General features: G+C 39.2%; 4 protein-coding genes across 5 annotated transcripts in view; 1 reads left to right on the top strand and 3 right to left on the bottom strand.

Moving 5' to 3' along the window:
* Window positions 1-7214: 7214 nt before the first annotated feature.
* On the bottom strand, window positions 7215-65928 carry TSG101 (tumor susceptibility 101). Its single transcript, XM_065882556.1, has 10 exons — window positions 65757-65928; window positions 59500-59584; window positions 57207-57272; window positions 53369-53532; window positions 43055-43181; window positions 39248-39314; window positions 32970-33061; window positions 10335-10537; window positions 8827-9066; window positions 7215-7558 (listed from the first exon to the last, which is right to left on the bottom strand). The coding sequence occupies exons 1-10, from the start codon at window positions 65796-65798 to the stop codon at window positions 7469-7471; spliced, it is 1176 nt and encodes a 391-aa protein (XP_065738628.1). The 5' UTR covers window positions 65799-65928; the 3' UTR covers window positions 7215-7468.
* A 3502-nt stretch (window positions 65929-69430) lies between these two features.
* On the bottom strand, window positions 69431-116676 carry UEVLD (UEV and lactate/malate dehyrogenase domains). 2 transcript variants are annotated; one of them, XM_065881492.1, is made up of 12 exons: window positions 116623-116676; window positions 109455-109539; window positions 106039-106104; window positions 100348-100511; window positions 95613-95748; window positions 94761-94879; window positions 90827-90929; window positions 84245-84415; window positions 83031-83204; window positions 73048-73111; window positions 70928-71051; window positions 69431-70107 (listed from the first exon to the last, which is right to left on the bottom strand). In XM_065881492.1, the coding sequence occupies exons 1-12, from the start codon at window positions 116662-116664 to the stop codon at window positions 69940-69942; spliced, it is 1416 nt and encodes a 471-aa protein (XP_065737564.1). In that variant the 5' UTR covers window positions 116665-116676; the 3' UTR covers window positions 69431-69939. The 2 variants fall into 2 exon arrangements, with proteins under 2 accessions (XP_065737564.1, XP_065737565.1); XM_065881493.1 differs by lacking the exon at window positions 106039-106104 and having other exon boundaries at window positions 69940-70107; window positions 116623-116664.
* LOC136126386 (transcription initiation factor TFIID subunit 13-like) lies at window positions 79201-79748 on the top strand. The gene is made up of 2 exons (XM_065881495.1): window positions 79201-79306; window positions 79480-79748. The coding sequence occupies exons 1-2, from the start codon at window positions 79201-79203 to the stop codon at window positions 79746-79748; spliced, it is 375 nt and encodes a 124-aa protein (XP_065737567.1).
* Window positions 116677-136417: 19741 nt separating the features above from the next.
* SPTY2D1 (SPT2 chromatin protein domain containing 1) overlaps window positions 136418-144179 on the bottom strand; it is an 18033-nt gene continuing 10271 nt past the window's right edge. The window contains exons 2-7 of the mRNA XM_065882413.1: window positions 144109-144179; window positions 141688-142861; window positions 141263-141612; window positions 139227-139398; window positions 137471-137548; window positions 136418-136511 (exon numbers count right to left, since the gene is read on the bottom strand). The exon at window positions 144109-144179 is cut by the window's right edge and continues 44 nt beyond it. Coding sequence (XP_065738485.1) covers window positions 136418-136511; window positions 137471-137548; window positions 139227-139398; window positions 141263-141612; window positions 141688-142861; window positions 144109-144179 — 1939 coding nt within the window. The remainder of the gene's footprint in view (window positions 136512-137470; window positions 137549-139226; window positions 139399-141262; window positions 141613-141687; window positions 142862-144108) is intronic.

Raw genomic sequence — 144179 nt, forward strand, 5'->3', positions numbered from 1 at the left:
TTCCAGCACTTTGAATGTCATTCAACTGTCTTCTGGCCTCCATTGCTTCAGATTAGAAGTTAGCTGTTAACTGATTTTCTTTCTCTGGTATGCAGTGAGTCTGTTTTCTCGTATTTCCAATATTTTCTCTGTGGCTTTTGACAGTTCAACTATGGTGTGTCTAAGTAAGAATCCCTTTCAGTATATCCTACCTGGAGTTCCTTAAACTTCTTGAATGTGCAGATTAATGTTTTTCATATTTGGGAAGTTTCACCCATTATTTCTTTGCATGTGTTTGCTCCTTCCTCTCCTCTCCTTCTGGTACTACTGTAATGCATGTTGGTATGTTTAATGGTCTCCCACAAGTCTCTGTTATTTCTTGTTTTCTTTCTGATCTTTAGTTTCTATAGTTTACAAATTACCAGACATTTTCTATTAGACCTATCATCTCCAAATAAGGCCTTTTTTCTATACTTAAGACCTTTACCTTTTCCTGTCCTATTGCATTGGCTAGGAGGATCTCCAGTAAGATGTTAAACAGAAACAGTGATAGTGGGTATATCCTTGTCTTGTTCCTGACTGTAATGAAAATACTTCTAATTTTTTGTCATTATTTGTGGTTTGTTTTGGATTTTTGATAGATATCTTTTTAGGTTAAGTTTCCTTTTCTTCTTAGATTGTTGAGTTTTACTTTTATTAAACCCTAATGGATTTGGAACTTCATCAGGTTTTTGTACAATTCAAATGATCTTTTTCTTTAAATCTCACATGGTGTAATATATTTTCTGATATTGAACCATCTTTGCATTTCTGGGGTAAAACTTCCTTGGTCATGAAGTATTTTTCAAAAACCCCACTTAAGTATATTTGCTAATATTTTATTTAGTACTTGTGTATCTGTGTAAATAAATAATATGAGTTTACTATTTTTTATCTGGTCTTTGCTCAGTTTCGGTATCAAGGTTTTACTATATCCCCACCAAAAATGTTTTTCTGTTCTCTAATAAAATAGGTTGCATAAGAACAAACTGTTCCTTGAAATTTTGATATAACTTGTTTGTAAAACAGTTGAAAGGGTGAGGGGCTAGATTTTTGTAAAAAGTTCATTAATGTAATTTGTTTATTCAGATTTTCCATTTCTTCTTAAGTCATTTTAGGAATTTTTCTAGCTGTCCATTTCATCCAAGTTTTATACTGGCATGTGTTTCATATTTTATGACTTTTTAAACCTTTACTGTATTTGTGCTTACGTCTCCTGTTTCCTGATATTATTTGTTGGGGACATTGTGCCCTCGTTTTGCTAGATGTTCTTCTAACTTATTAGTCCTCCTCTCCCCAAGAATTATTTTCTATTTTATTGATACTGATGTTTTTAATCTTACTACTTTCTGCTTATTTTTTAAAACTTCCTTTTACTTTATGGTTAGTAACTTTTATCCTTGATCTTTCTTGTTTTTAAAAAAATGCATTTAAGAATATAAACTTAACAGTAAGTACCACTTTTTCTTTTGTTTTGTGGCACTTTTATTGTCATTCAGGTATAAATATTTTGTAATTCCTAGTTTTATTTTCTCTTTAACTCAGCAAGAGTATGCTTTTAGCTTTGAAACATTTTAAAATTTGTTATATGGTGGTTGATTCTAACATAGCTGAATTGAGATCAGAGAAATGCAGGTTAACATCCACTCTTTGAAATCTGTTAAGGCTTCCTTTGTGACCTAGTTAATACAGTTTTTGTAAATGTTCCTTTATGTATTTGAGGGGTGGGAAATGGACTTACTTGGATGATCTTTCTATATCCATTCACACTTATTGATTTGGTTTAGTTTTACTAAATTACAAATTTTTAATTATTACTGATCTGTCAGTTTCTGATAAAGGTAGTTACTCAAATCCACCTAGCATTTCCCGATTTTTTTCCAATATATTTTGAGGCCATTTCAATGAGTTGCATCTAAGTTCATGATTATTATGTATTGTTGGATTGTTTCATATATTATGTAGTATCTCTGTGTTTATCTTGAAATTCTCTTTTGTTTGCCATTATTGTATCTGCACTAACTTTCTGGCTAATAGTTACCACGTTTTAAATTCAGTGAGAAAAAAATTCTGATAAAATAATATTTAAAATAGTTCACATACCCAAAACATCAGACTATGCCAAATTTTTTTCCCTTGCCTAGTGGGACTAAGGCCTGATTATGTTTTGCCTGACAGTTATATTCCATGTATACTTGTTTCTCTGTTTCCCTCTTAACTAAGCTTTTTGCTCTAAATGGATTATTCTCTGAGAAAAATTATTTCAAAGACTTGATAAGGAATATTGATTTGTGTTTCTTAAATTTTTTTTAATGGCATGAATGAATGTGTGTGTTTCTGCACAAATGTCTATACAAAGTAGCAACAAAAGGTTTTCATAATTTATTTCTATTGGGTAGATATTGTTGAAACTATGGTATAACTGGAGTTGGATAGAGAACTGTTTTTGTTTCCCCCAGTGAAACATCAGACTTAGTTTTAATTTAGATAAATGTAAAAAAGTTTATCATTTAAAGTGAGAACTTTTTCTGTCTTGAATTTTTTCTTCTCAGTGGGTATCTTAACTTTGTAGCATGGAAGTTAAGAGCATTTCCCCAGAACTGTGGTTATTGGGGGAGTGGCTGTAATCTGGCCACTGCCCCTTTCCATTTCTTGACTGGGCAGAGGCTTGGTGTCCACTCTGAAAGCTGTCATGTTTGTCCTTTTAGAGCACAGAGACTCAAGTGGTTAAGCCTAAAAGTACCACTGAGCTGTGCACACTCTCTGAAATATATTTAGACTGTATTGATCATATATTTAATCATAAAGTAAAATACCTCCTGGGTGAAAGGACTTTTATTCTACTTTAGGTCCTTTTAGTAGTGTTTTAATTTTTAGCACATTATTTTGATAATAAAATAACTTACCAGAAATACAAGTTTGAAAAAAATGAGAATGTTACTACAATCCTACATATATGTACAATTAAGATTATAAGGCTTTCTTAACACAGCACTAAGTAACAAGATGTAGTTTACATTTAACTTGGGATACTCTAGTTCAGAAAGGTCAGTATTGTAATTCAAGTAACATGAATTCTTCCTATTAACTGGAGAAAATTAAAGGGAAGAGGAGGAGGGGTGCTAATATGATAGCAGTCCTTTTTATCTTACTTTCTCCTGGCTAAGAACCCTTGAAATCGATCTGATACAAACCCCTGGCTATGGAAAAGGACTTGAAGTGATAAAAGTTAAAACTTAATAATTTATAGTTGAAAATTTCAAAACTGTCACTTTCTTGTTTGGAGAATCTCTGCCAAGACGATAGAATTGTGGGCTCCATCCCTTAAGATTTTGATTTAGCTGATTTGGGGTAGGGCTTAGACATCTGAATTTTTGATCATTTTGTTGAGTGTTCCTAGTTGTAAACCACTCAGGGCAATTGTAACAGTTTTGCTAAGGTTAAAAAAAAACAACCACCACCTGTTATATAATACTATGTAATGAATGGATTTGGGGGTATCTTTTTCTTAGTTCCTGTGTGGAGTGGAGTGAACATTGCTGTGGTCTCTCCAAAGGTTCTGAACTCAGATAAAGGAACTGATAAAGACCTGAGCAGAAGGAAAATGTCAGCAAAGTAGTGGTTGCCAGGTAGTATGTTTTTTTTTTTGTTTGTTTTTGTTCTGTTTCATTTTGCTGTTTGTCTTCTTTTGTTCCTTGGCTTCTCCTTTTTTTTTTTTTTTTTTTTTGTGGTACGCGGGCCTCTCACTGTTGTAGCCTCTCCCGCTGCGGAGCACAGGATCCGGACACACAGGCTCAGGGGCCATGGCTTACGGGCCCAGCCGCTCTGCGGCATGTGGGATCTTCCCAGACCGGGGCACGAACCCGTGTCCCCTGCATTGGCAGGCGGACTCTCAACCACTGCGCCACTAGGGAGGCCCCCCAGGTAGTATGTTTTGTATTTTCAGTACCTTGGAAGTTAGCTGTAAGCCTGAATTGTGCCAGAGGGATGAGACTTGGGTCCTTTAAGTATATGTTGTATCTGCCGGACTTTTCTTTCCTTAGCACTTCTACTTTTATTTTGGTGTGATCATATTCACATTATAAACTCTTAAGCAGTTAGGGACTAGACTAAGTCTGTCTCACTCACTGCTGAGCCTAACCCAGTATCTACCATATAGTAGGCACTCACTTGTTAACTGACAATATATTTTTTCTAATTGTTGCTATATATTCTTTACAGTTGATAGTAAAATTGATTTCACATTAACTTTTGGATCTCCGTACTTACCGTCGTAACTGTTTTCCTACCTTACATAACCAACTCCTATAAGAAATTCCTAGGAGAAATTATTGATGAAAACATTTCAGATTTGTGGCATTGTCAGGCTGCCGCAATATGGATGTTCAAAGACAAGTATTTCTTCTAAAATTAACTTATGTTCATGATTTCTTCCAACTCCACAGTGGCTGTGAGGTGATTAAAAAGAAATGGGTGTTGCCCTACCTGTGTTGATTTAACAAAGTATTCTGAAGAATCTTAGGAGTGCATCCAGTTTCCACCATGAGTAAGGTAGGATATTTATGTTTGAAAAAATATTTAATATCAACATAAGATAGAGGTAAAAGAGCACTGATGAAAATGTTTGAAGTTGATCTTATGGAAGCACCTCTCTTCCTAAAGTCTGTTCTTTGCTGCTGCTGCTGAAGAGACAGAGACAAAGGGATGGTGGTAGAGGAGGAAGAGGCCTACCTTTGTAGACCTTTGTCCTGGCCTAGTGTGGTATTTCTTATACATTCTATTAGATAAAAGTCTTATTGCATCTTTATTATTTAACTGAGTGAACTAGCTCTACAAATATCTAGTAACACTGGGAACCACTGTGGTAGGTCTTGCCACATTTTGAGTTGTTCTCTACCAGTTTCTTCAGTGAGGTCCAGTGAAGAGACCTAAGAAAGAAGCACTGATCACAAAAGTATTAGCAGTTGGTCTCCTGGGGAGGGGGAAGTTGGGGCCTGGGTAAGATCCCTCTGCTAGTTTGAATGGGAGAAGGTAAAGTAAAATGAAATTAAATCACTGGGAATAAAGTAATAGGAATTTTGAAGTGGTTCCCTGATAGGAAGTGGTTTGGGGGCAAGAAGATAGGAAAAGGAGGGTTGGTCCCAGCAAACATGGCAAGAGGTTGGGGCCTATGTGGGAAGATGGCAGATGAATTTGAACAATAAATATGTCTAGTCATCTGTTTCAAATTGTTCTTTCCTTGTATCTTTTTTTTTCTTTGTGGCTCGTGGGCTCTAGAGCGCAGGCTCAGTAGTTGTGGCACACGGGCCTAGCTGCTCCGCCGCATGTGGGATCCTCCCGGACCAGGGCTCGAACCCGTGTCCCCTGCATTGGTAGGCGGACTCTCAACCACTGCACTACCAGAGAATCCCCTTTCCTTGTATCTTTTTCTGCCACAGTTGATACTACAAATCTGTTAAATACTCAGTTCACCCAGCAACTGTTGTTTCTCATATTGCAGACCTTTGTTAGAAGAAAGGAAAAAGGAATAATTTTTAAGTCTTTACTTTCAGGGCCACTATTGAACAAATGAATGTACCTTAGTGTTCCGTGTATCCTGGGCGAGAATGTTATTACAGACCTCGTAAAGGTAAAGCTGACCTCTGCAGAAGAGGCCCGTCAGAAAAGGGTGCAGAAACTCTCTGGGAAATTCAGAAGGAGCGCAAGTTTTAAAGTTGCTTAAAACTACCATTCTGAAGTTATCGAAAGAGAGAGAGTGGTTAGTTACAGGATTAAATACGTCAAACTTTTGAATAAACTCAAATTCCTAAAAGTCGGAAAAAAGAAGGAGGGAAGAGTGACTCCACTATTTAGCCCCTCAGCTCTTTTATTTAGCATCCAAATGTTGGATGATACTTATTTTTTGTAATTCCTAAGTCACTGCATCAAATAAGGTATTTTGGTACCTCTGATGTACCAGTACTTGCCTTGTATATTATATATGTAGTTGCCATTTGGTTCAAAAGAATGTATGATGTGTGTTTATTGTGTTTAGAAACCGTGATTCTTTTCATCAAGCATATGCTAATTATTTCGTTCTGGCTGGCTAATACAACTAAGTTCGTTTTGTATGCTATAAAAAAGCTGTAACTTCCTTTACCATGTAAGAATAAATGTATACACAAAAATAACTCATTTAAACGTTAGCTTCAGGGCTTCCCTGGTGGCGCAGTGGTTGAGAGTCCGCCTGCCGATGCAGGGGACACGGGTTCGTGCCCCAGTCCGGGAGGATCCCACATGCTGCAGAGCGGCTGGGCCTGTGGGCCATGGCCACTGAGCCTGCGCGTCTGGAGCCTGTGCTCCGCAACGGGAGAGGCCACAACAGCTAGAGGCCTGCGTACCGCAAAAAAAAAAGAAAAAATGTTAGCTTCAAACCTAACGCTAGATTAAACCTTGCTAGTTTCTATTCTGATAATTTTTACAAGTAGATTTTCATTTTTTAAGAAAAGATCTAAACTATATAAACTCTTCAGTGATGAGTGAGACCAAATGTCTTTCTTTTCTTGGGAGAAGTATAGAGTAGGCTGTCTGGCTGCCTGAATACCTTAAAACATCTTAAATTAGAATGTTCATTTCTTTATAACCTCATGAACCTTCTAGCGCTCTCATTTTGACAGAGAAAATTCTGTTCTGCTAGATAAGCTTTTTAGGACATGTAGATCATTGGATGGGTGGCCACAATCTTGACTACAGAATCACTCACCAGAAAGACTGACTTTAGATGACAATAAATGCAGAGAGGCAGTGTGCACTGTACCTTCCTCCTTAATTGTGGCCAGACCATCTTGCCTAGTTAACATAAATTCTCACGTGTGTAGCTTGGTACTGGCCACTCTGCTCCTTTCTTGATGAAAAGTTAGTTATGGTTCTGTCAGGCCTGGAAAGGAAACAAATCTAGGCAGGAACTGGTAGGAGGGTACCAGCCAGGACCTTTCACAAACAAAAGTCACTCAAATCCCTCAATTTCAAATATTTGAAAATTTAGATTTCTGTGTGGTATTATAGCCCATATTGAATAGAATTCACTTTATATGCTAGAGGATAAATAATGCTAAATTTCAACTCACGATGGATGATATACTTTGCTAAATTAGAAGCTGAGCTTCTTATTTAGGTTTCATATATTTTTCCTAAAGATGTTCAGTAAAGGAGAAAAATTATGCAACAAATTTTATTTAGCATAGTCAGTCCCAACATTCAGCACAAAAAGAGTTTACAGAGGATAGAAAGTGCATTAATAAAAGCCAGTCTTTTACCAAAAGAAAACAGAAAATATATTATTGATTCAAAATATTTTACACTTGAATGATAAACTGCAATAACTTATTCTGGGCACCTACTGATATAAGAGAAAGGAAGAGAAGAAAAGAATGCTTTAGAAGAGCTCAATCTCCAGCTGGTATCAGAGGAGTCAGTAGAGGTCACTGAGACCGGCAGTCTTTCTTGCTTTCTGCATTAGTGCCCTCAGCTGGAACTGTTTACGGGACAGAAGACGTACATGCTGTGAAGGGGGAAAAAGTTTCAACAGTTTAGACTGGCTCTGATCCAGGCCCAGGCATGAACTATCAGACAGTTTGTAACCTAGGTGGGAGCTAAGAACCTAAACTCATATCAACTTTCCTTTGGAGCCAATACTTTATTACATGTGGCTTTTTAAACTCACTGGATTGATGCTGGCAGGTTGTGTTAAGGAAAGTAGTCTTCTGAGACCCTATACAAAGGCCTTCTTCACAGGGAAAGCACCACATTCCAGGATCTGGCTCAGGAGTTCAAGCTGCACTTGAGACAACCAAGATGGCAGGGAAACTTGGAAACTTGTACTGTGATCCTAACAAAAGTTACAAAAAACTTTTGTACAAACTGTGACTGTTTGTTCCCACTTGGCTAAAAAAGGGGAAGGGCAAGGATGAGTATAGCACAAGGCCAGCTTTTGTCCAGTGCCTAGCAAACAGTGTACCTCTCTTGCCTCTCCATGTGTATCTTTCCCTAGGCCATGCCACCCAAGCAGGGGACAGTGTACAGAAAGGAAGTCCTCTCTAGGGTCGCAGCTATTCACGTGCTTGCACCAGGTCCAAGAGTGGTTTGGCCACACGCTCATAGTAAGACAGGCAAGATCAGCAAGCAACCTGACCAGCCTCGCATGTGCACTGAAGCATCAGCAGCAGCTGTACTGAATATCCAGAGGATGGCTGCTATTATTCCTAAAGCCATGCTCTTCCTGACCCAACAGAGAGAAGTAGCCAAACTTGGCTTACAGATCTTCATGTCTGTACAATAACATTAAGCCTGGAATATAACCTTTATTCAGAAGGGCTCTATTACCAGCAGGGCAAACCCAATACTTCCCAAGGCTGTTTGATTTGGGAAAACAAGTATAAAACTATGCAAGTCTAAAAAAATTAACAGAGGAAAAAAACAAAAACAATAAGGGTGGGGCAGTCAATGATCTCGGTTTAGATGATGTGACCTGAAAGAATCAATGGAAATCTGACTGTACCTCACGATCCACCCAGGGGTGGGGAACTGCAGCCACTAGCCCACTTTTCTTCCCCTACTCAGATGATCCTCAGCCCCCTCTGTAGGTGGGAAGGCATTGCTCACAGCCATTTATCTCACTTGCACAGCCATTTATCTCACTTGCCCTCTTTTGGAAAGACAAAGAATTTTAACCCACCTCCTACAGAGAAACCCTCTTGATCTGTGGTTTTCAAGGTCAGTGTCTCTAAAACATGTTCTGAAACCCTGGAAAGCAGAGCGAGGAAGACATACCTTCAGGAAGACGTCCAGGTCTATTACTCCCCGCCTCAAGGCTTCTCCCAGGTAAAAGATAGTGTCTTCAATAGCATTTTCCTCTGCATACAGATTTAGGATCTGTTTGTATAGTGGGGCTGTGGGAATGATAACTTCATCAATATCATTGTTTTCAGATTGATTTTCCATTTTCTCCAGAGCAGAACTGAGTTCTTCATCCTTCTTTCTCAAAAGTTCTATGTTTTTATCAACCTCAGCCTGAAAACAGAATAGTCCAAGCATGATGATTTTATACTAATTATCTGCTTGTCAGACATCTACAATTCAACTTCACAGAAACAGACTTGCTAATAAAACAATGCTTAAACAACTCATGGATGAGATTCATGTATCACGTTAGTCAAAGTTAGAGGAAAAGGTGTGCTCTAACATGCTGAGTGAGAACAGGAGACGCTGAGCTGAGCACTTTTGGTGGCAGTGATAAGCTTGTCACTTACCAGTGACAAATGATACTGCAAACTAAGCCATCAGACAAGACACTTTCCAGCAGGAGGTTCCTTACGTGAAAATCATAAAGGAGGTCCTTCTTTCAAATCAAGTGGCCATCTGCCTCAGAGGAATAACTTTCCCCAGTCTGTACAGATGATTCAACACATAGAACTCCAAACAGTTGAACTTTAGTCACAAGATACAGCAGGTGGTAGTTGCAGGCTCTGAACTGTACTGGTGTCACTTTGCTGAACTTTTGAAAATAGCTGGCTATTGAGAAGCTCACTTTACACACTAGAACCATTTTATTAGAGTAATGTGTACATACAAATCACTTTCTCCAAAGCCCTCAAACACTTTTTACCCTTTCATCAAAAATGCACACTTGCTGGAACAAATTCTCCATCACAGGAATGAAAGTGAAGAGTGAAGCTGGCACTCAAATTATGCTAGTGCCTCTAATCACTAAACAAAAGAAGCCACAGGGCTGACTTGACTCATAAGGGCACAGCAGTCTGATAAAAATGTGAGAAAGCTTAAGAGCTAAAGGTTGCATACACTATGGGTTATTAAGTTAGAAAGGCTCACCTAGAAGGGCTCACCAAAGATACTTTAAATATAGTTCAAACAACATTTGGAAACAAAAGAACTGACCCTTAAGTTTGTACCCAGGGTCTGCAGATCTTTATCACGACTTAGAGCTCTCTCAAATTCTTATTTCCTAGTAACTGTCTGGTAACATCAAGCGCTCAAACAGTCCTCCTTTGGGTCAAAACATTATCCCCCGGGGTGAAGGTGCAAGCAAAACTCCTCTGAATACATCCACTCCCCAATCAAAGACTACATTCCAACCACAGGCTGCATTTTTTTTTTAACAAAGCTGTAGAGGAGCTATGTGAAAATGCTTAAAGGTGTGTATAATTTTCAGAACTCTTTAACTATACCCACAACGTTCAGGGTAACCACAGTATATACAGAACACTTTGCCATGGCTATGATTCAATCTAACTAGTACAACTATTCAATGAGTTACTTACTACTTCTTGATCTAAACGGGTAACCATCTCTTCCAGTTTCTGGTGACCTTTTTTCAGGTCTTCCTCTGTTCGTTTCAAGGCATTGAGCTCTGCCTGGGCACGATCCATTTCCTCCTTCATCCGCCATCTCAGTTTGTCACTGACTGCTGAGATGAGAGAGGCTCGGATAGTGTCCTCGCTGATTGTGCCATCCCTACTGGGACCTGCAGGAGAAAAAGGCAGAAACACTTGCTTATTTCCCGATCTCTTTCTATTCGTTTCACAAGAGCCATCACAAAACAGGACAAAATATGAGTCAACACTTTCAAAGTGCGAGGAAAGAAAAATTTTATGTCACAACTTCATAAAACATAACATTTAAAATCTGAGTTGATTCAGAAATACTTTGCCTGCAAGAGATTACTATTAATCCATATTTACCCACTTTCTTGCCTTAATAGCACAAACAATTAGCTATTTTCTCAATGAGGCAGAGGCTCTATCCCTACAGATTACAGTTATTCCTAAGTCTCCAACAAATGAGACAACAAATTTATACCAAGGTAAAACATCTGATTCAGGTCCAGTCTATTCTCAGGCTTTACTGCTAAGCTGAAGGAGGAAGGAACCCACTCTAGAGGCCAGTAAGACTGAAAATGGGCAGAGTTTCCTTAAACTAATATACAGGTTAACATGGCTTCCCTTCTGTAAGACTTTTACTCCTTTACCCTTTACGAAAAGAATAGGAAAGAGCAGATGTGCAAAGGAGAATGCCATCCAAAAAATTCAACAGCTGATAAAATTCTGCTTATTCTCAGATTCTTTACTCTTCTCTCCCAAATGTACCTTCCTAATCAGTGTCTTATATAAAACTTACTCCTCAGATATTTTCTTCAAAAGGTCCTCCCTTTTAACTAAGTATGGATACTCTTTATGACTGTCAATGTTTTTAGTTAGGGTCCTAAATCAGCAAATGATAAATGGTATTTTCAATTATGTTTGATGATGGAATACACGTGGGAATTATACTTACCTTTATTGCTTACAATGAATAAAGAATGATTACAGATAAACAGAAAGTATCGCTTCCACTTTGAGCTGAAAACTGTTATCACCTTGACGCTGAGTTCTGCTTATTAGGGGGAAAAAAACCCTTCAAGTCAGTTTGTAAAAATGTACCCAGAGTCTCACCACTCATGTTCCCATCCGTTATAGGCTCCTTCCTGGTACCATGCAAAGTTGACTGTTTCTTCAAGGAAACTGCACTGTCCAAACCACACCGCAACCAGCGCCACCTGTGCTCTTCAGTGTCCCATCTGATCACAACTCTCGCTATTCCATACACTGGTCTGGTCACTCTACTTTTTGTGGTTTTTGATTCGTAAAGTTGTTTTCTCCCAGAAGCTGGTCCATACCCAGGATACCCTGAGTGCTTTTCTGGGCTTTTGTAAATGACACTGGGAGACCTTGGAGTTCTCAGGTGTTACAGGTTTCAAAAAAAGAGTCTAAATCTAGAGTTGTGTTTTTTTCCCCTCTTTTTCTTGTTTCCACCACAGAAGAACTATGTTTTTTTTTTGACTTGGGTTCTACTAAAATGAGTAAAGACAGTGTCTCCCATGGCCAGGTTTTCCTGAGGAGTGTCATTCGTCCATCTGCCCTAAGGACACTGCTTGTACATGGTGAAAGGAAAAGCCCAATATCAGACTCTCCCGCTTAGAGTCTCCCTCTTTCCTGTTAGAAACCTCCTGCTGAGGAGCCCAAACAGTATCCACCCTCCAGTGTTTACAAGGAGGCAATTAATACTTCTGATTGATTGTTAAAATACAAATCCATATATTATATGCTTTTCAGAGTTCACTTCTGATTTTACAAAAATATGTCAGCGTATTATTTCGTATTTCTGAGAAGCAAAACCATTAACTTTCAGACAATGTGTGCTCTGGAATTCAGAGTTGTAAAGCCAGAGGGCAACCTGAGGTCTTGTTTTTCACATCCCTGGCCTCTCAACACCTGACTTTTCCAAAGTGTTCTCATCAATTTACCAGCTACTGCATCACCTCTGGGCTCATTCCACTCACATTTTCCTGTCGTCTTCCTCTCTGACCACCTCTTTATTCACAACCTCCTATACCGGGATGACTAGCAACCTCCCCAAATTCATCAATTCTTATCTCCACTCATTCCTTTTCGTACCTTCGACCTCCCTTTCTTCCACTCCTGGTCCCAGTATCTCCCCTCAGTCCCAACTCCTTGTCCATCTCTCTTAGTCCTGTATACAGGCTGCCTGCCATGGCAGCCTCTCTCTCATTCTGTCAGATCACCAGGACTTCTAATTCCAAAGGCCTCACCTGCCATAACCTAACCCAAATCCTCAATCCTCTGGATTCTTTCAGAAAGCCTTAAGCCCTCCTTTTACCATTTTCCCACAAAGGCAAAAAAAGTCCTCAGAACATCTTCAAGGACTTAAAGGACCAGATGGGAGTCTTCCACTCTCTTCTCCCATTCTGCTTTGGAACAAGAATCCTAACCCTTTAATTATGTGCTTCACTCCTCACCATTCAGAAGTACTCGCCTCCCTTTCTCAGCAAGACAACTTGCTTTTCCTCTCAGTATGATTTAAAGACTTTGCTGTTTTAGGCAAAACAGCTGTTTTATTTTCTGATATAAATCACACCAATGTTTCCTTAGGTCAGTCTCCCAAGGCAATAGAAATAAAAATGAAAATAAACAAATGGGACCTAATCAAACTTACAAGCTTTTGCACAGCAAAGGAAACCATAAGCAAACTGAAAAGACAACCCACAGAATGGGAGAAAATATTTGCAAAATATGTGAACAAGGGCTTAAAATTTCTAAAATATACAAACAACTCATATAACTCAACAACAAAAAAACAAACAACCCAATCAAAAATTGGGCAGAAGACCTAAATAGACATGTCTCCAAAGAAGACATACAGGTGGCCAATAGGCACATGAAAAGATGCTCAACATCACTAATTATTAGAGAAATGCAAATCAAAACTACAATGAGGTATCACCTCACACCAGTAAGAATAGCCATCATTAAAAAGTCTACAAATAACAAATGCTAGAGGGTGTGGAGGAAAGGGAACCCTCCCACACTGTTGGTGGGAATGTTAAGTTGGTGCAGCCACTGTGGAAAACTATGGAGGTTCCTCAGAAAACTAAAAATAGCACTACCCTATGATCCAGCAATCCTACTCCTGGGCATATATCCAGACAAAACTATAATTGAAAAACATAACATGCACCCCTATGTTCATAGCAGCACTGTTTACAATAGCCAAGACATGGAAACAACCTAAATGTCCATCAACAGATGAATGGATAAAGAAGATGTGGTACAATATATACAATGGAATACTACTCAACCATAAAAAAAACACGAAATAATGCCATTTACAGCAAGATGGATGCAACTAGAGATTATACTAAGTGAACTAAGTCAGAGAAAGACAAATACCATATGATATCACTTATATGTAGAATCTAAAATATGACACAAATGAACGTATCTATGAAACAGAAACAGAGTCAGGGACATATAGAATAGACTGGTGGTTGCCAAGGGGGAGGGGAGTGGGAGAGGACGGGAGTGGGAGAGGACAGGATTGGGAGTTTGGGATTAGCAGATGCAAACTGGTATATATATATAGAATGGTCCTACTGTATAGCACAGGGAATTATATTCAATATCCTGTAATAAACCGTAATGGAAAAGAATATGAAAAAGAATGTATATATAACTGAGTCACTTTGCTAATTAACATCATCAACTATACTTCAATTAAAAAAAAAAGACAAAAAAAATGACTTAGCTGTTTGTTTGCAGACAATTTATGCCAAACCAAAATCTCTAGTTTCTTATATCGCACTATTAAGTCCTAAGTGAGAGCAAAAAGGGGTAATTTCTACAAGTTTAGAATTTTGTGCCCAGAGGATGATTTACAAAATAATGACTAGTGGACATGGTATCTCGTTAAGTCCCCATTTTATGATAAAGATGCATTAACAATAGGAATTTAAAAACTTGTTTCTAAAAGAACTTTCTTATTATATCCTATATGAAATGGTTCCTGTGAGATACAACAAACCTTCTCCCAGAGATTGGGGAACCCAAATTATATGAATATGGTTGGTTAGGTATTCAAATGTCTGGTCAGTCATATGCAGCAGTTAGTGTCCCATTTATCTGTGTAGAAGTTATCTGAACTAATACAAACTTAAGGGTCTTTTTATAACTAGTCTGTATTTTTCACACACAACCATATCAACAAACTTTGTTAAAATTACTACATTAAAATGAATCAAGGGACTTCCCTGGTGGCGCAGCGGTTAAGATTCCAAGCTCCCAATGCAGGGGGCCCGGGTTCAATCCCTGGTCAGGGAACTAGATCCCACATGCATGCTGCAACTAAGTGTTTGCATGCCACAACTAAGGAGCCGGCGAGCCACAACTAAGGAATCTGCTGGCCACAAGTGAGAAGCACATGTGCCACAACTAAGACCCAGCAAACCAAATAAATAAAATAAATACTATAAATAAAATGAATCAAGTTATAATGATGCTGAATTTTCAAAAACCAATTTTAAAAAACACACTTAAATCCTGGAATTTACATTCTGTTTCTCTTATAAAATACGTTAAGGCAAATGCTACAATGCAGGGCCAAATAAGTCCTTCCAAATAAGTCTCCAGCTAAAGCCATTAACATTCAAAATGGGACTCAAGCTGAGGCAGCAATCACCTGACTTTCTATAAAGGTCACAGTTCACCCGAGGAGGCTAGAAATGCCAAGGTTAGACTTAGTCCTCTCCTCTATCACACAGAGACCTTATTATACAGTATATTTGAACACTTTAAATCCATCTGCTTTCTAAAAAGAAGAAACAAACTGTAATTAAGATCTGCAATGTGAATGCCAAGAGAAAAACCCAGATTAAAGTTCAAAATTGAATGAACCATGACACTTTAAGAGATTGTTTACATTAACAAGTAAGAAAAACGTTTGGTAGAAGGTTCTTATTTTTGATTGCCCTTCAAACAAAAAAATCTTTTTTTTTCTCAAACGTCTTAAGAGAAATTTTAATATTCTTTATACCTGCTATAACAAGCCTTGGATTAATGAGTTTGTGGCAAACTGCCATACCTCAAGTCCCCACACGTTGTAGACCTTTACTCATGCAGAGTCGGATTTCAGAAGTGCCCTTCTACAATTCCAGATTAGCAGCAATTGAAAAGGTAACATAGATTTTGAAAAACAATCCTGAACAAAAACTTCATTTAAATGTCAGATAGGATCCAATCACTAAACTTAATCCTTAGGAAATAAGACGATTTTTCTACTATTAGGAAACCAATACTCTACTCAGTGGATCTGATAATTCAATGAATAATTTAGGCCAGTATCTTCGAAGTACACTGGTATATACACTACCTGATTTTAAACCATCTTTAAACACTTAAAGATAATCAGTTTTATTTATCTCCTAACAGTACTTACTGATGATTACTTCCTACAACTCAAAAAGGAGCTCATTTATATTAGAGAAAGAATCCATGGTAACCTCAAAGAAAAATATAAAATAACTATAAACAGTAACTTTTCTGATCTTACCTCTAACCAGCAAAGTGAATCACTTGCCCCCGCCCCCAGCATTTTTCCTTCCTGAAGTTACTTGCTCAAGACCCACATAATGATCTTTGGTCGGGCATTTGTGCTACAGAGCAAACTATGGAGCCTAAGCAATCTGAAACAGAAGACTATTGACCCATCTACTGAGAAACTAGGTCAAGCCCATGTGGATCACTGGATCAAGCCCGTATTATTTCCTTTTAGAAGAAAAACAGAAAAACAGGTCAATCTCTGAAATAGGAGAAACATTTCAAACAACTATATGAGCAGAGTCATTCTGATTCGTGCTATTAAACACAAATCAGGCAAATTCATTAAGCTGCTTACAAAAGGCTTTTATTTATAGTCTATGAATATATAAGCTTCTAATACTACTGGCCAGGCTCTGGGCGGGCTATGGAACTTTCTTCCAAAGAAATCAGGGGACCTCAATTTATCTTTTAAACACTATTAGAGCAGAACTCTTTATTTAAACTCTAGAAAGTTTCTATTACCACAATCAATGAGAAAAAGAAAAACAGCAGGTTTACACTTCTTGAAAATAAACACACAGCACAAAGAAAGATTTAGATTAATTTACATAACAATTCAAGTTTCAAAAGTGGAGGTTAAGTATAGACCTTTTTTTTTTTTTTTTTTTTGCGGTATGCGGACCTCTCACTGTTGCGGCCTCTCCCATCTCCAGCTTAGGCTCCGGATGTGCAGGCTCAGCGGCCATGGCTCACGGGCCCAGCCGCTCTGCGGCATGTGGGATCTTCCCCGACCGGGGCACGAACCCGTGTCCCCTGCATTGGCAGGCGGACTCTCAACCACTGCGCCACCAGGGAAGCCCTAGACCTTATTAAAATAGATGCCAAAGTAGTAACTACTTCAAAAAAGAAATGGCGCTACAAAATCATTCAACTATCATAATCATGAAAGATGCTACAAGCAGGCTTAAGCACAAAGGGCAATTAATCTGAAGGACAGATTCCATCCTTTAAAACAAAATGGGTCAGAATCAAAGTCATACCTTAGAATTATTTTGTGAACAAGAACAATTTAAGAATCTACCATGTTAAAGAACAAAACTGGAGGTATCATGCTCCCTGATTTCAAACTACACTACAAAGCTTTTCAGTAATCAAAACAGTATGGTACTGGCATAAAAACAGACACATAGATCAACTGGACAGAACAGAGAGTCCAGAAATAAACCCACACTTACACGGTCAATTAATCTATGATAAAGGACGCAAGAATACAGAACGGGGAAAAGACAGCCTCTTCAATAAACGGTTTTGGGAAAACTGGACTTTCTCACACTATATACAAAAATAAACTCAGAATGGGTTAAAATTAAATGTAAGACCTGAAACCGTTAAGACTCCTAGAAGAAAACATAAGCAGTACTAGGGATGTAATGTACAACATGATTAATACAATTAACACTGCTATATTTTATTTATTTTTGTTTATTTATGGCTGCCTTGGGTTTTCACTGCTGCGCACGGGCTTAGTTACAGTGAGCAGGGGCTACTCTTCGTTGCGGTGCGCGGGCTTCTCATTGCAGTGGCTTCTCTTGTTGCGGAGCAAGGCCTCTAGGAGCGCAGGCTTCAGTAGTTGTGGCACGCAGGCTTCAGTAGTTGTGCTTCGCGGGCTCTAGAGCTCAGGCTCTAGAGCGCAGGCTCAGTAGTTGTGGCGCACGGGTTTAGCTGTTCCGCGGCATGTGGGATCTTCCTGGACCAGGGATCGAACCCGTGTCCCCTGCACTGGCAGGTGGATTCTTAACCACTGCACCACCAGGGAAGTCCTGCTATATGTTATATAGGAAAGTTGTTAAGAGTAAATCCTAAAGAGTTCTCATCACAAAGAAAAAAAATATATTTTCTTGTATCTATAGGAGATGACAGATGTTCACTAAACTTACTGTGGTAATCATTTCATGATGTATGTAAGTCAAATCATTATGCTGTGCACCTTAAACTTATACAGTGCTGTAAGTCAAGTATATCTCAATACAACTGCAAGAAAAAAATGTTAAAAAAAAAAGAAAACATGAGGAGTACTCTGACATTGGTCTTAATATTTTTTTGGATATGTCTTTTCAGGCAAGGGAAACAAAAGCAAAAAAAACCCCAAAAAACAAACAAACAAAAAAACCAAATGGGAGACTACATCAAACTAAAAAAGCTTTTGACCAGCAAAGGAAACTATCAACAAAAAGAAAATGCAGCCTACTGAATGGGAGAAGATGGCTGCAAAAAATATCCAATAAGGGGTTAATATCCAAAATATACAAAGAACTCATACAAGTCAACATCAAAAAACAAACGGCCTGATTAAAAAATGGGCAGAGAACCTGAATAGTTTTCCAAAGAAGGCATACAGATGGCCAACAGGTACATGAAAAGATGCTCAACATCACTAATCATCAGGGAAATGCAATCAAGACCACAATGAGGTATCACCTCACACCTGTGAGAATGGCTATTATCAAAAAGAAAACAAATAACAAGTGTTGGTGAGGATGTGGAGAAAAGGAAATCCGTGCTATTAGGAATGCAAATTGGTGCAGCTACTATGGAAAACAGTATGGAGGTTCCTCAAAAAATTAAAAACAAAACTACCATATGACCCAGCAATTCCACTTCTGGGTATTTTTCTGAAGAAAACAAACACAGTCATTCAAAAAGATGTATGCACCCCTGTGTATTGCAGCATTATTTACAATAGCCAAGATTTGGAAGGAGGCAACCTAAGTGTCCATCCATAGATGAATGGATACCCCTCCTCAGCATATGTGACCACATCCTCTGTCCCCACACTGGTCCGAGCCACCATCTCAGACCCGGATTCTCGCAGTGGCCTCCTCGGGGTGGGGAGCTCTGCTGCCACACTTCCCTCCCGGGGTCTGGCACAGAGGCATCTGTTATAATAGCAATCAGATCAGATCACTCCTCTGCTCAAAGCCTGCCCGTGGCTCCGCAGCTCACGTAGAGGAAAAGCCACAGGCCTCCTCCCCCTGACCCACAAGGGCTTACTTGAGCCAGCCCTGTTTCCCCTCCGACCCCATCCCTCTGTGCACTCCTCGCTCACACCACTAGTCTCTTTGCAGTTCCTTGAACCATAAACATACTCCCACCTCAAAGTATAAGGCACAGTCTTGGAGATCCCCTGGTCACCATCCAAGCGAGCAGAGCGCGGATGGGGCTGAAACAGCAAACCAGTGTGTTTGGGGCTCAAGGAGTGACAGGAGGCCAGTGGTGTGAGCAAGGTGGATATAAAGGAGGTGAGATCAGAATGCAGTCCTCACCCTCCAGGTCTTCCTGTGCCCCTCTTTCGTCTGAATGTTCCTAGGTAGCATTTATCTCCATCTGGTGCATTGTATACTATGCTGTAAGTTTGTTTTCTGTCTTCCCCCATTGAAATGTAAACTCCATGAAGGCAGGAAGTTACTTTGTATTGTTCTTACTCCTGGCATGTAGCAAGCACTTAGTAAATATACGTTGAATGACTAAATGAATAAACAAATAACTGAAGAAAAAAATAGATGAATGGATAAAGAAAGTGTGGTATGGGCGTCCCTGGTGGCACAGTGGTTAAGAATCTGCCTGCCAATGCAGGGTACACGGGTTCGAGCCCTGGCCCAGGAAGATCCCACATGTGGCGGAACAACTAAGCCCGTGCACCACAACTACTGAGCCTGCACTCTAGAGCCCATGAGCCACAACTACTGAGCCCATGTGCCACAACTACTGAAGCCCACGTGCCTAGAGCCCGTGCTCCGCAACAAGAGAAGCCACCGCAATGAGAAGCCCGTGCACTGCAATGAAGAGTAGCCCCTGCTCGCCACAGCTAGAGAAAGCCCGTGCACAGCAACAAAGACCCAGTGCAGCCAAAAATAAATAAATTAATTAATTAAAAAAAGAAAAAAAAAAAGAAAATGTGGTATGTATTTGTGTGTATGCGTGTGTGTGATGTACTGATGGTACATCCTCCGATGAACTTCATAAAAGAGCCAATTTGTCCACTGACTTTCTTCACACGTATATTCATAACATGTAGAGGTTTCGTTGAGTGGGACCACACTTTTCTGGGTACCATACTGGACCACACTCTAGTAACATTCTCGAACATTTACTTAATAAATCTTTTTTTTTTTTAAGATTTATTTATTTTATTTATTTTTGTCTGTGCCGGTTGTTAGTTGTGGCATGCGGGATCTTTGCTGCAGCGCATGGGCTTCTCTCTACTTGTGGCGTGCAGTTTTTCTCTTCTTTAGTTGTGGTGTGCAGGCTCTAGGGCACGTGGGCTCTGCAGTTGTGGTGCGCAGGTTCCAGAGAGTGTGGACTCTGTAGTTTGCAGCACATGGGCTCTAGTTGAGGCGCACAAGCTCAGTAGTTGTGGCATGCGGGCTTAGTTGCCCCGCAGTATGTGGGATCTTAGTTCCCTGACCAGGGATTGATCCTGCATCCCCTGCATTGCAAGGCAGATTCTTTATCACTGAACCGCCAGGGTAGTCCCGATAAATCTTAAATCTTTCTTAATTTGGATTAAAATATCAAACAACTTCATCACTCCCAGATCACTGCCACCTGGGTGCACCACCAGCACATCAGGGTCTGACAGAGAGTGCTATGCATGAATCAAGGTGGAGTGACTGGTCCCTCATGCCACTCTTCCCTATCCAATAGAGTTTGGAATTCTCCATGGGAATGCCCAGCTGGGGACCAAAGCTTTTCTTGAATGCCCGTTTTCAGCCCTGAAAACATACAGATGACCAATATCCATACCTGCTTCTGCTGTATTCTGGCATGTGCTATTAAGAGAACAAACAAGTATTAATGTTGTCTCCTAAATTTATTCCTTGTAACTTGGTGCCGGTCAAGTAGTTTTAAACCTTTAAAATCAGAGTTCAAGTTCTTTTATAGATTTGGCAATGCCAAATTGGTAAAAGTTATATGCGAGTCCTAACAAAAATGTTTTAAGAAGTGTAATTGAATCTGAAGAAACAGAAACTTAAATTTTTAAGTTTTTTAGATATCAAGAAAAGTTTACCTTCCTTCTGATGCTTTTGTTGATATATAATGCCTGCAATGGGCAGAAAATCTAAGGAAAACTGTCCAAATTCCATATCTTTTCCCACTGATCTTCCAGTAGAAAATGTTTTTGCTAGTAACTTGCAAAGATGATATACAAAAAATACACATGGGACTTCCCTGGTGGCACAGTGGTTAAGAATCCGCCTGCCAATGCAGGGGACGTGGGTTCCATCCTTGGTCCGGGAAGATCCCACATGCCACAGAACAACTAAGCCTGTGCACCACAACTACTGACCCTGCGCTCTAGAGCCTTAGTGCCACAACTACTTGAGCCCACACACTGCAACTACTGAAGCCCACGCACTCTAGGGCCTGCGTGCCGCAACTACTGAGCCCACGTGCTGCAACTACTGAAGCCTGTGTGCTCAGAGCCCATGCTCCACAACAAGAGAAGCCACCACAATGAGAAGCCCGAGCATTGCAACGAAGAGTAGCCTCCGCTCGCTGCAACTAGAGAAAGCCCATGTGAAGCAACAAAGACCCAACGCAGCCAAAAAACAAAACAAAAAGAACACCTGGTCTTACAGTAACTTCAACGAAGAATTTAAGTTATAGATCACAACTTTTCCCTCATTAAATAATACAACTGAATTAAAATATCACTGCAATTGCCCAGACCTGATGGAAAAGCACCACCAACAGGTTTTTCACTATTCAACAGCTGCCTTCACTGCTTAGTCAATGCCCTCAGTGAGCACCAATCTCATGAAGGTGGTTTTAAAAGTCAGGTTAGGCAGGAAGCTGTCTGCCAGGTAACAAAAAAGCTATAGAAAGAGATGACAAATTCTCTGATTTTCTTATAAAGGTGGTTGTTCAAAATCTACATGTAATGGAGTCAGAAAGAGCTGTTTTAAAGTCCCAACATCTGCATCAATCCTCAGTCTTCTGCAATATTTCAGAAGAGACTGCTATTAAGAATGTAATCTCTATTACTTCTTTTTTTTTTCCCCCCAACCTCACTGCATAGCATGTGAAATCTTGGGATCTTAGTGCCCCGACCAGGGATTGAACCCTCGCCCCCTGCAGTGGAAGTGCGGAGTCTTAACCACTGGACAGCCAGGGAAGTTGCCTCTATTACTTCACTTTAAGTGGTTCTTTTACTTCAATATTCTTGGAGATGGTTAAAAATCAACGATTGCACAGGCATCCACATCAATAATAAGACATGAGTTAATTAATGATGCCGTGAAACAGGTGTTTGTTTTACATCATAAAATCAAAATCTTTAAACTATCAAGTTCCACAAAGGAAAAATAACCACTTTCATTCTTTCTCATGGCCTTAGTAGCACAGAGAATAATAGCACAAATCCTGATGGCCACTGACAGACTGAGAAAATGTTGCCTATCGGTGAACTCTAATATTCAGATGATACTTTTATGTTTCTGCTTTCCTTTATGACAATTTTGAAGTTCAACAGTTTTGCACAATGTACTACTAAAATATGATGAAAAAAATCACGTAGGTAAGCAACAATGGGTAGAAAAACAACAAATTAAAAGGATATCCTAGATTATCATAAAATGATAATTTATTTTTAGCCTTTCAAAGAAAGTACTCTTAAAAGTACAATGAAGGGCTTCCCTGGTGGTGCAGTGGTTGAGAGTCCGCCTGCCGATGCGGGGGACGCGGGTTCGTGCCCTGGTCCGGGAGGATCCCACGTGCCATGTAGCGGCTGGGCCCGTGAGCCATGGTCGCTGGGCCTGTGCGTCCAGACCCTGTGCTCCGCAACGGGAGAGGCCACGACAGTGAGAAGCCCGCGTACCGCAAAAAAAAAAAAAGTACAATATTAATCGCTTTGATTCTTGTTCTAAAAACAAACATTAGATTTGATTTAAAATATACCATTTTCCGAGAGGCATCCGGGAAGATGGCGTAGAGTAAGACGCGGAGATCACCTTCCTCCCCACAGACACACCAGAAATACATCTACACGTGGAACAACTCCTACAGAACACCTACTGAACGCCGGCAGAAGACCTCAGACCTCCCAAAAGGCAAGAAACCCCCCCACGTACCTGGGTAGGGCAAAAGAAAAAAGAATAAACAAAAGGATAGGGACAGGACCTGCACCAGTGGGAGGGAGCTGTGAAGGAGGAAAAGTTTCCACACACTAGGAAGCCCCTTCGCGGGCGGAGACTGCGGGTGGCGGAAGGTGAAAGCTTCGGAGCCACGGAGGAGAGCGCAGACTCAGGGGTGCAGGGGGCAAAGCATAGACATTCCCGCACAGAGGATTGGTGCCGGCCAGCACTCACCAGCCCGAGAGGCTTGTCTGCTCCCCCACCGCCCCGGGCGGGGCTGGGAGCTGAAGCTCGGGCTTCGGTCAGAGCGCAGGGAGAGGACTGGGGTTGGCGGCGTGAAAACAGCCTGCAGGGGGTTAGTGCGCACGGCTGGACGGGAGGGAGTCCGGGGAAAAGTCTGGACCTGCCGAAAAGGCAAGAGACTTTTTCTTCTTTCTTTGTCTTCTGGTGCGCGAGCAGAAGGGATTAAGAACGCTGCTTAAAGGAGCTCCAGAGACTGGCGCGAGCCACGGCTAAAAGCACAAAAGCACGGACCCCAGAGACGGGCATGAGACGCTAAGGCTGCTGCCGCCGCCACCAAGAAGCCTGTGTGCGAGCACAAGTCACTATCCCCACTGCCCTTCCGGGGAGCCTGTGCAGCCCGCCACTGCAAGGGTCCCGCGATCCAGGGGCAACTCCCCCGGGAGAAAGCACGGGGCGCCTCAGGCTGGTGCAACGTCATGCTGGCCTCTGCTGCCGCAGGCTCGCCCCGCACTCCGTGCCCCTCCTTCCCCCCAGCCTGAGTGAGCCAAAGCCCCCAAGTCAGCTGCTCCTTTAACCCCGTCCTGTGTGAGCGAAGAACAGATGCCCTCCGGCGACCTACACGCAGAGGCGGGGCCAAATGCGAAGCTGAGCCCCTGGGAGCTGTGAGAACAAAGAATAGAAAGGGAAATCACTCCCAGCAGCCTCAGAAGCAGCCGATTAAAGCTCTACAATCAATTTGATGTACCTGCATCTGTGAAATACATGAATAGACAACGAATCATCCCAAATTAAGGAGGTGGACTTTGAAGGCAACATTTATGATTTTTTCCCCTTTTCCTTTTTCTGTGAGTGTGTATGTGTATGCTTCTCTGTGAGATTTTGTCTGTATAGCTTTGCTTCCACCATTTGTCTGAGGGTTATACCCGTCCGTTTTTTTAAAAATTTTTTTCTTAATAATTACTTTTTATTTTAATAACTTTATTTTACTTTATCATCGTTCTTTCCTTCCTTCCCTCCTTTAGACAATGAGTCATCACAAATTGAGGAGGTGGACTTTGAGAGCAAGATTTATTATATTTTCCCCCTTTTCCTCTTTTTGTGACTGTGTATGCTTCTGTGTGAAATTTTGTCTGTATACCTTTGCTTCCACCATTTGTCCTAGGGCTCTATCCGTCCCTTTTTATTTTTTCTCTTAATAATTTTTTATTTTAATAACTTTATTATATTTTATCTTACTTTATTTTACCTTTTCTTTTTTTCCTCCCTCCCTACTTCCTTTCTTTCTTTCTTTCTTATTGTCTTTCTTTCTTTCTACTTCTACTAATTCTTTCTTTCTACTTTGTCTCCCTTTTATTCTGAGCCATGTGGATGAAGGGCTCTTGGTGCTGCAGCCAGGAGTCAGTGCTGTGCCTCTGAGGTGGGAGAGCCAACTTCAGGACACTGGTCCACAAGAGACCTCCCAGCTCCACATAATATCAAACGGCAAAAATCTCCCAGAGATCTCCATCTCAACACCAGCACCCAGCTTCACTCGACAACCAGCAAGCTATGGTGCTGGACACCCTATGCCAAACAACTAGCAAGACAGGAACACAACCCCACCCATTAGCAGAGAGGCTGCCTAAAATCATAGTAAGTCCACAGACACCCCAAAATACACCACCAGACGTGGACCGGCCAACCAGAAAGACAAGATCCAGCCTCATCCACCAGAACACAGGCACTAGTACCCTCCACCAGGAAGCCTACACAACCCACTGAAACAACTTTAGCCACTGGGGACAGATACCAAAAACAACAGGAACTACGAACCTGCAGCATGCGAAAAGCAGACCCCAAACACAGTAAGATAAGCAAAATGAGAAGACAGAAAAACACACAGCAGATGAAGGAGCAAGATAAAAACCCACCAGACCTAATAAATGAAGAGGAAATAGGCAGTCTACCTGAAAAAGAATTCAGAATAATGATAGTAAAGATGATCCAAAATCTTGGAAATAGAATAGACAAAATACAAGAAACATTTAACAAGGACCTAGAAGAACTAAAGATGAAACAAGCAACGATGAACAGCACAATAAATGAAATTAAAAATACTCTAGAAGGAATCAATAGCAGAATACCTGAGGCAGAAGAACGGATAAGTGACCTGGAAGATAAAATAGTGGAAATAACTCCTGCAGAGCAGAATAAAGAAAAAAGAATGAAAAGAACTGAGGACAGTCTCAGAGACATCTGGGACAACATTAAACACATCAACATTCGAATTATAGGGGTTCCAGAAGAAGAAGAGAAAAAGAAAGGGACTGAGAAAATATTTGAAGAGATTATAGTTGAAAACTTCCCTAATATGGGAAAGGAAATAGTTAATCAAGTCCAGGAAGCACAGAGAGTCCCATACAGGATAAATTCAAGGAGAAACACGCCAAGACACATATTAATCAAACTATCAAAAATTAAATACAAAGAAAACATATTAAAAGCAGCAAGGGAAAAACAACAAATAACACACAAGGGAATCCCCATAAGGTTAACAGCTGATCTATCAGCAGGAACTCTGCAAGCCAGAAGGGACTGGCAGGACATATTTAAAGTGATGAAGGAGAAAAACCTACAACCAAGATTAGCCTACCCAGCAAGGATCTCATTCAGATTTGATGGAGAAATTAAAACCTTTACAGACAAGCAAAAGCTGAGAGAGTTCAGCACCACCAAACCAGCTTTACAACAAATGCTAAAGGATCTTCTCTAGGCAAGAAACACAAGAGAAGGAAAAGACCTACAATAACAATCCCAAAACAATTAAGAAAATGGGAATAGGAACATACATATCCATAATTACCTTAAATGTAAATGGATTAAATGCTCCCACCAAAAGACACACACTGGCTGACTGGATACAAAAACAAGACCCATATATATGCTGTCTACAAGAGACCCATTTCAGACCTAGAGACACATACAGACTGAAAGTGAGGGGATGGAAAAAGATATTCCATGCAAATGAAAACCAAAAGAAACCTGGAGTAGCAATTCTCATATCAGACAAAACAGACTTTAAAATAAAGACTATTACAAGAGATAGAGAAGGACACTACATAATGATCAAGGGATCAATCCAAGAAGATATAACAAATTGTAAATATTTATGCACCCAACATAGGAGCACCTCAATACATAAGGCAAATGCTAACAGCCATAAAAGGGGAAGTCGACAGTAACACATTCATAGTAGGGGACTTTAACACCCCACTTTCACCAATGGACAGATCATCCAAAATGAAAATAAATAAGGAAACACAAGCTTTAAATGATACATTAAACAAGATGGACTTAATTGATATTTATAGGACATTCCATCCAAAAACAACAGAATACACATTTTTCTCTAGTGCTCATGGAACATTCTCCAGGATAGATCATATCTTGGGTCACAAATCAAGCCTTGGTAAATTTAAGAAAACTGAAATTGTATCAAGTATCTTTTCTGACCACAATGCTATGAGACTAGAGATAAATTACAGGAAAAGATCTATAAAAAATACAAACACATGGAGGCTAAACAATACAGTACTTCATAACAAAGTGATCACTGAAGAAATCAAAGAGGAAATTAAAAAATACCTAGAAACAAATGACAATGGAGACACAACTACCCAAAATCTATGGTATGCAGCAAAATCAGTTCTAAGAGGGAAGTTTATAGCAATACAATCCTACCTTAAGAAACAGGAAACATCTCGAATAAACAACCTAACCTTGCACCTAAAGCAATTAGAGAAAGAAGAACAAAAAACCCCCACAGTTAGCAGAAGGAAAGAAATCATAAAGATCAGATGAGAAATAAATGAAAAAGAAATGAAGGAAACGATAGCTAAGTTCAGTAAAACTAAAAGCTGGTTCTTTAAGAAGATAAACAAAATTGATAAACCATTAGCCAGACTCATCAAGAAAAAAAGGGAGAAGACTCAAATCAATAGAATTAGAAATGAAAAAGAAGTAACAACTGACACTGCAGAAATACAAAAGATCCTGAGAGATCACTACAAGCAACTCTATGCCAATAAAATGGACAACCTGGAAGAAATGGACAAATTCTTAGAAATGCACAACCTGCCAAGACTGAATCAGGAAGAAATAGAAAATATGAACAGACCAATCACAAGCACTGAAATTGAAACTGTGATTAAAAATCTTCCAACAAACAAAAGGCCAGGACCAGATGGCTTCACAGGCAAAGTCTATCAAGCATTTAGAGAAGAGCTAACACCTATCCTTCTGAAACTCTTCCAAAATATAGCAGAGGGAGGAACACTCCCAAACTCATTCTACGAGGCCACCATCACCCTGATACCAAAACCAGACAAGGATGTCACAAAGAAAGAAAACTACAGGCCAATATTACTGATGGTCATAGATGCAAAAATCCTCACTAGCAAACAGAATCCAACAGCACATTAAAAGGATCATACACCATGATCAAGTGGGGTTTATTCCAGGAATGCAAGGATTCTTCAATATATGCAAATCAATCAACGTGATACATCATATTAACAAATTGAAGGAGAAAAACCATACGATCATCTCAATAGATGCAGAGAAAGCTTTCGACAAAATTCAACACCCATTTATGATAAAAACCCTCCAGAAAGTAGGCATGGAGGGAACTTTCCTCAACATAACAAAGGCCATATATGACAAACCCACAGCCAACATCGTCCTCAATGGTGAAAAACTGAAAGCATTTCCACTAAGATCAGGAACAAGATAAGGTTGCCCACTGTCACCACTCTTATTCAACATAGTTTTGGAAGTTTTAGCCACAGCAATCAGAGAAGAAAAGGAAATAAAAGGAATCCGAATCAGAAAAGAAGAAGTAAAGCTGTCACTGTTTGCAGATGACATGATACTATACATAGAGAATCCTAAAGATGCTACCAGAAAACTACTAGAGCTAATCAATGAATTTGGTAAAGTAGCAGGATACAAAATTAATGCACAGAAATCTCTGCCATTCTTATACACTAATGATGAAAAATCTGAAAGTGAAATCAAGAAAATACTCCCATTTACCATGGCAACAAAAAGAATAAAATATCTAGGAATAAACCTACCTAAGGAGACAGAAGACCTGTATGCAGAAAATTATAAGACACTGATGAAAGAAATTAAAGACGATACAAACAGATGGAGAGATATACCATGTTCTTGGATTGGAAGAATCAACATTGTGAAAATGACTATACTACCCAAAGCAATCTACAGATTCAATGCAATCCCTATCAAACTACCACTGGCATTTTTCACAGAACTAGAACAAAAATTTTCACAATTTGTATGGAAACACAAAAGACCCCGAATAGCCAAAGCAATCTTGAGAACGAAAAACGGAGCTGGAGGAATCAGGCTCCCTGACTTCAGACTATACTACAAAGCTACAGTAATCAAGACAGTATAGTATTGGCACAAAAACAGAAAGATAGATCAATGGAACAGGATAGAAAGCCCAGAGATAAACCCATGCACATATGGTCACCTTATCTTTGATAAAGGAGGCAGGAATGTACAGTGGAGAAAGGACAGCCTCTTCAATAAGTGGTGCTGGGAAAACTGGACAGGTACATGTAAACGTATGAGATTAGATCACTCCCTAACACCATATGCAAAAATAAGCTCAAAATAGATTAAAGACCTAAATGTAAGGCCATAAACTATCAAACTCTTAGAGGAAAACATAGGCAGGACACTATGACATAAATCACAGCAAGATCCTTTTTGACCCACCTCCTAGAGAAATGGAAATAAAAACAAAAATAAACAAACGGGACCTAATGAAACTTCAAAGCTTTTGCACAGCAAAGGAAACCATAAACAAGACCAAAAGACAACCCTCAGAATGGGAGAAAATATTTGCAAATGAAGCAACTGACAAAGGATTAATCTCCAAAATTTATAAGCAGCTCATGCAGCTCAATAACAAAAAAACAAACAACCCAATCCAAACATGGGCAGAAGACCTAAATAGACATTTCTCCAAAGAAGATATACAGATTGCCAGCAAACACATGAAAGAATGCTCAACATCACTAATCATTAGAGAAATGCAAATCAAAACTACAATGAGATATCATCTCACACTGGTCAGAATGGCCATCATCAAAAAATCTAGAAACAATAAATGCTGGATAGGGTGTGGAGAAAAGGGAACCCTCTTGCACTGTTGGTGGGAATGTAAATTGATACAGCCACTGTGGAGAACAGTATGGAGGTTCCTTAAAAAACTACAAATAGAACTACCATATGACCCAGCAATCCCACTACTGGGCATATACCCTGAGAAAACCATAATTCAAAAAGAGCCATATACCAAAATGTTCATTGCAGCTCTATTTACAATAGCCCGGAGATGGAAACAACCTAAGTGTCCATCACTGGTGAATGGATAAAGAAGATGTGGCACATATATACAATGGAATATTACTCAGCCATAAAAAGAAACGAAATTGAGCTATTTGTAATGAGGTGGATAGACTTAGAGTCTGTCATACAGAATGAAGTAAGTCAGAGAGACACAAATACCGAATGCTAACATATATATATGGAATTTAAGAAAAAAAAATGTCATGAAGAACCTAGGGGTAAGACAGGAATAAAGACACAGACCTACTAGATAATGGGCTTGAGGATATGGGGAGGGGGAAGGGTAAGCTGTGAGAAAACGAGAGAGAGGCATGGACATATATTCACTACCAAACGTAAGGTAGATAGCTAGTGCAAAGCAGCCGTATAGTACAGGGAGATCAGCTCGGTGCTTTGTGATCGCCTGGAGGGGTGGGATAGGGATAGTGGGAGAGAGGGAGATGCAAGAGGGAAGAGGTATGGGAACATATGTATATGTATAACTGATTCACTTTGTTATAAAGCAGAAACTCACACACCATTGTAAAGCAATTATACCCCAATAAAGATGTTAAGAAAATAAATAACTAAAATAAAATGTACCATGTTCCCCATATTCCTATTTTTTTTTATGTATGGATATCATCTATTCTAAGTTATAAAATGCTTCATATCTATTGTAGTGAAATGAGTTAACATAAAAAAGATCTTTAGGAACTGAGGTTCTCTACAAATCAAATACTATCGTCTCAGTGAGAAACAGGGTAACAAATAACACTATTCCTATTTTACTGATGATGCCTGAGCCATATGGAGAAATTAACAACATTTAGTGTGTTTTGCCTGTGGATTAATGATCTCCCATCATCAGGTTTCTAACTCAAGCATTTAAATTACATTGTTAAAAAAAGAGCTATATTACAGAAGGATGAGAACATTTTTAAAAAACAACCATTGCCACTAGAATCTCAATAAGTAGAACATATCAATGACAAAAACAGCTGAAGAAAATGCTCTTTTTGGGGGAAGGGGAGATATTTACAGCAGATCTCAGGATGCTTACAATTGATCAGAAAATGTAACAGAAAAGTAAACTTCACAAGATTCTACATTCAGACACTCAATAAAATATTTAGGTGAACTTCTATATATCAAGCACTGTTCTACATGTTGGGCATGTGTGTATACGTGTGCGGGGTTGGTGATGGAAGTAGATTGGTCAGGGTAGGCCTGACTGCTCCACACAAAGGAAACAGGTAGTGGACGAATCCTAAAACAGAAGAGTAGTAGGAGATGAGTTCAGAGAGGTAACAGGGGGAGGAAAGCAGGATCACATAGGGCCTTCTAAGCTTCAGAAATTTGGATTGAACGCTGAGTGAAATGGGAAGACAATGGAAGGTTCTGAGGAGAGGAGTGATATAATTTATTTATCTTTTAATAGTATCATTCTGGCTGTTGTGTTAAAAACAGATGTAGGGATTAAGGAAAGAAGAAGGCTTTTTAGGAGGCTTTTGAAGTAAATTAGATGAAAGATAACGGTGACTTAGATCAGCACTGGATGTGATCAGATTCTATATGTATTTTGAAGATAATTGGTTCTTGATGAAGAATCAAGGATGACACCAAAGTTAGAGTATTGAGTAGGTATCACTGGAGGTGGGAAAGCATCATAGAAAGATTGAGAGTTTAATTTTGGTCACATTGAGTTTGAAATGTCTATTAAATATCCAAATGGAGATATTGAGAAGGGAGCTAGATATAAGAATCTGGAATTCTGGAGAGTGGTGTAAGTTGGAAAGAAATTTGGGAAGTGTGGACACAGAAATGGTATTTAAAGCTATGAGATTGGTAGAGATCACCAGGAGAGTGAGTATAGAGAATGCCAAGGACTGAGCTAGGGGGCATTCCAATATTAAGAAAAGGAGGGACTTATAAGGGAGACTGAGCATGAGTACCAGTGATATGGGAGGAAAAACAAGTGAGTCTGGGGTCTTAGAAAGCAAGAGAGAAAAGTGTATCAAGGAGATACAACTCTCAAATACTGCTGACAAGCCAAGTAAGTGGAGACTATTTAATTGGCCATTGGATTTAACATCATAAAGGTCAATGGTGACCTTGAGAGAAGCAGCTTAGTGGAAGGACATGAGGGAAATCCCACATGGAGTGGTTCAAGAGTGAAAGGAAGAAGAGGAATTGAAGCTAATGAGTACGGATAATTGTTTCAAGGAGTTTTGCTGTAAAGGGGAAAGAAGAAATAGAATACTGGTGGCAGGGAAAGGGAAATTAAGAGGAGGATTTTTAAAGGTTTTTAGGGTATATTTTTGGGTGCTGATGAGAGCAACCCAGTAGAGAACAAAAGCTGATGATGAGAGGGGAAACTGCTGAAATGATGTCCCTGAGTAAATTACAGAGGATAAAACCTAGTGGGTAGAAATAATGATCTGTGGTAACAGGGAGAAGGCAGATATATATGGTAGGGGCAGACAGTCATGTAGAGGGGTGGGGGTCTGTAGAAGTTGTTGTATTGCTTTCATTTTCTCAACTGTAGAAAATTATATTTCAGGTAACTCTACTAATAAGCAACATAAAAAACCAAGAACTACTGGTCTGCAATAATTTGTCTTACTTGATCCACCCATATTTCCCAATGGTGCTTTCTTCTAAAGATGCTCTTCTGTTTTTACATATAACCAGGCTAGGAAAACCTAAGTATCCGTTAATAGTTCAACACACATTAATGTTCACCAATAAATATGTGAAACACAGGAAAGAGTAATAAGAGTCAATCAAATTTACTTTTATGCCCTGGTAGAAGGCTCATTTATATGATGATAAATCATTTCAAGTTTTAGAGTATAGAACACTGATCATTAAGAGTTTTTGCTCTAAAAAGAAAGAGTATTCTAACATTTCACATGTAAAAGTGAAATGGGGGGAGGTGTGATAAAACTGATGATATTTAAGGGTACAAATTTATAACGAGTAGTAAGCAAGCCATAGAGATCTAATGCGCAGTATGATGGATATAGACAATAATACTGTATGATAATTATGTAATGTAATAAATACCGCTATAATGCAATCATATTACAATATATAAATCTATCAAAGTAACAGACTGTACTCCTTAAACTTACACAATGTTACATATCAAACTTATTCAATAAAAAACAAAAGTGAAATGCACTTTTCACAACAGGAGACTCTGACTTTCCTTATGTGGAGAAATACAGTTTTGAACGGTACTTACCAACAGTGGTCACAGGAGGCTGGGAAGGGTACTGGGAACTTGTGGTGGCAGGATACTGACTGCCAGGTGGGTAAGGACAGCCTGGGTAACCACTAAAGAAAAAAACATATTAAATGTTAAGATGACCCAACTCTACAGTATCTTTAAGAACCCCATTCAGGGGACATCCCTGGCAGTCCAGTGGTTAAGACTTCACCTTCCAATGCAGGGGGTGTGGGTTCAATCCCTGGTCGGAGAGCTAAGATTCCACAGGCCTCGTGGCCAAAAAAACCAAAAAACATTTAAAATAACCCAGAAGCGGGCTTCCCTGGTGGCGCAGTGGTTGAGAATCTGCCTGCTAATGCAGGGGACACGGGTTCGAGCCCTGGTCTGGGAGGATCCCACATGCCGCGGAGCAAGTAGGCCCATGAGCCACAACTACTGAGCCTGTGCATCTGGAGCCTGTGCTCCGCAACAAGAGAGGACGTGATAGTGAGAGGCCCGTGCACCGCGATGAAGAGTGGCCCCCACTTGCCACAACTAGAGAAAGCCCTCACACAGAAACGAAGACCCAACACAGCAAAAATAAATAAATTAGTTAATAAACTCCTACCCCCAACATCTTCTAAAAAAATAAATAAATAAAAGATTCACTTGGTTTAAAAATAGAAACAGTTCAAGTCTTTAAAAAAAAAATAAAATAAAATAACCCAGAAGCAATACTGTAACAAATTCAATAAAGACTTAAAACAAACAAACAAATCCACCCCATTCAGGAGGCTAAGCTTGATATTTCATTGTCTTACCAGTTAATAACTTTACAGTTTTAGAGCTACAGGTGTCTATTCAAGCAAAGCTCCACAAAAATTCCATTAATGACACTGGATTTACTCTTAAAGTAAATGATTAAAATACTCTTGCTTCGCCCTGGTTTTTTTTTTTTTTGCTGCGGCATGCGGGATCTTAGTTCCCTGACCAGGGATCGAACCCGTGCCCTCTACAGTGGAAGCACAGAGTCTTAAACACTGGACCACCAGGGAAGTCCCTTGGCCCTGGTTATTTGAGGGTCACCTTCACAGTAGCAGAAAGCAACTCGAGTTTTTCTAAGGGCAGTCCAACAGTATCAGAACTGAGAGCAACAAATATTTTGTGAGAACTTTTCCATTCTGATTTCCTAGCATACAGGGAAATAATATTATTTAATTTTTACCTGTGGTTCATTGATAACCTTTTTGAATGTCTGATCTGAAAATACTCCTCTTGAGATAATGTTTTTAAAGCTTCCTCTTCACTCTAAGGAAAGTTTGTGTCATTCCTGTATTCACATCACAGTTGGAAGAAACTTTCCTTAGAAGTATTGTCCTCCAATCTCCTATCCAACATTGTTTCATAAATATCATTTACAATATCCCTGACAAATGGTCATCTTTCTCTACTGAACACTAACTGCATTTTGACACAGTAACCTCTAATTAATGGTCCTAAATTTGCACTCTGTAAGATCACTTGCATATTAGAAAACTTCTAACATTTTCCCCTCAGTCTTCTCTTTTTCAGGTGAAATATTTTTAATTCCTTCAACCATTCTTCACAGCTCTGATTTTCAGATCTAATCACTTTCCTCTGAATGATCACTCATTTGGCAGTGTTTCCCTTATAATGGAGAAGAAAAGGAACAGGATGATTACTATAGCTACCTGTTAGTTGAACAATCAATTTTGATGAATCCTATTTTATCTACAATTGTCAGATCTATGACATTTGCAATTCTGATTAACATGCCTTCTATGAGTCCATTAAAATTACTGACTAAAAAGACCCAGCCCAGAGTCCCGGAGCAAGAGCTCTAAGTTCATAGTCAGTAATCCTTTTATAGGGCAGTGGCTCAAAGATTCTCTCCTATGTGTACTACTAATTCACACTTCATAACCTGTCACCAACAAAAAAGTTTTGTGTGTAACTTGTTGAGGATTCAATGTAATCATGATACTCTTATCGATTAGTATAAAAGTAAAATGAAAAAAGAAAAAGGTTAAGCATTTCTGTTCCCAGTGGACACATGCTGAATGCTATTGCACAGTACTTTTGTTCTAGTCTCTCTAGTAATCCATGCTGCAAGGAAACAATGTCAATCTTATTCAAATTTCTGAATCTACCTTTTTGAACACTGGAATAAATTTGCTTTTCCTGGAGTTCCTCCCATTTTGCATACTTTTTCAAGGACAATCTGTGATTTTATTGCTGAATTTTTCAGTAAGTGGTATAAAACTCTTCTAGGCCTAGAGATATTAAATTCAGAGAACTCCCTGTCTCTTTATTTAGTTTGCTTAATTTCTCCTTCGTAGTTATTCTCTATGTTCAGGGTTAACAACTTTTCTTGAGTAAAAAAATAATTTAGTAGTACTATTTTCTGTCTTTGTACATTATTAAACAATTTGCCCTATGTAGGAAATCTTTTTCAGATTTTTAAGAGCCCTTTTGGACTAAGTGTATTTAAAAAGAATTTTCCAACACTCTTATATTCCTTTTTCTTTATGTGCCCCTTCAAAATTTACTATTTATTCTATTTAAAGCACTGTTTTCAAGTGCTTGAGGCAGGAGCTAAAGTATGACTCCATCTCCTCCTCAAGATACTAATAATCAAAATAGGGCAAGATCCCTGTAAACAATCCTGATAGGATAAAGAAAACAATAAATGCTAAATAAAAGTTCAGGAAATGTATACAGTTGATCCTTGAACAATATGGGTTTGAACTGTGCTGGTTCACTTATATGCAGATTTTTTTCACTAAATACATACTAGACTACTATACAAGCCACAGTGGGTTGAATCTGAGGATGCGAAACCTCAGATATGACAGAGAGGCCCGACTATAAAGTTATACTTGGATTTTCAACTGCAAGGAGGGTCGACACCCCTAGCCCCCCGACCTCCCCCTGATGTTCAAGAGTCAACTGTAGTGGAAAATCAATACCAGCTAGAGGAGATCAGAGAAGGTTTGGGGAGATCTGTAATACCTATGAAAGTTGCACCTTTATTAAAACTCTTCAGGGGCTTCCCTGGTGGTGCAGTGGTTAGGAATCCACCTGCCAATGCAAGGGACACGGGTTCAAGCCCTGCTCCGGGAGGATCCCACATGCCGCGGAGCAGCTAAGCCCTTGTGCCACAGCTGCTGGGCCTGCGCTCTGGAGCCCATGAGCCACAACCACTGAAGCCCGCGCACCTAGAGCCCGTGCTCCGCAACAAGAGAGGCCGCCACAATGAGAAGCCTGCGCACCACAAAGAAGAGGAGACCCCGCTCTCTGTAACTAGAGAAAGCCCACGCGCAGAAATGAAGACCCAACACAGCCAAAAATAATAAATTAAAAAAAAAAAAACTCTTCAGTCCTCCTACTCATAACCCTAAATTCTCCAGCCATATTAGAGTGTTTCCTTATTCTTTCCTGGGATTTTTTTTGGCTTTCACACCTATGATTACATAAAATTGAGTGGGCTGAACTTAATAACCGGTAAGTTTCCTCTGATATAAATTGCTGTTTGCTGTTTGCTGCTCCCTCCACCTCTAAATACTTACTTTTCTTTTAAACCAGTTCCTTCATTTATGAAGCTATCTCTAAGCTCCCACCTCCAAACAGATGTGACCTCTCCTTTAAAGCTGTTTATCACAGCACTTAACATTTTCTGTCTTTTCTGATATCAGAAACTGTTTTCTAATAATACATGCTTGCTAGTACATATACCAAAACTGGAACAACTATCCTTGACATACCTTTTAGTTTCCTTGTATACATGCTGCAAGGTGCTAAATAAAACTTTCAAAAGATCTTAAAATTTTAAAGAGACCTTAGAGATCATCTAGTCCAACTTTCCACAGCAAGAATAAATATTCTCATAGTCACTGTTGTAAAATAAAGATTCTTGAATCACTGATTCACCAATTCTCCTTTAGGATAAAGCGAGAAGAGAAAGAGGTTCTGAGGCTCTTCTGCCAAGACCTTGCATATGCAGAAGGATACAGACAGTAATGTGGGTACAGTTACCCTTAACAACTCATTAGCCTGTCACGAGATTAAAAGTTACATTTCAAAAAAAACCCCCCCAAAACACCGCATCAAATCTTTGAAAAATAGCTACCTCAAAAAGGAACTTCTGGGCTTCCCTGGTGGCACAGTGGTTAAGAATCCGCCTGCCAATGCAGGGGACATGGGTTCGAGCCCTGGTCCGGGAAGATCCCACATGCCGCGGAGCAACTAAGCCTGTGCGCCACAACTACTGAGCCTGCGCTCTACAGCCTGCGTGCCACAACTACTGAGCCCGCGTGCCACAACTACTGAAGCCCACGTGCCTAGAGCCCAACCTCCGCAACAAGAGAAGCCACCGCAGTGAGAAGCCCGCGCACCAAAATGAAGAGTAGCCCCTGCTCGCCTCAACTGGAGAAAGCCCGCACGCAGCAACAAAGACCCAACGCAGCAAAAAAAAAAAAAAAAAAAAAAAAAAAAAAAAAAAAAAAGAATAAAATAAATTTTTTTAAAAAAGGAACTTCTTACAAATAACCTCACAAAAGACACTTTTTTTTTTTCGCGGTACACAGGCCTCTCTTTGTTGTGGCCTCTCCCGTTGCGGAGCACAGGCTCCGGACACGCAGGCTCAGCGGCCATGGCTCACGGGCCTAGCCACTCTGCAGCATGTGGGATCTTCCCCGACCGGGGCACGAACCCGTGTCCCCTGCATCAGCAGGCGGACTCTCAACAACTGCACCACCAGGGAAGCCCACAAAAGACACTTTTAAGGTTATGTAAAATGAGTAAGATTTACATTTCTGTCAATATTTTCAGCCTTCATTTTTATCTACAAGTTTCTCTGAAGTGGCTTCATTGTTCAGAAGTCCATTTCCTTATTGTGCTTCTAATAACCATTCCCTATATGCCCAAAGTTCCTTCTTTTTTTTTTTTTTTTTTTTTTTTTGCGGTATGCGGGCCTCTCACTGTTGTGGCCTCTCCTGTTGCGGAGCACAGGCTCCGGACGCGCAGGCTCAGCGGCCATGGCTCACGGGCCCAGCTGCTCCGCGGCATGTGGGATCTTCCCAGACCGGGGCACGAACCCGTGTCCCCTGCATCGGCAGGTGGACTCTCAACCACTGCGCCACCAGGGAAGCCCCCAAAGTTCCTTCTTACTAGCAACTGTTCATTATAACGGCTTGTAATTTCAAGGCTTCAGATAGAATTCCATTTCTAGAACTTAATCAGAAAATTAAAGGCCTCAAGAAATCTAAAACTTACAACTTGTTTATATATAACAATCATAGGAATCTTTCTCTCTTGTCTCTGACAGATGTTCATCTAGTCTGCTTACCCAGATAAATGTGACAGAATACTTACTACCTTATAAAGCTAGTTCTTGAAATTAAGAAAGGCCCCCAAATAAATGTTTGCTAAATTTAACTTATAAGATCCTGCATATTATATATGTATATACATATATTTATTTATGGCAGGTGTTCCGGAATTCTAGCTGCATTTATCTGTGAGGTTCTATGGAGCTAAGAAGAGTTAGCAGGGTTAAAATTTTTTTGTTAATTTCGAGTAGCTGGAAAATTTCATCTAGGCACCAAGTATATGCCAGTCTTGCATTCTAAGTTAGCCCCAAGACCACCTTTGGAAAGTACTCCTAGATTACCCCTGGAACAGGTGCACATTTAAAACATGGATTAATAATTATTTCTTAGCAATTTTCTAGTATGTATTATTCATAGACTGATTTCACTATTAATTTAACTTACCTGTTATGTTATTAACATATGGATAATAAAGGTTGGTAGTACGTGTAGTCTATGAACTGAATAAATATGGGGATGAGACTGACCCCATCATATGCACCATTAATTCACTCCCTGTAGTTTACAGAAAAGGTCAGTTTTTTAAAAAGGATATTAAAATATTTTTCTCCATGGCTGAGGTCATCATAATTAGTATTCCATTAATCTTTCAGCCATTTACACTGGATATACAGAGTTCTTAAAAGGAGAGAAACAAGGATTTCAAGGTACAAAACTAATCAAGATTATTGTCATTTCCCCACCCCTTTCCTCTCTCTAAATAGAATGGAGCTGCATTTCTCTAAATGGAAAAAACTCCTCTTGAACTATGTATATACCATAAAATTTCAGCAATAAACTGAGTTTTACCTTCCATTAAATTGTAACCATTTTCATTTTAATGCCCTAGTTAGCACCCATTATTTTTATTCTAGATCTAATAGAATTTCTAATACAATTATTCAAAAGATAATTTTTCATTACCTGGGATTGGGAGGGTATCCGGATGGGTATGCAGAAATTCCACTTGGCATGCCTGGCATGTAGGAAGCTAAAAATAATTTTTAATATTTTAAAATAGTATGCATAGTCCTGGATATATAGGGTATCAAATAAGACACACATCACCATCAAACCACAGCAGAATTTCATACAGTTAAAGAATTCAAATCTCAGCACCAAAAACAAAGCACTCCAGCCATATTAGTTCTTCACTGCAACTAATAAATATCTTCAAACCACATAACTCTAAAAGCATTAAACGTGACAATTCCAACAAGGATTAACTGGCGAACAGGTCAACCTGGTCAGCTCTTCAAGCTCTCAACGAGTCTATAACCTGAGACAGGAGCCAATTCAGTTTGGAATTTAGAGGAAGGTAAATGTGCCCTCCTCTGGTCCAAGGTCAGCTTCGTAGAAAGTGACCTCTTTATTATATCTAAGATATCTTTTGATATTTCTTGCAAGATTATGTTGACCGATTAGCACAGCTGGTTTTGTTGGCTTGACTGAGGACTTTAAACGACTTCAAATTACTACAAGAAGTCCTAAACAAAACTTATATTCAGCCAGACTGGTTAAAACAAACAAAAGCTTGGAAATACTAGGTGGAAGAAGGTTCAAATCTAGCAAGCATAAAGAATGCTTTATATATATTTTAAAGAGAACACTAATGACAAAGAACTAGTCAGTGATGCCAAGAGGCTAACCAACATAGAGGAAGAAAAAGAGAAGAAGTTAATCTTGGCCTTAACTGGAAACAACTTGTCTGAGAATCAAATTAACCTCAGTGAAATCTTTCTCACTGAATATAATTAGCCCTTAATCCAATCAATAAATATTTTAATGCCTTTCTGTGAAAGGCACTGGATTAAAAAAAAGAAAGAAAGAAAGAAAGAATTCCTGGCCTCAAGTTGCTTATAGTCTAGTGAAGGAGATAAACACGAAAAGAATAAAAATACAGAGTGATAAGTGTCATGACAGGGGAAGTACAGAGTGATATATATGGGATCATACAGGAGGTAGCTAATTAAATGTAGGAGGTGGGGGTAAACAAGAGTGATCTAGTAGATGAATGGTACACAAAGGCTTAAAGAGAGAAGTGGAACACTTAAGAAATAAAGTTTTAGAGCACATAATGCAAGTGGATGGGAGAAGTATGCTGGGCTCTGACTAAGGGCCTTAAATGTCTTTATCAGAGTTGCTGAGCTTACATCCCCAAGTATCAGTGTTCACAGTCTTCTTGTTAGGATCAATCTATAGATGTCATAAGTAAATTTTTTCTTAAGTATAATTAAGCTAAGGATGATGTTCAGTGCTATTTCATAAAGGGAAAAATACCTCCCAAAATGTCATAATTGCTAGATCTCATAAAACATTTCTTCTTCCTGGGCCAAAACATAGTCGATCTTTATGAACATCAAAAGATGAGGCCACTATTAGGTGTCAGCAACATATATAGTCAATTACTAGTTTCTCTCCCCATTCTAGTTTCTCTTAAACACATATAAACTACGACTTCACAGTTATAAGCAATTTCCTCATAATTATAGGCAATTTTCCTTTCTAAGGTTCTGAAAAGCTAGTAATTTGACCAAAATCTCCAAATTTTGATTTTGGGAAACAACAAAAGTTGAGTCCAAGACTGGTAAGGAAACAGATAATGAGGTGAAGTAATTTCAGAGCCAGAATAAAATGGAATACAAATAAGCATAATATATGGGGTTATTATAAGGATTAAATAAGAACTAATATGAAGTACTTAGCTGTGTCTCATAGTCACCACTGAATAGATTATTACTGTTAGTTGTCAAAAAATGAGGTTTGGGCACAACACTTTTTTAGTGTGACTTATAGCTAGCTCAAAAGTCTTCCTAAAACCAGAGATCAAAAATGTTTACAAAAAAAAAAAAAAAAAAAAGTGTTTACAGTAGGGCTTCCCTGGTGGCGCAGTGGTTGAGAACTGCCTGCTAATGTAGGGGACACAGGTTCGAGCCTGGTCTGGGAGGATCCCACATGCCACGGAGCAACTAGGCCCGTGAGCCACAACTACTGAGCCTGCGCGTCTGGAGCCTGTGCTCCGCCACAAGAGACGCCGCTATAGTGAAAGGCCCGTGCACTGCGATGAAGAGTGGCCCCCGCTTGCCACAACTAGAGAAAGCCCTCGCACAGAAACAAAGACCCAACACAGCAAAATAAATAAATTAATAAACTCCTACCCCCAACATCTTCTTTAAAAAAAAAAATGTTTACAGTAACGATGATGATGATGATGATGATGATAATAATAATAGAAGTATATAATTTCTTAACTAGAAGATCGTATTTAAGTATGGATCCAAATTTCTGGGCTGTTCCTTGATGTGTGGGTGTAGGACGGAATTCAGACTTTCATTTCTTTGCAGTCATACATAACAATAATGAATATCATTTAAATGTATAAAAAGTATTAAAACTGTAATGGACAGACAATAAGTTGTCTCTTTTAGTAATTTACTTATATTAGCTCTATATTGTTTAATGTGATTTATAGTGAGTGAATGCAAAATGGAAGTGTAATAGTGATCTCTTTAGTGAGGTCTCTTTCTTGAATGCTGCACTTCCAATGTTAACATAAAACTAAAAGAAATTTAGGAAAAAAATGTTGCTTAGGGGACTAACATTCTGAAAAGGTTACCTTTATCTTAAGTGGTCACTGGCTATGTTATTTGAGCAAATAAATATGAACGATGATCTAGGAAATATTTTGCATTTCAACATTAGATGGGCAAGATAATCTAACCTTGGATATTAAAGTCAACAGAATTTATTAAGATGAAAACAAATTTCTGATCCAAAAGAATCCCTAGAATCTTTATTAAAAGAGCAACAAAATGCTACAGCCAAGCTTATTCTGGGAAAGCAGAGAAGGAAAAGGAAATGGATTCAGAAAGTTCTGTTAGATTCCCATTCAGCTTGTTAGTCAAGATGCTCCTCAAGGCAGAATGGATTAAAAAGGAAGATGATAATTTTCAGTGGGAGGAAAATGAAAGCTCACATAATCTAACTTATAAGATAAATTAAGTCTGGTTAATTATCTTAAACAAAATTTGTTTTAAAAAAATCACAGCTCAAAACACAATGAACAGGTTTAGTAACGTCAAAACAAGTAAGTACAACCAACTCTCAATTATCCAGGGTGATTTTAAAGTACCAGTAAGAATTATTTTTGAAAAACCCAGAAATAACAGAGATAATGTACACCAGTTAGGGGAGAACTGATATTGACTCCATGCCCCCACCCTCTCCACTCAAAGTAAAATCATGAATTGGTTGTACTCAAGAGAAGAAAGCTGAGAGCTAGATGTCCATTGTGTACACCCAGAATAGCTGAATGTGAATGATATAGTTTACTTTATAATTGATTCTTATCTATAGCACTGATCCTGGAGTTGCAAACAAAAGGTCATCAGATTGCCTTTCAAGTTGTATCTACTTCCAAACGGATCAAATAAAGCTATTCCATGGCATGCATAATTTAAAAAAAAATTCCAGCTCTATTCCAGCATTCTTTCTCCTCCATTTTGGAATCCAGCACACCCATAGTTAGATTTCTACCCACAAACGAAAGCCCAAATGCCAGTCTTTGTTGAGAATCTGTACATGCAGATGTGGGGCCTCAGAATACCTCCAAAAAATCGACTAACTTGATAAGCTAAAAAGCAAATTGAAGTCATCAAAAAAAATATTTTTACAAGATTTTGTTTTCTTTCGTTTATATGAGTTTAAAAATCAAATCTCAGTTCTACTTACTGTTTGGTGGCCCTGTTGCCTGGTATGGTGGATAGGATGCTGAAATAGTAGCACGAGAAAAGACTGGAGGTTCTTCTCCAAACACCACAATCATAACTTGAATAAGCCCCAACAAGTCTGACTGTGGCTAAAAATGGAAAACAAATTTAAGTCATTTACAGATTTACTTTTTGGCAATAAGAAAAAGTTTGGCCATTTCTTATCTGTTTTCAACTTAGCTCGACAATTTCCTTTGTAGGACCCCAAACATGAAAATTCCATTTAATTAATTTAATACAGCTAGGTGATTTCTACTTATTATTTATGTGTAGCAAGGCTGCTACTTCATGTATATAAAAACAGCACTAGCCAAAGCAGTATACTGCAAAATTCAGATGGTATTGTTCTTCATTTGACTTCATACAGCTAACCAAAATTTATTATATTTCCAGTGGACAAATTAAGGATGCTGGTACGGTATAAACTCAGTGATGGATGTAAGCAGTAGTCACAAATATTATTTAAGGCCTTTAAAAGATAACAATGTTACCTTGAAACACATGTTCCTAGATTAATTTTTATTAAAGATAGTATTACGAACTCTGAAATTATAAGTAGACTCCATTTTAGAAATCACTAGATTGTTGTACAAAAGATATAAATTATTAAAGGATCTTTCCTTCCAATACCATAGTTACAAAGAGAGTGCCTGTACCCCATAAAGGCTGCTAAACTTTTTTCTCAAGTACCTATTGATCACTAATTTAAGACAAACTATGCTAGGCAAAGTTGTTCAAACTGACTTATCTGATGGTTGTTTTCACCCATTATATTCTGTGTATATCTCACCTCACACACTTCATTCATTAGTTCATCAGGTTCTGAAGGATTACTCAATTATCTTGATCAGTTAATCATCTTCATAACTTCCCTTCTCCTGACAGAAGAGCTTACTAGCAGCTTTCAACTTTCCAAAGCACCAATTTTGTTCCATTCTGTCCCAACGTATGGACAGTGACAATAGATAACATTTCAGAAAGCTTCTTATGAAAACCTGCTGATTCTCACTATTCCAATACCCTTCTTATGTTTGTCTGTAAACTGACACGCTGAGACAGGGAGTAAACATGTACAGTATCTGTGTAGCACCAAGAAGTGTAGGCTGGAGATTATGGCTGGTGTGTGTGTGGGGTTGCTATTGAGAATCACACAATTTAATCTCTTGTTAATTATTTAGTCCAACAAAACTCCCTAACTAAATCATAAAATGATTTTAAAATCATGCACTTTAAAAATTGAGATAATTCACGTACCATAAAATTTACCATCTAAAGGTGTATAGTTCAGGACTTCCCTGGTGGTACAGTGGTTAAGAATCTGCCTGCCAATGCAGGGGACATGGGTTCGATCCCTGGTCCGGGAAGATCCCACATGTGACAGAGCAACTAAGCCCATGCGCCACAACTACTGAGCCTGCACTCTAGAGCCTGAGAGCCACAACTGCTGAGCCCAAGCACCACAACTGTGGAAGCCCACGCACCCTAGAGCCCATGTACTGCAACAAGAGAAGCCACCATGATGAGAAGCCTGTGCACCACAAAGAGTAGCCCCCACTCGCCACAGCTAGAGAAAGCCCGCGTGCAGCAACAAAGACCCAATGCAGCCAAGAATTAAAAAAAAAAAAAAAAAAGTGTATAGTTCAGTGGTTTTTCTCTATCACCACTGTCTAATTCCAGAATATTGTTATCATCCTCAAAAGAAATCTATCCCTATTAGTGATCACTTGCAATTTCCCCCTCCCCTCAGCTCCTGGCAACCACAAATCTATTTTGTCATTGCATTTGCCTATTCTGGACATTTCATGTAAATGGAATCATACAATTCGTGTCTGGTTTTTTTCACCTAGCATAATATTTTCAAAGGTTAACCCATGTTTGTAGTATGAATCAGTACTCCATTTATACAGTCTTATAACCATAGTTTTGTCAAAACAAATTTTATTTTAATTCTTTACCATACCATTCCTTTCACATTAAAGTCTTTGAAGGAAGGAAAATTAATCATTAACACCTATTTCCAGGCCTATTATAAAGCAACAGGTCATGAATATTTCAGAATGACAAATGACTAATTCAGAATGATACAGGATACAAAAAACGTAGCAAGAATGTTAGTTTATTTTAGCTCAAACACCTAAGGGTCAACTGAAACATATAATATCTTTATAAAACTTTTTTCCTATTGAAAACCCTGAAAACTTGAAGAGCAAAATTGCTTTCTTCTCTATCTCTTTTTGTTTGCTTTTCCAGCAAGCAATAAAAAGGTCAGATTTTACATTCTAAGCAGTATATGATACATGTTCAGGATTAGGATTAATAAGCAATTGAATTAGTAAGATCAAGACAAATGAGAGCAGCCCTAGTTCATGTTCTGTGCCATGCTAGATTACTGCAATAGCCTTCTGTGCAGGTTCTAGTTTTACTTACTGATTATGACTGAGAGAATTTTCTATAGAAGTTCACGCTCCCCTCCCATTATACAGTTGTTGCTGAGAATCAGTTGCTTAGGCAGAAACTACATTTTCCAGTCCTTTTTGCAACTAGTTTTTACCAGTGGACCATAAGCAGAAGAGATTTAACTTTTAAGCCAAGGTGCACAAGAAGGAGGGCCACCAATCTCTTTGCTTGTCTTCCTTGATGCGGAGGACTCTGGAGCCCCGGGAGATGGTGGCACAACAAACTGGAAAGCGCCTGGTCCCTGAAGCTCAAGTGAGGGAAAGCTGCCTGCCAGTGAGGCAGACTCCCAGTGGACTACTATGTGAGCAAGAAATTTCCAGCATTAAGTCTCTAGTATTTGGGGTTTTATGTTTTAGAGCAGCTAGTGATTTTCAGTCAGAAAGCTAATTAATGTATTTATCTAGTACACTTCAGACATTATACCTAACAATCATTGCATTTAATGCCTTACTTTTGTTCAGAAATCTAAAATGACTCCCAGCTGCCTATTCAAGGATGAAGTCCTCAGCTAAAAATCAGGATCTTCCACGATATAACCTTAAATACCATACCAAAGTTAGCTACCCTTATGTCTTTTTTGTTAGATTTGTGGAATATAACATACATACAGAAATGTATAAAATGTATGTAACTTTAAAGAGTAACAATAAAGAAAATATTTGTGTAGCTATCATCCAACTTAAGAAATAGAAGATTGCCAGCAACTTACAAGTTCCTGACTGCATCCCCCTCTATTCTAGAGTTACCCACTTTTCTGACTTAGCAGATAATCATTCTTTTCTTTAAACTACCTTATAAACAATTTTCTAAACAGTATGTTTAATTTTTTCTGTTTCTGAACTTCATATGAATTAAATCAAACTGTGGATTCTATTGAGACTTATTTCAACAATGTAAGATACATTCCTATTAAAGAGTATAGTTATAAATTCATTTTAATTGCTGTACGGTGTTCCACTGAATGAATACACAACTTCTTTATTCACTCTCCTGTTGTTAACAGTCATATGGGTTGTATCCAGTCTTTGGTTATTCATGCTGCCATGAACATTCTTGTTCTGTTTCCTAGTATGTATGTGCAAGCGTTACTCGTCTTTTTTGGTTGCATTGGGTCTTCACTGCTGCACGCGGCCTTTCTCTAGTTGCAGCGAGCGGGGGCTACTCTTCGTTGCAGTGCGCAGACTTCTCATCGTGGTGGCTTCTCTTGTTGCGGAGCACAGGCTCTAGGCATGCGGGCTTCAGTAGTTGTGGCTCATGGGCTCTCGAACACAGACTCAGCAGCTGTGGCACATGGGCTTAGTTGCTCCATGGCATGTGGGATCTTCCTGGACCAGGGCTCAAACCCGTGTCCCCTGCCCTGCATTGGCAGGTGGATTCCCAACCACTGCGCCACCAGGGAAGCCCAAAAGGGTTACTCTTGTGCAGTAGTTATCAACTGGGGGTGCTATTTTTGTCTCCCAGTGGATATTTAGAAATGTCTAGAGACATTTTCAGTTGTCACAACTGTCATGCTACTGGCATCTTGTGGATAAAGGCCAGGGATCCTACATCCTATAATGAACAGAACAGCTCTCCCACAATAAAGAATTATCCGACCCACAATGCCAGTAGCACTGAGGTTGAGAAACCCTGCTGTAGTGTACATACCAAGGAGTGGAATTGCTAGGACATAGGGCATGGGCCCTTACAACTTTACTAGGTAATACCAAACTAATTTCCAGAGTAGTGCGTCAATTTTGCTCCCATCAGCAGTGTCTAAGAGTTCCCTTTGCTCCACATCCTCTCTAAGCCTTAGCGTTGTCAACTGGTAGTGCAAATTTAATGCACATGTAATGGTACCTCGTTATGGTCTTAATTTATATTTCCCTCACTACTAGCAGGATTAAACATCTTTCCATATGTTTACTGGCCATTAGGATTTCTCTTTTGTGAAGTACTTGTTCAAGAGTTTCATCTATTTTTCTATTGGGCTTCTTTCTTTTAATGATTCCCAAAAATTATTTTTATGTTCTGGACGTTACCCTGTGGGTGTTAAGTACTACAAGTATATTCTTTCAGTTTGTGGTTAGTCTTTTCAGTTTTTAATGTGTCTTTCATGAACAGAAGTTCTTAATCTGCATAAGCTCAAGGTAAAATTTAGTAGTCTTTTCCTTTATAGTAAAAGTTTTCCATCTTGTTAAAAAAAAACCTCACCTATTACAAGATCATGAAAGGCAGTCTCCTATATTATGTTTTAAAAGTCTTATTTTTTTGCCTTTCACAATCTACCTGAAATTGATTTTTGTATATTATACAAATAGGAATCTCACTGTCCCAACTCCATAACTGAAGTTAATCTTATCCCCACTTACCTGCTATAACACCACTGTTACACATCAAGTGTTTATGTATAGGCATACCTTTTCTTACTGTGCTTAGCTTTATTGTCCTTTGCAGATTCTGCAGTTTTTACAAATTGAAGGTCTGTGGCAATCCTGCGTTGTCACGTGATGGTTAACATTTTTTTTTTTTTTTTGTGGTACATGGGCCTCTAACTGTTGTGGCCCTTCCCATTGCGGAGGACAGGCTCCGGACGCCCAGGCTCAGCAGCCATGGCTCACGGGCCCAGCCACTCCACGGCACGTGAGATCCTCCCGGACCGGGGCACAAACCCGCGTCCTCTGCATTGGCAGGCGGACTCCCAGCCACTGAGCCACCAGGGAAGCCTCATGGTTAACATTTTTTAACAATATTTTTTAAAATTTATTTTCTTGAAGTATAGTTGATTTTCAATGTTAATTTCTTCTGTACAGCAAAGTGATTCAGTTATACATATTCTTTTTCATATTCTATTATGCTTTATTATAGGATACAATAAAGTATTTTTAATTAAGGTATGAATACTGTGTTTTTAGACATAACACTATTGCGCATTTAATAGACTACAGTATAGTGTAAACATAACGTTTACATGCATTGGGAAACCGTGCAATTTGTGTGACTCATTTTATCGCAACATTTTGCTTTACTGCAGTAGTCTGGAATTGAGTCCACAATATCTCCAAGGTATGTCTGTATAGTGGATCTGTTCTCTGGGTTATTTATTATGTTCCATCTACCCACTGGAATATTTCTCTGACAATTCCATACCATCTTAATTACTAGTTTTCTAAAATGCATTTTGATACCTCTAAGGCAAGTCCCTTCCAGCTTACTCTTCTTGGCTATGATCAATAGCAGAATAACTGAGGCAGAAGAATGGATAAGTGACCTAGAAAATAAAATAGTGGAAATAACTACTGCAGAGCAGAATAAAGAAAGAAGAATGGGGGCTTCCCTGGTGGTACAGTGGTTGAGAGTCAGCCTGCTAAATGCAAGGGACACGGATTCGAAGCCCTGGTCTGGGAAGATCCCACATGCCGCGGAGCAACTAGGCCCATGAGCCACAACTACTGAGCCTGCGCATCTGGAGCCTGTGCTCCGCGACAAGAGAGGCCGCGATAGTGAGAGGCCTGCACACTGCGATGAAGAGTGGCCCCCGCTTGCCACAACTAGAGAAAGCCCTCACACAGAAATGAAAACCCAACACAGCAAAAATAAATTAATTAATAAACTCCTACCCCCAACGTCTTTAAAAAAAAAAGAAATAGATCAATTTGTAGAGAACCAACATATTTATAATACTGAGTCTTCCAATCCATGAACAAGGTTCTCTTTTTTTGACTTAAGTCTTCTCTAGTATCTTTCAATAAAATTTGGAATTTCCTCCATAATGGATTTGTACATCTTTTGTAAGGTTTATTCCTACATCAACAGCATTAAAAATATAAAGTATTCGTAAACCAGTTCATTAATTCTCTATTCTGCTAAGTCTAATCTGCTATTAAACCCATCTATTGAGTTTTTGTGGTTTTTTAAATTTATTTTGGCTGCGTTGGGTCTTCGTTGCTGCGCGCGGGTTTCTCTAGTCGCGGAGAGTGGGGGCTACTCTTCGTTGCGGTGCATGGGCTTTTCATTGCAGTGGCTTCTCTTGTTGCGGAGCACGGGTTCTAGGTGTGTGGGCTTCAGTAGTTGCAGCACATGGGCTCAGTAGTTGTGGCTCGCAGGCTCTAGAGCGCAGGCTCAGTAGTTGTGGCACACGGGCTTAGCTGCTCCATGGCATATTGGATCTTCCCAGTCCAGGGCACGAACTTGTGTCCCCTGCATTGGCAGGCGGATTCTTAACCACTGAGCCACCAGGGAAGTCCCTCTATTGGGTTTTTAATTTCTATTATTCTATTTTTCCGTTGTAAGGTTTCTATTTGGTTCATTTTAAATATAATTATATTATAATTAATTCTCCATATTGAACATACTAATCACAATCATTTTCAAGTCTGTGTCTGATAACTGGGTTACCTGGGGGGTGGTATCCTGTTTCTACTCTTTTTTTCCTCTTTGTCCTATCTCTTGATGTCATTGATAATTTTTAATTGTACACCGGACACTTCGTGAAAAATTAGACAGGTTCTATATATTATCTCCTTCCAGCAACAGTTCACTCTATCCTATGGCTGGCAGATACCGTGAGAATCACCTTAATATAATCAGGCACTGAAGTGATTCAAGGGTGGAGTTTTATAGGGCTCATTCTGCCTGAGTTCCCACTCATGGGGTGTATTCCTCTAGTGGTGCCAACTGAGAGCCTAGGATGTTTACTCATACCCCTCCTCCTTGTGAGTGGTTCCAAACTCATACTGCCTCCTCAACCTAAGACTGCTGAGAACTTGGCTATGAATTTCAGAGGCTTTCTGCTTAGCTTTTTAGCATCTTGTCTTTGAAATGTAGGAATTCAGCATATCCCTTGAGGGGGAAACTCAAATTATCTGGCTCACTTCTTTGTAGCTTCCTTTTCTCCCAAATCTTGGCTCCTAAGATACTGGCTGCCTGGCAGACAGAACAGCAACTGTTGTCTTTTCAGCCCTGTGAGACTGTTAGAAACTGTGCAGTCTTCTTTGCCTCTACCTAATGCCCTCTGCCCAGATTCTCAGCCTCTCACTCTGTACCAAGAATCAGTAAATACTCTTAGGGAAAACTGGCAGAATGTTGACTCATCTCTTTGCAGCAAGGATCTTGGCCCTTCAAGTCCTAATTGCCTCAACAGTTCTCCAAAGCCTTCCTCAGATGTTGTTTGTACTTTGACTTTTCTAGCATTTTTTTGGATAGAAACTGCCAGAGCTATACCATCAGAGGCAGAAACAGAAGTTTCTTACTAGTATTACTTCTTGATAGGAACACTTTGAGTAATGAGATTTGAACAGTTTCACAAATATATGCCACCAGTATACTATTGGGTTGGCCAAAAAGTGTCTTCTGTTTTTAAGTAAAAATAAAAGGCACATTTTTCATTGTCACCAAGAACTTTATTGAACAACGTTGTCATCCTTTTGTTCCACTACCTTCTGCCATTTTTCAGGCAACTTCATAATTCCATCTTCCCAAAACGTTTTATCTTTTTGAGCAAAGAACTGTTCCAGATGCCTTTTACAGTCTTCCAGGGAATTGAAATTTTTTCCATTAAGGGAATTTTGTAAAGACTGAAATCAATGGAAATCTGAAGGTGCAATGTCTGGTAAATATGGAGGATGAATCAGAACTTCCCAGCCAAGCTGTAACAGTTTTTGCCTGGTCTTCAAAAAACACGCCATCTTGTGTTATCCTGATGGAAGATTATGAGTTTCCTGTTGACTAATTCTGGACGCTTTTTGTTGAGTGCTGCTTTCAGTTGGTCTAACTGGGAGCAGTACTTGTTGGAATGAATCGTTTGGTTTTCCAGAAGGAGCTCATAATAGGTGACTCCCTTCCAATCCCACCATATACACAACATCACCGTCTTTGGATGAAGACCGGCCTTTGGTGTGGTTGGTGGTGGTTCATTTTGCTTGCCTACGATCTCTTCCGTTCCACATTATTGTACAGTATCCACTTTTCACCTCCTATCACAATTTATTTTAAAAACGGAATGTTTTCATTACGTTTAAGTAGAGAATCGCATGCGGAAATATGGTCAGGAAGGGTTTTTTTGCTTAACTTATATGGAACCCAAACATCAAAGCGATTCACATAACCAAGCTGGTGCAAATGATTTTCAGTGCTTGATTTGGATATTTTGAGTATGTTAGCTATCTCCCGTGTCGTATAATGTTGACTGTTCTCAATTAACGTCTTGATTTGATTGCTATCAACTTCAACTGGTCTACCCGACATGCAGCATCATCCAGCGAGAAATCTATAGCATGAAACTTCGCAAACCACTTCTGACACGTCTGATCATCACAGCACCTTCTCCATACACTACACAAATCTTTTTGTGTGTTTCAGTTGCATTTTTACCTTTCATGAAATAATAAAGCATAATATGCCAAAAATGTTGTTTTTCTTCAATATTAAAATGAATGGCTACACAAAAATTCACCAATTTTGATGTCTTTTTTTTTTTTTTTTTTTTTTTTTGCAGTACGCGGGCCTCTTACTGTTGTGGCCTCTCCCGTTGCGGGGCACAGGCTCCAGATGCACAGGCTCAGCGGCCATGGCTCACGGGCCTAGCCGCTCCACGGCATGTGGGACCTTCCCGGACCGGGGCACGAACCCGTGTCCCCTGCATCGGCAGGCAGACTCTCAACCACTGCGCCACCAGGGAAGCCTGATGTCTTTTTTTAAATGCACATTGATAGGACAGCTATCACATACAATCTAACAAAATCGTTTCAAATGAAGTTAAAGACAACTAAGTGCTACTAAAGTCATCTTACGGAAAAAAACAACTGAACCTTTTGGCCAACCCAATATACATATTTTTTTAAATAAATAAATTTATTTATCATCTATCTATCTATTTATGGCTGCGTTGGGTCTTTTTTGCTGCGCGCGGGCTTTTTCTAGTTGCAGCAAGTGGGGGCTACTCTTTGTTGCAGTGCGTGGACTTCTCATTGCACTGGCTTCTCTTGCTGTGGAGCAGGGGCTCTAGGCACACAGGCTTCAGTAGTTGTGGCTCACGGGGTCTAGAGTACAGGCTCAGTAGTTGTGGCGCACGGGCTTAGCTGCTCCGCAGCATGTGGGACCTTCCCGGACCAGGGCTCGAACCCACGTCCCCTGCATTGGCAGGTGGATTCTTAACCACTGCGCCAACAGGGAAAGCCCCCCAATATTTTTTAAATGCACTTCCCATATGTGAATTCTATCTATTCTTAAAGGTTCAACTCAAGCAAATAAAATAGTGACTGTGTATTCTATAAACTACCAAGCTCTATATAAATATATGTTTCATTTATTTATTTATTTATTCTTGTAAATTTATTTATTATTTATTTTTGGCTGCATTGGGTCTTTGCTGTGGCACGGGGGCTTTCTCTAGTTGTGGCAAGCAGGAGCTACTCTTCGTCGTGGTGCATGGGCTTCTCATTGCAGTGGCTTCTCTTGTTGCGGAGCAGGGGCTCTAAGAACACGGGCTTCAGTAGTTGTGGCATGTGGGCTCAGTAGTTGTGGCTCACGGGCTCTAGAGTGCAGGCTCAGTAGTTGTGGCATGTGGGCTTAGTTGGTCCACGGCATGTGGGATCTTCCCGGACCAGGGCTTGAATCCGTGTCCCCTGCATTGGCAGGAGGATTCTTAACCACTGCACTACCAGGGAAGTCCAGATATATTTCTTTTAAAGAGCTTTTTTGAATTACCCAGCTCAGTGATTAGTGATCTTATGTGAATTTATTCTCCTTTAATCCTCCTTGAGAGTTAACAGAAAGTAAATGCTAGTGAACAAAATATATAAAATACAACGAATTCTCAGAACACTCTGTTAATACTTACGTGTTTCCATTCATGTAGATAAGGAAGATATATCTTCCCGTTAGCATCCACATGCTTTCCTGTTTTAATAGTCATTGAACTAGTAGGCTTAACAAAACAGATAGGGGGATTATATGGGTATGTGTCCAGCAGCCACAGGCATATTGGAATATTATATGTAGTACCTGAGAGAGAAAGAGAAACTTCAGTTACTCTACTTTTATTATTTTTCAATAATGGCTTAGTAGGTAAGCAACAAAGAGCTACAACTAAGCAACACTTTTTTAAAAAAACACAACAAATATTTTCTGTTTCAAAGTTCTGTTTAACATCAGTTTCTCAAATTTTCAGTTTGTAAAATACATGAGCAGGATTAAGGAGCTAATTAATCACTACTCTGCCAGGGTAGTAAGTGTACTTACTGCCATAAAAACGTTATTCACAAATTATCTTTTGGTTCAAGCCATTCTTTGTTATTTGACTCTTGTCACTTCAGTTAATAAAGTTCACTGGTAAAGGATATAGAAGGAAGACCACAGATAACGGTGTCCTTTTGGAAAGTGATATGCTAGACTTGAAATTCCCTTGCCAAAAGTCACACTGTAAGACCTAATCCAAGTGTCAAACAGATGCTGACTGGTGGCCACAGCTTGACCAATGAATATGGCATTTTCAGTGGTAGTTTCACAATCAATGATGTCATCCCCCTTCTTTTGCTTTATGTAATAGAATCTCTCTCAGTTGAGAAATTTGACTGTATATAGTCAAAATGAACAGTGTTTCAAAGGATCTGATAGTTAATATATTAAACATAAATCAAAGACTTTTCTTCCTAAGGTTAAAGCCCAGTGTCCCAAGCAACCATTTGAATCACTTAACATAATTCAGATACATTTCCCCCACTCAGAAACAGTTTTACTTCATAAAAGTACATACACATAAAATTCACTTAAAGAAATCAGAGTTATGGGACTTCAGATTTATTTTTTACCCAAAAGTACTTCTAGAATGAAAAAAAAAAAAAAAAGACTCCAATAAAATATATCCTAATACATAAAACATAACTTTATTTCCACCATCTAGAATTCTTTGCTTTGTGAAAATGATGGATTCTCTAGAATTACTTAGGCTTAGGAACTGTGCCGTACAAAAAAATGGTGAAGGAACAAAGGTTTAGTTTAAATAAAATTTACATGTATGTATGCATGTGTGTGTGTGTGTGTGTGTGTGTATGAAAAAGAGAACCCTTGTGCACTGCTGGTGGGAATATAAATTGGTGCAGCCACTATGGAAAACAGTATGGAGATTACTTAAAAATTAAAAATAGAACTACCATATGATCCAGCAATTCTACTTCTGGTTATTTATCTGAAGAAAATGAAAACACTAATTTGAAAAGATATATGCACTCCTATGTTCACTGCAACATTATTTACAATAGCCAAGATATGGAAGCAACCTAAGTACCCACTGATAAATGAATGGATAAAGAAGATGTGGTATACATATACATAATGGAATATTACTGAGCCATAAAAAAGAATGAAATCTTGCCGTTTGTGACAACATATATAGACCTAGAGGGTATTATGCTAAGTGAAATAAGTCAGACAGAGAAAGACAAATACTGTACGATTTCACTTATATGTGGAATCTAAAAAACAAAACAAATGAACAAACAAAACTAAACAGAAACAGGCTCATAGATACAAAGAAGAGGTGGTTGCCAGAGGGGAAGAAGGTGGGAGAAGAGAAACAGGTGAGGAAGATTAAGAGATACAAACTTCCATCTGTAAAATAAATGAATCACATTATGATATGTACAGTGTGGGGAATACTGTCAATAATTATGTAATGTTTTATATGGTGACAGATGGTAACTAGACTTATCATGTTGATCATTTTGAAAGGTACAGAAATATCAAATCACTATGTTGTATAACAGAAACTAACACAGTGTTATAGGTCAATTATACTTCAAACACACACAGATAAACAAACAAACAGAAAAAGAGATCAAATTTGTGGTTATCAGAGGTGAGGGCTGGGGGGAAGGGAGAATTATAGGACAGTAGACATAAGGTACAAACTTCCAGTTATAAAAAAGCAAGGGCACTTCCCTGGTGGTGCAGTGATTAAGAATCTGCCTGCCAATGCAGGGGACACAGGTTTGTACCCTGGTCCGGGAAGATCCCACATGCCATGGAGCAACTAAGCCCATGTGCCACAACTACTGAGCCCAGGTGCCACAACTACTGAAGCCTGTGTGCCTAGAGCCCGTGCTCTGCTACAAGAGAAACCACTGCAATGAGAAGCCCACACACCGCAACGAAGAGTAGCCCCTGCTCGCCGCAACTAGAGAAAGCCCGCGAGCAGCAACGAAGACCCAACGCAGCCAAAAAAAAAAAAAAAAAAGTAAGTACTGGGAATGTAATGTACAACATGATAAATGTTATGAACACTGCTGTATGTTATATATGAAAGTTGTTAAGAGAGTAAACATCGCAACTTGATGAAAACTTAAGAATTTCATCACAAGGGAAAAATATTTTTTTGTTTCTCTAATTTTGTATCTATATGACAGATGTTCACTAAGCTTACTGAGGTAATCATTTCTTGATGTATGAAGTCAATCATTATGCTGTATATCAAACTTATATAGTGCTATATGTCAATTACATCTCAATAAAACCAGAAGAAAAAAATAAGAAATGTCTTTAATTATGTCTACGATAGTCTTCTGCCTCCTTCTCTCCCCCACATACCTTTTTCCCTCACCAGAGCTTACTTCCTGGGGTAAAGGCAAAGTCAATAATCCTGAAGTTTACTCGTATTTGCTCTATAAAATGCTGATGCTCAAGTGTTTTTTCCCTCTGCCTGGGATGTCCATTCTGTTATGAATGGTTCACTCATCCTTTAACACCAAATTGAACATCATTTCTTTGATGAGCTTCCCACGTGTTCTTGTTCTCCTCTATAATCTCACAGCACCTTTATATTTCATTATTCTATAACGGGTATAGAATAGTGTAAATATCTATTTATTCCCTGTTTCCCCTATTTGTGTATGTTCTTCCAGGGAAGGTACATCCTTTATTCACCTTTGTATCCCTAGCCCTTTTCCCCCACGCATAGCAGGTACTATATAAAACCAATGGGTAGGTTACTGAGACACAGGTCTTAGCTAGTCACAAGGAATAACTAACAGAGCTGTCCACAGTTGCTCGTGAAGCTGAATGCTCCATTATCATTGTAAGTCTTCCAGCAGAGGGTGGCTGACTAACAGAGATGTAATTATCCATCATCAGCATTACAACCATAAATAATAGCTACTTTTGATATACCAGCCTCTGTGCTAAGTCCTTTACATACATTATTACAAATGAATTCTTCTTTGAGTTAGGTACTATTATCCAAATGTTACAGATGTCCATTGTCACAAAACTAATAGATTACAGAGGGAGAACTAAAACCCTACTCTGCCCTGACTGTAAAGCCTCTATCTTAGTCACTATACTATACAGCTTCCCATTGTCAGATAAGTTTGAGTAGGGTGGGAGCTGAACTAGGAGGCAGCTAAGATCCCTTTCTAGTTCTAAGATTCTCTGATTCTATCAAACAAACTCTTACAGTGCACTGAGGCACTTATTTGTTGATATATCTTGGTAAGGAAGTAGGGGAAAAAGCTGAAAATATGAGGTGCTGCTGCCAAATGAAGTTCAATTAGAATAGGAGGTGAAGTTTCTGTATTATCATGAAAGTCACAAAAAAGCAAGCTTAATTACCTACAATTCTTTGGCAACTAAATGTAAATTAAAATGCATCTATGCTGGAAACATGAATCACATAAGACATTTACCTCTATAAGGCACAGGAATCGTTCCAGTGAGGTTCATTAGTTCCCTGGAACTGCCATCATTAAAAACTGAAAGGTAAGAATAAAGAGTTAATCAACAAGCATTCTCACAGATGCTCCCACATAAGTTATTCTTATGTTTCAGAAATAACAGTTAAAACACATTATTACCCTTGAAAGGACTAACTTGTTAATGTTCATACATTTTGTCCAATAATAAAGTATCCTTTGTTGATTCACTTAATGGGATCAGCTTTGAATGAGTAAAGATGCTATGGATTACTTGGAAAAATAAATGTTAATGCTACAGTCCCAATAAATATGAGCTCTGGATCCCCAACCAACATGATTATAAAATTACTTAAAAATCACTATTAACTGACACCATATTAAATATTAACCTAATATTTTCAGATGTTTATTCCCTCTCACTGTCATTCTCAATCCCAATGTAGTATCCCACAGTATGAAAAAGGAAAAAAGTTTTCACAGTCAAATACGGACATCTTCTTTTAATACAAATATTTCTCACATCGCACAAGTTTTCCTACCTGTAATTGGCTGAATAACTAGGGCACATACTTTGTGTTACATGGACTGCTACTATCTGTAATAAGGATTTGGAATTAACACTATTACATAGAGGAAAGGCTGTAATGTGCAGTACAAGAACACAGAACTGTACTGTTGACCTCAGTTCTTTTACCTACTATTGACAATTATAAACTGTGCTGTAATTTATTCTGATTTTGTATTTTTAAAAGACCACCGTATTTAATTTTAGGGTTATATTTATTCTAAAAGCATGTTGATGACAATGGTTTAGACTTGGTCCAGCCTGTGTGGCTGTATATATTTGTTCAATGATGTTGGAATCTTTGTCAGTTTATTTTGTTGTTGTTGTGTTTTGGGTTTTTTTGTGGTACGCGGGCCTCTCACTGCTGTGGTCTCTCCTGTTGCGGAGCACAGGCTCCGGACACGCAGGCTCAGCGGCCATGGCTCACGGGCCCAGCCGCTCCGTGTCCGGACCCGTGTCCCCTGCATCGGCAGGCAGACTCTCAATCACTGCGCCACCAGGGAAGCCCCCTCTTTGTCAGTTTTGATCAACATTTATTCTTTTAGTATTCAGTAAAAACTATACACTTACCATAAAATTCTAGCCTTTGTCACTTTATTCCCCCATTGAAGCCATTTTTAAATTAACTCTAATTTTGGTAATATGAGTTTTTTTGCAGATCTAAATACCATAGTACAGTATGTGGACAGGAAGGAGAATTATGCCCTAGTTTGGGAGAGGACTTCCGGTTCATGACTGTTGTTCAGGATATTCAGGATTGATTCCCCCTCTGCTGCCTCTCACCAGGCTCCTGTTTACAAAGCCCTGGAGACGAGTGGGGTTTAGAGTGAGAGTCTCAGCTACAAAATTCAGCCTTTGCCCTCATTGCCAAGGGCCTCACAATAGGCAGGAGGCAGCATGCCTTGGCCCTGGCACATTTGGTGTTTACCAGGAGACGGGGTTGGAGAGATTATGTTAGGATTGGTGGGGCCAAAAAGACTGTTTAAAAAAAAAAAAACCAAATAAAACCCTCTGAATATTGTCATTTCTTACTTAAATCACAACTTTATTTCATCTCAATAGAAGGTGGACACATTGTTACCTACCTACTCTACAGAATTAAGGACAATAGTTTTTAAGTGTTTTCTTCATCTATAAAATGAAAAGGATAGTCCAGAATATAGTTTTACAAAATGTGTTCCTAAGAATATAAAGAGATGCTCTAGAGAGAAAAAAGGTTCACTAGTTAATTAACTTTAGAATATACTGAACAATGTATTATCTTCTCTCCTGCCTTGGTGAGGCATAATGACACATTAGCATATTAAAGGCTCTGAGAAATCTTGTTGCAAAGAAACCCATTTAATTTTGTTTAATCTATAAGTGCTCAAATTTAACCTCAGAATCCCCTCTACCCATGCCCCCAAAGCAACATTCTTCACAACTATGTATACTATTTTGGGAAATGATGGACTAAACTATTTTTAACATCACCTCTAGTTCTAAATTTGCATTAGTTCTATGTTAGAGTAGTATATTAAAACTTAAAATAACTAAACAAATGTAAGATGTTATTATTAGATCTTGTAATTTCCTATCTCTCACAACTTTTTTTAGGTGAAGGTTAGTCCTACAATGAAAAAACCAACAAACTTAAAGGGAAAATGGGAAACCTACAATTATTAACAAAAAGAGTAAACTCAAAGTATAGTACTTGGTATTTTTATTATATAAACTCACCATATGAATCCAATACAGGTTTGAGATCTTTGTATAAAGTAATAACACTGACAGTTTCACGTACAGTTAGGTCTCTGTATTTGTACTGAAAAAGAAAATTACAAATGAATTTAGTTTAAAACCAATGCACACATTTTACTGCTAGGTTAATTTTCTTAAAATCTTATTAATAGCACTCTTCTTAAAAGTTTAATGGTTCTGAGTGATCATTAACATTAATTAAATAAAGACTGAAAGAACCTCAGTAGCTTTTTCTCCTGCCACCTATTCAAACTTTTACCTCCATTTTAGCGATTTTTCCAACTTAAGAGGCCCTCCGCCAAATCAAATCTTAATCATTCTCAAAGACCTAGTTTACATCACTTTCCTTCTCAATGAATCCTTTTCCAGACTTCCCTTTAGCCCAAAACGACCTCTCCCTCTCCAGCATTCATCATCAATACTATTTTGCAATTTACCATGTGCTGTATTGTATTCTCATACCCCTGCCTTGTACCACTCCAGTCCAGGAAAACTAGGAACCTTGCTTACACACTCTTAGCAGATTAGGAAATCAGGAGATGGGGATCCCCACGTGTTCACAACACACTGAAGCTGACAAGCTCCATTCATGCACAAAGCTTTCAATCAGCTTTTAGTGCTTCTCTCTTAAAAAGGAACAGTCAGCTATTCCAAAAAGAAAGACTCCAAGAAACATGTCACAGACGGAAACGGAAAGAAGGAACGAAGAATAAAAATAATGCAAGGAGGGCTTCCCTGGTGGCGCAGTGGTTGAGAGTCCGCCTGCCGATGCAGGGGACGCAGGTTCGTGCCCCGGTCCGGGAGGATCCCACATGCCGCGGAGCGGCTGGGCCCGTGAGCCATGGCCGCTGAGCCTGCGTGTCCGGAGCCTGTGCTCTGCAACGGGAGAGGCCACAACAGGGAGAGGCCCGCGTACCACAAAAAAAAAACAACAAAAAAAAAAAAAAAAAAAAAAAAATGCAAGGAGCAGAAGAAAACTTCAAAAAGAATTAGCATTAAAAATTTCAAAGAAAGAAGAAATGATATTGTATCCATAAAACAAGAACACTCAGAAAAGAAAGGACTCTTGGACATAAAAAAAAGTGAGAGTAGAAATAAAACATCTAATAGAAGGATTAGAATATAAAGTCAAAGAAATCTCAGAGACCAGCACAAAAGACAGTGATAGACAATAAGGGAGAAAATACAAGAAAAATTAGGAAATAAATCCAGGTCTACTCAAAGGCATCTCTTCAGCAGTTCTTGACCTCTTTTGTCCTGAAGCACCAATTTTTCCATGCTGTGGGATCAGTACTATTACCACACACATTTTTTTCTTTCTCCTGTCTTATTCACACAAAAACATTCCTTACCTCCCTTCCCCCTCCACCTACAACCAAATTTCTCTCAGTTCCCCTTTACAGCAAAAACTCCTGCAAGGAGCTTCCTACTTTTGCTGTCCATAATTGCTCTCTTCCTACTCTCTCCTCTTAAAAGCTTTTTATTATGGAACATTTCAAAGGTATCCAAAAGTAGAATAGTATAATAAATCCCCTGCTTCAGCACTACACCCAGCTTCAACAATCAACTCATAGCCAATCTTATTTAATCTATAATCTCATTCACCTTTTCCTCCTCCTGTATTATTCTGAAGCAAATGGTAACATCATATCCTATTACCCATAAATATTTTAGTACGTATCTTTAAAAGATAAGAACTTTAAAAAAAAGCCCACAATACTATTATCACACTAAAATAATCACTATTTCCTTATATCATAAAATATGCAGTCTCATGTCATTTTTTTTTTTTAGTTTGAATGGAGATCCAAATAAAGACCACATATTTCAATGTGAAAACGTCCTTTAGGCCTCTTTTAATCTACAGATTCTCTCCCACCCCTCTTTTTTGATAATAGCTTTACTAAGATATAATTCACATACCATATAATTCACACATTTAAAGTGACTTACGTAAGGCTCAGTGGCTGTTAGTACATTCAGAGTTGTACAACCACCACCACTATCAATTTTAGAACATCTTCATCACCCCCAAAAGAAATGCACACCCTGTAGCAATCACCCACTCACTCCACCAGCGACATCCCATTTCACCCTAGACAACTGCTAATCTACTTTGTTTCTATCAATTTGCCTACTCTGGACATTTCATATAAATGGAATTATATAGTCTGTGGTCATTTATGACTACCTTCTTTCACTTAGCAGGTTTTCAAGGTACATTCATGTTGCTGAATAATATTCCATTATATGGATATAACACCTTTTAACTACTCATCAGTGGGCCCATTTCTATTTTAACCCCTTCAAACTTACTTGTTGAAGAAATCGGTTCATTTGTCCTATAGAAGCTCCCACAGTTTGGATTTTGCTAACTGCGTCCCCTTGGTGTAGTTTAATATATATGTTCCTATTTTCTTTGTATTTCTTGTGAATTAGTAGTTGGATCTGGAAGTTATGATCTTTTTCATGATTTTTTTCTAAATTTTACTTTTTTTTTTCCTCCACTGTCTTCCCCTCTCTCTGGCAAGATCATTTCACAGATGATGGTGTTTTTCCATCAAGTAGCATATGACATCTAGGTATCTCTCCGTGATGTTAACCACTGATGCTCAAAGACTAGACCCATTCTCTTCAAACCCACTCCAATCAGGGTTTTCCACTTTCACTGAAATTGCTCATTAACGTCACCAGTAACTGCCACACATGGCCATATGCAATGGCCAATCCTCAGTCTTCATCTTACTTAACCTATCACAGCAGCATTTGACCAAGTCAATTCCTTCCTCTTAACACATGTTCTTCACTTGATTTGCAGGACACCACTGCTTCTTTTTCTCCTGTGTCTACCCCTTCTCAGTGTCTTTGCTGGTTCTTTCTCTTCTCCTAACCTCTTATCTTAATAATATTGAGCCCCAGGGCTCAGTCCTTGGTCCTCTTCTTTATCTCAACTCACTCCTTTGGTGATCTCCATGCATGGCTTAAAACAACATTCATACACTGATAACTCCCAAATTTAAAAAGTCCAGTCTGAACCTCTTTCCTGAACTCCAGACACGTATATCCAATTACCAATTTGATATCTCTACTTGGATATCTAATGAATGTCAAATTTAACATGATCAAAATTGAACTCCTTATCTTCCCCCCAAAATCTATGCCTCTTACAGTCTTCCATGTCTGTATCCTTCTAGTTGCTCAGGACAAAAGCTTTGACATTATCCTGGATGCTTCTCTTTCCTACACATCCACAGTGAGTCTGTCGGAAAACCCTGTTAGCTCTACCTTCAAAAATATCCAGAACCTGATCACTCCTCACTACCTTCATGGCTACACTTAGGTTACTACAACTGCCTCCTTAGAGTTGTCTCTGCTTCCACTCGACTGAACCTCCTACAGTCTAGTCTCAGCACAGCAGCTAGAGCTATACTGTTAACAGATCAGGGGCTTCCCACCATACTCCAAGTACAAGTAACAGATCAGGGGCTTCCCACCATACTCCAAGTAAAAGCCAAAGTGCTTACAGTGGCCTGCAAGACCCTCCAAAATCTACCATCCCTTTATTCAGCACTGTTTCCCCTTGCTCACTCCAGTCCAGCCCCCTTAGCTCCCTTTGCTGTTCCTCTATCATGCATGACAAGCTTCTGTCTCAGGGCCCTTGTGCTTGTTTTTCCTTCTTCCTGGAATGTTCTTACTCCAGATTGTTCCAGTTTGCTTCCTCACCTCTTTCAGGTCTTGCTCAAATAGACCTCAGGAAGGCCTTCCTTTACTACTCTATAAAACTGCAACCTATCCTATTCTCACGTTTGAGCACTCTATTACCCTTTCCTGCTTTACTTTTCTCCAAAGTACTTAACACCTTCTAACATGCTACTTAATGTACTTACTGAGTTGTTTGTTGCCTTCTAATAGAATTTAAATTCCACAGTCTGTTCACTGTTGTATCCCTAGAATCTAAAACAGTGTGAAGTGCATTACAATCTTTAATGTGCCAGCTCTCTCCTACCTAGTTAGTAGTGACTCCACCTCTAGGAATGCTGTAGATGTAGCATGTAAGAATACAGGTAGTTGTCTGTACAAAAAATATAAGTTATTTGTGTAAAGCAAGATGGACCAATAGTATAAATATACCTCTCTTAACTGCAAAAACAATGACAGAGAGATTGTTAAACTAAAAGCTGTATTTAAGTTGGGAGCTAAAATAAATGCTCAAAGGAAAAATATACCTATAGTAATATATCAAAAGATAATATACTGTTCTATGTCAGTTATACCTCAAAAAAGACATAAGTAAAAGCAGGTGGCCCAAAGTAACATGTTGGGTGATGGAAGTCCCAGAATCAGATAAAGAGTAAAGGACCATCACCCTAGCAATGTGTCCAAGGTCCTGGCTACCAATGCCTACACTGGACCACACCCAACTGAAAGGATAACACCTGAAGCCAGCTCTCCACCAGGAGGAAGAAATTCCACAAATTGCTTCTATTACCCTACTTACTATTCCTACCTATCTATCTCTTCACAGGCTGGAGAGAAAACATGCTGATACTCAGAACTGACATCACCACTTGTAAGAGACTCAGTTTTTCAGAAACTGAGCCAAGAACCAAAAGACAGACTGCCCTCTCCCACCTCTTCCCTATGTCCTTTTTTGTTCTTAGGATATGAAGAGGGTGGAGGGAAAAGACAGGTGGAAGTATAAAATATCTTCTAAAGATGTCCTGCCTCTGTCTTTGAAGGCAGCTTCCTCTACAGAAAGTTTAGGAAAACTAATTATGGTTTTAAAAATTCAAAACCAATATTTGAATATTCCTGTCCTTGTATGTAAATACCTTCATACATATAAATTAAGGAATAAACCTTAAGGGCAATGTTATCAACTTTAAAGATAAAAAAAAATGGTATGGAACAGATACTCTTCAGTTACATAGTATATAAAACAATGTACTTAAAAAAAAAAGCAATATATAAATGTTACAACACAGACCTCTGCCACAATCTTCTAGGGCTCCCTAAAACTTCCTCTACAATTAAGGATAATTACTTTATCGAAAGAAAATCAAATCAACTATACCTCAATTTTTTTTAAAAAGAAAGAAAATCAGAAGCCTAGAAGATATGATTAGAATAATCAAGAGAAGCTTTATTTAAAAAACCATCACTCTCTCTTTAGAGATTATTTGCTCTTCAATCAAAGACTATGGGGATGATTTTACTGGGGGAAAAAGTATATTTTTCAAAGGAATAAGTTCATACATAATAGTGTATTTTAATACTATTGAAAACTGTTTAAACTTCTTTGCTTCCTACCATTCTTGTTGACAAAAGTATCTAAAGCTAATCGTTTAACTGGAGAAGATTCTACACTCAACCATTTCACATACATCTTATTCCAATTAGCTTTGATAAACTGAAAAAATAACAAAAAACAAAAAAAAACACCCAGTTCACTCTGGTATCAGATGCCACATTTTAAGTAGTTGTCAAAATAACTCACGGCTTTAAATACAAAATGCCTACCTGCTTTTATAAAAATGAAAAAAATACACCGGTCTTGAACGGTGAAGATTAAAAATTTCAAACCAAATAATTCCGCGTTATAAGTAGCATACAATTAAAGGTAGTCACTCTTAGCAAATCAAAGTCCCTGAAATGGTAATGGAATTCTATTTATTTCACCCGATGTAGTGACGTACCGGTATTCTGGCTTCTCAAGGACGTTTTTACTTATAACTGAGCCAATTCAACCAAAAGTTATGATCTCCCGCGGGTCGGCTATTGGGCTGCGTGAAGAATACAAACTGAAAAGGACACAATCTCCGGGGGCCAGGAGGGAAGGGCGAAGACGCACGAACCCTACACTGGGACACAAGTGGAGGAGTGCCCACGACCGAGTTTTAAGTACAACCCTCTCTTTGTGTTGATAAAAACTAAGACGAAAACTACAGTGCCGCAAAGACTGCTCCAAACTCTCTCCCTGAAGAGAGGACGGGCGGCAGGTGGCAGGCAGCCTCGGCTCCGCGCCTTTGTTGACCGTCGCCGCCCTGCGCCGGCCCCGGCCCAGGATTCCGGCACCGGGCGACAGGCATCCCGGGGCTGGGGCGGCGGAGGCTGCCGGGCACTGCCCGGGGCTTCGGGCTCGCCCGGGGGGGCTCGCTGGGCTGGTCGGAAAGGCCCGGGCGGCGCGGAAGGGAGCGGTGGGTGCGCGCCGAAAGGCGAGCGCGCCGCGGCCTCACCTTGGACACCATTTTCTTGAGCTGGCTCTCCGACCCCGCCATGACGGCCGCCTCGCGACTCCCGTCCCCACAGGCAGAGGGTCAGCCGCTCCGGGGCTGCCCCAGGCTGCCCCACACAGTCGCACACCGCGGAGCCAGCCCCCCACCCCCCCCACCTCTACCAACAGGAAGTAGGCCACCACGCCAGCGCTTCCGGTTCCCTTACGTCACTTCCGAGGTCGGTGACCAAGGGTGGGCGTGGCTAGAGCTTGGCAGGCCGAGCAATCTTGTGCAATTTTGTGCTCTTCTTTTCAAATGGCCAGTGTTTTTACACTAGTTCATTATGGTGTGAATCTTTCCAAGAGTGCACTTTTGTTCCGAGGGTGGAAACTCTGAGCCGGGATAAGATTGGCAGGTCTTTGACAGTTGCCCTTAGACTAAGCGCAGGTGCAGGGAGGAGAAGAAGTACGAAGATCTTGCTAGTGAGCTTAAACGACAAACATCAAGTGGGAAGGCACTGGACTGGAGTCAGAAAAACAGTTCTGCCACTGACTTGCCCTTCTGATAATAGCAGGCAAATGCACTCCTAGTTCGGGCTTCAGTTTTTTCCAACTCTAGGATGAAAGGCTTGCAAAAGGCGATGCCCAGCGTCTCTGATTATCAGGTTGTTTTTCATTTTTAAGGTGAAAAGTTCATCATACTACATTTCCGAGGGCAAAGTGCAGAGCCCTCGTTTCACAGGAAGCCAGGCAGTAATTTCTTCTACAGGAAATCATTCCCCTAATCCAAATGCTTGGATTAAGAATTTTAATCCAAGCCCCCATTTCTCCTTGGTGCCCAGACATCCTACCTTCTACCTTGGATTCCGTGTGTGTACTAGCCTGTCCACTAACAAAGTCTTTAAGTCTTTGAGGGCAGACTCATCTTCAGATCCTCACTGTCGTCTTATACAGTGCAAGAGTAGGTACTCTATCTTAATTGAATTTCTATACCCATAGAAGTTCCTCATGGTCATTTATATTAGTCATCATTATTGCACAGCACCACCAGTTTTGTAAGTACAGTGCCGTTCGAGGTACTGTAAAGCTTGGTTTTGACGGTGTGAAGTAGGATTATTTGGATGATATTAGCATAGTGCTACTGGGGAACAGGCTGTGGTATTAATTCTCTTCTAAATTGGCATCTAAGTGAAGGTCACATACACAAAGAGGGCCTAATTGACAACATGTGGAAGCATCATTATACATTGTTGCCAACACACACAAAATAAAGTCTATTTTAATAGGTATCTTTCTTTGGACACTATATATTAGTTAAGCACACAGCTCCAGTCAAACCAAACTATAGGGCAGTCTATCCTTCCCTACACCTCTTCTTTGTCACTTGAAAGTAATGTGCTTTTCAAACTATTCTTAAAGCCACAGCTTACCCAGGAGCACCTTCAGTTACAGCAATTCTACTTTTATCAATTGGAAGAGTGTAGGTAATATATTGTTCAAAAGGTGTTCTTGTTAAAAATAATTTTTAAATTTTTGAAAACAATTAACAAAATCCATTCTCTTCATTTTGCACTTAAGCCACTTAAAATGAAGTAACTAAATACCCTGGGGACTGTATGAATTATAGGAAAGAATCTTTCTCCTCAATCTGAATATATTTCCTTCCACCCAATAAATTAGGAATCTCCCAGTAATTTTAAAGTCAAAGTTTATTTTATTCATTATTCTTGATATTTAAGAATAACTACAATGTAAATTGGAAAATAAAATATTTATCTGTTACAATATCAAAGAAGCATTTTAATCCAAGCCCCATTAAAAACCATAACAAGAGACACTGCATGATTTTGGAAAGATGAAAAAAAGTGAAAGTTAATAGAAGCATCATGAATGTCAAATTATCACCAAATCACAGTGAGGTGGTGGTGGTACTGCTTCTTGACTTATATATGGAACTTACTACATGATTTATAATACTCAACACTCAAGGAAATATCTGATAGAATTACTTCTATATTGTGGGCTTCTGTAGGGCAAGGGCTATTATTACTCATCTTTTCACTTCTCAGATTCTAACACAGTACCCGGAATAACAGTAGACACAATAAGTATTGTTGTAGTGACATGTTCCTTTTATAATTAATGTAGTGAATTCTTAGCAATTCATCTATTTATACAGTATCTTGTAATTAGGTTATTGTTCAAGAGCACAATTAGGTATCTGATATTAGAAAAGGCGACTTTAAAAACACAAGAAATGGTCCTTTTAGTTTTAATTTCTTATTTCATACAAAAGGACAGTGAGGATATACTATTAGAGTTAACACCAAAATAACCTACCCATGCAGTGAAATTACACAGAACTAATGCTCTTCTCTTCAAATGGCCAATGTTTTTACACTAGTTCATTATGGTGTGAATCTTTCCAAGCATATTAAATACTTTTCTACTTAAACATGGAACACTGAATATAATTTCACCTTTTCTTTATGATTTAAGCTCATCATTATAAGCATCCATTATTATTCTAAATCAGCATTAGTTTGACTGTTTCCTCTCTACCTAAGGTATGTCTGCCCGTATAATCCATCTGGCTCCTATCTCATTGACCAGGTTTGGGTTACCTATAATATGCTTTCAAAGCACCTGGGACTTCTTCACAGCACTTATTACACTTGCACTGGACATTTATTTGTGAGACCTGATTACTATGTTTCCATACTAGATTATAAGCACCATGAGGGCTTGTACCTAGTCCAGGTTTGCTCACCACCGTATCTGCAGTGCCCAGTATGGCACCTGGTGTATAGCAGGCTCCCACTTATTTAACTGAATGACTAAATAACTAAACGCTTACTTCAGTGCGTATCTCCCCCATTCCCCCCAGCTATTTGCTGAGGGCAAGTCTGGGAAGTCAGAGAATCAGTCTTTCTAAAAACTATATTGAAAAAAAAAGCCCCTACATGAGAATATGAGTATAGAACCCCAGCTTTAGGGTCTTGTGGTAACTATTTCCGCTTTTATGCTTTTTCCCTCTTCTCGTACTTAGAAAAAGTAGAGGTTGTATGTAATTGTCCCTTAGTCATGAGATCTTGGGCACTAAACCTCAATTTCCTCCTCTATAAAATGATGATAATAGTCCCTTCCTCAGTGGGTTACTGTGAGGATTAATAAATAATCCTGAGGAAAAAAACAATAAAGTACTCATCACATTGCCAGAAATACTAGAAGTGTTGATGTTAGTTGTTGCTCTTAGCTGTGCGTCACATTCGTAATAATATGCTATCTTTCACATATGAAGATATTGTCATTATTGACCTATCACCAAAGTAAATCGTTTCTTCAGGAGTAGTTAAAGGATTTTCTCAGACAATCAGCCCACCCAACCTCTCCCCATTAAGACCAATGGCTTTTATGAAAGCCTTATATTTTAGCTTTAAACTGCTTGGCTTTCATTCATAACCTACTTCCACTAAAAATACACATTCTCTATGGTTCTACTAATGTCACAGTGCATTCTTGAGATGTCGGAGATCTTATATAGCCTAGGAAGAGGTTATAGAAAATTCCAGAAAGGACAGTCCCACTGGAAATTAAAGTACACTTTTTCTTCATATATTAAAAAAATTTCATTTTCCTTTTTACTATTTTAAAGTACGTGTAAAATTCTTTTCCATTTTTTTGGTAGCTAATCAATTTGAAGAGGGAAAGCAAAATGCTTTATTATCATTACTACCCACTGTTTTTAAAGAAGAAACATTAATAGCTTAAATTGTGGATCCTGTGAGTGTATAGCTGGCACAGATTTTGTAAATCCATACTGGGCTTTCGGCTTATCATGGTTATTATAACAGTCAAAGAGTAATTTTCCTTTAAAAATGTATCATTTTCAAAGTACTCCCAAAGTGCTAAAGGTGCTAATTGAGGATACATAATTTTAAAACGATGCATATTGCAGATGAACGTTTATCTCTGCTGTAGGTTTAAAGAACAGTATAGATATCTCAAGAACAACAAAGAAAATTAGATTTTTTTCCTTCTTATCTAACTACCTAAGGATTCATATTACAAAGCCAACCAAGAAACCATCTACCTTAACCAAGCAGTTTGTAAGGATAAATAAGACGACACAGAAGTTCTCAGCCCTATATATATGTTGGTAAAATTAAACGACCTTTCCTTTCAAGTAACTCTGAACTTTAGAATCAAAGTTTTAACTGTTGCTGGAGACTATGTATTGATGATGCACTGCTTTGGAGTTTCTCAGTCACTGTATCTTCTTTCACTGTGGTCCTGATGACTTCAGACACTCCACTGGTTCCAAGGATGCAAGGCAAACTTAAAAACACTTCACTATTTATATCATAATATCCCTGAAATGAAAAAAATTGGGATTATATTAGAGCCGAATCACTGCAAAAAAGATAATACCATAAATATGGATATTTCCTTGCTTTTCTGGTCCTAGAAGTACAAAGTGATACAAGTTGAACTTAAAAAAAATTGTTCATTTATTTTCTAAATTCGAGTCACTGTTTCACAAAATTTTTGTGAAACGGAACTTGGTCAAAGACACCCACTTTATGGGGAGGTAAGCTAGCCCCCTGCAATATGAGTAACAGGCTGGGGGTTAAGAAAAATGTCAGAGTGAGTTCCCAGGGGAGGGGTTTAGCATGGACTCTGAGTGCAGTCAAATTTGGTAATCTGTTTTCAGTCTTTCCTTCCATGTTTTATTTCCCTTCTGGTATTCCTAAGTTTTCATGAACATTTGGTTAAGCATTTGTGCCTCATCTTAGCTGTGCTTTAGGGACTCTATACTTGGAATAAAGCAGTAAAGGATAAACTGAACTGGGGAAGCAGACTGATGATTGGCTAAGACCAGTTGGCACGTCGGTCTGGGGTGACCTGGCTGGCTGAGGAGATAAATGACAACCAGAAGAAGTTTGTGGAATTTATAAATGCTTCTTGGGGATTCCAAAAATTAATGGGGGTGAAGGGCAACCTGATAGAAGCCCAGACTTCCCATAGCCAAGCAGGACAGAGCTTAGACCAAACTGTCTTCTCCCACGTGTTACTCTAAAAGCTGGTGATACTGAAGATACCTGGGTTCCAGTGTGAACAGCACTTTTTATGGTTTTATATTAATAATATAAATATTTTAAAATATGATGAGAGAATGAGAATAGCAATTACCTTTGCTAAAACTGATACAGAATGCACTTTCTTTTTATCATTCACAATACTGTCAACCAGGTCGGCTACTGACAGTCCAACAGACCAGGATCGTTGACCTTTTACCCTTAATAGTTCCATGGCTCTAGGTTATAAAAAACAAAAATAAAACACACAAATCATGATTTTAGAAAATACACAAAATATGTACACTTAGTTTTAGCTTCTGTTTAAGGTATTAATTAGATATTTTTGACACAGAAGTGAGAGTTATACAGCAATTGTTAGGAAAACCTACAGTCTAGTAATGAAGCTTTTCTTAAAATGTCAGGCAGTTCACAGAGAGTCAATACAAAAGGCCTAATAATATAAAAAGATGCTCAGCACCACTAATATTTAACTAAATATGAGTTAAAACAATAAATACATCAGTTTTGCCCATCAAAATTGGCAAAGATTAAAAAGACTGATAACTACTTTCCCAGAAGCTACAGAGAAACAGGCATTCCCATAACTGCTGTTGAGAGTGCAAAATTATTCAACTTTTAAGAGGAAGATCTGGCAACACTTGATCTAGAAATTCCTCTTCTAGGAATTTATCCTATAGCAATATGCTCAAGTGTGCAAAGATATACATATAAGTATGTTTGTCTTGTTTGAGACACAAAAAATTTTGGAAACAATTCATGAAAAGAGGACTTGTTAAATAAATCACTACCAAATGTAGTGCCATATAGCTTTTATTTTTTTAATTAGTTAATTTATTTATTTTTGGCTGTGTTGGGTCTTTGTTGCCGCACGCGGGCTTTCAGTAGTTGTGACTCACAGGCTCTAGAGCGCAGGCTCAGTAGTTGCGGCACACGGGCTTAGTTGCTCTGCAGCATGTAGGATCTTCCCGGACTAGGGATCGAATCCGTGCCCCCTGCATTGGTAGGCGGATTCTTAACCACTGCGCCACCAGGGAAGTCCCCTAGTGCCATATAACTCTTGAGAAGAATATAAAGTAGATTTATATGTACAATAATGGAAAAATATCCAAGATATATTATTAAGGAAACAAAGCAAGTTGCAAGATAATATAAATAGCATACATTTATAATTATTAAAATAATAATAAATAATAATGATAATGTTTGCAGAAGCATGGGAAAAAATGTTTGGACACGTGGACACTAAACTGTTAACAGTGGTTGTTTCTGGAGAATGGAATTACCCCTGCTTTTCACTTTCTCCTATATAGATATCTGGAGTATTTAAAGTTTTATCTTTGCTGTATACCAGAAACTAACACAACATTGTAAATCAACCATATTTCAATAAAAAAATAAATAAAGTTTTATGAGAGCATACATTCATTTTGTAACTAATTAAAAGTGATACAAATTAAACAAACATGTTTGAATTCTTTCCTTTTAAAAGCTATAAATGCAGGATTATATAGAGAAGCAGATTAGAATGGATTATACAACATACTACTCTTCTCGATAAGAGAATATTCTTTCTAGTTGTTATATTCTAAAATCCATAAACTGCAGGTTTAAAAAGCTAAAAATCGCCACTTGGAATTCAGGAAAGGATGTTATTATGTGACAGTAAAACAACAAATGGCATGAAAATATACAGTATGTAGAGTCCACCCTATCGGGTCCAGACCCCAGGAAGGTCTCTGTGGAGGATCTGTGCATTATACTTTGTTTTTGCCTGAATCTATAATGTGGGTTATCCATTCATATTAGACTAATTTCCAAATGTATTTATGTGTAATTAATAAATACATATTGATTTTTAAGTGGTATGGACAAATTCTCTTCTACATTTAAGAAAATATCCAATACCCTCAGATATAGGATCCTACATCCTAAATATAGGAGCAGTAAATCACTGCCTACAAATAAGGAAACTATTCTACCCTCTAAAGAGTCAACCGTATATCTAAATATTAAGCTTGCAGAGCACTCTTAGATCTACTTTGAGATAAGAAATCAAAAAATAGAAAACATTGTTCTCATGTACTTTGGTTTTGTCCATACTAGTAAGTTTTGTTTGCAGAAGCCCAGTAAGTACATGCTGTGCAAACAGCTGTTACATTAGCTATGAAGTATATGGTTTTTAGTTGGATAAATGCAAAACTACACTATTACCTGTTGGAGAGCTGCACCTGAGAGTTATGCCTTGTTACGTCCTCTTGGCCACCCCATGTGGGCACTAAAAATTAAATGAAAAACTGATTATATTTCATCAATAACTCTCTTAGGATTAAGATGTGATAAAATGATCATCTGCAGTTAAGGGTACCTGTATTAAACTTTTGTTTTTTTCTTTTTGTGGTACGTGGGCCTCTCACTGTTGTGGCCTCTCCCATTGCGGAGCACAGGCTCCGGACGCGCAGGCTCAGCGGCCATGGCTCACGGGCCTAGTCGCTCCGCGGCATGTGGGATCTTCCCGGACTGGGGCACGAACCCCTGTCCCTTGCATCGGCAGGCAGACTCTCAACCACTGCGCCACAAGGGAAACCCTAAACTTTAAGGAAACATTTTCCCCCCTTCTAGCTAGAGTTACATTTTTCCACTGGTGGCACTAAATGTGCTATACTGATTGCCTGGGGTGAGAAAGACTTTGAGCTGTAGTTCCCCCAAAACATGATCCCCAAAGTCTACTTGCAGCCCCTTACCTGTTCTCTCTCAACAACACTGGGCCATTTTACTGTCCAAGTAGAAAGCTTTCTTTTCTCAGCAGGCAATGCATAATAGGCTCCCATGTGCTGCAAGCACCTGGCATTTGCTCCACTGGGAACCATACATACATACATACACACCACGCGGCTTGCAAGATCTTAGCTCTGGCCAGGGATTGAACCCAGGCGTGACAGTGAAAGCGCCAAGTCCTAACCACTGGACCGCCAGGGAATTCCCACAAGTCTTCTAAACTGCATTCAAGATTAGGCCAGTTAGTGATGTGTCAGCAACAAAGGACAGCTTCCCCTCCTCAAACTGATTATAAGCTTCCAGGGGGCAGGGATCATGTGTTTTTTTGTGTGTATCCTCCAACACAGATTCTTTACCACAGTAAAGAATGCACAGGATAGGCTTCCTTGGTGTCACAGTGGTTAAGAATCCGCCTGCTGATGCAGGGGACACAGGTTCGTGCCCTGGCCCAGGAATATCCCACATGCCACAGAGTAACTAAGCCCATGCGCCACAACTACTAAGCCTGCGCTCTAGAGCCTGCAAGCCACAACTACTGAAGCCTGTGTGCCTAGAGCCTGTGCTCCACAACAAGAGAAGCCACTGCAATGAGAAGCCCGCGCACCTCAACGAAGAGTAGCCCCCACTCGCCGCAACTAGAGAAAGCCTGCACGCAGCAATGAAGACTGCAACGAAAAACAATTATTTATTTATAAAAAATAATAAAATAAATAATTTTATTAATAAATAATAAAAATAATAAATTTATTTTAAAAAGGAATGCACAGGAGATAGTATGAGCTGACCTTGCACATAATCCATAATTTTTTAAGGTATTTTTATTTATTTATATATTTTTAATTGTTTTCTTTTTTTTTTTTTGCTGTGTTGGGTCTTGGTTGCTGTGCACGGGCTTTCTCTAGTTGCGGTGAGTGGGGGCTACTCTTTGTTGCAGTGCTTGGGCATCTTCTAGCAGTGGCTTCTCTTGTTGCGGAGCACAGGCCCTAGAGCACACGGGCTTTAGTAGTTGTGGCACGTGGGCTCAGTACTTGTGGCTCAAGGGCTCTAGAGCGCAGGCTCAGTAGTTGTGGCGCATGGGCTTAGTTGCTCCGTGGCATGTGGGATCTTCCCAGACTAGGGATTCGCAGGCAGATCCATCCTTCCTTCCTTCCTTCCTTCCTTCCTCCCTCCCTCCCTTCCTTCCTCCCTCCCTCCCTTCCTTCCTCCCTCCCTCCCTTCCTTCCTCCCTTTCTCCCTCCCTCCCTCCCTCCCTCCCTCCCTTCCTCCCTTTCTCCCTCCCTCCCTCCCTCCCTCCCTCCCTTCCTTCCTCCCTCCCTCCCTCCCTCCCTCCCTCCCTCTCTTCCTTTATTTATTTTTGGCTGTATTGGGTCTTTGTTTCTGTGCGAGGGCTTTCTCTAGTTGCAGCAAGCGGGCGCCACTCTTCATCGCGGTGCGTGGGCCTCTCACTATCGTGGCCTCTCTTGTTGCAGAGCACAGGCTCCAGACGCGCAGGCTCAGTAGTTGTGGCTCATGGGCTTAGATGCTCCGCGGCATGTGGGATCTTCCCAGACCAGGGCTCGAACCCGTGTCCCTTGCATTGGCAGGCAGATTCTCAACCACTGCGCCACCAGGGAAGCCCCAGATTCTTAACCACTGTGCCACCAGGGAAGTCCACAATCCATAATTATATTAAACAAAGAGGAAAACATAGTTGCAACAGTTAAGTTGAAAAACATCGAAAAGTTTTAAAAGTTTTTATGTTAAGTTAAAAAAGAAGCAAACCCAAAAATTGTTACATGAAAAATATAAATACATGTGGACAAATTAAGGGGTTTTAAAAAATGTTTCACTTGAATGGAAGGGCTACACATGAATTATTTTCTAAAACAAAATTTTGGCACATTATTAGTATATTCACAATATAGAGAAAATTGCAGAGAAATGTCTGCTAAATGAAACACAGCATTCACAGACCTTGGAAAGATAAATAAAAAGGGCAAGGTAGGTATAAGAAAAGACAAAAGACACAAAGAAGTCTGGAATTTAATTATGAGTATTACTGCCATTATATATTACACACATAATCACGTTTTATCTTTCCTCTGAGTTTGGACTTATAAGAGCCATGAGAAAACAATGTTTGGAGAGAGGGAGAAAGCTTCACTATGTTCAAATTTGCTTCTGACACAGTCATTAGGATTTTCAGTTAAGTTTAGATGGACTGAATTATTTCATTTTTTTGTTCATTTACTGCCCAACCCTTCACACTCCCTAAATGTATATTTATCCTAGTTTAAGAATCCCTTTCAAATAATGCAACTAATCAATCCTAATCTTTCTGGTTCTACTCCTTAAAATCAGTAATCCCCTGACCCCAAAAATTTTAATAAAAAATGACCATGTGATCTCTCTTTTCCATTACATATAACACCTATCCTTTAGGTAAGATTGATGCCCAAAGCAGATGATCTAACACTCTGTTTTGCGGTCCAGCCCTTGGGTTTCTAAAACACCATTTGAAGGAGTTATCTGCAGTTTACATATGATTTCAATATCACAGCTAAAAATAGCAGCTCCAAAGCACATGTTCTACTGACTAATTTGGTGGGGCATTGTATGAATGACCTTTGGATACAACAAAATGGTATCAGGATCATTCATTAATTTCAAAACATATTTACTGAGGCTGTTCCAAGCTCAAGGAGTTTATAGTCTGTTGGGGTGAAGAGACAAGTAAATATGCAATTATAACACAGTGTGATAGTGGTTATAATAGAGGCATAAACTTACTTAACCTGGAGAATTAGGGAAGGCTTCCTGGGAGAGGTGGCACTCAAGCCCAGTCTTTTTAATAAATTTATTTATTTATTTTTATTTATTTTTGGCTGCACCGTTGTTATGCGTGGGTTTTCTCTAGTTGTGGCGAGCAGGGGCCACTCTTTGTTGCAGTGCACCGGCTTCTCATTGCGGTGTCTTTCCTTGTTGCGGAGCACGGGCTCTAGGCACGGGGGCTTCAGTAGCTGGGGCACGCGGGCTCAGTAGCTGTGGCTCATGGGCTGTAGAGTGCAGGCTCAGCAGTTGTGGTGCATGGACTTAGCTGCTCCGCGGCATGTGGGATCTTCCCGGACCAGGGCTCGAACCCGTGTCCCCTGCACTGGCAGGCAGATTCTTAACCACTGTGCCACCAGGGAAGCCCTCAAGCCCAGTCTTGAAGGGTAAGCAGGACTTAGCCAAATTAATGAATGTTCAGGGAAAGGAAGCATCAGGTGCAAAGGCAAGGTGGCATGAGAGTGCATGAACCCTTCGGGAAGCTGCAAGTTGATCATCTGACTAGCATAAAATGCTTGTCAGAAGATGAGGCTGAGGAAAGAAGCACGAAACAAATCCTAAAGGGTCTTATATGTCGTGTAATTCCTCCTCCAGGCTGTAACTGTCATTTGTCTCTGAAATACTTAAATAATTTCACTTACATATCTGCTATTCTTATAACTCTGTTTCTAAACCCTAATATTGCATTATTTCAAAGTGTAGTTTTCCATGTCCCTTTGCCAATTTTCTATTCATCACTATCTCGCTGTCTTGATCATTGTAGTAACAGCTACCATTTACTGAGTGTTTACTCTGTGCCAGGCACTGTACTAAATGCTTAAGATAAATTATCTAATTAAGTCACAGCAAGAAAAAGTACAGCTTTGGAGTCAGACCAGGGTTCAAATTGCAGTTCTGCCCTTACTAAATGTATAAACCTTGGACAAATTGTTAACCTCATTGAATCTTAAGCTTCCTCACATATTGATTTGGAAAACTACCACCTCCTTCATGGAGTGTTTTTAAATTTTAAATGAGATATGCAAAGCATTTAATACTCAATAAAAAATAATTCTAATTTTGCTATTACTGTGGTGTAACCTATGCAAAGATACAACCAACTGGTGTCCATACATGAAACCAGCAGAGGGAGCCTCTAATCCATTTCTGGCTTCAAGACCAAGGTAATTATTGGTGGATAGAACTGTCTCTGAAACAAAGTAGAAGACAGGATAAAAAGTGATCTGATAGCAGTACCTAGAAGGGAGATAGGGAGATGGGTTGGGGAGTACATAGGTAGCTTCAATGGTATTTGTATTGTTCTTAATTGAGTATGGATTCATGAATGTCTGTTCTACTATGATGCTTTAAAACATACATATATGCTATACATATTCTTTTATATGTGTCAAATATTACATAATGTTATATTAAAGTGATCTCAATTCACATGCACCTACATCTCTCCATTTCTAGTTCCTACTTGAGAGCTCCCTTCCTTGTGCTTTTGTTTTACTTCCCTTGGACCTCTCTTATTGCAAGTCAACACTGCCTTTTATTATAGTCGTTTCCTATATTAGACTCCAAGCTGCCTAAAGACAGGGTCAGGTTCTTATTCATTTATCTAGCTCCAAGAGCAGTCAGCACAGTACCTTAGGTTTATTTATCAAGTCACACCATCCTTTATTTTCTCTTTACAATTTGAGATATTAATATAACCATATTGTGAAATGTTCTTATTCATTCAAAAATTATAACTTATTAGGGGGACTGGTTAAATAAATTTTGGTACATCCAGTAGTTTAAAAGAATGAGCAAGATCTATATATGTTATTATGCAATCATTTCCAAGTCATATCAATAAGTAAAAGGGCAAGACGGAGAATTATGTATTATGTATATTTCATACATGTGCTTGTCCATACACAGAACATTTCTGCAAGGTTGCATGGCTTCTAGAGAGAGGGACTGGGTGTCTGGCATAGAAGGGAGACTTATTTTCACTACATATTTTTTTGTACTATTTAATCCTTTTACAATGTGAAAGTACGACTTTTTCAACTAAAAGAACAGCTTAATAATTTACTCTTTCAATAAGGAGAAGGTACACACACAAAATTCAAATTGGATCAGAATAAACAGCAGTTTAACAAAAGAATAAATATCTTGAGACAACGTATGGTTAATTACCACATAGCTAGCAAGAGCTTTTAGCTCAGAGGAATGAAGGAATCACTGTGCAATGATGTGATCAGGAAAAGCTTCAAAGGGTAAGGTAAGGGAGACTTGACCTAGATCTTGAAGAATGAGATTTAAATATGCTGAGAGAGAAAGAGAAGGGATTATGGGAAAGGTAAATGCAATGGGCAAAGGTCCCTGTGGCTGAAGCAAAACTGTGGGGTGGGGCCGAGATGCACAAGACCTGGGTTTTAGCCCTGCTTCGACCTAAAAAGCTACAGCCTCCTGGGGAGGTCACTTACCATCCCTGCATCCACTGCTGGCTCCCTACAACAAACTGTAATTGACGATCCCTTGGGTCGCTTCCAGCTCTCTAATATCATGACTCTCTCCATAATTGTAATTGGGGAGGAAGATTAAGACTGCATTTTGGGACTCCTTGAATGGCAAGCAAAAGAATTTAATAATTTGGTCAGAGGAAGCCTGTGAAAGTTTTTGAAAAGAGGAACGTGACTTAGGAACATTGAATTAATATGTGCAACATACTGCAAATACTGTAAGTTTTAGCTAATATCATTATTAATTTGGCATCATTTGGCGCCCTGGAGGTGGCTGGCTGCTGGGATGGCAGATGAAGAAGAAGACCCCACGTTTGAGGAAGAAAATGAAGAAACTGGAGGAGGTGCAGAAGGTGGACAGGGTAAAAGAAAGAGACTTTTTTCTAAAGAATGCCTCTCACTGTTGTGGCCTCTCCCGTTGTGGAGCGCAGGCTCCAGACGCGCGGGCTCAGCAGCCGTGGCTCGCAGGCCCAGCTGCTCCGCGGCATGTGGAGTCTTCCCGGACCGGGGAACGGGCCCGTGTCCCCTGCATCGGCGGGCGGACTCCCAACCACTGCGCCACCAGTACGGTGTATGATGTATGGGTTTGGGGATGACCAGAATCCTTATACTGAGTCAGTAGATATTCTTGAAGACCTTGTCATAGAGTTCATCACTGAAATGACTCACAAGGCAATGTCAATTGGAAGACAAGGTCGGGTACAAGTTGAAGATATCATCTTCTTGATTCGAAAGGACCCAAGAAAGTTTGCTAGAGTTAAAGACTTGCTTACTATGAATGAAGAATTGAAACGAGCTAGAAAAGCATTTGATGAAGCAAACTATGGATCTTGACACCTTTTGTACTTTCTGAAGCTTCATTATTTTCTGGGGAAACCATATTTAATAACTATATTTTCCACAGTAAGGTTCTGCTATCTAGCCATGTGAATGAAAGAGAGCCACAACGTTTTCAGTCTTTATTCATGTCTTCAATTTTAGAGTGATATTTGAGCCTTTAATTGCCTGCCGTTATATTACTTACTTTGAATTACTTACTAGATTTTAATGACCACATGTAAGTCAAAGTACCTTGCAAACCATTCAGTTCCTTCTGATTTTGTGCCACTGTAGGCTGTACTGTGGCTGTTTAATATGTGAAATCTAAATGGTACCTTTGATAGCTAAGACATGTGTTTCATGTTTCTAAAGTTTTTAGATTACAGTAGTCTAAGTTATTAAAAGATAGTGAACTGGTTTGTGCTTCTTTTAAGGAGAAAATGATAGAAAATACAGCCTTTTCTAAGAGTGTTTGTCTTAAGATAATTTGTTTTAATACTCTTTTCATTAGATAACAAGTGATTTTTTTGATTTTAATTTTTTATTTTTTGAGAAACTAAAAGTTTCCTATGAATGCTTCTATGTTGGAAGACCTATTTGATTTAAAACCTTTGGGGCTGGGCTTCCCTGGTGGCGCAGTGGTTGGGGTCCGCCTGCCGATGCGGGGGACGCGGGTTCGTGCCCCGGTCCGGGAGGATCCCACGTGCCGCGGAGCGGCTGGGTCCATGGGCCATGGCCGCTGGGCCTGCGCGTCCGGAGCCTGTGCTCTGCGACGGGAGAGGCCACAGCAGTGAGAGGCCCACGTACCGCAAAAAAAACAAATCTTTGGGGCTTATACTGTTTGTCAGGTTTTAAGAGAACTCATTTCCCCAGGTCAAATTAAAGCTTCTAAATATAAGTGTTTTCAGTAGCAGGAATGGCATTGCTGAAAAAGCTGATGGTAGGATAAGCATTTGGGGTAGTGTTTTATTAACATATTTGTTAGTACTTGTTCATTGTGGAAATGTGTACTTGACTAAGACCACGTGTGGCTATAGAAACCACTTTTGTAGTTCAGCACATACAGGTTTTGTGTGTATTTAGCTTATTGTATTATTCTTGCACTTAGCTTAAAGTAAGGATTTTAAATTGCATTTAAGGGGATCATTGGATATTACTGTTTGTGAAACTGAATGTTTTGTGTGCTGCTTATAAACATTATCTATGAATCAGTACTTAGGAAAATTTTACTTTCTTAACCTATCAATATAAGGAATAAACTATGAAAAATTAAAAAGATTAAAAAAAAATTTGGCATCATTTACAGGGTAGACTAGAGGGAAAAGAGCACATTAACTGGGAGATCTGCAATAATCAGGCAAGCAGGAGATCAACATGGACCAGAATTCAAATGGTAGTAGTGAGTAAACTCGGGGGTCTTGAGCTTGTTTGAATCCCTAGACATTTGTTACTCTAATACATCTGCTCCAAGTTCTTATTTGCTCCCCTCTCCTGGTTCTATTGATTAGTGTTTAGTGTCAGGAAGCATTCTGAGCCTGAAAAGCTATTTCTGCTTGAATCACACTGTCAGGTTTTGTCAAGGTTTATTCTATAGCCTGATTCTTTCTAGCACTGAACTTTCTAGGTGGCCAGTGCAGATTTATACAGATTTAAAATCTTCCTCCAGTTCTTCAGTTAAATCACTTCCTCACAGGCAGAGAAGTTCTTTTCTACATTGTGCTCTACCCTACAGCACCTACAGGCTGAATAGAGTAAGAGTAATATACTTTAAATGAGGAAGCAATGATTAATTTTCCCCAAATTACCTTTTTAGCATATTACCCGCATGCTCAAATACCTTTAATAGTTCCCCTCTGCCTGAGAATCACTTTCCAACTCTTTATCAGGTATTCAAGGATCTCCAAAATGTGACAGCAACCAAGTTTATCTGGTTGAAACTCTGCAACAACCAGTCTAGATATTTTTATCCCATGACCATGCCATACTTAAGTGTGTGCCTTTGCCTGTTTTCCCATTCCTGGAATGTCTGTCCCATTCTTTGGTATTTATTCAAATCCTATTCATTCTTCCAAAGTACAGTTCAATGATGGCCTACCCAGAATTTTCTCCAGTCATTTCAACCCATGTTAAATGCTCACTCGTAAGTGTCTAAGCACTGTAAATCTAAAATATATTCATTTTGGCACTTAATCAAATAGTATCCGATACTTTCATTGTTAGCCAAAACATCTTGTAAATATTTTTCTTGTTGCTCTAAAATAATTTTTAAGTATGATGAAGGAAGAGACTGTGCTCTGTGCCTCTTTTGTATCACACTAACATCTTATATAGTAGTAAGAAGAGTAGACACTCATATACTTGTTTAAATGAATAAAAATGAACAAACTTAGGATAAAGCACTTTTATCACCTAACCAACCTGACTTTATAGCATGAGGGAAAAATAAAGAAAAAAGAGATTCTTGAATCAAATAGGGAAAGCATTCATTTGGGATAGGAAAAGGGGCTTTCAAATCCAGGGGACTGTATTTTTTTTTTTTTTTTTTTACAGTACGCGGGCCTCTCACTGCTGTGGCCTCTCCCGTTGCGGAGCACAGGCTCTGGAAGCGCAGGCTCAGCGGCCATGGCTCACGGGCCGAGCCGCTCCGCAGCATGTGGGATCTTCCCGGACTGGGGCACGAACCTGTGTCCCCTGCATTAGCAGGCGGACTCTCAACCACTGTGCCACCAGGGAAGCCCAGGGGGACTGTATTTTATGAATGCTTTCTGTGGTAGGGACAGAGCAGAGAGCAAGTAGCTGGTAAAAAAAAAAAGGCCGTAAGGGTAAATAAAGAATGAAAATTCTGTTTAAAAAGGTGAGAAACAGACAGGAGGTATGTACCTAGGGAGAAAGTCTGAACTTAGGGAAAGGTAAGCAAGATTGTAGGATGGGAGAGTAAAGGAAAGAGTTCTGTATATGCTTTAGGGTTTATGTAAATGTTGCTCTCCAGAAAATTAAACTTTTAAATTGATCCTGGATGCTGAAATTCAAATACAAAATATAAAAAGATAAATAAAAATATATAACCTAAGGGGGTCTTGCCTTTTACTTACAGAAAAGTGAATACAGTCAGAATGACATGTTTGCAAAGTATATTCACAATACAGGGCCTGTCACACAAAAGGCACTCAAATGTGGAAAGAAAGCCAATTAAGCACCACAATTCTGGAGTCCCCAGAACTGTGCATATCATGCATATCATGGCCTCTGGTGATGTAGGTTATCAATATACATAACTAATAAACATGTATTTCTTACCTTTGTCTTCTCCCTGCTCACCAATAACCCATACTTCTCTTCCTGAAGTCTGTGCCTTCAAAACATTTGTAATAATATATTGTAATCTCTGTGAATCCAGATTGCAACCAATTCCAATCACTCGATTTGCAGGAAATGCACTCAGTTTCCACGTCACATAGGTCATGATTTCCACTAAATATTACATACAAGGTGAAAATATAAATATTTTTAAAAATGTACTTCTAGTTCCTAAACAAAATATTTATTATTTTAATAAGTATATTAAAACTTGTATATACTCTTCTTAGGTCCTAAATGCACTATGAAGCATAACATAGTTTAAAATTTATTATATATTATGTAAATTTAATATATTTTAATTTTAATTAATAATTAAAAACAACTAACCAGGTTTCAGCATGATCTTACATAACTTTGCTGTTAAATATAAATTTTTAAGAGAGGAAAACAGATAATTTCCAGAGCAGTTAAGCGAGAAAGATGAAAACTGGGTACAGAAAATCAGAAAATTTTTTTCATTGATCAAGTTCTCTTTTATATCTAGCTTAAGCTGAATTTCTATCTTTAAATTAAAATACTAATTCATATACTACCACCATGCTATACAGCATTATCAACAAAAATACAACTATTTTTTTCTTATGTGACAAAACGATGTCAGGAATTAAACCAACATCCCTCAATCAACTGCTATAGGAGAACAAGTGAAATTCATATCATACTCCTATATTGGGAACATTAAAAAAAAATCTGTTCACCAATTTGAGTCCAGTACCACCTAATTCTTTGGAAAAAATTTCTCAAATCATTTGAGAAACAATTTAAAATACAAAATGTTAAAAATGCACTCTGGTGTGCTCACTAACATTTTATGACACTTCAGAGTTAACAAAGGATCCTTCCTATAAGCTACTGCATCTTTCTCTTGGGCGTTTAATCATTTTCTCACTGAGAAAGGCATGGCTAATGACCTGGAACATATTAATAGTAATATTATATAAAAAACTGTAAGTTGTAACCCTCTAGTTAATGACAGTCAGAAGAAGTAACTGGTTGACAGGATATGGAAAATACTGCATTGTTCATCATAAGAGCAATTTAACTGAATGCTCTGGCTGTCCCTTTATAACCTTGTTTTATGACTTTTATCAGAAATGGCAATTCTACTGATACACTGGACCACCAAATTTATTTAAAATAAAGTCTTGTACCTGGTTGAGATGCAACGAGCAGGATGCCATGTGGACTATAATGTCCCAGAGCTGCAACAAAGGCTCTGAACATATCCACATTTCTCTGTACCACATCAAGGTAGGACTGAGAACTACCCAGAGAGTTGACTGTGAAGATCACCACCTTGGAATGAGTAGAGGCAGACAAATCTAATGAATAAAAAGAAACAGTCTGAGCTCAAGATAAAGGTTTTAACCAAGTTCTTGTTCATGATAATCAGGTTCTTCTTTTCTACAATTAGACAGCTTTTAGCACAATTGCCTCTAGATCAATCCTGTGTCCATAGGAAGGATACAAAGTGCTGAGGTTTGCCTCCAGAAAGAGGATTAAAAGCAAGAGTGTATCCCAGGGCAGGAAAGAGCAAAAAAGATAAAATAAATTACAGAATCCAGACTCCACAAACAGGGAATTAGGTTTCTATGTAATTCACAATTTTCTTAGAAAAAATAAATAATATGCTATAGGCAGAATGCACCTATAATCAATTACATCACTGATTTTTTTTTTTTAAGCTCTAGGTCCATCCATGTTGCTGCAAATGGCATTATTTCATTCTTTTTATGGCTGAGTAATATTCCATTTTTTATATATACCGCATCTTTTAAAAAAAATTTTTATTGTAGTATAGTTGCTTTACATGTTGTGTTAGTTTCTATGGTACAACAAAGTGAATCAGCTATACATATACTTATATCCCCTCATTTTTGGATTTCCTTCCTATTTAGGTCACCATAAAGCATTGAGCAGAGTTCCTTGTGCTATACAGTAGGTTCTTATTAGTTATCTATTTCATACATAGTATCAATAGTGTATATATGTCAATCCCAATCTCCCAACTCATCCCACCCCCCCTTCCCCCTTGGTATCCATACGTTTGTTCTCATCACTGATTTTTAAACTGGGAGTTTAGGAGTCCTAGACCTCCTTGAAAGTGACTAAGAGGCCATGTAGGAATGGGAATAAGCAGAAAGAAGGCTGGCAGGCACAGCATAGTGTTGTTTGTATCTGTTTTATTTATTAAGGATTCTACTCCAAAGAGGAAAAAAATTATGTGAAACTCTTTAAATCAAGATAAAACATCTTGGCTCATTTTTTTACTGACTTTTCCTTACACTGAAGCCCAGTGTCTTGGTTTTAGGTTCTTCTAATGGGGCTCACATGTAAGCAACTGTTATGACTTAGGAAAAGCTGTTCTCCAGAATTCATGTCTCTGATCCTCAAGCATACTTATGCTATTTTACAACTACATTACCCTCTATTACACAGTGTGTTTTACAGAAGTACATGCCAAAACAGTGGCCAGAATTATAAGTATCAGAAACAACAGAAAAATAATAAAGTAACTAGGGTGATATCAGTTCAGTCAACATGTGTAAATGATTATTAGCATCTCAGCAAGACAATGAGTAGATTCCAGGGTTTATAGTCTTAATTAAGCCTATAAGGCCATTTTCCTAAACAAGTTGCAGAATGAAACCCTTGTGTAAGGTGTCCACTGGGAAATGCATTATCCAGTTTTAATTCATAATCTGACACAGTTGTGGGGGTAGAGCCAAAAACTGAAGTCCTGCATCTTAATTATGATTCTTCATGAGTCCTCTTAAGTAAATAATGCCTATGTTCTAGTGTTCAGAATAGATACCTGGTAATGAGTCAAAATCTCAGCATTGGAAGACATTAGAACTGAAAGGGATACAGTTAATACTTCCATGCCACTTCTATGTGCCAGGTACTGTTCTAAGACCTTGACCTGTATTTACTCATTTAATGTAATCCACAACACACTGTGGGGCAATATCATTCCCATTTTACAGATGAGGAATCTGAGGCACAGAGAAGTTAAGTAACCTGCTCAAAGTCATAGAGCTAGTAAGTAGCAGAGCCAGAATTCAAGCCCAGGCAGACTGGCTTCAGAGTGCTGTTCAACACTATGCTATATTTAGGAACTTAGTCCTATACCCTCATAAAGTTGAGGAAATTGATATCTGGAAGGATTAGGTAGCTTGTCCATACTACTGTATTAAATACCAGTGAACAGTTGAATTTATGACCCTACAGTTTGGCCCCAACCTATCTTGCCAGGATCATATTTCCTTTCTTTTCCTTCTTTAGCTTCCTGTACTTTGAATGATGAAATGCCCTCACCCTCAAGGTTGACTTATAAGTAAACAGAGTAGTAGCTGTCTAATATGATTTCAGAAGTGCAAGAAAGCCTTCCTACTCTAAAGCCTTTTAATCTCTCCATAGGCCTGGGGTGGACACAGGCTTCTGTAAGTTCATAAAGCACCTCAGGTGATTCTCACACAAGGGATCAATCCATAACCCATGTTTTAAGAACCACTGGCTATTGAGAAAATTTTACTTTGCTCCATATGTCAAAAACAGCTTTTTTTGTTTGTTTTTGGCCATGCCACGCAGCATGTGAGATCCTAGTTCCCTGACCAGGGATCCAACCCATGCTCCCTGCAGTGGAAGCCTGGGGCCCTAACTACTGGACCGCCAGGGAACTCCCAACAACAACTTATTTTTTAATTTGCAATTATTGAACACTTTTTTCTTGAGGCACACACATACACATACTCATACACCCAAATATCTATGCTTGTATATGCAGAGACTATTTCTGGAGTGAATCATAAGAAATTGGTAACAAACATGTTTGAAACTCCTGCTTATTAACTGTGTGACCAAAGCCACAATCTCTCTCAGCCATCTATAAAATAAAGTAAGAGAAGTAATGGAATATATGTAAACTATCTAGCTTGTATTACTGGATTCCCTGAAAAAAAATGGCATCTATTATTATTATTAAGGATAAGGGACCAACATAGTAGTGTCTTCAGCCAGGAAATGACATGATCAAAATAATCATAGGATAATTATTCTATTAGCTATGTTTAATATAAAATAAAAGTAATCAGCAGAAAGGAAACAGGAACCCTCATATACTGCTGGTGAGAGTATAAATTAGTACAGCTTAATAATATACATTTTAAAAACACCTTTGACCCAGTAATTCTACTTTATCCTACTAGGTAGAGAAATACACAAAGATTTTATTACATTACAATGTTCTCTGCAGCATTATTTGTAATCACAGAAAAACACAAAAAAACTAAATGTCTACCAATAGGAGACAGACATCCATATGATGGAATATTATTATAAAGCTGTTCAAAGATATAGAGCTATTTAGACCTCTATGTGCTATTAATAATGATCTTCAAAATGATACTATAAATTAATCAATAACTTAAACACAGAATTGCGATATGACCTAGCAATTCCATTTCTGGGTACATACCAAAAAGAACTGAAAAGAGGTGTTCAAACAAAAACTTGTACAAAAATGTTCACAGCAGCACTACTGACAATAACAAAAAGATGCAACCCAAATGTACATCAACTGATAAGTGGATAAATAAAGTGTGGCATATCCAGACCATAGAATATTATTCAACCATAAAAAGGAGTGATAAATGCTACAATATAGATGAACCTTGCAAACATTATACTAAGTGAAAGAAGCCAGACACAAAAGGCCACATATTGTGTAATTCCATGTATATGAAACATCCAGAAGAAGCAAATCCAGAGTAGATCAGTGGTTGCCAGGGTCTGGGGAAAAGGGAAAATGGGGAGTGATTGCTTCATGTGTAGAGGGTTTCCTTTTGGGGTGAGGAAAATGTTCTGGAACTAGATATTCGTGACAGTTGCACAACATTGTGAATATACTGAATGTCACTAATGGTAAATTTATGCTATATGTATTTTTTTTTTTTTTTTTTTGCGGTAGGCGGGCCTCTCACTGTTGTGGCCTCTCCTGTTGCGGAGCACAGGCTCCGGATGCGCAGGCACAGCGGCCATGGCTCACGGGTCCAGCCGCTCCGCGGCATGTGGGATCTTCCCGGACCGGGGCACGAACCCGTGTCCCCTGCATCGGCAGGCGGACTCTCAACCACTGCGCCACCAGGGAAGCCCCAATGCTATATGTATTTTAACACAGTAAAAAAAGGGATAAAAATATTAAGTGCAAAAAACAAGTGCAGAACCAGTTTCCCCAATCTGACTCCTGAAGCAACTACTCTTAACAGTTCCTCAGTATTTCTCCAGATTTAGTCTATGCACACACTGTTTGTTTATGTATGTATAGTATGCATGTTTGCAGGCTCATATATACCTATGCACAGCCCTCCCCAAAGTATTTTAGTAGCTATTTTAAAAATCCAAATGGAGAAAAGTACAACTCTAGGATGATCATCAATGCCTGTCATGATGGGGCATTACTAAAATTTCCAAATGAGCTTACTTTCCCAAAATTATTAACACACTTCTCCATATCATAGAACATATTTGAGATGTTAGCTAATATTATATTTTAAATTACCTCATGTAATAGTAATTATCAGGAATATGCAATCAAAATTAACAAGGGGAACATGAAAGTTGCCCCAATATAGTGCTCATTCATTCAAAACTCCTTACTTGGTGGCAAGTACCACATCCTATATATCTACTCCAAGGATTCTATTCTTTCAATTATCTGAAACAATAGTTATTGACGGCTAATGAGACACATAGGAAGAAACAATTTCCTCAGGTCCTAAATGGCCTCACAACCTCTAGAGTCCATGTACTAAACAGTCTCCTGGAGTGATTTGGAAGAGTGAAGAGGTCCCTTAAGAACTTCAGTACCTGGAAATGAGAGGCACAAGAGACTATCCAGCTCCCCAAAGGATCCTCTGTACAAGGCCTACAAAAGGACCATTAAAGCAACTATTGTACTCTTTCCAGAGAAGGAAAATAAATCCATTGTATCCTACAGGGATCCAGAGGCTTGCTAGAACTATTACACCCAATTTTTATAACCTATAGGTATAATTTCAACTTTTTGATCCACTGCGGTTCTTAGTACATTCAGCCTTGTGAAATCATATGTCTCGACATTTTATTTGGAAAATATGGTTAAGAAAATAACCATATTTTATTTGGAAAATATGGTTAAGAATATGGTTAAAAAATATGGTTAACATTCCCCGGTGGCGCAGTGGTTAAGAATCCACCTGCCAATGCAGGGGACACAGGTTTGAGCCCTGGTCCAGGAATATCCCACATGCCGTGGAGCAACTAAGCCCGTGCGCCACAACTACTGAGCCTGTGCTCTAGAGCCCATGAGCCACAACTACTGAGCCCACGTGCCACAAGTACTGAAGCCAGCATGCCTAGAGCCCATGCTCTGCAACAAGAGAAGCCACTGCAATGAGAAGCCCACAATGCACCACAACGAAGAGTAGCCCCCACTCCCTGCAACTAGAGAAAGCCCGCGCGCAGCAACGAAGACCCAACACAGCCAATAAATAAAATAAATAAATTTATTTAAAAAAAAAGAATACACGAGACCTGAGTAAGGAAAGGCAAAGGAAAGCTAAGCAACTATAGCATATTACATCCTGACTCTAGCTATAACCTGGTTTTTGGAGACTATACATTCTCTAGTTCAATGGCTTTCCAATTTTTTTTGATCATGCATCCCCGGTAATAAAATAACTTTATTCCCACATCCCCAAATCTGGTATTTACCTACATATATACGTCTGTACTAATATATTATGTACATTGTTAAATACATGCAAATCTTTTGAATTAAAAAGATTTTAAAAATTACTTTTTTAACATTCTAAATTTTATTTATTAATGATACAAACCCCTCTTTTGTTCTTATTAAAATTCATTTTAACAATATATTTTTAGTGAAAGCAATGTGAATGGATTTTTTTTTAATCTTGGTTTAGCACTTTGCTATATACCAAGAGGTATGTATTAATTCCCACTTTACAGATGATAAAACTGAACTCAGAGATTATATAATCTGACAAATGGCAGAGCTAGTATGCAAACCCCCATGTCTAACTCTAAAATCAGTGTTCTTAGCCAATATATTATGAAAAAGGAAGCAATCAGAGAAAACAATTTATACTAAGGTATAAGTCAGAGACTGAGAATAAATCCTTCCAACCAATTTGAATGTTATTTGCTTATCTGACTCTTATTAACCTAATTAGTTGCAATCTGTACGAGTTTAGGTAAGTCCCTTAATTTATATGAACCTCAGTTTCCCAATATGTAAAATGAGGGACTTGGACTAGGTGATCTTTAAGATGCTTTCAGCAACAAAATTCTAGGACTCTAGGCAGAGCACAGAGAATTTTTAGGGCAGTGAAACAACTCTGTTTGATACCATAATGGTGGATACATGTTTGATTTGTCCACACCTATAGAATATACAAAGACAAGAGTGAACCCTAATGTAAACTATGGACTTTGGATGATAATGATGTGTCCAGGGAGGTTTATCAATTATACCACTTAGGTAGGGGATACTGACAATGCAGAGGCTGTGCCTGTGTGGGGGCAGGGGGTATACAGGAAATCTCTGTACCTTCTGCTCAATAATACCCTGAACCTAAAACTGCTCTAAAAAATAAAGTCTACAAAAAAAATTCTAGGACTCAAATATAAGGGCAAACAAGGCACAAATCTTTTAAGCAGAATAACCAGACCTTTGCTGATCTCCACATTAGGCAGGTTGAATATGTCAAGGTCCATTATCACTCCTTTAGTCCCTTCTGAGAGGTCTAAGAGGACCAGTCTGTCTGCAATGCCCTGTACAGTACAATAAGAAAAAGAATAGCATTACACTGCACATGGCCAGTTACTCAGTCTAAATTCATTCAGAAGTGAGAGCTAAGGGAGAACGAATACATAGGCCTATGTGCTCTCTTATGAAGGAAGTAGCACAATAGCAATAAAAGGGACATGAAAGCAAGAAAACACTATGCACTTGAATAATGTGATCCTTTAGGCTTAACTAAAAACTGGGCTCTAACAGGGCTTAACTCAGAAGTCACAGAGTGCAGGTTTCTTTTGATGGGATAATGAGTAATAAAGATGACATGGTGCACTCAATATGTTTGCTATTGTTCTTCCGTTTATGTTTTTGTTTTGTCATAATTTCCATTCTGAAAGAACTCAGACTGTCTATTTTAGCATCAATGTCAACACTAATGCCAAGTTTCTCTTAAAAAGAAAAAAAGATAATAGTCATAAAGCTAAAATAAAACCCAATTATTATGCAGTTCTCTCCCCAGAGATCTCATGGAAAATACTTCACATGCCTGTAGACAGCTTTCTAGGTGCCATGGTGGGCTGACCATAAACAACAGGATGGAAACTCCTAAGAGTCGATTTATCTTCGTGGACGTCCTTTTTCCAAAGCAGCAAGGGATATGAGCATCTCTCCTATCTTAGGGTGCAGGAGCAAGACTACCCAGGGATCTACCAGACTATGAGGCAGAAAGTGTACAGGAAGCAATGCAGCCATGCTACTTATTAACTTTGTAAGACTAAGCAAGTCACTGAACTTGGTCTTATTTCTTGGAGTTATAAAGATTAATTATGTGACACAGGGCTGGCAAAGAGCAGTCCTCTCTAAATGGTACCTATTAATTTTATTAACATTAACCACACTCATAAGAGAAATGCAAAGAAAACTATGAGTTACCATTTTTCATTTATCAGACATGCAAAGATCCCAAAGTTTAACAGTAGTGTGAGAAAACAGGTATTCTCAAACACTGTGGGAATGAGAATGAACTAGCACAATTGATATGAGGGATAATTTGACAATTTCTGTCAAAGTTTAAAAACACAGGGACTTCCCTGGTGGTCCAGTGGTTAAGACTTTGCCTTCCAATGCAGGGGGTGCAGGTTCGATCCCACATGCCTTGTGGCCAAAAAACCAAAACATAAAAACAGAAGCAACGTTGTAACAAATTTCAATACACACAAAAAAGAAAAAAAAAGGTCTGCATCAAAAAAAAATCCTTATAAAATAAATAAATAAAAACACAACTCCCTTAATCCATCAACCTCATTTGTAGAAATCATCCTACAAGTTTATTAGTACATGTGTAAAATGATACAATATGTATAAGGATATTCAAAAGACTAGAAACAAACTAAATGTCCATCAATAACCACAACAAGGCAGTGTTACATAGTGGTTTAGAGCAGAGCTTCTCAAGCTTTAAGGGATCGCCATTTAATAGATCAGTGAAGCACATGGGTTACCAGGAATTTTGTAAAAATGCAGATTTACTTCCTTTGATCTGGAGTAGGGCCTGAGATTATGTATTTCCAATAAAATCTCAGATGATGCCAATGCCACACGTTGGGTAATAAGGATCTAGAATACAGGCTCTGTAAATAGATTGCCCAACCTCAAACCCTGGCTCCTTTTATTAATACTGTGACTTTGGGCAAGTTGGGTAACCTCCCTATGCCCTGGTTTCTTCATTTGTAAAATGACAGTAACGATAGTACCTAAAAATTAATCAAGTGGGACTTCCCTCGTGGCACAGTGGTTAAGAATCCGCCTGGCAATGCAGGGAACTCGAGCCCTGGTCTAGGAAGATCCCACATGCCGCGAAGCAACTAAGCCTGTGAGCCACAACTACTGAGCCTGAGCTCTAGAGCCTGCGAGCCACAACTACTGAGCCCATGTGCCACAACTACTGAAGCCCATGCACCTAGAGCCCATGCTCTGCAACAAGAGAAGCCACTGCAATGAGAAGCCCATGCACTGCAACGAAGAGTAGCCCCCGCTCACTGCAACTAGAGAAGAGTCCGCTCGCAGCAACAAAGACCCAACGAAGACCCAACGCAGCCAAAAAAATCAATCAATGAAAAAAAAAAATGAAACAAGTGTTTAGACAAGTGCCTGGATCTAGTAAGCATTCAGTAAGGGTTAGTTATTGCTGCTACCACCACTTCAACTACTGCCATTATTATGACTACTACTGCACTAGTTGAATATTGTTGCACTATTCAAATATTGTACCTTGTATCAAAATATTAACATTTAAAGGGAAAAATGGAAAAAAACTTTCCAACTAGACAGTTCACAAACAAAGAAATACTGATAGTGCGACTTCTAACAGTTAAAGAAATATGACTTTAAGGGGTCTTCCTACACTTACCAAAAACAAATAAAATTGATAAAACAGTACTGTTAGCAATGAAAAAAATCAGGTTGATGTGTGCATTGTTATTAGCAGTGTAAATTACACTGTTATTCACAGTGTAAAGTTCTGCCCTTCTGAAGAGCAATCTAGCAATATGTAATAAGTACCATAAAAATCATTCATTGCCCTCTGACTCACTAGTACTATTTCTGAGATTATGTACCCCTAACAGAAAATTCAGACAAGAAAATAAACAACTTGTAAGGCAATGTTTATAGAAGCATTCTATTTACTAACAAAAGATCTACAAACATTTCAAATTCCACTTAAGAAGGAAGAGTGCATTCAGATGGAGTGTGGAGGAAATGAAAATATAATATGGCAAAAGTTAGCATATATGGTTCTGAACAGTTAGCTTTTAAAATCTTCTAGCTCCCTGGATACAATTTAACTATTTGCTGAAGTAGAACCTACCTCCAAGATATACGTGAATCTTAAATGGAAAGGGAAGAATTTAGATGGCAATCAATCAAACTTTAATAGAAAAGAAAACCAAATACCGGCTATCAAATAAATACATGGAGGAAGAGCTAGTCCAGCAGTCCCCAACCTTTTTGGCACCAGGGACAGGTTTCGTGGAAGACAATTTCTCCTCAGACCGGGGGCGGTAGGGCGGTGGAGGGGTGGTTGGATGGATGGCTCAGGCGGTTATGGTTCAGGCGATGGGGAGCAGCAGATGAAGTTTTACTCGCTCGCCCACCGCTCACTTCTTGCCTGGTTCCTAACAGGCCACAGACCGGTAGTGGTCCTCGGCCCGGCGGCTGGGGACCCCTGAGCTAGTCTATTCTGGTCTACATGGCTCAAATGACACAGACATGCTGTTACCATGATACTGGGCCCTGGAGGGTCTTTCAACCTCTCTGAAGGGGGACTTAAGCCTTTCTGAAAATAATTTATATAGAAAAGATCTAGTAAAAAGGACTGATGGAAAAATAGGCAAATCTCAAACTACTGTAAAATGTCAAATTAGGAACTATGATCCTAAAAGAAAGTGGAGTAATTACACAAGAAAAGGCAATTGTTTTTTAAAAATGTTAATTTTAGAAATAGCTAAATTAAGTATTATATTAAATAAGAGTTTAATTAAAGCAGCAGGACTCAGAAAACACAAACGAATTTGTGACTAAGTCAGATGAATGTCAGCTTGAGGTTTCCCTTGGATTAGGATGATAAGCCCATTGTTCAAATCATGTTTTCAAAGCCTATTCCACGACTAACTACTAATTAAGAAGCAACATTACTGATGAGAGCTTTCACATATTTTTTTTGTCAGCTTACTAAATATATTTTAAGGCAAAATGAAGTTTTCCCACATGACAAAATGAAGCCATTACTTCTTGTGTGTTAAATAGAAACTGCCTAAAAGTGTAGCAATATGACAGATGTATTTATAACCACTATGCTTACATGCCTTTGCTGAAATTGCTAATGTGCAGGCAATTCCCAGTTCTCCACCACCAACCACAGTAATTTTATTGACTGTTTTATTCTCATGATTTGCCCAGTTCTTTGAATTTATATCTGAGACACCTAAAAAGTAAAGTGAACTATCATAAGAATTTAAAAATATCAAAAATCTTTTTAGCATCTTAAAAAAAATACACCAAAGTTCAATAACTTGGACAGAAAACATGGTACTAGGCACTCCATAATAGACATTCAAAAATATTGTTGAACAAATGAAATGCAAGAAAGACAGGAATCTCATAATAAATATTCTACTAAATAGAGGCTATCATTTTAAAAAGAAAATATCTTTCCAAACATTTAAAAAATATTATATAAGACTCTTAAAAAAATAGGATCTCCATAATTCTGAAAAACATTGTGATTCTTACTGCTCTAGTCTACAATGCAAAAAAATGTTTAACATGAAATTTTGCAAGCATAGGTATTTTGCTTTATCCTCAATGAGAAACAATGAGAATCATAGATTCTCTGGTCCAGTATACTGAATGAGGCAAAAAGCCACACAAACATATAATGAAAAAGGCTTGGGATCATTAATATATATCAAGTGGTTTTGAAAATAACAAATTATTTTAGCTGTCAGGATAAAAGTAATCTTTTACATTTTAAGAAACCATATTCATTGGAACTGTATGGTAATACCTTACGATAAACATATAGGAATTTTTGATTCACCACAAATCTGTACATATACAAGCATGTATTTATTCAGAGAAATCAAGTAGCAGAGAGTAAAGGATATTAATGAGAAATTGTAAACTCATAACTCTTATGATTAAACAAAAATACAAACCTTCAGTGATTTTTGCAATATAGGCTAGCAAGTCTACCTGCTGTGCCTCATCAGATGATGGCAGAGAATACAGGGGAAGTTCTTCTTGAAACTTGGCAATCATTTCTTTAATTAATCCAACAATGACAGATTTAGGCTACAGAACACACACAAAGGGAAAAGTTATGCAAAAATTTTGCTAAGGAATACTACCTTGTTACAGAGTTAGCCAAAAGAAAGTATTACGTCATGCTCTCATTTTTCGAAAACTACCATACAAATTATATGATACTTTTAACTGTTTTAATACATTTAATCGAAAAAAATTAATTTTTTAGCTGAAAAATAAAGGGAGAAATGCTAAACCCACATCTCCAAAAAGTGGGAAAACAGCATAAATGTGCTTACTAGCAGAGTACCTATATTTGGGAATGGTCTTGTCTATCTGCCTTTCTTTAACTTTTTATTTTGAAATAATTGCGGACTTACAGAAAAGTAGCAAAAAAATAGTACAAAGAATTTCCATATACTCTTCACCCAGATTACTCGAATGTTAACATTTTATCATATTTGCTTTCTTAGCCTCTTTTCCTCTATTTTCTGAACCGAGAGTAAACTGAAGATATGATACCCCTTCATCCCTAAATACTTTAGCATATATTTCCTAAAAGAAAGAACAAAACATTCTCCTATATAACCACTATCAAATCATAAAATTAATACTGATATTTATCTAATCCAGTACTGTTCATTTTAATTTAACTGGTTAAGCAACCTTAGTGAAATGCACTTAACCTCTCTGAGCTTCAGTATTACTAGCAATACACTGTGAATAATAAATCCCAATAATAGAAACAAATGAGCTAATGTATGCAAATTATATGTTGTGAGTGTAAAATATGTTTTTTATTATTATTAGGAATATTCAGTGGCTATAGAAATTGCTTAATTTCTCAGAGTCTAGGTTTCACTCTAATAAATTTTTTTTTTTTTGTGGTACGCGGGCCTCTCACTGTTGTGGCCTCTCCCATTGAGGAGCACAGGCTCCGGACGCGCAGGCTCAGCGGCCATGGCTCACGGGCCCAGCCGCTCCGCGGCATGTGGGATCTTCCCGGACCGGGGCACAAACCCGTGTCCCCTGCATCGGCAGGCGGACTCTCAACCACTGCGCCACCAGGGAAGCCCACTCTAATAAATTTTTTATTAGAATAAAACAACTCATATACCTTTAAAGACTAAGCAGATAACGTAATGTGTGAAGTTGTCAAGTGTAAGAAAATTTGGGGAGATGGTCACTGTGGTAATTTGGAAATAGTACATGTATAGTCATTCAAATCCATATTAAGAACAAAACAAAGCAAAACAAAACCACTGTGCTGTTCAAACAAAATTCTGTAGGCCTAATGCAGCACACTGACTCTCTTGGGGAAAATGTCTGCAATCCTTGGCCTAGATGACCTCTAGATTCCTTCTAGCTCCAAACTCTGCATAGTTATACTATGTAATTCCAACTGCATGTGGAACTTAAAGTTTACATAGTACTTTTAAAAATCATAACATCATACTTTTTTAAAATTGAAGTATAGTTGATTTACAATGTTGTGTTATAGTTTCAGGTGTACAGCAAAGTGATTCAGTTTTATATATATATATATATATATATATATATATATATATATATATTCTTTTTCAGATTCTTTTCCATTATAGGTTATTACAATATATTGAATATAGTTCCCTGTGCCATATTATCTATTTTATATATAGTAGTGTGTATCTGTTAATCCCAAACTCCTAATTAATCCCTCCCCCTCCCCCAAATGTAGTTCTTCTAAATAGGGCCACTTAAATAATATAATATCTTCTTGAGACTAGTTTTAGCTTATAATAAAGAGGTTCAGAATAGTAAAATGAAATCAATATTGTCTGATCTGAAATCAAGCACAACCTTGACTAGATTATAAGAATATCTCTGAGTATTTATTAAACAAACAAAACTATGAAAAGAGTTGCCAAAGAAAACCAGAAAGAGGAAACAGGAAAGATAAATTCCCACAATAGGGCACAGATGTCAAAATACTGTTAAAGGATAGTATTTTTTTTTAAAGTTGTAAAAATGGATGAAAGAGATAAACAGACAACTCAAAAAGGAAGAAACGTACATGATAAGTAAATATATGATAAGATTTCAATTTCTCAAATAACCAAAGAACTAAACATTAAGGTTAAGACATCATTTTTGTCCTTCCAACTAACGAATTTTTATCATGCCCTATTCGTCACATTTAACTGGTAATCTTATTTAAATCACCAAGTAATGCAAATAATGTACAGGTTCATAAAGTAAAAGATTAATGTTTCCCCACCTAAACTCCACTACTGACAATTTGGTATGCAGTTTTTCTTTTTCTATTTCTTTTTTTCTTCTTTATAAAAGTTTTATTTATATGAAAAAAATAGAAAACCATAAAACAATATGAAATGCATCCACAATTGCATATCCTTTTACAATATGTATATAAAATAAGAAGTGATAATCCTAATGCCATCCTTTACTTCAACCTCACTCCTCTCTGACAGATCCCTGTCCTCCTGTCCTACAACTTTCTGGGTATATACAAATATATTATAAATTATCCTTTCATAAAAGTTGTAGTTACTTACAAAAATGAGAGCAGATTCTACATCCTTCTAAGTAAATGAACCATAGAGATAAGCAAAGGTTTGTTTTGTTTTAATGATAGTACCTTCTTTTATAGCACCCTTTAGAGCAAAGGTGCTGTAAAACAGGTACCCCCCATACTGATTTCTATTGATGGCAGAATTACAACATTTTGTCTACCTATTGGAGGCCAATTTGGGAATATATAAGAATAGCCTTCAAAACATTTTAAAACTTTGATCCAATAATTCCATTCCTAGAGATTTATCATTAGGAAATTATTAAAGATTTATAAGATATATACATTTATATTTACATATATATTTAAGGATGCTCATTATTAAATTTCTAACAGAGCAATCTACATCAGGCAACCATTAAAAACCATGTGTTTTCATGAAAGAATGCTCAACATCATTAATCATTAGAGAAATGCAAATCAAAACTACAATGAGATATCATCTCACACCAGTCAGAATGGCCATCATCAAAAAATCTAGAAACAATAAATGCTGGAGAGGGTGTGGAGAAAAGGGGACACTCTTGCACTGCTGGTGGGAATGTGAATTGGTTCAGCCGCTATGGAGAACAGTATGGAGGTTCCTTAAAAAACTACAAATAGAATTACCATATGACCCAGCAACCCCACTACTGGGCATATACCCTGAGAAAACCAAAATTCAAAAAGAGTCATGTACCAAAATGTTCATTGCAGCTCTATTTACAATAGCCCGGAGATGGAAACAACCTAAGCACCCATCATCGGATGAATGGATAAAGAAGATGTGGCACATATACACAATGGAATATTACTCAGCCTTAAAAAGAAATGAAATTGAGTTATTTGTAATGAGATGGATAGACCTAGAGTCTGTCATACAGAGTGAAGTAAGTCAGAAAGAAAAAGACAAATACCGTATGCTAACACATATATATGGAATTTAAGGGAAAAAAATGTCATGAAGAACCTAGGGATAAGACAGGAATAGAGGCGCAGACCTACTGGAGAACGGACTTGAGGATATGGGGAGGGGGAAGGGTGAGTTTTGAAAGGGCGAGAGAGAGTCATGGACATATACACACTAACAAACGTAGTAAGGTAGATAGCTAGGTGGAAGCAGCCGCAAGGCACAGGGATTTTAGCTCGGGGCTTTGGGACAGCCTGGAGGGGTGGGATGGGGAGAGTGGGAGGGAGGGAGACGCAAGAGGGAAGACACATGGGAGCATATGTATATGTATAGCTGATTCACTTTGTTATAAAGCAGAAACTAACACACCATTGTAAAGCAATTATACCCCAATAAAGATGTTAAAAAAAAAAAAAAAACCATGTGTTTTGAAAATATTGTTTAATATGGAAAAATGCTCAATATAATGATAGATGAAATATGCAGAATACAAAATTGCATAATGTGAGGGCTTGTATTTTTGTTCTGTTTTGTTTCTGTTTTTTAAGTCTGGGCCATTTATTTTTATTTATTTATTTTTTTACTTTTATGTTTATTTATTTGGCCGTGCCAAATTAGTGGGATTAGTTCCCCGAACCTGTGCCCCCTGCAGTGGAAGCGCAGAGTCTTAATCACTGGACCACCAGGGAAGTCCCTGTGAGGGCTTGTAAAACACATAAGTTACAGTTTCATGCATCGCTGTGGGTGAATTTTTAAAACTTAATGCTCAGTTAAAACACAGCATGTAATAGAAGATTATATACAATATGATTCAATTTACATAAAGGTTAAAAACAGGCAAAACTACAAATAAATACACATATTACATAAGAATCTTTACTGGGGAGGAACTAGGAAATAATGCCCAATCTTTTGCTAGTAGCTCTTCATTTGCTTTATCAAACGGCAAACAACTATAAAAAGACAGGGAGCAAACAATGGTTGCCTCCCAGACCTGGAGAGAGCAGCTTCATGCAGGGTTCTGGGTCTTGGGTGACCCTGGGGAGCTCAATTTCAAATTATTTTTAAAGACCATAAGAAGAATTATCATTGAAAGAAAATTCACTAACTTATTTGTACCATTAGGATCAAAGATAAATATTCAGAAAAATAAAAACTTTTAAAAGAAAATCCAAATTGATCTTACATGGCTCCAGTTTTGGAGATACGGCAAGTATATTCTGCCTTGAGCATCCACATGTTTTCCAACTGAGATTCCCATATTTGCAGTTGGCTTTAAGAAGCAAATGGGGGGAGCAAAAGGGTGAGAATCCAAAATCCACAAACGAATTGGTATGTTATATGTATTACCTATTTGAGACAAAATAAACACATCTTCAAACAATAATGAACCACACACATTATATTTATGGTATAGCTAGGTGGCATTTTAAAACACAAGTCTAGTCAAGTTTATAGATAAAGGATTTATGTAAACTGAGGCCTATTTTCCTATTTTCATCCACATTCACGTTGGAAATATGCTCCCATTAAAGCACCAGTATAACGTTTAAGGAAATATAATCAAGACAATGGCCAGTTTATTCAATTCAATTCAATAAATATTTATAGGACCTACTGTGCTAGGAGTATGGGATACATCTTCTTTAGGTAACCTTCTTTGCTCCACCCCATTTATTTGCCTACAAGTCTGTTTCTCTGTTTACGCTATAAATGTCTAGAGATGATTATGTATTATTCATTTCCATGTCCCCTACAACAAGTATAGTGCCTAACATACTGGATACTCAATAAAAATTTCTTATATAAATAAGAATGAATGAATGGGGACTTCCCTGTTGGTCCAGTGGCTAAAACTCCGCACTCCCAATGCAGGGGGCCCAGGTTCGATCCCTGGTCAGGGAACTAGATCCCACATGCCTCAACTAAGAGTTCACATGCTGCAACCAAAGATCCCGCATGCCACAACTAAAGATCCCACGTGCTGCAACTAAGACCCAGTGCAGCCAAATAAATAAATAAATACATATTTTTTAATGAATGAATGAATGAATGAACAACTGAAAGATGCATTTGATACTGGCCCTCAAGTTGCTCATTAATTGCAGATAGTGTAACATACAAGCTGGGTTAGATATATACAACTTAGAGCTGAAAATAACCTTAACAGTCACCTTGTCCAGTGGCTCTTAAATTTTAGTGTACTGAGATAGGAACCCAAATGAAAGCTCTTCCATGTACGTGTACCATGTAACCATGTACCATGTACTATGTAACCCTGTACCACATACTATGTAACCATGTATGTCATGCCTACTGAGAGCCAAAATCTCTGACTGTTTTGGTTTACAGGAAGCCCAAAGCTAAACCTAATATAAGTGCAAAAACTAATCTTAAACTAGGAATTTGATCCATTATCTTAACTGTTCTATTGTATCTCCTGATATTTATTCCTGCTTTCACAGTCTTAATGCATATGTCTTTCAATATATTTAAAAACATGGCTGCTCAGGAGCACAAATGCCTAGGTTCAAATCCTAGTTGCACACATCACTAGCTATATGATTTTAGGCAAGTTACTTAACTTCTCTGTGCCTCAACTCCTTCCTCTATGAAATGAGAATAATAAAAGCTCCTACCTCACAGATTGTTGTGAGGATAAAATTAGTTAAGGTACATAAAATGCTTAGAACAGTACATGACATGGTAAGTACCATGATGGGTTGGCAATTTTTACAATTTACCTCAAACCCACTTTGGAAATAAGCAAGGTATAAGTAAAAAGTTTTCTTCTCCACTGCAATCTTTTTCTTACTAAGGAAATCCTCTACTTTTTTCATCTTGCTTCCTCCTGCCCTAAGCACAATGATACTCAGCTCTGTCTGCATATTAGAAATGCTTAAGGAACTCTGAAACATACCAATATCCAGGCCTCTTCCCAAAAGTTTCTGATTCAGTGGGACAGGGTCTGGACAACATTTTTTAAAAGCTTCCCATGTAATTCTAGAGAACTGAAAGTCACTACATAATAGAAATGTCCTAGTACTATTTCTACTATTTTATATCAGCAGTTCTCAGAACCATATTCCTCTTCTAATTTTATCTAAGTATTAAAAAAAACTTTTTATTTGAGTATAATTGATATATAACACTGTATTAGTTTCATGTATACAACGTAATGATTCAATATTTGTATATATTGCAAAATAATCACCACAATAAGTGTAGTTAACATCCATCACCATACATAGTATCTAAGTACTTACAGTATGGATACAGGCATAGCTGTTGGTACTCTATGATTATAAAGTCATGTGATCACAGCACCACAGAGTGACCAACAGGTATTGAGACACATCATCACATTCCTCCAGAAGTCACTCTGTCTAATGTTATATACTCTAGACCAGTGTTTTTCAAATGTTGGTCACAATAAATAGGTCATGAAATTAATTTAGTAGGCTGCAAACAATAATATTTAATTTTAGTTATATACATATATAACTATGTATACGAAAGTATTGCTTATTGTGGGTCACAATCAAACATTTATAAGCCACTGTTTGGACCATGCAGTTTTTTTTTTTCCACGCTGTGCAGCATGTGGGATCTTAGTTCCCTGACCAGGGATTGAACACATGCCCCCTGCATTGACAGTGCAGAGTCCTAACCACTGGACCTCCAGGGAAGTCCTAGGCCATGCAATTTTTTTTTTGTTTTGGAGTGGTAGTCCCAATCTCGAAGGAGCCATTTTCTAATGTTAATCACTACACATTAAAGAAAAGGAAAGGAATGTCTATTGAAGGTATCTTCCTGGTTGATCAAGGATCTGCTGCCTCCATCAATGCCTCTCCCCAGCAGCATTCATGCATTTTAATATCACACTCCTGGCAAAGTGCATGGTGAGCCTGATTCCCACGTCTATAACTTGTAAGATTTCACTACTGGTATTCTCTGTGCGCTTCTTCCTTCTTTCTCATTCTTTTCTGTCAGCAAATGCCCTGCCTCCTACTCTGCCCACTTAATTTCAGTAATTCATTAGCAAAGAGTCAGGACTCCTGGTAGAGTCCTCAGATTTAAAGTAATTATATCATAAGGACATAATTTAAGTTAGTTGTAAATAAAGTTCAGATGGGTATCATCTTACTAAGATGATACACATCTCTAAACAATGGGTGGGTGAAGGAAAAGTGTCATCACAACCTTCACACAATCTTGGAGGGATAAGAAATAATCCAGAAAATTTCTGCAGGTATATATAAAGAAATATCAACAGAAGATTCACCTGGGGAACAGGACTGGGTGGGAGGTTAGATATAAGCTTAACCTCATCTCTTTTCAATTATTAAAAAATTTTTAACATGAGCATGTACTATTATTATATTAACAAAACTAGTAACCAGATAAAAGTAACAAAAGCATGCAAATAATAATGGCCAACGTTTATTAGGCACTTACTATGTGCCAGGAACTATGCTAAGAGCTTTACTTAGAGTAATGCATTTAATCCTCAAAATTGTAGAGTTAGGCTCTATCATTGGCCCATTTTACAGATGAGAAAGATAATACATTCTGACCTTCTGATCAGCAGGAAATAACTAGTATGCATCACAAGGAGTTGCTATAATTCTAGTCAAAAGCAAAGGGGAAAAAGAGTGTACTACCAAAAAAAAAAAAACAAAAGATATTGCAGGTACCATTACTACCTTGGAATTACTACCAGCATAAGAATCAATGACCTGACTCCACCGCTCTAGGAAGATGCAGAGTGCCAATGAGTGGCATCTTAAGATAACTTTTATGCCCTCCTGTAACCTCCCCACATTGTCCTAGAAACTGAGGGCTACTAAGCAATGATTCATTTAAATTTGTAAGTTCCTCTGTCAATATGCAACTACCCTTGAAATCACTGGGGTTGGTAAGAACTATGTAATCAGTCAATCAATCAATCAATCATTGGGGTGGTAAGAATTCTTTCTCTCTCTCTCTAACATCTAACCATAATAAACACAGAATACAAGTAATGGGAAACAGGTCTCAGTAAAATTCTCTAGGCAGCCAGAAAACAGTCTGAGAGCTTGGGAGGGGAGAAGCAAGGAAAGAAAATAAAAATCGACTCTATACCTGCTCTGCCTACCTCACTGCAATTTTTTCAGAGCCCACTGCTACCTACTTTCATCTCCAACCACATTCCTATTCTTAAAAACCAAACTGGATTTCTAAGCATTCTCTGTGGCAAAGGAGATGTTATGATTGGACATACACAGAGGAAGAATAAAACATGAGTGAACCTCTGGCAGTAAGTCATCATGGGGGCAGGGGGAAGCAATAAAGGAGGGTTTGTAACAGTCTAGCCACTACCATAATGAAGCACTTACTTTGAAAAAAGTCCCCCAAAATACATCTTCTTGGTGTCTGTTGGGCAATGTGCTCCTATAATACAGCGATGAATCCTTTGTAAGAGACAGCAAACTGCACTGCTCTCTCCCCATTTGGTTTCCAGATCTTCCTCAGCCCTTTTTCAGTGCACCTCCTCTTTCAAATAACCAGTAAGTTCATCTATTCCTAAGCCCTTCAGTCAGTAATCAAAGAAACTAACTCAATCATTCAACAAATATTTACCGAGCATTTTCTATAAGCACAGCACTGTATATTAGTGATTTTGGATGTTATTCCTCCTGAGATTATTTGCATTTTAAAAGGGGAATGGATTTTTAATGGTGGAATTTCAAGCACCACTTCAGAGAAATAATTGGAACCAATGCTCCTCTGGTGTTCTTCAAATCATACTAGGTTAGCAAGCTCCTATGACACCCATCTGACAGGTTAGACCTGTTAAACGTTGAAGGAAGTAGGTCTAGACAGAATTAATTATAGGGAAGTTAGTGATTTTTTTTTTATTTTTGGGCAAACACTTAGCTATTTTAACCTGTCAGGTGATCTGAAAATATGTTGCTTTTTTTGAGCTTTAATGGCACCTGTGTTTTAAAAATTTCCTATTGGGTTTTAAGTTCCAGTCTGATACCAGCTGTGTGGACTCAGGTAAACCACGTGACCAGGACTCAGTTTCACCAATAGAATGGGGATAATGCTACATCATATAGAGGGAAAGGGAGGGGAACAAAACATTCAGGTAATGGGAGAAAAAGGTGGGATCCCCGCAGTTTGCTATGGAAAGCAGAGTTAACTCTCCACAAGCGCAGGCCTATGTCTGTCTTGCTCGCCTCTGTACCTCAAAACCTAGCAGAGTAGTGGGCAGATAGTTGACATTCAATAAATAAATATTCGTTGAACTGAACTGAATTTGTTGGTATTAACCTAAGCCTTCCTTCACTGGGACAGCATTCTGCTATATCCAGTAAGGTTCAGTATAGATCATATACATGTTAAAACACTTTGAGGGGAATTCCCTGGCAACCCAGTGGTTAGAACTCTGAGCTGCCACTGCTGGGGGCCCGGGTTTGATCCCCGGTTGGGGGAACTAAGATCCCGCAAGCCACATAGCGCGGCCAAAAAAATAAATATTTAAGGGCTTCCCTGGTGGCGCAGTGGTTGGGGGTCCGCCTGCCGATGCAGGGGATGCTGGTCTGTGCCCCGGTCCAGGAGGGTCCCGCATGCTGCGGGGCGGCTGGGTCTGTGAGTCGTGGCCACTAGGCGTGCGCGTCCAGAGCCTGTGCTCCGCGGTGGGAGGGGCCGCGGCGGTGGGAGGCCCAGGTACCGCAAAATAAATAAATAAATAATTGACCAGCTCGTAAAAATGTTCTTTAAAAAAAAAAAACAAAACCACTTTGAGAATGTTATGGAACTAAACAAATATAAGTTTTAATTAAACTGCTCGTTTAGAAAATTCCCACATTTTCTCAACTTCCACACTTACCCTGATACATCACAGGAATAGTGCCGGTGAAGTTCAGCAGGTTTTTCTGGGAACTATCTTTGAAAACTGGAAGAAAAAAAAAGCCCCAGAATGCACAATGAGAAGTAGGAAGAACTGTATTAAAGCGTGTGCATGTACATACACACACACAGAAACACACACAACTTCTAAATACCACCATCTAGGAATCAGTCAATATGTTGCCAAGGGCAAAGAACTAAATGATGTTCTCTTAGAAAGCAGAGCAGGTAGTTGAAAGAACACAGGACTTAAGATACTGAAATCCCAAGGTTTTGGCTGACTTTTCCTACTTAGAGGTGATGGAAGAAATTTTCACATATTGAGATATGGAGAAGTCATCCTAGCTTATATATTATTTAACTTAAGCTTTATGCTAACTAGAATAGCCAGTTTTGTGGCCCATTAAACATACATTGTACATCTGCTTTAATCATTAAAGAAAAGGGTGCATTGTCCAGAAGTAAAGAATGTCTGTTTTGAAGACAGAGATAAATGCCTCCCTTCCCTAAAACATCAACGCTAGCACTCCTTCAATGATAAAGCTCCCTTCACAGGTGCCAAGGCCATGCTGACTCATTGTGTGCATGCTCATTTGTCTTTTTTTGAAACCTTGAAGGAATGCACCCCTGTGATGTTTGATGTTCTTTGTTCTGACAGATATAAAACTGTGCTGAAAACCATGCTTCTTCGGAAAGCTCTTCAGAACTATCTGAGGCTATAGTGCTCAGACTGGCTCAAATACAACTCTTTTCTATTCCTATTATAGACTGTTTATTATTTCCGTCGACAGAGGCATGTGACTTTTGGTTACTTTAACCTCTTTGAACTTCAGTTTCATCATCTATAAAATAAAGATATAAAATCTATAAAGACTGCATCATAAAATTGTCACAATGATTAAATGAGATGATGTGAAAACCCTTAATAAGAAGTAAAGGATTATAAAATGTGGGGACATTATCAAATAACTGCCGCATGTAACATCAGTTATAAGCACTTTCAGATATCAGATTATAACTTTTATAATCAGAAAAAAGAAGTTAGTTTTACTTTTGAAAGTGACCTTTTAGAAGGATTAATAGTTATCTTTGCTTTCTCTAACTCCATTATTCTCAACCTTTTCTCAATCTTCACATCCCTGAAATTTCAACTTACCCATCTGGGACACACTGATGGAGAATCAATGCCCTAATTTCTGAACTGAATACCGAAAACACGACATCTGGTTTCAAACTGTCAAACTGCCTTGGAATGTGGTCCTTTAAGGACTTCAGTAGCTTACTATACTATTTATGCAGGGGAAGAAAAAAGTCTAAATAGATTTGATGACCTATCAGAAAGGGAGAAGAGGAAAAGCCAGGCTGACAGAAAACTCAAGGCCAAGAGTGTACATAAGTACAAATATTTACCTTGAACTATATGAGTGAAAGGTAACAATGGGTGAAGGGATCACTCTAAGGCAAAACTAAAATGGACAGAGGAGTGGAACAGGGATTGTTTCTCAGGGACACAGAAGAACCTGAAAATGTGGTAGAGAAACTACAGATGTAAATAGTCATTGTCCAAATTATTCAAAAAGCCAAAAGAAAAATGATTATAATACCTGACTAACATTGTCTTCAATAATAAAATGTACCTTGACAATATTAATCCTATAGCTTGAGGGTTTAATGGCACCACAGCCTACTTCCTCTAGATGGGGGAAATGAGAATTAACTGGTATAACAAAGGCTTAAATCTATAAGATTACTTATAGATTGTAAAAGAACAAGTATTATTCAAGCAGAGGGCAAGATGGACATGAGTACAAGCCCCAACTCCATGCCTAACTAGCTGCATAATCTTAAGCAAGTTATTTAAACTCTCTGAGCCTCAGTTTCTTTCTCTGAAAAATGAAGATGATAATACTCACCTCATAGCTTTGGTTGTACAAGAATATGTAAAATAATATAGATAAAACATTTGGAAGTATATCTGGTGTTCAATAAATAGTAGCTGTTAAATCCCCCATCCCAGGCATTTATGCAGCACCAAATACCTGGGTGCTAATCAAGAGAGGCCAGACACAGGTAAGCCAAAATCTAATCATTTCTTCCACACATAAAATTAGCTATTCCTAAGAAATACTTCAATAATGCCTCAAATTTTCTAATATATAATTCTGAATTAGACATATTTTTGTAACCCAAGCTAATTCAAATACAAAACATACCCATGTAGAATAAAGAAGTTTTTCAAAACTGTGTGTTTTGACTAATTCGTGGGTCCTGAAATCAATTTAGTGAGTCTCAATCAGCATTTTTTTTTTAAACGGTATGGAATGGAATAGAAGAGAAAACACCAAGGTGTACATAATACTTTAGTTGTGTGTATACGGGGTCATGATATAAAACACATTTCCAAGTGTGGGTTGTGGTCAGAAATTTTGAAAGATAGTAAAGTAAAATCTTTCTCAGGTAACCAGACCCTCTATATTAAGTGAAGAAGATAACTAAAACTTTGTTATTAATTTATTATCAACCATATATGTGGTAGGCAGAATAATGGCCTCCATGGATGTCCAATATCCTAATCCTTGGAACCTGTGCATATGTTACCTTACTTGGAAAAGAAACTTTTTAGATACAATTAAGTTAAGGACCCTGACATGGGGAAATTATCCTGTATGATTAGAGTGGGCCTAAGCTAATCACATTTGGTTCTTAAAAGCAGAGAACCTTTTCTCTGGAGATGTGACTACAGAAGGATGGTCAGAGAGATGTAACATTGCTAGCTTTAAAGATGAAGGAAGGTGACCTTGAGCCAAAGAATATGGGTGACATTTAGAAACTTAAAAAAGCAAGAGAGTATATGATCTCCCAGAGCCTCCAAAAAGGAACTAAGACCTGCCAACACTTAACCTACAGAGACCTGTGTTGGGCTTCTAGACAAATAACTGTAAGATAGTAAATTTGTGTTGCTTTTTTTTTTAAGATTTTTTTTTTTTTGATGTAGACCATTTTTAAAGTCTTTACTGAATTTGTTACAATATTGCTTCTGCTTTATGTTTTGGTTTTTTGGCCTCGAGGCATGTGGGATCTTAACTCCCTGACCAGGGATTGAACCTGCACCCCCTGCATTGGAAGGCGAAGTCTTAACCACTGGATCACCAGGGAAGTCCCTGTGTTGTTTTAAGCCACTAAATTTGTGTTCATTTGTTACAGCAGCAATAGAAAACTAATACCATATAAATTTTATTAACTTAAATTTCCTCAAAAACCACAGGTCATAAAGTGTAGCTCAAAATCAGGGGATAAAAGAGAGAAATGAGAAATTATAATAAGTTTGTAGATCTCTAGGAACAAATAATTAATAGTTTAAACAATGTAGCAAAAACTAGAGGATACAATTCTTACCATAGGTATCCATGGAATATCTGAAATGTGGGAAAAACATATTTACATTCTTCAGTTCTTCCATAGTTAGATCCCTGAACTTGTACTGAAGAGAGAAAAATGAACACGGAATAAGAATAAAATTATAAGCAACAGAACAATTACAAATTAACATTTAACTGAACACTTACTATGTGCTAGGCCCTGGGCTCTGAGTTTTACAAACATGAATAGTATTTGACTTCACCCTTTTAATAACGACCCTATGAAGTAGGCAGGGCTTATAACTGCTTGACTTTACAGAAGATGAAAATGAAAGCTAGAGAATCAAAATAACTTGCTGTGGTAGATAGCAAGTTAAGTAGTGAAGCCAGAGCTCAAACCTAGTGCCTGGGCCTTTAATCACTATATCAAATGCCTCCAAATACTTCCTGAAGGCTTAAGAAGTAGGGCAGGATGTAGCACCCCTGTCATCACTGTAAGATCCACCTCTCGTGCCTGAATATCTCATTCACTTGAGACACCCTGAATTTCCCTACCTGGTACCGCAGCTGGGTTTCAAAGGGAAAACAGAAAGCATGCAAAGGTCTGCAGTCAGGTTGAGTGACCTGCCTCCTCATTCATCCAGATGTAGTCTCAGAAATACTACCTTGGTTGCCCTGTGGGCAAAATCATTTAACTTCTTTGAACTTATTTTCTCATTCGCAAAGAGAAATTATACCCACCTCCCAGACTTGTGCTAGGCATTAAATGAAGAAAAAAAAAAAAAAGTATGTTGGGTCTATTACCATTCTGAAAATGAAATTAAGAAAACAATTACGTTTACAATAGCATCAAAAAGAATAAAATACTTAGGAATAAATTTAACAAGATGCAAAACTTAGACTCTAAAAACTACAAAACACTGTTGAAAGAAATTAAAATAGATCTAAATGAATAGAAAGATATCCCTTGTCGATAGATCAGAAGACTTGATACTGTTAAGATGGCAATGTTCCCCAACAGATTCAACAATCGCCAATCCATATCAAAATCCCAGCTGACTTTTTTTTGCTCATTTGCAAAAATTTACAAATGGACCTTAAAATTCATATGGAAATTCAAGGAATGCAGCCAAAACAATCTTAAAAAAGAATTAAAAAGAGCTTCCCTGGTGGCGTGGTAGTTAAGAATCCGCCTGCCAATGCAGGGGACACGGGTTTCATCCCTGGCCCGGGAAGATCCCACATGCCACGGAGCAACTAAGCCCGTGCACCACAACTACTGAGCCTGCGCTCTAGAGCCCACGAGCCACAACTACTGAGCCCATGTGCTACAACTACTGAAGCCAGTGCGCCTAGAGTCCGTGCTCCGAAACAAGAGAAGCCACCGCAATGAGAAGCCCGCGCACCGCAACAAAGAGTAGCCCCTGCTTGCCGCAACTAGAGGAAGCCCGAGTGCAGCAACGAAGACACAATGCAGCCAAAAACAAATTAAAAAAAAAAAAAAGAAGTCGGAGGATTCATACTATAATCAAAAAGACAGTAACAAATGTGGGAAAGGATGTGGAGAAATCAGAACCCTCATATACATACACCACTGCTGGTGGTAAAATGGTGCAGCTGCTTTGGAAGTGTTTGGCAGTTCTTCAAAAGATTAAACACAGAGTTACCATATGACCCAACAATTCCACTCTGAGGTATATACCCAAGAAAAATGAAAACATGTCCACACAAAAACTTGTGCACAATTGTTCATAGCAGCATTATTCATAACAATCAAGAAGTGAAAACAATCCAAATGTCCATCAACTGATGAATAAAGTGTGACATATCCATAAAATGGAATATTCAGCCATAAAAATGAAGAACTGATACATACATGGATAAACCTTAAAAACATTACACTAAGTTAAAGAAAACAGACACAAAAAGCCACATATTGTATGACTTGTATATAAAGTACCCAAAATAGGCAAATCCATAGAAACAGAAAGTAGCTTAGTGGGTGCCTAGGGTTGGAGGAGACTGGGAGAAAATAAAATAACTGCTAAGAGATCCTATTTCCTCTCTCTGAGTCTTAAGTTTTTCATGGGCAAAAGAGATATAGCTCTACTGCCTGCCAACTTCAGCAGGTATGTATGAAGATCTCAAGATTAACATATGTAAAAGTGAGATATTAAACAAAATATGTATACAATAGTAAGTACCGACAGGAAACGATGAATCGACAAAGCATACCTAGGTTACAGAAAGGCCTCTGAAAAGAGCTGTCTACAATTCACATTAGAGCCTAGAACGGTACAGAAAATTAGAGGGAAGGAGGAAGGTCATTTTAAAATGGGAAAGAATTTGGCAGAAGAAAAAGTGTATAATTAACAACTTGAGGACTAGAAACATCTCTTACTCATTTTTATTTCCCCATAGCATTTAGCACAGGGTATGGCTTCAATAAATGCAGGCTAATTGGATGGGAGTTAGCAAAGAGGCGGATTTATATGAGTAGAGTGGATATAGAAAGCAATTGTGATCCAAAGGACTGAGCATCGATCACTAAGATCACTAAAACTAAGAATCGATCAGTATTAACTACAGCAGGGTAAAAATGAGTCCCAGATTCAGTGAAAACAAAAGTGAATGAAACCATCCCAACTCCAGACACTACACAAATGTACAAAAGGCTGCATTGTTGTCACCTGGAATATATATTTATTATGAACCAAATAATTTTTGTTTTGTCTTCTATTTGATGTTATAAGCTGTTTTCTACATCCTTAACATCCTCTGAGAATGTAATGATTAATGGCTGCATAGGGCTATATACCAGAACTGATCTAACTGCAAAACTGACATAAAAGTTTGTCAAAAGCACTCTTTGTTAGGGCTTGAAAATCCAAACATCACTACTAGTCGAATATGTGATTTGCCTTTCTGACGAAAAAGACCTATTTTATCTGTCCTAGAAAAATAAAAAGCACATCATTTTCACTATATATGAAACAGAATATCTTCTTAGTGTAATATTAAGACATATATTCCATTACTGTTCCTATACCACCTAAGAGAAGCTTGTATAACATTCTCCAAGGAATATGCCTCAGACAATGCCATTTGCTTAAAGGGTGCAGGCAGGGAACTAAAGAGGAAAACTGGCCCATGAGATTCTAAAACTAAAGCAATTATACTATCATAAAAATCAGTTGAAAAAATGAGAAGTTACTAAAATTTTAACTTTATCCACTATACTACAGTATGTTTATTTAGTAGACTGATACTTACGAACATCAAGAGTACTCCTGTATGACACTGCTCAAATGTTGGACACCCTGAGGAATACTTTGTGGCATCATTTTATTAAAAAAAAATTAAACATTAAGGAATCTTACAGATCAAATCCAATCCTATTATTTCATAACAGCAAATCGAGGTTAAGTTACCTGTCCAAGGTAACTTGGCCAGGGGAGTGGGAAATAGGAATTAGGGAACCAGAGAAGTTTTCTAAACTTAATATTTAATACAACTAAAGAATATATATACAGGGCTTCCCTGGTGGCGCAGTGGTTGAGAGTCCACCTGCCGATGCAGGGGACGTGGGTTCGTGCCCTGGTCCGGGAAGATCCCACATGCCGCGGAGCGGCTGGGCCCATGAGCCATGGCTGCTGAGCCTGCGCGTCCGGAGCCTGTGCTCCGCAACGGGAGAGGCCACAGCAGTGGGAGGCCCGCGTACCGCAAAAAAAAAAAAAAAAAAAAAAAAGAATATATAAACATATATGTACATATATATACATTTTGAAGAATAAACACTCAGGCACCAACTCACCCATGTTTGATCTAGAACAGTGCTGTCCAACAAAACTTTCTGCCATGATGGAAAAGATCATTATGTGTTCTGTCCAATACAGTAGCCACAAGTGGCTACTGACACTTAATATGTGGCTGGTGTGACCAAGAAACTCATTTTTAATTTTATCTAATTTTGATGAATTCAAAGAGCCACATGTGGCCAGTGGCTACCATACTGGACAGCACAGACCTTTCCAATTCCATTACACCTGTCCGGGTGCTCCTTCTCTTAACCATTCAACTGCCTACCTTAAATTGTGTGGTCACACTCCTTTGCTTTTGCCCTCCATAGTTTTTATCGCATTTGTGTGCGTCCCTAAACACCACACTGTTTTTTGTTGTTTCTTGTTTTAATCAAAATATAATCTTGCATATAACCTCCAATTTTTTTCACTGAATATAATGTTTCTAAGATTCACTTGTATTGTTGCATGCTGTAGTCCATTCATTTTCACTGCTGCATAGTGTTTTCCATTGTGTGAATGAGTACAGAACAAATTATCCTTCCTTCTGTCAATGAACATTTGGGTTGTTTCTACTTTTTAATGATGAGTAATTCTGTGAATGTCTCTTGCTTCATATATTATGAATTCTCTATGGTAACTACCAGAGTTTAAAATTCCCATTCATCCACATCCTCCAAACCCTTTGAAATGATCTTAATTTATGACAATCTAGTGAGAGAAAATGGTGTTTTACCATGCTCTCAATTTGCTTTTCCATGGTTACTAATGGGTTGAGCAAACATTCATTTCCCTGATTCTTCTTTTGTTTTTTAAAAAATGATTATTCGTGTCTTTTGTCCAATTTTCTATTGGTTTTAATATTGATTTGTAGGCTAATTTATATATTCTGGATACCAATACTTTGTCAATTATGCATTACAATATTATTCTCCAAGTTTGTATTTTGCCTCTTCACTCTCTTCGTGGTTATACATAAAAGTTTATACATAAAAGTTCATAAACATAAAAGTTCTTTATACATAAAAGTTATACATAACTTTTATACATAAAAGTTATGTATACATAAAAGTTCTTAATTTGAATGCAATCAAATTTATCACTCTTCTTTGAGTATTTTACGTCTTGTTTAAAAAATGTTTGCATACTCTGAGTCCATGAAGATTCTTTCCTACATTTATCTCTATACGTTTTAAAGCTGGTCTTTTACACTTGAATCTTCAGTCCACGGGGAATTTTTATGTTTGGTCAGAGGTAAGGGTCCAATTTCATTTTCTCCTGTATAGATAATCATTTGTCTCTGCATTCTCCTTTCTGTAGTTATCTGCAATGCCTCTCCTGTTTTATATCACATTTCCAAACACGTGTGAACATGGTTCTAAGCCCTCTAGTCTGTTCCACTGGTTAATTTGTCTGTCCTACACCAACATCACACTAAGCCTTCATTACTAGTCTTGACATCTGGTAGAGCAAGTCCCACACCTATTCTTCTTCTGTAAAAATGTCAAGATTATTCCTGGCCTTCTGCCCTTCCAAATGATTTTAGAATCAGTCTGAAAAGTTCCCCAAATACCCTGTTAGAATTTTGATTGGAACTGCATTGGCTCTATAGATCAATCTGGAGAGAGCTGACATCTTCACATCCACGAAGCTGGAATATTTATCTAGGTTGGAAGACTTATTAGGTTTCATTTGTTTTCAATAAGATTTTTCATGTTCTCCTTACAGTTGCTTGATTTTAATGTATTGTTCACAAATTTTTCAGCAGTAAAATTATTTCTAAGTATTAAGTTATTATATTATTTGCCTACCTTGAGGGTTAAGGAACTTTGGAAATATCTGCTGGACTAACGTGTTTCTAAATGGTCTCCTTAATTTACACATCCAACAGACATTTATTAAGCACCTAAGTGCTAGACTCCATGCTATGCACTGATGATAAAAAAGAAAAACAAAAACCTTCCTCAACTATACTGGTTCCACCCTTGAGAAAATTATTGTCTCTCTTTTGTCTTTTTCCTGCATTCCAGTTCTACCAAAATTATGAAGTTCTTTTTCTATTCTCAGCTTTAGCAATTCTTCCCCCTGGACAATACACCATGGTTCCGTCACTGAAAAACTTGATAGAGTGGTTCTTTTAATTTCATGTTCTCTGAAGAGGAGACAGGAAGGGTGTAATCCTAAGGACGATGATACTTCTCTTCCTACAAGACCTACACACCTGTCACAGTAGATAAAATCATTCAAATCAAGTATATAAACAATTTCAATCATAAGGCTTCAAAACCTCAAAGGGGTGTACAAACTGCCCCAACAAAGAGAGACACAGGCAAACCCAACTAAAGAGAGAGCAGTTTATCTTGAAAGGAAAATGTAATCAAAAGAACCAGAAAAGTATGTGCATGTATATGGTTCATATTTAACTGCTGCCATTACATTTTGCTACTGTTTTATTCTGAATGTATCATGTCTCATGCTTCAATAAAATTTTAAACAAAACAAAGAAACGGCATAAACGTACCGTTTCCGCATAGGGAAGTTTTAAGAAGCATTATGGATCATATAACTAAGAAACTGGTGAAAAAGGTGGTTGCCTCAGACTGTACACTGGTGGGGAATCAGAGAGCCTGAACTAAGAGCCTGGTGTAACATAGAAACTGGCGTTAGTCATGCCCGAGAAACGCAGGTCAGACTTCCGGGTCAGCCCTCCACCTCAACCCTTCAACATTACGAGGATCTCTTCCGGGCCTTCCAACCCTGTCTTCATTCTTAAGTCTACACAGGTCTTTCATTCACTGCACAGTTACTCAGCACTCCGTCGTGTCAGGTTAGGTGATGGGAATACTACAGCACTCTCTCTGCCATCAGAGTTCACCGCCCGAGTAAGGTTTGTATGTAAATAATTACTCCACGATGTGATAATCGGTATTTCTGAAAGCAAGTAAAAGAGGCAGTGATTCTGTTTCTAGGGAGTGACATCTGAGTTGAGTCCTACAAAGGATTAGCAACGCGAGTCATAAAAAAAGGGGGTGGGATGAGGGCAGGCCATTTCTGCAGAGAGAAAGGCATGGTTAAAGGGACTGGCGAGGGCTGGAAGCTGAGACCAAGAGAAGCTGGTGGCGTGAGAAGGTCTCACAGCGGTTGGAGGTTGGGGGATCTCGGATTTGCAGGCGAAGCCAGAGCCCCGGCCTCGGGAAGGAGAGGTCCGCGCCCTCCCTGCGGCCACTCTCCGCAGCCGGCTTCAGGCCAGCCCACCCCCGCTCCAAGCCCCTGGACAAGCCGGGGAAACGCCCCAAGGAGGTGGCCCGGCCAGGGGTGGAAACGCCCCAAGGAGGTGGCCCGGCCAGGGGTGGAAACGCCCCCAAGCCCCGGCGCCCCAGACCCTGCCCGGCGGGCTGGCCGCACCTTGCCAAGCAGTCGCCTCACACCCTCACTGTTGAACTCCATCTCCAGCCAGGACTGTGAGTCGCGTTCTGAGATCCCAGCCCCGGAATCTCCTTCCGCACTGTCCTGGACGGAGGCTGCCGAGGACTAAACTTCCCGAGCGGTCCAAGGCCCCGCCCCTTCCCAGACTCGAAAGTCCACCAGTGTCCAACGCCCTAGGCTCAGCGAGGCTCCGCCCCGAGTCTCACCACCGCTCCTCCGCGAACCCTGAGCGCGTTCAGAAACGCGTGAGCGCCAAGGAAACCACGACCCAGCTTGCTGGAGGGAAACTTGGGGACATCGGTGAAGACTGGAATAGGAGGGACCCGAGGAGAAGCTATAAAGGAGGTAGAAGATATTGGCGCTGTTCTGGGAGAGTTTCGAGAAGGATGTGATAAATTCAGTAGAGTATCGAGAAAGATCAAGAAAGACCCCAAATTGTGGTTGGATTTAGGAAGGAAGAGGTAATGGAGCTTCAAAAGAGAAATTTCGGGGGGGCTAGATAGGAAAACGGACGCAGGAGGAGAATTGTCAGAACTGGGAAATAAGACAGCCGAGTGAGGGTGGTGTGCCTTTGGCGGGGCGGGGCAGAGCATAACAGCGTTGGTGGCAGAGAGAGGAAAAAGTCAGGCAACAGAGTTTGAAGACAAAAAGGTAGATTGATGGTTAAGGTCATCTGGAGAAATAAGACGAAGAGATGCAATTTGCGGGCCTTGTTTGGTTTCCTTGAATGAGTTACTTACCTGCTTTGCATCCCTGGTTTGAGCCAGTGGGCCTAAAAAGTCCTGGGAGCTGGCTATTGTAACTGTCAAGAGGTTGGGTGGGCAGGAAGGTGATTGTATTTATAGGAAGAGCCAAAGGTAGGAATGCTGTGATTCTATTGGGAGAAGAAAACGAAAGACTGGAAGGAGCACTTATTTATTCAACAAACTTTTGTTGAGCATTGGCTACTTGCTAGATATTGTCGGGGAGGAAGAAATTTTCCTCTATTCTTCTAGCTTCCTCTGGCTGTCTAAGAAGTAAACTGACACCAGACAGAATAATAGGAGGAAATCAAACAAAAGTTAATAGCATGTATACCTGGGAGAGACCCAGGAGAACTGAGTGACTCGCATTAATGGCCGAAGCCCTCACCTTAAATACCATCTTCAGCTATGGCAAAAGAGGATGTTGGGGTTGTGGTTTGAGACTTCAAAGGGGAGAAAGGCAGTTCACATGGAGAAAGTAAATACTTGGTAAACAAATGTTTGCCGGCCCTTGCAGAGACGAGGAGACTCTGATTTCTAGGCTCTACTGAGTTCCCGCCACCACATCTAGCCCATATTCTTTGCAGATATCTCTGGTGACACCTTAATTAGGGGAACGGGCCTTCTCTCTAAATCCTTTTAGGCAGTTAGGGGGAAGTCTTTGGGGCCTTAAAAATGGGCATCCTAAGTTAACCCTCCTGCCAAAGAGACACATTTTAGGGTGACAAATTTTGCTCCCCTGCAATATTTTTCTAGGTCTGAGGATACTGCAGTAAACAAAATAGACAAAAGTATCAGCAGTCCTAAGGCTGTCATTCTTTTATTAGTAGGAGGAGAGCAAAATAATAAAAATAGTAAGTAAATTAGACCGTGTGTAAGAACTGATTAAGTGTTGTGGGGAATAATTTTTAAAAGGCAGGTTAAGGAAGTGAGGGTAGGTCTCCTTGAGAGGTGAGAAAGTAAGCATTCCATATTAGAGGGCAACCAGAGCTCTAAGACAGACGTGTGCTTGGGGAGAGTCAAAACCGCGGGGGAGGCCAGTGTGGCTGGAGTCCAAAGAAGACGTGAGGAAGCAGAAGTAGGCTACGTCAGAGAAATAAGGGGGAGCCACAGATGGTTTAGGACAGTGATTCTTCCTGTGTGGTCCCCAGACCTGCAGCCTCAGCATCACCTGGAACTTGTTAGAAATACAGATTCTAAGGCCTCACCCCAGACTTAACAGAATCAGAAACTCTGGGGATCAGGTCAAGCAATCTGTTTTAACAAGCCTGGGTGATTCTAACCACTATAAGAACTTTGCGGACAACTGGGACTCTGGCTTGTCAATGTCCTCCCACCAGAGACCATCAGGAACACACCCATACTTAAACAAGTTGGGTTGATTACCCTTTCCCGTGAGGGAGCAGATACTGTGGAGAACCACTGGGACAGCTGAGTAAGAGTGTGGAAAGAACCTATTATAGGATTTGGGCTCTGCGTGATTTGGGAGAGGGCTTAAGGAATCAAAGCTTTACTTTGGATTGGGTGCTGTCAGAAGGCAGGGACAATTCTATGATTGGGTATCTCAATATATATTATCTCTCAGATGGGTAAACTAGAGCAAGGTTAAGGCTATAATTGGTAGAGAACCAGTAGTCGCATTAGCAGAGAGAAGAGGATGTTTGGGTATTTCCTGGGTTGCACAGTGACCTTGTTTTTGTCTCTGCTTAGAAGAAATTATGACGAGGCCTTGTTTGGTCTCATTCTATCATGGTCTGAGTGACCCTGTCTGATGTCAGTGTTCTGAGATGGTTTATATCCAACAGGAGACAACAGGAGCCTAGCTGTGAGGGCCAGGTCAGCTTGTAGCAACACTGAGACCTAGCTAGGTCAGTCGGGTTCCCAGATGTCAGGGGCTGCTTTTTTCTTCTTAGGCTTTTGCTCTGAGAGAGAGGAAGCCACTGGAGGGTTTTGAACAGAGGAATGACACGATCTGACTGAGTTGAAAAAGAATAAGTCTGACAGATAAGTTGTGAAGAGACTTGGGGTGGGGGGTGGGGAGTGGAGAGTGGAAGCCAGGAGACAAGGTAGGAGGTGAGATGGTTGAAGGATAAGAGGCTTGTTAAGAGCACCTCAGCCAGATCTAACACACCTCAGAAACTTTGAAACTTCCAGAGATTCTAAGATTTAACAGATCCTATCAGAAATCCATTAATCAAGGAAAAGCTATCAAGTTAGAAGTAAGGCCTGAACAAGGTTCTTCCATCTTTTATGAAAGAACCTTTTATGGAAGAGGCCTTCCATCCAAACCACCAATTCTCTTCTGGTTTAGTAACTATGGATGAATTATAGGCACTAGGAACACTCTACGCCTGTGTGTGTGTGTGTGTGTGTGCGTGCGTGCACACACATGCATGTGTGTAGCTATCAATTCCCATGTGGAAGGTACATTGCTAAGAGTTTTATGAGCTTCATTGCAGTTAATCTTCACAAAACCCTAGATGGAATTATTATCAATTATTATCTCACTTTTACTGTTGAGCAAAGTGAGGTTTAGTGAAGTATTTCCTATTTCCTTGTTTCTGATATCCTGTTGAATAAGAGATGTATTACTGACAATGTTCTGGGGAGAAAAGGTTACAAAATTAAATATACATACCAGTTTTAACCCCACTTTTGGGAATTTGTCTTAGAGAAATAAAAGTACCCAGGATGTATGCATTATACAAAGATGTTAATTATAGTAAAAGAGAAAAAAAGTCCCCAGGCTAAGAAATGGGAAAAGTGTATATTCTGCTCCTTTGTTTATAGTTTGAGAAAAAACACAAGAATGGTTTTTCTTGGTCCTCTGCTTCTGATCTCTGTTTACACTCTTTGCTTTCATAGTTATGAGTCCTATCAGACACATTGTTTAGGGATAAAACCTTGGTATTCTGAATATCAGACAAATGTATCCTTATCATTTACTTCTTTTTTTATTTTTAATTTTTTTTTCATTTACTTCTTTAAAAAAAGTTTTAATTGTAAAATACACATAATGTACAATTTACCATCTTAACCATTTTTAAGTATACAGTTCGGTGGTATTAATTACATTTGTAATGTTTTACAGCCATCACTACCATCTGTCCCCATAATTCTTTTCATCTTGTAAAACAAACTCTGTACCCTTTAAACAATAACTTCCCATTCTTCCCTCCCTCCAGCCCCTGGCAAGCACCATTCTGCTTTCTGCCTTTGTGATTTTGACTACTCTAAGTATGTCACCAGTGGAGTAGAGAGTCCAGAAACAGACCCTCACATATATGGTCAATTATTTTTGACAAAAGTGCCAAGACCATTCAGTGGGAAAAGGACAGTCTTCTCAGCAAATGCTGTTGGGAAAACTGAATATCCATATGCAAAAATGAAGTTAGATCCTTATCTAATAACATATACAAATATTAACTCAAAATGGATCAAAGACCTAAATGTAAGCCCTAAAACAATAAAACTCTTAGAAAAAAATGTAGGACAAAAGCGTTATGACATTGGATTTGGCAGTGATTTCTTGGATATGACACCAAAGACATAGGCAACAAAAGAAAAAAATAGACAGATTGGACCTCATGAAAATTTAGAAATTTTGTTCATCAGAAGACAGTATTGGGAATTCCCTGGCGGTCCAGTGGTTGGGACTCAGTGCTTTCACCGCCGTGGCCCAGGTTCAATCCCTGATCGGAAAACTAAGGTCCCACAGGCTATGTGCAGCGCGGCCAAAAAAAAAATACAAACCAGAAAAACAAGACAGTATCATTTACTCTTCAGGTGTGTGGAGCTTATATTGTTATTCATTGACTGACAGCATATGCTGCATCTCAGGCCATCCTTCCACAAATGTCCTTTGACCTTGTGAAATGAAACTGCAATCTTTCTTTTCTTAAACTAGTTCTTTTTTTTTTTTTTTTTTTTTTGCGTTGCACGGGCCTCTCACTGCTGTGGCCTCTCCCGTTGCGGAGCACAGGCTCCGGATGCGCAGGCTCAGCGGCCATGGCTCACAGGCCCAGCCGCTCCGCGGCATGTGGGATCTTCCCAGACCGGGGCACGAACCCATGTCCCCTGCATCGGCAGGCGGACTCTCAACCACTGCGCCACCAGGGAAGCCCAAACTAGTTCTTTTTTCTAAGGATTTTATATCGCCTCTCAATTTTCATGCTCTGTCTGAACTGGCATGCTTTTTTTTGGTCATTTTGCTGCTTCTCTGGTTAAGTAAAAAATTGGCAACGTGCAAGAGAAATGTGTCCAAGAAATTTTGTTTATGACAATCACAGCATTGTTTATGGTGATAAAAAGTTGGGGAAAAAATCTAAATGCACATTGTGCCTGTTACTAATTTATTACCTTTCAGTTCCAAATACACCATTTATTGCTTGCTCTGCTATTGTGGAGATGGACCTTTTAAGCATTTCTCCCTTGCTAGTGGGCACAATATTAAGTTTTGTCAATAGAGGACCTGGGGGTGATACTGCAAGGAGGAAGAGACTTCCTCCTTCCAGTGTGCTTTTGTTCTTGGTCCTACTGTGTGGCTGCCAGTTGCATGAGTCGGGATATCCAGTAGTGCTCCCCTCTGTCGAATTTCAGTGGCCCCTGTGTAGGGTGCTTTCCATTGAGTTTCAGTGGCACTCCTGCTACTCAATGAGTTCTGCCACCCCCAATAAGGTGGCTTCCCAGTACATTCTACTGGCATATCCCCAGAGGGTAGATTCTCAGCAATGATCAGTAAGCTTGACAGACACTCCCCATGGAGACTTCCCAGCAGATTCCACCAGCATCTCAGAGGGTGGTGCCCTACGTACCAGGTTCGGCCTAAAGCAGCTCATTGGATATCCCTACCATGACCACCACTTGTCCAAGTTTTGGATCTCAACCCTGGAAGGGCAGAGACTCTTTGAAGTTTATTCCTTCCTTGGATGCTTTGCCTCAGTTCTAGTGGTGGTGGCTGCTCCCTATATATGCTATTCCTGTGACATGTAGAGCTTTCTACCTCTTCCATTAATCTCCTGTTCCTAGTTAACAATTCTTTTTATCGAACATTCTCTGTTCAAATTACTGTGTAGTTTCTATCTCCTGACTAGATCTTGACTGATATAACCATTATTAGGAGAAAGATGAGGGAATTCCCTGACGGTCCGGTGGTTAGGACTCAGCGCCTTCACTGCTGGGGTCTGGGTTCAATCCCTGGCCGGGGAACTAAGGTCCCACAAGCCATGCGGCTCGGCCAAAAAAAGAGAGAGAGAGAAAGAAGAAATACACGTGGAATATTATACAGGAATTTAAAAAAATAAGTTAGACTTCTGCTTCTGTCGATGAAGAATCAACTGCTACAGGAGTTGTCTTCTCTCCATAAACAAATAGAAAATTGCATAAAATATATGAAATAATTATTTTCAGATCTTGCACAAGGGCCAGCACCAGACTGTGGACTTTGAAAGAAAGGAAACAAAAGAGATGAGCTTTAAAAGCCCCTGCCTACTGCCCAGAGGCAGTTTTCAGACTGCAGCACAGAGAGGTTACCCAAACGAAGCTGAATTGAAAAGAAAGATAGTGGCGTACCAAGGAGGCCAAAGTGCCAGGAATTTGCAGGATGTAGTACTGAAAAGAGGCAATTCCGCAGAGAAAAAACTCTGGACATCTCCACAGGGACCCTTGTGAGTCTTTAGCTGAGTTCTGTCTGTGCACACATGGGGTAAAATTCCATGAGGCCCGGAAAAGAACCACCCAGAAACAGTAGGCCAAACATTTCTTGGCGCTCCCAGAAGGGCTGGGAGTTGTGGGAAATTCCACAGATCGGAAAGACCTAATACCATTGGCATCAGAGAGAGCGCTTAAAAGGGTCATAGCTCAGTAGTGGGGATGATTATCTCTAGAGTAAAGGTTGCTCCTGGCCCACCATAACAAAGCTTAAAACTTGCCTCAGAACACTCAAACTGATTGCAGGTAACTTAATTGCATCCCAGAAGAAAACCCAACACTATCAAAAAGAATACAACAGGGCTTCCCTGGTGATGCAGTGGTTAAGAATCCACCTTTCTTACCCATGCAGGGGACATGGGTTTGAGCCCTGGTCCTGGAAGATCCCACATGCTGCAGAGCAACTAAGCCTGTGTGCCACAACTACTGAGCCTGCACTCTGGAGCCCACGAGCCACAGCTACTGAGCCCGTGTGCCACAACTACTGAAGCCCGTGTGCCTAGAGCCTGTGCTCTGCAACAAGAGGAACCACCACAATGAGAATCCCACGCACTGCTACAAAGAGTTGCCCCCATTTGCCACAACTAGAGAAAGCCTGTGTGCAGCAACAGAGACCCAACGCTGCCATAAATTAATTATTTTAAAAAAAAGAATACAACAAAATCCAGCCCTCAACACTGTAAAATTCACCATGTTGAACATCCAACCAAAAGTTACCAGGCATTCAAAGAAACAGGAAAATATCACCCACAACAAAGAGAAAAATCAACCATTGAAACAGCCCCAGAAATGATAGAGATGATAGATTTGCAGACAGCTTCCTTAAAATGCTTATTATCAATCTCATAAATATACTCAAGGATGTAAAGGAAAACATGAACACCATGTGGAGAAAAATGAAAGGTAGAATTAAAAAAAAATAAGTTGAACTTCTAGAGATGAAAAATACAAAATCAAATTAAAAATACACTGTATGGGATTAACAGAAGTTTCGAAGATTAGGGGGAAAGATGAGTGAACTTGAAAAAGATAGCAATGGAAACTATCCAAAATGAAACACAAAGAGAAGAAAAATGAACAGAGTACCTGCAAGCTGTGGGACAGAATCACACTGGTTATTGGTCTAATACACAAGTAGTAGAGGTCACAGAAGGGGAAAGGCGGGGACAGAAAAAGTGTTTGAAGGAACAGTAGCCAAATATTTTTCCAATTTGATGAAAACCATAAGCCCACAGATTCAAGAAGTTCACCAAACCCCTGGTAGAAGAAACATGCAGAAAGTTACACAAAGCAACCTGAAAATAAAATTGCTGAAAATTAGTGATAGAGAAAATTTTAAACAGGCACTTTTCTTTCTTATTTTTTTTAACATCTTTATTGGAGTATAATTGCTTTACAATGTTGTGTTAGTTTCTGCTGATTCACTTTGTTATACATACATCCCCATATCCCCTCCCTCTTGGGTCTCCCTCCCATCCTCTCTATCCCACCCCATAGGTGGTCACAAAGCACCAAGCTGATCTCCCCGTGCAATGCAGCTGCTTCCCACTAGCTATCTGTTTTACATTTGGTAGTGTATACATGTCAGTGCTACTCTCTCACTTCGTCCCAGCTTACCCTTCCCCCTCCCTGTGTCCTCAAGTCCATTCTCTATGTCTTTATTCCTGTCCTTTCCCTAGGTTCATCAGAACCGTTTTTTTTTTTCTTTTAGATTCCATATATATGCATTAGCATACAGTACTTGTTTTCCTCTTTCTGACTTACTTCACTCTGTATGACAGACTCTAGGTCCATCCACCTCAATACAAATAACTCAATTTCATTTCTTTTTATGGCTGAGTAATATTCCATTGTATATGTGTGCCACATCTTCTTTATCCATTCATCTGTCGATGGACACTTAGGTTGCTTCCATGTCCTGGCTATTGTAAATAGAGCTGCAGTGAGCATTGTGGTACATGACTCTTTTTGAATTATGGTTTTCTCAAGGTATATGCCCAGTAATGGGATTGCTGGGTCATATGGTAGTTCTATTTTTAGTTTTTTAAGGAACCTCCATACTGTTCTCCATAGTGGCTGTATCAATTTACATTCCCACCAACAGTGCAAGAGGGTTCCCTTTTCTCCACACCCTCTCCAGCATTTATTCTTTGTAGATTTTTGATGATGGCCATTCTGACTGGTGTGAGGTGATATCTCATTGCAGTTTTGATTTGCATTTCTCTAATGATCAGTGATGTTGAGCATCCTTTCATGTGTTTGTTGGCAGTCTGTATATCTTCTTTGGAGAAACGTCTATTTCGGTCTTCTGCCCATTTTTGGATTGGGTTGCTTGTTTTTTTAATATTGAGCTGCATGAGTTGCTTGTAAACTTTGGAGATTAATCCTTTGTCAGTTGCTTCGTTTGCAAATATTTTCTCCCATTCTGAGGGTTGTCTTTTCGTCTTGTTTATGGTTTCCTTTGCTGTGCAAAAGCTTTGAAGTTTCATTAGGTCCCATTTGTTTATTTGTGTTTTTATTTCCATTTCTCTAGGAGGTGGGTCAAAAAGGATCTTGCTGTGATTTACGTCATAGAGTGTTCTGCCTATGTTTTCCTCTAAGAGTTTGATAGTGTCTGGCTTTACATTTAGGTCTTTAATCCATTTTGAGTTGATTTTTGTGTATAGTGCAGGAAGTGTTCTAATTTCATTCTTTTACATGTAGCTGTCCAGTTTTCCCAGCACCACTTATTGAACAGGCTGTCTTTTCTCCATTGTATATTCTTGCCTCCTTTATCAAAGATAAGGTGACCATATGTGTGTGGGTTTATCTCTGGGCTTTCTATCCTGTTCCACTGATCTATATTTCTTTTTTTGTTCCAGTACCATACTGTCTTGATTACTGTAGATTTGTAGTATAATCTGAAGTCAGGGAGCCTGATTCCTCCAGCTCCGTTTTTCTTTCTCAATATTGCTTTGGCTATTCGGGGTCTTTTGTAAACAGACACTTTTCATATGATCCAGCAATCCTCCTCCTGGGATTTACCCTAAAAAATTAAAACTTATATTCCCTTAAAAAGCTGTACACAAATATTTATAACATCTCTATGCAAAAAACAAAATCTCTATTCAAAATAGCCCCAAACTAGAAACAACCCTAATGTTCTTTGACAGGTAAATTTATAAACCGATACATCCATACAATGGAATAATATTCCATAAAAAAGAACTAACTCTTGTACAACATGAGTGAATCTCAAAAGCATTAATGCTAAGTGAAAGAAGCCAGTGGAAGAAGGTTATGATTCCATTTATATGAAGTTCTAGAAAATGCAAAAGCAGATCACTCGTTGCCAGGGACCAAGGGATTTAGGGGGAAGGGACTGAGTGCAGAGGCGCACGGGGAGCTTTTTGAGATGATCACAATTTTTTCTATCCTGATTGTGGTGGTAGTTACAAGATTAACGCATTTTAAAAAACATATCAACTGTACACTGAAAATGAGTGTGTTTTATCATATGTGATTTATACCTCAGTAAAGCTGAAAACAAAACAAAAATTATTAGAAACAAAAAAGGAATGTATTTAGATTTTTAATCAATTGACCCAGGAGGATGTCCATGATGTATTGTTATAGGAGAAAAGCAAGTTACATAGTAGCATATGTAGTGTGATCACCTTAAATAAAACAAAACTGAAAAAACCCCTCTGTATCCCTCTATATGTGTAGTGATATTTGCAAGCTTGTAGGGAATTCTTGGGCAGAAGAACACATACTAAGCTGGTAACACTGGTTACATCATGTGGCTAAGAAAGAGGGGGAGAGTATTACATTTTTCTTTATACATCTTTGGATAGTTTCATGTTTTACAATGATTTATCATGAAAATAAAGGGACTATGAAAATAATAGGGAGATGTGTATGTAGGAGGAACTTTGGTGGAGGGAGAGGTCCACTGTACCAATGCAGGGAGGTCAAAGGGATCAAGATAAGGTCATTAAACGTGACAAAAAGGAGATCTTTGGTAACCTCCGAGAGAGCATCTTAAGTAGTGAGGAGGGGGCAGAAGTCAGGATGTGATGCACGGAAGAAAAGCGTGGACTGGAAAGAAAGGCTTTGGGTATGGACCACTTGTTTAGGAAGTTTGGTCGTAAAAGGCAGTTAAGAAACAGGACAGTTAAGAAGGGAGCCAACAGCAACAGTTGGAGGTTTTTGTGAGTAAAGGACAAGGATACCTATGGCTTCTTGAAGGCCAAGAAAAGAGAACCAGGACTTCCCTGGTGGCTCAGTGGTTAAGAATCCACCTGCCAGTGCAGGGGACACAGGTTCAAGTTCTGGTCCGGGAAGATTCCACATGCCGCGGAGCAACTAAGCCCATGTGCCACAGCTACTGAGCCTGCGCTCTAGAGCCCGCGAGCCACAACTACTGAAGTCCGTGTGCCTAGAACCCGTGCTTCGCAACAAAAGAAGCCACTGCAATGAGAAGCTTGCGCACCGCAACAAAGAGTAGCCCCTGCTTACTGCAACTAGAGAAAGCCCGAGCGCAGCAATGAAGACCCAATGCAGCCAAAAATATAATAATAATAAATAAATAAATTTATTTTAAAATAATAAAAAGAAAAGAAAAGAGAACCAGTGGACAGGAGCTAACCAAAGGAATTGAAGAATGGTATAAAATGGTGGTGAGACAGCCCTTGAGATGGAAGGGGAGGGATTGCAAGGACAGAAATAAAGAGTTCTCATTTCTCTAGAACTCAGTTTTGTTTCATTCACAGCTATCACAGACCTAGGAACACACCTTTCCCAATCCCTGTCTCTAGTCTAAAGAGCCCAACTTCCTAACAGGCAACTGGGCCCTGATCTGGAGCATCACCTGTGTGACCTAGTGCAGGTCACTCAGGCTCTGTAAACCTCAGTTTTCTCATTAGTAAAATGGGATAAATAATAGTACCTACCTCATATTGTTGTTGTGAGATAACGCATTCAAAGAGCTTAGTTTGCTGCTCAACTGCTGGTCTGGGGGCAGTCTCTCTGACCTGTTGTGGCCTGGGCCATATAATCAGTGATGTCACAGTGCCCTACTAGACTCCAGCTTCTCTACTAGGGAGTTGCAGATCCTTTGGAGCTAAGGACTGGAACTGACATGCGAGACCTCTACCAACTGAGGGTTTCATGAGCATACTCCTTTGTCAAGATCTTGGTGACTAGTCTTTTGCTGTGCAATCGTGTCTTAGAAATTGTTTTACTTATTATCACGATCGTGCTTGTCTGGATGCTTTTTGTTGGATCTGCATGTTACATGGGCACATTTCCAGAGTTTGTGGTAAGGAGTGACCTTGCCTGTTAATCCCTCGTAGTCAGTCCTGGCTCTGGCTAACCCTCCCAGCTGGCGTTTCTGACCAAACAGGAAAGATAGTTGGGGTCTCACCACTAATAAGAGGTCAGGATGTGGTGGGAACAAAGTTAGTTTCCCAGGCTACTTCCCATCCCATTGGGACATCTTTAAGCCTTTCCCCCTCCACTTGGGTACTTAACATCTCTTATTTCAAGGCACTATGGAATTTATAAGGGGTCTGGTGGAGACAGTGCCTGACTTCTGGATTTCAGGCCAAGTGGATCAGTGTTGCTGGGAGGAAAGGGAATGTGGACATTGGTGGGACCTTTTCAGCAGCCCTTCCAGTCACATACAGAGCCAACGAGTTTGGCCAGCTCTGCCTTTGAGTTTCTTTCTTCCTCAGCCTCCAACTCTGAACTGGAAAGAGAGGTAGGCTGTTCAGGAGAGCAAGACACACCTGAGGAGCCGGATTTTGGATGAAGATCTGCAGCTGTGAGTGGGCATGAAGGTCTGTTGGGCTGGATTCTTCCCTTTCAAGAGAACTCAGTGGCACCCTGAAATCTCAATGGAAAGCTTACATTCCTCTGGAAAATAAAATAGACTGCGGAAGGGGAAAGAATTTGGGGAGTACTGCTGAGGACAGCAAGCCCTGGTTCGAAGATTTGTCAATAACCATACCTCATGGGTATTCTTTTCAAAGACTGTTCCATCTATTAACTTATTTTCTCCATGAAAACTCTGTAATAAATTAGACCAGCATTTTTAATGCCCTCTTTGGCAGACGCTGAAACTGGAGTTAGTGTAAATTTGAGTTCAAGTCCTAACCTTGCAACTTCCTAGCCATGTGACCTTGAGAAAGTTCAATCTCTCTGAACCTCAAGTTTCTTCCTCTGTATAATGGAGATGTTCCAGTACCTTTCTGTTTTTGTGAGGATTACATTTGGGAATTCATGTAAAGCATTTATTGCAAAGCTTGACAATTAGCATTTAGTAAATGCTAACTTAACAACTAGGCAAAATAATGAACCAGTCAACAAAGAGTTACTGGTGACTATACTTACCTAGGGCCACACAAACCAACCCATTTGTGAAGCTGGGGTGCAAGCATAGATCTCAGGACTTAATACCTCTCTCACTCATTCCACTAGACCAGCCTGCCGATAGGAAACATTAGTAGCCGTGTCCTTTTAGCAAACCATTTCCTGGGTTTCTCAAATCCCACCCCATGTCATTCAGACCAGTTTTTTCAAAGATGTTCCCATTGTTAAACTTAACTCTAAGAGTCTTAGTAATATGCCAGTTACAGGAGCAGGTTTTCTGGGAAGCTCCTCCAGAAGGCATGGGTATCTATCAAGTCCCAGGCCTGTACTAGGAGCAAGGCATGATGGTGGTTCTTTTGTTTGTTTGTTTTCTCAATCTGCCCCAGAATTTCTATGAGAGTATTGGCCCAACAGTCAGACCTGTGTGGGGTGGGGATGCAGATGGAGGCACTGGGCACTTGTTCAGCTTGAGCCACTGCCACAGTGTGATCCTGACCAAACCACTGAAACTATTCTGTGCCTCGGTTTCTCCAGCTATGAAATGGGCATAATAGCCCATCTTCCTTCTCTTCCCTTCTCCGGGAAGTTGATAGGAGGCTTCCCCTGCACGATGAGGGTTTAACTGTGCCATTTTGCAAAGTGCAAGATTTTTCTTCTTTGAATAGCCTAACAATAGTATTTAAGTAATTGCTTATAGCGTACATACCCAGTCACTCCTCCCAGTTAATCCAGGGTGTGTTTTATTTGGCTTTGTTCACAGCAGTGTTTTTTTTTTTTTTTTTGCATCTGATTGCATAAAGCAAGTAGTCAAAATTTTGGCAGGTGATGAGTTAATAAAGATATCAGCTAGATCCTAACCACACAGAGTCACTAAAGAATGGGGCCCTCCTGCTAAGGGCTCTTCAGCCTCTACACATCTGGCATCCTGGCCAACTGTCCCATAGCTACTCACTCTGATCCCCAAGGTCACAGGAGCTGATGTCACAATTGGTGTCTGAGCTCTGACCACCAAATAGCCATGGCGAGCCACTTCAGGTCAGACTAGACCACGAAGCTCCTCAGCCAGGAGCTATCATGCTGGACCATCCATCATCTGGTCTTGAATGAAGACAGCCCAGTTTCCAGGACTCAGGGAATAGAACACCACACCTTTCGGAACCGCCTGTTTCCCCCTGCACACACCACCAGCTAAGCAAGAAGCCCCACAATGATCGTTGTCTTATGGATGCTTCTCATTGCAGGAACAATGTGGAAGGGATATAAGTATCCCCCAGGAGGGGTAAATGTGCCTTCAACTGTGTTCTCTCTTCCCACTTTGAAATGTATTCCCCGGGATAAATGAACTAAGCATCAAAATCCAACTTTAGAAACAAATACTCTCTTCTTTATTAAAAAAGTTATTGTAGCATACCTACTTCTATTCTTATTCACTATCTACTTCGAGTTGAGAGATTTCCCTCTTTCATGTGATCTTTTATACATCTTTTCCTAAGAGTCTTTACTTTTTTTAAGTTCTTCGGTGTCTTTCAAAAAAACTGGAGGTATAAAGATAATTCAGGCCCAGCCTCAAAGCTGTCTGACAGTGCTGACCTAGTCTCATGCTCATGGGACACTTTATATGTTCAGCCTTCTATACCACTTAGCCCACACCAGCAACCCACACTTAACTGTCCCTCATCAGGTAAACACTGGTCTGTAAAACGGTTCTGGTGGCAGATGTCTCTTTCCTCTCTCCTCCTCGTAAGACCTTGGATGTTCATCTTTTCTTTGCCTCTTGTCAGCTCCCACACTGCTAAGCCCCTGTGGCAACTGGGATTGGAGGCATTAGGTGAGACAGAATTGGACACAGCTACCCCTGCCTGCCCTTGAGGGCAGCTATCTCAGCCCCACACCCTAGCAAGCACTAGGCAAGACCCACCTGACATACTTTTTCCCCCCACCAGACTCCGGTGGAAATAAGCAAAGATGATCCTGGTGAAGTAATGCTGCTCTGAAGCTTTCCTGACCAGCTGCACTGTTCCTGTTGGTTTCACATAAAGTAAATGCATACCATTTTGTCACATTTTATGTAACAAGTTACCACACTTTTAAAGATGAAGACTTGGTATTCTGTTAGCTCAAAACAGGGAGATGGAGGGTCGGGAGGTAGTTGGTGGATGGGAGTGATTTGGTCCCCTCTGCTTCATAGTCTGTAAGAGTGGCATTAAGACTAAGATACCTACTTCAATTTGTCCCCTATTCTGTACCCTTGAACATAGAAATCCTCTAGAGCTCTTTAGACCTATTTCCCACATAATACCTTTCTCCTGGGTCCAAGGTCCAGGGTCCAGGCAGGGGTGAAAAATGTAAATGTTACAGAAAGGGTTAGAGATTGCAGCAACTTTAAGCCTATTCTCTGGGGGTATTTCTCTGTGGCCTTTTCACATCTATCATTAAGCCCAAAGCTTACACCATGTGGGGAAAGGGCATTTTCATATTGGGTGCTAGATACTAAACTATACAGTATTTTAATCCTTATAGTAACCTCAGCCTCATTTTACAAAATGGTAAAAATGAAGTCGAGAGGCTTAAATACCTTACCAACCCACACAGTTCTCGGTAGCAGAGTCAAAATTAAGGTCCAGGTCTTCTCTTTGGTATGCTTTTACATGCCAAGGAAAGGAGCCACGCAAGAGAGGCTGGGTTATCCAAGATCTTGACTACCTCTTGGTTCAAAAGTCTTACTCACCTGAATAAACAAGTAGTTGCCTTTTCTTTTAGCAGTGACTGCTGCTGATCCAGGCAGCATGTGTAGAAACAAAAGCTAACCGCCCAGTCCTCAGTATGACGCAGTTTGAGTTCATGAGACCAAGAATGAGAACCTAAGTATAAGACCCATGCAATTAACCTGGGTGTCTGAGCCCTAGGATATTCCCAATAAGCCCTCTAAAAGTGGTTTGAGCTTTCTGACCCTAAAAGAAAGAAAGAAAACCTAACAGGAGCAAATACTTTTAAAATAAATTATATGGAACTGCTCCCATTCTGTGGTTGCTTTGGGATGACCAATGGTTTCATTGTTCAAAAGTACACACTTACCAACAAAGTAGATCTTTGGTTACACAGACAGCATATTGTTGATGACTATTTGGCATTTGTTTGCTGAAGTATTTTTAAGTGCCTCTATGCACTGTATGGATTACTTTTTTTAATAGAAAAAGTGAATTCAAAATTCATAAGCAAAAATTTATAATTTATAAATCTAGGATACTAGCATCTTTTATGATACCTGTATGACCTAGACTCAACACATTCCGTTAAGTGCCTACATTCTCTGGCTGCATGGCTGTGCCCACTTGCCTCATATATTCTTAAGGACTCATCGTCCCAGCTCTCTCAGGCTCTTTGTATCATAGGGGATTAGAACCACTCCATTTCTTGAAAAGAGGAACTATATACCTAGTTCTTCTTCTTCCCTTGTTCCCCAACTATACCTCCAAACAGTTCTCCTAACTTGGGTGTCTGATACCAGAATAGTTCTCTAAGCTGGTGGTGCAAGAGGGGAGAGGTGGCAGTGGCAGGGGCTGAGCAGACGGGAATGTGTAAGGGAGAAGGAACAGAGGTGTGCGTAAGGAGGTAAATAAACCCCATCTCTGAAGTCCGATGAGTCTACTGGGGTTTCTAGCTGGAATAATGTTCAGGGTGATGAAATAAGGAATATGAGTTTTAGTAAATAAATGCAAACCAGTGAAAATATCAATAAAATATTTTTAATGCCTACAATATCTTTTATACATAAATTGCAAAACTTTTATCTGTATATGCAAAAGTAGATTCTCTTGCAGGTCAACAGCACCAGAAAACAAGCTATGCTATGTAAATGTTTCTTTAAACTTGATTTGTCCATTATGTAAAAGACATGGATTTAATAACTCCAAAGACATCTATATTCCACTCTTAATCATACACTAAACACCTGAATATTTATTTCATCACATCCATTCACAAAATAAATAGTAGTCTAATATATTCAGCACATTGAAAATAATACAACCAGTCTCTCTTCATATATTTATTCTCTTTCCAAACATGTTTTGGTCTCCTGCTATATCTCAGAAATGTACTAACAGCTGCTTTTAAGTTATAAAATACAAAACAGTATTTCTTGGAAAAGATCTTGGGGATTACATTAAAAAATGAAATTTCGAGTTCCCATAGACTTTCTTGTTAACAGTCTTTGAACCTTCTCACAGCACACATGTAAGGCTGCCTGTGACATGTGGTACCCTGGCCTCCAAATGGACATAATTGCATTTACAGTTTAGAGAAAATACAAAGACAAGTTCTGAAAGTAGCCTTTAAAGAAAGTCCCCCCTGCTTTGACATAGCAATACCTAAAGCAAGTGGGACTGTGCAATCAGAGCTATATGAGTTTTATGAAAACTACTTTCCCTTCACATCGTATTTGAGGATGCCGCATCCATGATCATGTAACATTATTACAATACTGAAATAACATTACTACATTCGTGACTTAACATTATCCAATAAAAGGCACATCTTCCAATATTAATAAAATCTGAAAATCAAAACAGTAGAGGACACATTAAAAATCAAGCACTTAATTTGTAAACTTGATAAAATAACAGCCTATTCCAGTTTCTTCAAAGGTTTGTGAGCTTTTTGTAAGAGTGGTCAGGAGATGCAGAACAAAATGGAAGACAGGATTTGGAAACAAGGCTAAGATTAAAAGATTCAGAACCTTTTTTTTTTTAATGAGCTACAGGAGTGCCCTTTTATAATGCTGATGCTGAAGAAAACTGAAATCAACATCTGTATTATAGAAGGAGAAATGCACCCAGAAGTGATGACACATAAGGACACAACCTGACTTTTTCTACCAAGTTCTGGAACTTTTAGCTAGCACAATGGTGCCTTTCTGTACAAATAACTGCACAATATCATTGAGTAAAGTGCTAGTAAGCTTTAAGCCACCAGAAATCTTTGAGCTGTGACAAGCACTTGATTGCAACTACAGATTTCAACGAGTCTGAATAGTGAAAAAAATATATTCAAGCAAACCACCAGACTTTTCAAGGGGAAAAGAAAAATCACGTAAGTGACAGCAAAGGAAATAATGTTCCAAACCTGTTTTATTACATGGAATATCACACTACCCTTGAATCAGTTTCACTGAAGGTATTTGAGATTGGTGAGAGGCAGTCACTAGGCTTTTCTGCCACCAGTGTTTAACAGTTCTATGTGATCATTAGAAGGGTGTTATTCCTAGTGATGAAGACACCTTTCATAGGATTCAACTTCAAAATTAAGTTCTTGCATTTTTAAAGTTTGAAACTCAATTCGAGTCAAAAGTCTTAAAAGGACTGGTATTCCCATTAAGGATGGGTCATCCCATTAAGGAAGGCTAATAGTGATAATCTATAACACCCAAAGTTGAGAATAAAGAAAGCTTTACGGATAACAAAGAATATACAAAAACAACTTTTAGACCTGTTGAAGAGTAAGGATTCTTGTAGGATAACCTCACCTACTTCCTAATCCCCACCACTCAATGGCTTAAGATAGCCACAATGTTTATTACAGAATTGTTCTACAAGCTTATGTCCCACTGTTCCCAACCCTCAGAGTCAAGGACAAATGCTCTCTGGCATCATCATACCTCATTTTCTGTTGCTGACTTTACTTGAGACTTGGCTTCTCTCCAGCCAGAACCTAGGTCAGCCCGATTGGAAGTGCTTGGACTTGAGGCTTAAGAGATATAACAAGTCTATAGATAATGACTTGAAGAAAGGTGAGAATGAAGATGTTCCACAGCCTAGTAAATACCAGTAACAGGGAACATCCTTTCCACCTGGGAAAAAAATCTCTTCACAGTGCATAGTTTGAAATAAAAGTGCAATATGGGCAAAGAGAGAAGGTGGTGGTCTTGATACACATAAATTTAGTTTTTGGTTTTTTACCGTTAATCACTAAAGAATTTAAGATAAAAATACAAAGTCATTAACATGCAAAGGTCCAGGGCACCTTGGATTCCAAAATATCTCTATAATGGGGGAGCGGAACGGGGAGGAGGGGAGCCTCACATGTCACTTCCTTATTTTTTAAACTATTATTATTCGTCCAAATCTAATGTTTGAATAAAATAAGTATTTTTTCAATATAAAAATGAAATTTTTAGATAAAAATCAAACAGCACAGTGACCTTGTCTATTTTACACTAAAGCCAATGTAACAATAAATCTGAAAGTAAACCGTGGAAAAGAATATTCTTATATAAAATGGCATAACTTGTATTTTAACTTGGAAACATTTTTGTTAATTGCCTGATCACCTAAATTAGTGAATAAGAATGCTCAGCATCCAATCCATGAATAATGCAGAATACAATTTATTCTACTTTTTACTGCAAAGTCACAGAAATGACATCCATATAATTATAACAGCTACTCTACATTTTCAAGTTCTCAATCCAAACATATAGGTTAGGACAGGTCACTTTATTGCTGGCAGCATTAATGGAAGGGCCAGTTTCCTCATCAAGACAAAATAAATTTGATTGGGAGCCAGGCAGTGCCATACTCACACATCAGCAGAATTACGGAAGTAAAGGAGCAATCCTTTTTTTTTTTTCCTTTTGGAGTAGCAAAGGAATAACGTAAGATTGGCTGACTTGTGAGCGGCCCCACATGAGAGTGCATAGCTCATCAGGATCAAGGGTGGCACCTGTGAACAGTTAGCTTCGTAAGAGCACTCACTGGGTGTTATGTCATCTGCATTACAGATTTCACCCTGGAAAGTATCTGAAAATACTTTATGCTCTAACGACAGCCTGCAGATAGATGACAGTATGCATTCCTTCTCCTTGAGTACCCAAGTAGAATTCTAAAATAAGGGGCTTCTTCAGTCTGAAGGCAGGACTTCCTTGCAGCAGACTGTTTTCAGAATTTCACAAAAATAAATAAAAGCAGCAGCTAATGCTTCTTCAGCTTCTTGGCCTTTCGACGTCTCATTTCTTCTTCTTCACGTCTCATTTCATCTAAATCTTCTTGCATACCTAGTCTTAAACTGTCAGGGGAAAAAAGGGGGTATTTATCAATATACATGAAATTACTGCTCTCTTTAAAAAAGCAAAAATGAAATTTCAACTGGGAGCTTACATGGAATGTGCTGATGCACTCAAAATGCCTCAAGCCTTTACCACTGAAAACAGACTAAGCAGGAATACTTTTTACCAGGAGCCACTGCCACTGCCTCAAGTTATAGTGGAAAAAAGACCTTACATATAACCTCAACACCTTAATATTCCCATTACAGTAATAAATATAAACTATCTCATCAGCTTTAAAAAATAAAGAACAAGAAACATTTATTCAATAAATAACATTCTTTTCTTTTCCCTTCCCAACACTTTAGTTTGATATTTTATCTAGTTAGAGGAGGGACAGCAAGAGGGAGAAAGAGGTTTAATATTCTGAGTTGAGAATGAGGTGAATTATTTCACCAAGTTAACATTATAAACAAAGTAATCATTTGTTACCCCTATCCAAGAAATGATCATTTATTTGATATCAGGTGGCCAAACAGGAATCAGACATAGGGAATTTCATATTCCTCAACAGGTCCTTGAGGCCAGCGGTGGTACAGGTTAGCAAGACTGAGATGTATCTTATGTGGAAAGGGAATTAAGGATGCGGAAAGAAAAATAACATGCTACAATGGGATCAGGGGAGGCCTCTAGCATTTATTGTGTGCCTACATGGGTGAGTCACTGCACTGGGCAACTTGTACACATTATCTTAATCCTCACAAAACCTCAATGAATGAAAACAGTATATTCTCATTTTACAAATGGGAAAACAGATTTAAAAGGCTAAGGAATTTGTCTAAAGCCCCACAGCAAGTAAGTAGGATTGGAATTCAAACAGCATGGCCCAAAGCCCCTGCTCCCAATGATGCAACTGAAGGAGGGAACAGAAAAGAATTTTTAGGACATTTCTGCACAAACGTGTTACATCTGTGCTTACCTCTTTGCTTCTTCCTTCTGCTGCTCTTTCCAACTACTCTCCATGTAACGTAAGGCATAATCGCTTTCATCTTTGTATCTGATAAGAGAAAATCAAAGTTGTTAAAAAAAAGAAAAACCCAATTTTCTAAAGGAACTACATCCTCCTGTTTTTAAAATCAACATCGTTATAACTAAATCAAACATACATTTAGGATTATTCCTCCTTGTTTGGCAGACAGTGAGGTGGGCAGAGGTTGGGTAAAGGGGAGATTCTAAAGTAAAGATAAATTAAATGACCCCTTAATATTTCCAGAAGGCAACTATTCCTGAATCTAATTTTGATCAAAGTACCAATCCAACAACGTTTGCTCAACTCACCTCTATTTACATGACAGTTTATATTAAAATCATGAAAGCACAATATATATGAAAATTATTATATATATATTAATCTCATTTGAGTTTCATGGATTCAGAACAGAGATTGAGGCAGATAACAGCTAGACCAAAAGCATATAGCTAGCTTATGACACTACTAAGATTAGGTTTTTAGAGCTGATTTTTAATCCAGTTCTTTCTTCTGCTAAATTTTTTTAAAAGACCTTTTCTTACTATTGCCTTCTAATTTCTAATATCCATGACTTCAAAGGAGAGGGCAAGTGCTGACAGATTTACTTAGACAGTTGGCCCTTGAACAACATGGGTTTGAACTGCATGGGTCCTCTTACGTGAGAATTTTTTTTCATACTACAGTGCTACACAATCCATGACTGGTTGAATCTACACGTGGTACCACAGATAGGGAGGAACTGGTACACAGAGGAACCATATATACGGAGGGCTGACTATAAGTTACTTATGGATTTTACCTAACCCCTATATTGTTCACAGGTCAATTGTATACTACCTCATTTAATCCTCCCAAATGTCATTTAAAAAATAACTTACTCAAGTTTACCCAGCTAGTAAGCTGTGGAACTTCCATTCAAACCCCGAGCTTTGCTCTATATCAGTGCTTCTCTAACTTTAATGTGCATGTGAATCACTTGGGAACCTTATAAAGCGGATCTGGATTCAGATCTAAGGTGGGGCCTGAAAGCCTGCATTTCTAACAAGTTCCCAGGTGACGTCAATGTTGTTGGTCCCACACTGCTTGCTGTTCAGGGACCACACTTTTGAGTAGCAAAGTTTTTTTTTTTTTTTTTTTGCGGTACGCGGGCCTCTCACTGTTGTGGCCTCTCCCGTTGCGGAGCACAGGCTCCAGGCGCGCAGGCTCAGCGGCCATGGCTCACGGGCCCAGCCGCTCCGCGGCATGTGGGATCTTCCCGGACCGGGGCACGAACCCGCGTCCCCTGCATCGGCAGGCGGACTCCCAACCACTGCGCCACCAGGGAAGCCCGCAAAGTTTTTTACATCAAAGAAAAGCAGGTGTCAGATCAAACTGGCTTTCAACATAGCTCTGTGGATGGCTTTCTGATTTCAAAGCCAATCCATCTCTACTACACCAAGCTGCTTCACTCTCATTAAATATATATCTTATAAGGAGAACAGTTAAAAAGGGATATTTTTTGGCCCTCATACAAGTAACTACACAAATAATTCTGCATTAATTCTTAAATATTAATTGCCAAAAAAGTAAATCTAAACAATCATGCAAGGATTCCTAATTAAGAATTGTATTCAATGCCTCTACTATTAATGTTTATTTTTTTTCCCCATAGCATGGGATTATTCAAAATAAAAAGTATATATATCTAAATCTTCTTTAGCCTTACTTTTTTCGGTCATAGCCAAAGATTTCTCGAATGTGCTTGGATATTTCTTCCTGAGGTTCTCCTTCATCTTCAATAAAATCTTCCATTTCAGAGTCATATTCATCATCATCTTCCTCCTCTTCATATTCTCGCTGCCTTTTGTAACTACCAGGGAAGGGAAGCCTTTGAGGACCTAAGAATAGAAAAGCCATTATTTATAAGATCATTAAAACTTAGTAGTCCCAACAAAGTCCTATGTAAGCTGAGATTTTAAGAACTCATTAAGATGGTAGCCTCAAAAACCAGAGCCAGGGTCTTCCCTGGTGGCACAGTGGTTAAGAATCCACCTGCCAATGCAGGGGACACGGGTTCAAGCCCTGGTCTGGGAAGATCCCACATGCCACAGAGCAACTAAGCAGTGCGCCACAACTGCTGAACCTGTGCTCTAGAGCCTGCAAGCCACAACTACTGAAGCCCGCGCACCTAGAGCCTGTGCTCAGCAACAAGAGAAGCCACCACAATGAGAAGCCCGCACGCTGCAACTAAGAGTAGTCCCTGCTCAGCACAACTAGAGAAAGCCCACACACAGCAACGAAGACCCAACGCAGCCATAAACCAACCAACCAACCAACCAGAGCCACCAACTGGCCCCCAGCATGAACTCATTACTACATCATCCCTGTTGCTTCATGGTACCCACAAGGAATAGAATTCCTGTCTATCCCAGGGCTTACTAGAACTGTTACATTTTCTAGCTTAGTAGTTCCTACTCTTTTGGATTTAAAAGACTAGTACAATTTCTTTTAAAAAAATTACAAATCACTAAAGGATCACTAATTTTACTCATGCCAAGAAAAGATGCCAAAGGTAACAATCTACCATCTATTATCACCATAATTCCATTGAAGTTTTAAAAAGTCCAAGGAAGTATGACAGATTCTCAGATATGGATAATTGTTCAAACTGAGCAAGTCTGACTTTAAGGAAAAACTCACTGCATCATCCTAATTTTTGTCATTTTGTCAAAAGACTGATTAAAAATTCTGCAAAAGACAGGCACTGATCAATAGACCAGTATCTGGGAACAACTGCTTTCTAGTCCTTGATTACAGACACTCCCTTTGTTGTTCTACAGTTGTTTTTAATACGCATGGCTTGTCTCCTTAGCTTGGAGTTTCTCTAACTTTAGCACTCTGACACTTTGGGCCAGATATTTCTTGGTTGTCGGGTAGCTGTCCTGTGCAGTGTAGAATATCAGCCTGGCCTCCATCTACTAGATGCCAGTAGCATCCCATCCCCAGTTGTGTCAATCAAAAATGTCTCCAGACATTGCCAAATGTTCACTGGGGACCAAAGCTGTCTTTGGTTAAGAACCAATGTTTTGACTGAATTAGGTAGTTTAAACTATGGAATCTCATCTTTTGTTTCTTTTTATATTCTCCATGGTGCCTAACAAGTGCTTCAACAAATCCTTAATACTATGTAGAAACTCTGACCTAGCAGTTAGTAGGTACCACCAATGATCCCATACCTTGGGACAGCAGAATCCTACAGGACTGGTAGCTAGGGCCACTGTAAGGAGCAGAAACACAAGGCCACCTAAAATAGTTCCTGGCACATAGTGGGTGCTTAACAAATATTTAATGGACAAATAATGCAACAAAAGGCTTCAAGCTTACAAATACACGCCAGTCCTTGAAGACAGGTGTCCACAGTCTTCATGAAGAGGTAAAGATGAACTCATTCATTGAACCACAAAAGGCATATACACTCACCCTGTCTTACAAACCCCATAGCTAAGTTTACTGCACTTGGAGACATTACAGGAGTAAACACAGAAGGCCCTAGATAAGTCTCTTTCTAGAGACTTTTCCAAGCCATGGTTACTAAAGGAACTCTCTGGCATAGGACATACAAAACATCAGGATTCTATCAACACAAGAATACATTTGAAAGCACATAGAAGAGTTCAAAGGGTCTTTGGTTATATAAAACAAAATATTCTTTCCAATTTCCTAGTGACAAATAAATACTTTTAGGGTGAGGGGAAATTTTACCTTGGGCAGATCTGTAGCCAGATAAGGCAGGCTTCATTCCATTCATCTGTCCATTGCTGGATCGGCTGATTATATTCTTGGAAGAAATCGTTTCTGAGACAACAGTGCATTTGGGCTTCAGAGAGGGACCTGAGGTACTAACTGTTCGCCCAGGTCCAAAGCTGCTCACTGGTCTACCAGGGCCTGAACTGCTGACAATTCGTCCAGCTGGAACTACTGATTGACCAGGGCCATTGACTGACCGCCTAGGGGCCCCTGAGCCACTCACTGGTCGTCGAATGTCATGTGGACCACTCACAGGCCGCCCAGGGCCACCAGAGCTGCCCACAGGCCGCCCAGGGCCACCAGAGCTGCCCACAGGCCACCCAGGGCCACCAGAGCTGCCCATAGGCCGCCCAAGGCCACCAGAGCTGCCCACAGGCCGCCCGGAGCCACTGGTAGGTCGCCCAGGGCAACCTGAACTGCCTGCAGGTCGACCAAGGCCACTTGTACCACTGACTGTCCGTCCTGGGGGATTTAAGTCACTGGTTGGCTTCCTGGTCCCACTGACTGATCGCTCGGGTCCTGAGTTGGAGCTGCCATTCTGGCGCCTGGGCACGGGGCCAGAACTAACTGTGGACTGAGCAGTCCCTGTGCTAGGCCTCCCAGGGGCCGAGCTGGAGCTGCTGCCTGGCTGCCTGACACCTGGACTCTTGGCCTTATTGTGTGGGGTGACCATGGGTCCAGGCCTGGAACGGCTAGGATGAGGAGATTTTTTGGCTTTGTGCTCAGTAGCGGATTTTGGAGTCCCTTTAGCAGAAGTCTTTGGGATACTTGGTGAACAGGTGCTGGAGTGGGGCTTTCCAGCCCCATTGAAAACAGGTCTGTCACGGCGCTCACAAGGCAAGGGTTGGGCGCAATTGCCAGATACTACTTTGGTCCTTTCTCCTGGCATGGATTTGGATGAAGATAGACGCAAGTGTTTCTCATTAGATGTGCTGGGTCTGGATTTCTTCTCAGCATAAGGAAGGGGAGTACCCTTGGAAGAAGGATGCGTGTCTCCGGAACCTTTGCTAAGTTTTGTGCCCACACTTTCTTTCTGAGAGGGTACTTTTCTGGTTGGTGGTAATCTTGCATCTGTCTCAGCTTTCCTTTTCCTCCGCTTTTGTTCAAGGAATTCTCGCTCCCTAAGTTCTTCTGCAGTCATAGGCCGCTCTTCTGTCTTCTTCACTACCTTTATCTCCACCGGTTCGTACTGCTTTTTCTCGGCCAGCCTGAGTAGATCATTGAAGTTCATGAGTGGTGGGGCACTTTTAAGGGGGACCTTTGGCTTGCTCTCAACTTTGGGAGGTTCTTGCTCTTCCTCATACTCTTGCTCTGACTCTGCTTGATTGTATTCTAAGAATTCATCCTCTTCCTCCATCTCAAACTCTTGGTCTGTTCCCTGGCTAGTGTGGGTTTGCATTGCCTGCCTCTTCTTTGACTTCTCCTCAACAGGAATCCCATTGTAACCATGGAAATTATCCTTTGTCCTCTTGGCCATAGCTCTTGCTTTCTTGTCATGTTTTAGCTCAATTCGCTTTTTCACTAGTTCTTCTTTTCTCCTTTTCTCTTCCAAAGCTAAAAGAGGCAAAACAACATATTATTTCAGGGTCTCGATAACAGTATGTTTATCTGAAATCAGTAGGTGGCCAAAACCAAGCAACATTCAAGTTACAGTTTGAAGAAGTTCGAAGACATCTAAGAATCAAATGAGGAAGTCATTAAAGTATCAATTTGAGTCATCTTTACATAATTAGTGGGTCACATATGGGTTTTTCTATATGACTAAGCAAGGGAGAGTCTTGGCTTTTAGCTTTAAATATAGAAAATAGTTCATATCAAATAAATATACCAAGTTAAGAGAATATTCGTACCCACTTAACAGTTGTTATTAATTATGAATCAGTGGATACTTAAACTTATTGAATTAGTTTCCTTGTCATTTGCATAAAGTAAACCTACTGCTTGAGTTTACTCGTTTTACAAAAGTGTCCCTATTTTAACCTTTTAGGTAGCACTCTTATTTGTTTATTTTTTTAATCTTTTCGGCTGCGTTGGGTCTTCGTTTCTGTGCACAGGCCCTCTCCAGTTGCGGCGAGCGGGGGCCATTCTTCGCTGCTGTGCACAGGCTTCTCATTGCGGTGGCTTCTCTTGTTGCAGAGCACGGGCTCCAGGCGCGCGGGCCTCAGCACTTGTGGCACACGGGCTTAGCCACTCCACGACATGTGGGACCCTCCTGGAGCAGGGCTGGAACCCGGGTCCCCTGCATTGGCAGGCGGACTCCCAACCACCGCGCGACCAGGGAAGTCGCTAGATAGCACTCTTAATAACATATTTTTTAAAATTAAAATACAAAGTAGGTAGAAGCAGATTCAGAACCAAGGTCAAGGGGGAGTTCCCTGGTTGTCCAATGGTTAGGACACAGTGCTTTCACTGCCGTGGTCCTGGGTTCAATCCCTGGTCAGGAAGCTAAGATCCCGCAAGTCATATGGTACAGCCAAAAAGCAAACAAACAAACAAACAAACAGGAAAAGAACCAAGGTCAAAGAATGGAGTTCTTACTTCTTACTGGAGAGCTAATATGGCCAATTAGAAGATATGGTCACTATACCCAAAAAGCTTTTAATTTAAGAGGAAATAAAAGATAACATCCATACAAATGATCAACACAAGAATATACGTAATGCTATAAATACAGCTGACTCAGACACATACACAACAAATCCATCAGCCTGTTATGATATTACAAACATCCACTGGTTAGGTACAAGCTAGTTGTGAAGACAGAAGACTTTAAAATTGAGAATAAGGCTATAGATTCATACCTTTTTTCCTGAGCTCTTCTTCTTTTCTTCTGAGAAAAGCCTGGACAGCTGCCGACTGGACACCCTTAACT

This window comes from Phocoena phocoena, chromosome 8, assembly GCF_963924675.1.
Source record: "Phocoena phocoena chromosome 8, mPhoPho1.1, whole genome shotgun sequence".
Classification (NCBI taxonomy): Eukaryota; Metazoa; Chordata; class Mammalia; order Artiodactyla; family Phocoenidae; genus Phocoena; species Phocoena phocoena.

What these genes read in the sequence shown, in the direction of transcription:
- TSG101 (XM_065882556.1), bottom strand. Translation starts at nt 65,798, where the DNA reads ATGGCGGGGTCGGAGAGCCAGCTCAAGAAAATGGTGTCCAAG. An exon ending in GATTCCTGTGCCTTATAGAG is followed by an intron (nt 53,533 to 57,206) that starts GTAAATGTCTTA and finishes TTTCTCTCTCAG; the next exon opens with GTACTACATATAATATTCCA. An exon ending in GCCTCCTGTGACCACTGTTG is followed by an intron (nt 10,538 to 32,969) that starts GTAAGTACCGTT and finishes TTTCTCCTGCAG; the next exon opens with GTCCCAGTAGGGATGGCACA.
- LOC136126386 (XM_065881495.1), top strand. Translation starts at nt 79,201, where the DNA reads ATGGCAGATGAAGAAGAAGACCCCACGTTTGAGGAAGAAAATGAAGAA. An exon ending in GAGACTTTTTTCTAAAGAAT is followed by an intron (nt 79,307 to 79,479) that starts GCCTCTCACTGT and finishes CTGCGCCACCAG; the next exon opens with TACGGTGTATGATGTATGGG.
- UEVLD (XM_065881492.1), bottom strand. Translation starts at nt 116,664, where the DNA reads ATGGAGTTCAACAGTGAGGGTGTGAGGCGACTGCTTGGCAAG. An exon ending in ATATTCCATGGATACCTATG is followed by an intron (nt 106,105 to 109,454) that starts GTAAGAATTGTA and finishes TTTTTCTTCCAG; the next exon opens with TTTTCAAAGATAGTTCCCAG. An exon ending in TATTGCAAAAATCACTGAAG is followed by an intron (nt 94,880 to 95,612) that starts GTTTGTATTTTT and finishes TTTACTTTTTAG; the next exon opens with GTGTCTCAGATATAAATTCA.